Below are 144,179 nucleotides of genomic sequence, written 5' to 3'. Positions count from 1 at the left end.
GAGAGCTAATGAAATTGGAAAATAAAGAAATAGTTCACATTAAAGCTATTGATAAAATCGAGCATCAAGGAATAACAATTCTTCTTTCAGATAAACTACAGACTAAATTGGATTCTTTGGAAAAGTCTGTATCAAAAACTGCTGGCTTAGAATTATTTTTAGATGTATGTTTAAACTGTCCGGTAATTTTGAGGCGTAATCTGAATGTAGAAGAAGGTTTAGTGAATGGAGCAATGGGGAAAGTAGTTGATTTTGTGAAGTATCAAAATAGAAATGGGATTGAATTCTTGAAAGTTAAATTTGATCAGATTACAGAGGTAAAACAGATTGTGAGTTCTGCTGCACGTTTTTTGCTTGTAAAAGACTTGTATGTTCGTAGAAAACAGTTTCCCTTCTGTTTAGCATATGCAATAACTATTCATAAATCTCAAGGTTTAAGTGTCGATAAAGCTTTGGTAAATGTAGGAAGAACTGTTTTTAAAGACGGAATAGTATATGTTGCATTATCTCGAGTTAGAACGTTGTCTAGTTTGTATTTAATTGATTTTGATGAGAGCAAGGTTAGTGCTGATGTTAATCGTGTAAGAGAATATAATCGTTTGAGAAGGTTTTATGCTCCAAGTTTAGGTGAATATCCTATTTAGGAGAAACGTGTTGTGTGTTCAAAACACAAACATGTTGAACACTCAACTATGGTTGACAAGCAGAAACAAAATCAAGAGAAAAGAAAAAATGTAAAGTAGCAGAAAATACAAACAAGTGATGATGTTGTCGGATACCAATCAGAAAATGCTTCTGGTGTCAACTGCTATGGTAATATTATTCTAAACGTTATATTTTATCTTCGAGATGTTTATGGTGAAATTATGGAAAGTCAGGAAAAACGATTAAGGCCTCCATTAGGATGGCGGGTGGAGTTTGGAGCTTCATATATATATATATATATATATATATATATATATATATGTATATATATATATATATATATATATATTACCTACTGGCGATAGCCAGTAGGCATATATAGTTAGGATTATTTTCCATAGGGAAATCGCAACATTCTATTGGGAATAACTTTGGCGTTGGTTGAAGAATCTTCCTTAAATTTTCCTTAACTTTGCCTCGCGGCGCTCCGCTCCTTCCCTGAAAGTTTGGGGGGGATTCGTCAAGCCGGGGCTGAGATAAAAGGGGGGTCCCAAAACGTATTTTCCCCATGTTAATTTCCATAGGGAGGTTGGACTCACTTTTAGCCCGAATGGCTGAATGGTTTTCCATCAAACTTGGCAAAATTGTAGGGACTGGTAGCCCGATGTGCCTTTGCTATGTCTCAAGATATGTGCTCCAGTGGTTTTTATGAAAATTAACTTTGAAAAAATATATATTGGGCTACATTGGGCTACATATATGTTAGAGCCCAAATGTAACCCAATGTAGCCCAATATAGCCCAATGTAGCCCAAAGATGGCCACCAGAGACCAAAAAAAACAAATGTAGCCCAAATATCAGCCAGATGTAGCCCAACTATAGCCCAATGACAGAATGTCCCAGAGTGTTCTAAAGAACAACTAGAGCGCTAACAGTCTTACTTATGACAAAAGTATGGCACACCTGAAGTCATCTTGATTGGAATAAAGTGTTAACACTTAAAACATTTAATTTGCAAAGGAACAAAATGAGGGGGTTCATTTTGCCATAGAAATTATGATTAATGCTGAAGAAAGAAAAATTAGGGCACATTTTGAGTGACTTCTCAAATCCTCTTATATTTCATTAAAAACATTCTGATATGCAGTCTCCCAAGATGGCCACCAGAGACAAAAGAGCCCAAATGTAGCCCAAATATCAGCCAGATGTAGCCCAACTATAGCCCAATAACAGAATGTCCCAGAGTGTTCTAAAGAACAACTAGAACGCTAACAGTCTTACTTATGACAAAAGTATGGCTCACCTGAAGTCATCTTGATTGGAATAAAGTGGTAACACTTAATTCATTTAATTTGAAAAGGAACAAAATGAGGGGTTTCATTTTGCCATAGAAATTTTATATATATATATATATATATATATATTCACTGAAAAAACCATAGGTTACACACCAGTTATAGTTAGGAATTAGCATTTAAAAAACCTTTGAAATTCACTGAAAAAACCATAGGTTTCACACCAGTTATAGTTAGCTGGAAATTTTACTCGCATAAAACCATTTAAATTCCCATGTTATAGTTAGTTGGACTCACTATAACTTGCACGTCTGCAATGCACTGCTGATGACATCACATATTACATCACTCATGCATATATTTAAATATTTAAACATTACTCGCTAATATATGTATTCACTAAGATACACTTAATAAGCCAGTTAACCAATCAATTTTTTTTTAAAAAGCACTGAAAAAAACATTGGTTTCAGGCCTTATATAGTTAGGAATTAGCATTTAAAAAACCTTTGAAATTCACTGAAAAAACCATAGGTTTCAGGCCTTATATAGTTAGGAATTAGCATTTAAAAAACCTTTGAAATTCACTGAAAAAACCATAGGTTTCAGGCCTTATATAGTTAGGAATCAGCATTTAAAAAACCTTTGAAATTCACTGAAAAAACCATAGGTTTCAGGCCTTATATAGTTAGGAATTAGCATTTAAAAAAACCTTTAAAATTCACTGAAAAAAACATAGGTTTCAGGAGTTATATAGTTAGGATTTCGTTTTTTAAAAACCTTTGAAATTCACTCAAAAAACTATAAGTTTTAGTAGTGTTATAGTTAGCAGGACATTTTACTCATACAAAACCAATGAAATTGCTCCTATATAGTTAGTTGTACTAACTATATTTCGCGCACCCGCAATCCACTGCTGATGATGTCACATATTAGATCATTCATGACATGGTCAGTGACATCACTGATGACATCTCAAATGACATCACTGATGACATGACTGATGACATCTTTCACGTGACAATCACATACACCTTTTCATACACTATTATAATTTTTCATCACTGTTTGTAAAATACAGAGTATCATATTTAAATCCATTGTCACAGCAATACAAGTATCTAAAAATCCACTCAGTGATTCATAGATGTATACACACATCTAATCACTTACCTATGGATTCACTCATACATGCTGTCAATGAACAATAGAACACTATCAAAAATACTTATACATCTATATCGACATTAAACAACAGCACGCATCCTATTCACATATGAAGTCATCCTACTCACTTATGCAAACAATGGATCATACTTACATATTCACTTAGCAAAACACTTATACAAACACCACTTCTTCTATTCATTTAGATAGTAAGTCATACTTAGTGAATTATACAATTATTATTACAAGTATACAGTTATCTATACAGTCACTCACACAATCATTGTGTCTTATGTATACTTATTTATATGCAACAACTGAGATATACACTGCCTTTTATTTTTCTAGTTTGTTGGACCTGTACCTTTGAGAAATATATTTGCTCATCACCACACCCATAAAGAGATTCCCTCACCCAAACTGTTAGAACATGTAGTTTTAACTTCATATATCTACTGAATCAACTATTCACACATCTTTGGACAGTCACACCCCCCCCCAACAAACCACACACACTTTCACACTCCCATACAAATACTCAGTTAACTAATCAATAACTAATATAGACTTTCGCATAGCTAGTAACCAACTGTAGAATCAGTTTACACAACAACTGACAAAGTGATACAGATATTCACACAGTTTAGTCACTATCCACTATATTTAGTGAGACATTATAAATTGGTCAAGTAAACAGTCAATTACACTGCCACTAAATCCTCCGTCCAAATATTTATTTATATATATCCACTCATTCTTCAATGTAAATTGCTATATATATATATATAAAATGTCCAGCTAACTATAACACCACTAAAACTTATCGTTTTTTGAGTGAATTTCAAAGGTTTTTAAAAAACTAATTCCTAACTTTATAACTCCTGAAACCTATGTTTTTTTTTCAGTGAATATATATATATTCAACAATAACTGCTCCGCAATTGAGAACACCCACACAACTTTTACTTGAACCTTCTTTATTCTCGGAGCCGCCGCAGATTCGGGAAGGAAATCACAGCGTAGTGTGACACCAGTTATTGTTGAATATTAAGTAGCCAGCTAGGGTCACGAGAACAACCCCTCTGCGTCCACAGACCCGGGTGTCTCATGCAAGGGACACAAGATACGGGACAACTTGCCTGTTCTACGAAGCACAAGGTAGGCAACAGACAAAGGAAGGAGGATCACCAGCGACCCAACGGGAAATAACCTTGAGGAATAACGTAAGCTGCACCCACTTTGGACTTGATGTATTGCCCTCTACTACCTGAACCAGGGTGCTTTGCGAGAGATCGACCATGAGGGCGGGAATTGAACTCACTATTTTACCTGAGAGTAATATTGTGCACGCTGCTGTTTTCCCCACTAACGCCATGCCATGATTAAGGGAGCATTTCTTGAAACGCGTAGGCAAATGGTGTCACACTAAGCTGTGGTTTCCTTCCCGAATCTGCGGCGGCTCCGAGAATAAAGAAGGTTCAAGTAAAAGTTGTGTGGGTGTTCTCACTTGCGGAGCAGTTATTGTTGAATATTTAGTGGCCAGCTAGGGTCACGAGAACAACCCCTCTGCGTCCACAGACCCGGGTGTCTCATACAAGGGACACAAGATACGGGACAACTTGCCTGTTCTACGAAGCACAAGGTACGCAACAGACAAAGGAAGGAGGATCACCAGCGACCCAACGGGAAATAACCTTGAGGAATAACGTAAGCTGCACCCACTATGGACTTGATATATATTGCCCTGTACTACCCGAACCAGGGTGCTTTGCGAGAGATCGACCATGAGGGTGGGACTTGAACTCACTATTTTACCTGAGAGTAATATTGTGCACGCTGCTGTTTTCCCCACTAACACCATGCCGTGATTAAGGGAGCATTTCTCGAAACGCGTAGGCAAATGGTGTCACACTACGCTGTGGTTTCCTTCCCGAATCTGCGGCGGCTCCGAGAATAAAGAAGGTTCAAGTAAAAGTTGTGTGGGTGTTCTCAATTGCGGAGCAGCTATTGTTGAATATATATATATATATAATAATTTCCAGTATTATGATTAAGATCTCCCATCTGTGCATATTTACCTATCTGTAGGTATGATAACATGCAGTGCATTCTGTGTGAATAGGAATGTGTGTATACTTTTTACCGTTCCAAGATGGCGCTTGTGCTAGCTGGGAGTGCTTTGGTCCTCTGTCGATGTCGACTGAGAGGTGTAACCTGTTCACATTGTAAAAAATATATAACATGTACCGGTTTTCAATGTGTAAATCACACACTGACGAAGGCTAAGAGCCGAAACGCGTCTGTGGCACGCTTGTGGTGAATAAAACTACTGTGTGAATTTGGTACCCCCCCGAGTGCTGTCTTTTCTTCCTTGGATTTGCAAGGTTGTTTGAGCGCAGTGTTACGCGGCGTCCTTCGAGCCGCTGGCAGCACCCGCCCACGAGTGCACAGGATTGACGAAGGATTTGGAGCGGCGAACTCATCTGTTTTCTGTGCACCGCCTAACCGCCAGCCAAGCAGGAAGGTCTATCGCGGTTTGATCCACTCCTGCCCCAGAGAGTACGAGCGGAGTCCCGGAGGACGTCGGCATGCCGTGGTTCCCCAGCGGAGTCGTTCGGAAACACTGAGACGGGTAAGCGGATACCATCGGACTTAATTAATTGCCCTGCTATTCGAGTAATGCTCGTACGAGTGAGCGGACATTTAGGCAGAGCGTCAGGGGGGGTCACTGTTTTCTCACACAGACACCACAAGCTAAGCCCACTAAGATTATTGCGCACGCATTACACCTTGCAAGTAGCGCAATTGGAAAACCGGCACCATGTTCTCAGAAACGGAACGCCGCACAGCGGCAAAAGACATGTTTAGACAACGGGAGAGATGCGAGAGGACCAATGAGGAGGTTCCAGCAATGGACCCACAAAATGCTAAAATTAAGGAAATGATGGTCAAATTGGAAAGACTGCATGAGCGCGAGACGCGCAAATGGTGGGAGGCCACAAGCCTCACTAGTTATGTCGAGGTAAAGAGAGTTCCGCGTGGGCTCAGGGTCCATACTGTACCATCTTATGAGAACCCTGACCCTCAGCTGCTCACGGATTGGGAGTCACATACAGCGGCATACACGGAGGGTACTCTGAAGATACTTATCAAGTATGCCTGGAGTGACCGCGAGAAGGCGTTGGAGGAAATAAAAAACCTGGAAGAAAAACTGGAAGGGGAATCGGATCAAGAGTTAGTGCTGCAACTTAGAACAGATATGAAGGCACGCCTCACCAAATACGAACAAAAAATACGTACTAGGAAACAAGAGAAGTACGAAAGAGATGAGGACGATTACCAACAGGGGCGCATCTTAACATATGCAAAAAAATATGATGCCTCACGCCAAGCACTACAATCAAAAACTACTCCAGCATCCGAACTCCTCACATCTGAATCCGATGTCACGGAGAATGAATCCGGAGATGAGCAACAAACAACAAGGGTCTCAGCCAAATCACGGCAAAAATTAAAACCAACGCAAAACGGCAGTGAAAAAACCCCTTTTCATCAGGAGTACGATGTCATAAAGGGGACCTGGCTAAGAGGTGGCAAAACAAAACCACCGGACATGGCAGAACGACCGGAGAAAACAACAACAAAAAAACAAGGCGCACAAGGAGAGGGGGCGGCGGCAAGCGGCGGCGGAAAGGGGAGAGGCAGAGCCAAGCCCAACAATTGGAGCAATCGGACTCGGAGCAACAAGAACTGACTCAAGCCACAGACACCACCAGACAAAATCTGACGGTGGTCAATCTGACCGAAAGAACTTTAACCGACACTGAAACGAACCTACTCAGCCTTGGATTGACTTTTTGCCCCAGTACCCCTCTCGAATATACCCAAACCAGAATAGACCTCTTTAGATTCACACGCAAGTTGAAGTTGCATAAGTACTTCAAACTACGACCCCACCTCAAAGAAAGGGAAGATGCGGGTATCAGAACAACGGTGACGGACGCCCTCACGGGCAGAGAAATTGAAGCTCTGGAAACTCTCGAAGAACTGCGTGGAGAAGATCTCAGACAGAATCTATCTGGACCTGGGAATAGAGGACAAAGAGCACTTGCGCTGGGTATAGAACAAGATCGCGAAGAGAGTGGATACAAACCAGCTTCCACATTTGTCCCACAAATGCCGTGGGATTCAATCGACGCCTTCTCCGAAGCCATGACCCAAGAACTCATGCAATACAGAAAAACTAACCATCCTGTTAAGTACAACATTACGGAACAACAAAAAATGGCCCTACAAGATCTCATGAATGATGATAAAATCATCATCAAGCCTTCAGATAAAGGTGGTAATGTTGTGCTTCTCACCAGGGAATACTACAGATCAGAAGCCCTACGCCAATTAGAAGACACCAAATTTTACAGCAGATGCACCAATGATGCATACTTGGAAAGTATCCGGAGCTATGATAAATTAATAGGGAAATGGCATAATTGCAACATGCTCAGTAAAGATGAATTTCTCTATCTCCGGACCACCCAACCACTTACACCAACCTTCTACCATCTGCCAAAACTACATAAGGACAGCCTATTCCCTCCAGGCCGTCCTATAGTTTCTTCAATTGGCAGTCTCACCGAAAACATGTCCCGATTCATCGATAAATTCCTATTTCCTTTGGTTTTGACCCTGCCCTCATATGTTCGGGACACCAAGGACTTTTTGAATCTCATTAGGAACGTGAATTGGAACTCAGACTGCCTATTGATTGTACTTGATATCACCAGCTTGTACACTGTTATCGATCATCAACAGGGCCTACAAGCCATCCAGCATTTTCTGAACTTGAGACCAATGAGATTTGCAACTCACAGTGTCATGATTCTCGAGTTCATCGAATTTTGTTTGAACAATAATATTTTCTTATTCGAGGACCAACTGTTCAGACAAGTGTCTGGGACGGCGATGGGTACTTGCTTCGCTCCCAGCTATGCGAACCTTTTCGTTGGCTGGTGGGAGGAGCAGGTACCCAGGAGCTGTATGGTGGATGGAGTGGAAGGGAGGACGGAGGGTTGGTTCAGGTATATTGATGACCTGTTTATTGTTTGGCGAGGCCCGTTAGTAACAGCACATGCCTTCATTGATGAACTGAATAAGAATGCCTATAACTTACACTTTTCAGGGACTGTAAGCGCGACATCAGCTGAATATCTAGACCTGAAAGTGTGTGTACAAGACCAGCAGATACATACAGCTCTACACAGGAAAACTACCGCCGGCAATTCTACCCTTTTTGCCAGTAGTAGTCACCCTCCCCAACTGGTCAGGAGCATTCCGTACGGAGAGCTTCTCAGGCTCCGTAGGAATTGTTCCAGATTAGAGGACTTTGATGTAGCAGCCAACGAGTGCGTAACTCGTTTTAAGGCTAGGGGTTATGGTGAATCTCTTTTGAAAAGAACCTTGAAGAAAGTAAGAGCTATCCCTAGAGACTCCTTACTCATCACAAAACCTGCCACCAAGAAAGCTGACAATGGCACAGGAAGGTTCAGATTAATAACCCCCTTCTCTGCGGGAGCTAATGACCTCAGATCAATGCTGCGAAAAAATTGGCATATTCTTAAAACAGACAGTATCATCAAGGACGACCTACCTGATCACCCACTGATAACCTTTAATAAAACCAGATCTTTAAGAGATCATTTGGTGACCAGCCACCTGGAGAGACCTTTGGCCAAAAGTAACACCTTAAAATCTATGAGTGGTTTCTTCCCATGCGGGAAATGCAAAGCGTGCGCTGGAAGTAGAAGAGTACTTTCAGTGGACAATCATGAAACCGGTAAAAAACTGCATATAAAAAAGTTCATAACTTGCAGTACTCCCCTAGCCGTCTATTGTTTGGTGTGTCCCTGTGGCCTTCGCTACATAGGGAGCACCATCAATATGCTGAAATTGCGGATCTTAGAACACCTAAGAGCCATTGACAAAGCAGATCAGGCATACCCAGTTGCCCGGCATTTTGCCGAAAAACATAACAGGGACCGCAACCAGCTGCAGTATTTTGGTCTTGACACCATAAAAAACAACGCTAGAGGAGGTGACCGCCTGCGACGACTACGCAGACTTGAGTCACGCTACATCATAGATCTATCCACCAAATGGCCGAAGGGGATGAATAGTGGGGAAGAAATGATCGTCCATTTAGGCAAATAACATCATGGCTGTTTCTATAACTGATCGTATTCTATTTCTGCAAAAATATGGGTCACTGCATGTGTATATTACTAGTGCGTGTGGGCGTGTGTATGTATTGTATAATCTGTATTAACATGTGGGGGAGGTTATTAAGATGAATTGACAAACTGCCTCTGGAACTCATATGCAATCTACAGAAGGGTGAAGTTCTTTTGATTCTTTTCTCCTTAATTTTTTATCTTATCTAGACACACTGCCCATGATAAGTGGCACTTTGGTAGGATTCGAAGGGCTCTTTGTCTCCTATGTTACTTGCTTAGTTGACAGTAACTTGATTTTAATACACCACTGGCATTTCCTCACGGTTTTTCCTGGCATCCCTCACCCCTTGCATTTTGTATATCACATTATGGTTTATTTAACGTAACAAATGAATTTACATTACAGGCTACACATAGAGTAATCTCTCTTTGTTTTTTAGAGGACCATTGCCGATCCACGGCTATATTAGGAATGGACAATAATTTCCAGTATTATGATTAAGATCTCCCATCTGTGCATATTTACCTATCTGTAGGAATGATAACATGCAGTGCATTCTGTGTGAATAGGAATGTGTGTATACTTTTTACCGTTCCAAGATGGCGCTTGTGCTAGCTGGGAGTGCTTTGGTCCTCTGTCGATGTCGACTGAGAGGTGTAACCTGTTCACATTGTAAAAAATATATAACATGTACCGGTTTTCAATGTGTAAATCACACACTGACGAAGGCTAAGAGCCGAAACGCGTCTGTGGCACGCTTGTGGTGAATAAAACTACTGTGTGAATTTGGTACCCCCCCGAGTGCTGTCTTTTCTTCCTTGGATTTGCAAGGTTGTTTGAGCGCATATATATATATATATATATATATATATATATATATATGACGCTCGAGTTTTTTTTTGGTATGAAGAAACGAAACAGCATTCCGGAGGGGGCAAATTCAACAGGCTTTAATCATGAAGCGAACAAACGCGTTTCGGCGTTTAGCCTACATAACAATAGTACAAATATCTATATTAGTAACATCGAGATTAGTTACATCGATATATATGCTATTGATATTACTGACTTCGATATTACTTACATCGATATTAAGAAAATCGATATTACTTATCTTAGGGTCGATATTCTGTCCAACAATATTCTTGACCTCGATATTCTATACCTTCGATATTTCCAACTCGATATTCTTGTACGTCAATATATAAAACTCGATATTTAGACTGTGCACCTATATATAACTACAATTACACACATATTACCTACTGGCGGTCGCCAGTAGGTATATATAGTTAGGATTTTTTCTCTATGGGATTTTTGAAAATTCTATGTCTAATAACTTTGGCGTTTGTGGACGGAATTGGCTGAAATTGTCAGGAAAATGGAACATTTTGTTTCTGAGCAGCCCCTGGAAATTTGGGGGGGGTTCGTCAAGGGGGGGCCGAGAAAAAAGGGGGGTCCCAAAACGTGTTTTTAACATTGAGTTTTCCATAGGGCGGTTGGCCTCACTTTTAGCCCGAACGGCTGAATGGATTTGCACGAAACTTGGCAAAATTGTAGGGACTGGTAGCCCGATGTGCCTTTGCTAGGTCTCAATATATGTGCTCCAGTGGATTTTGAGATATTAACGTTCAAAAAAAGATATATATCTGTAACAGCGGACCGGGCAGCGCTCCAGTTCGCGTACTTTTGACGTTACGGAGCTTTGTGAAGCGAAGCTGATTGGTTCTCCGGCGTCTGTAAACATTCCAAACAGTCCGTAGCGGCCGCCATCTTGTCTCTCGGTAGGATCGAGAGACAAGAGGAGGCCAAAGCGAAGGGGCAAATGACCATAAGGGGGCATAGTAGATCCTCGCTGACCCCCTAGGTTTGATGTGGAGGTTTTAAAAGGGCCCCGCGGGGCAAAAAAAATAATAATAATAATAATCGAACGGCTGAATGGATTTGCACGAAACTTGGCAAAATATTAGGGACTGGTAGCCCGATGTGCCTTTGCTAGGTCTCAATATATGTGCTCCAGTGGATTTTGAGAAATTAACGTTCAAAAAAAGATATATATCTGTAACAGCGCTCCGCTTCGCGTACTTTTCGCGTTACGGAGCTTTGCGAAGCTGATTGGTTCTCCGGCGTCTGTAAACATTCCAAACAGTCCGTAGCGGCCGCCATCTTGTCTCTCGGTAGGATCGAGAGACAAGAGGAGGCCAAAGCGAAGGGGCAAATGACCATAAGGGGGCATAGTAGATCCTCCCTGACCTCTTAGGTTTGATGTGGAGGTTTTAAAAGGGCCCCGCGGGGCAAAAAAAAAAAAATAATAATAATCGAACGGCTGAATGGATTTGCACGAAACTTGGCAAAATTGTAGGGACTGGTAGCCCGATGTGCCTTTGCTAGGTCTCAATATATGTGCTCCAGTGGATTTTGAGAAATTAACGTTCAAAAAAAGATATATATCTGTAACAGCGCTCCGCTTCGCGGAGATAAAATTATCTCTGTATTACCTAGCTGTTGCTAACACCAGTTAGCGACCGCTAGTAGGAGATAGCGACCATATTGGGCTCCACTTTGCATGTCAGTGATATTTATCACTAATGACATGCAAAGTGGGCATGCCAAGATGTTAGCGACTGGAAACAGTCGCTAACATCGCCATCTCCTATTACCAACTTTTGGAGATATTCGCGCTAAGCGCGAATATCTCCAAAAAGTAACACCTGCCCTGAGCAGTTCTTAGCCATGTTATCCAATGGGAGGTGGATAACATGGCTAAGAGCATTAGCTCGGTAATGCATGAATATCGCTGACTTTTCAGCGATATTAATGCATTGCGGTCGTTTTTCATCGCATTTGCGATAAACCTTGATAATAGCAAAGTTTATCTGCGATAATTTCTGACGATGCTTAGCGGTAAAAAATTCGTTGCTAAGCATCGTTAGGGATAAATATCGCTTAACTTTGGTAATATGCCCGAACGTCTGTTAACGTTCGATTCGAAGGAAATCAGGAAGTGTTGAAAAACATTGTCTGCGCCATCTTGCCTTTTTTCAAATGCCACACTTTTGTCGTGCACGGCAGCCATTTTAGATGCATTGACCAGACCCACTCTCTGTACGCTGTCGATCCTTAGCATGGCTCCCCACCCTCGCAAGCATCTCCCCCAGGCACTGGTCACCCCCGCTCTCTGTCTTATGCATGGGTAATAAACCTCCCCCCATCTGCGCTTCTCTTCCCTGAGAATCACACCCTGTGCCCGCCCGACACCTCCCTTTCGCCCTATTCACTACCGCACCCTCTGACACTCCTTTTCCTCTGTGTCCGATTGTCCAGGCCGGTCCTAGGCTATCAGCTAGCACTGCAGATGTAGTTTATGGCCCCAGCTGTAAAGAATCACCCCTCTTCAAAGGAGTTATAGTAGATCAAGGCCCACACCCGATGAGATCCGTCACAGCACACGCGTTCCTACTATCTGAAAAACCATCCTGTATTGTGATTGGGGAGGGGACCGAGCCTGAAGCGGAAGATTCCTGGGATGACTCTTTGTACATCAAAGTTTTTACAATTATGTGTCACATTAAAAATATATAGCACTCCAACAAAGTAGTAAGATTATAAAACTTTAATAACTTATAAATATATACAACAAAACAAAAACAGTAAAAACATTTAAACATTTTTAGGGAAAATGAAGGAAGTAGCGGTCGGCTGTGCGAATAGTCCCAACGCAGCACAACGTCCAGATTTCTGGACGGCACCCAGGTGATGTTGCCTGGGTGCCGCACTGATTTCGGTATCCGGCGTGGGGCGTCGCGCGGGGTGGGTCATCAGTAGCGGTCTGTTGTGCGAATAGTTCCAAGGCAGCAGAACGATGGCACCAAGGTGATGTCCAGTAAGTTGCCGCCCTCCGAATAACGGCGTGGGGCGCCCCGGGGGGGGGGAGGCGGCGTGAACGGGCTTCTCCAGGTGGAGTCTCGTCTGCTGTAGTGGGGCGCCCCTTTACCGTTTCAGTTGCCATTCCGTCCGCTTTTGGTCCACTGTGTCAAAAGCCGCAATTCAGCTGAGTTGCGCCCACTCTTGCGGTGCAGCGATAGGCGGCTGTCACAGGACTGTCAAAATGGCGGCAGGCTCTTTCCTTTTTGGGCCTGGTCCACTGAAATGGCCCTGGGACACCTTGGAAATCGCACGCTTGTCTGCTAGGTCTTGGACCCCATTCTCGAAAGCGTCCCCTCCGCCTTGAGGATTCAACAAAAGTTTTGGGGGCCCCCGACTCCTGCAGGCTTCTGGTGGGGAGCGGCTGCCATGATTGCTCGCGGAATGACCACGACGGAGCCACGAGATGGTGGTGCTTTCATGTTGACGCCAGCTTCAGTCTGAAACATCCAGAAACAAGGTGGGGCTTTCATCGTTTGGGAAAAAAAAAAGTTTTCATCCAATGAAAAGTGTTATTTTTAGGTCATATGATCAAGCCTTCCATCATTAGGAAACCAAAAGTAAAATGAACCAATGAAAAGTTTTATAAACAAGTCACATGACCTGTTATGCGGCATAGGGTATAAAATGCGGAGAAAATACGTTGGCACGTGAGGCGGCGTCAGTAGCGGACCGATGTGCGAATAGGCCGAAGGCAGCACAACGCGCCAAGATCCGGATGGCACCGAGGTGGTGTCTAGTAAGTTGCCGCACTGGTGTGGCCATCCTACAATGGTAAAAGTCGGCGTGGGGCGCCCCGTTGGCCTGTGAGATGGCGTCAGTAGCGGACCGATGTGCGAATGGGGCCAAAGGCAGCGCAACAATATTTTCCGAATAGAAGACACCACTAGGCGCTGAGATGCCAAGATCCGGATGGCACCGAGGTGGTGTCTAGTAAGTTGCCGCACTGGTGTGGCCATCCTACAATGCTGAAAGTCGGCGTGGGGCGCCTCGTTGGCCTGTGAGATGGCGTCAGTAGCGGACCGATGTGCGAATGGGGCCAAAGGCAGCGCAACAATATTTTCTGAATAGAAGACACCACAAGGCGCTGAGATGCCAAGATCCGGATGGCACCGAGGTAGTGTCTAGGTTGCTGCACTGGTGTGGCCATCCTACAATGCTGAAAGTCGGCGTGGGGCACCCCGTTGGCCTGTGAGATGGCGTCAGTAGCGGACCTATGTGCGAATGGGGCCAAAGGCAGCGCAACAATATTTTCTGAATAGAAGACACCACAAGGCGCTGAGATGCCAAGATCCGGATGGCACAGAGGTGGTGTCTAGTAAGTTGCCGCACTGGTGTGGCCATCCTACAATGGTAAAAGTCGGCGTGGGGCGCCCCGTTGGCCTGTGAGATGGCGTCAGTAGCGGACCGATGTGCGAATGGGGCCAAAGGCAGCGCAACAATATTTTCTGAATGGAAGATACCACTAGGCGCTGAGATGCCAAGATCCGGATGGCACTGAGGTGGTGTCTAGCAAGTTGCCGTACTGGTGTGGCCATCCTACAATGCTGAAAGTCGGCGTGGGGCGCCCCGTTGGCCTGTGAGGTGGCGTCAGTAGCGGACCGATGTGCGAATGGGGCCAAAGGCAGCGCAACAATATTTTCTGAATAGAAGACACCACAAGGCGCTGAGATGCCAAGATCCGGATGGCACAGAGGTGGTGTCTAGTAAGTTGCCGCACTGGTGTGGCCATCCTACAATGGTAAAAGTCGGCGTGGGGCGCCCCGTTGGCCTGTGAGATGGCGTCAGTAGCGGACCGATGTGCGAATGGGGCCAAAGGCAGCGCAACAATATTTTCTGAATGGAAGATACCACTAGGCGCTGAGATGCCAAGATCCGGATGGCACTGAGGTGGTGTCTAGCAAGTTGCCGTACTGGTGTGGCCATCCTACAATGCTGAAAGTCGGCGTGGGGCGCCCCGTTGGCCTGTGAGGTGGCGTCAGTAGCGGACCGATGTGCGAATGGGGCCAAAGGCAGCGCAACAATATTTTCTGACTAGAAGACACCACAAGGCGCTGAGATTCGGTTACCACCGAGGTGGTGTCTAGCAAGTTGCTGCACTGGTGTGGCCATCCTACAATACTGCTCCGAATAACGGCGTGGGGTGCCCGAAGGGGGGGGGGGAGGCGGCGTGAACAGGCCTTCCCAGGTGGAGGCTCGTCTGCTGTAGTGGGGCGCCCCTTTACCGTTTCAGTTGCCATTCAGCTGAGTTTCGGCCGCTCTTGATGCTACAGCGACAGGCGGCTGCAACAGGACTCTCAAAATGGCGGCCTGTTCTTTGGATTTGGGCCTGGTCCACTAAAATGGCCCTGGGACACCTTAGAACTCGGACGGTTGAATTTTTTTTCCTTTCCTCTACATGCAAAAAAAGGTAAATGCCCGGTACGTTACACGCTTCATCTGCCACGATGTACTCTCCAGAGGAACCGAAAAAATATATAGTTATGGTAACTATACCATGCATCGTCATATGGAGAGGTGGCACCGATTAATTATAGTGCTGCATAAAAGAGAGATTTGGAGAAGAACCCCCGACCTGCCAGTACATTCATCAAAGAAGTGGCACTGACAGCATCAGAGGCAAGGGAAACGGTCCCAAATATTTAGAAAAACTTTGGAAAGATTAAAATGACATGTTTAGATTGTGGCAAATTAATTTCATGTGGACAGATGAGTGTTACTCTAATAAATACAGCATATGAACATCATCATAGTCGATGGTTGGTAGAGACATTTTGACTATATCCTGGACCTGCCCGTCCTCGCCCAAAATGGCGCCGGAATAAATGGGACTCGTAACTCCTTGTTGTGTACTTGTTGTACAACCTTGATATCACGAGATACGTATGCAGTTTTGAAGCACATGGCGGGCGGGGACGAGAATAGATTGAATATTTCGACATCTCGATTGATATTAAGTTGTGATGTGTTATTGATTACTGTACTATTGAAAGTTCGAATTAACGTCACCCATGGTACTTGCCTGCAAATGTATATCTAGATATTTTTATTTTAACTGGCCCTGTCGTATTTTAATTATAAAATGTACGTCCACCGATTCCGCAACTGTTAGACACCTTAGTTCTTGCAACCTAATGGCCCGCCCGTTACGTTCCTCTACAGTGTAAATGTCTCCTCATCATATACGATTACAGTTTGCTCCGTGGCCGGCGCACGTGGTTATAGGCCCGTATTTGTATACTGACATTTTCACAATAAAGGTTTTTAAAAGAAAACATGGTAGTAGTATTTACATTGGTAAAGTTTTTAATAATAGTCACTGTTTTAGAATCAGTAAAAGGCAAGTGAAATAAAGTAGACCAATTACATGAAGGGTAAAAGGTATAATACGCAAGAACGCAGTAAAGATAAATGGTCAAGGGCTGTTGTGTTTTCTACTCCTGCAACATAAAGTGATCGATAAGAATCTCATATTCAGGCGTATCGGCGACTAAGACAGCAGGTCGACCCTCTTTTGCTCAACGGCTCCGTCATGGGACGAAGAAACGCCCTTTTTCTCGAAAAAAGAATATATTTTACTTGCAGGACAGTTGTAAATTTTCCGGGAAAGTACATTAGCCTGGAACATTATAACATATATGTTTAAGAAAAAATAATGTTCGGAAGTAATAAAAAGCGTAATTTTTAGGTCATATGACCAAGCCTTTCATCATTAGAATAAGAAAAGTAAAATGAACCAATGAAAAGTTTTATTAACAAGTCACATGACCTGTTATGCTTACGTTACGCGCTGCGCGTCGCGCCCCGGATCACTTCCGGATGCGCTAACGCAGCGCGTCATATGACGCATTACGCGACAACGCAGGTCCAGAATATAGTCGAAATGTCTCCACCAACCAGCGGTCGGAACACAACCCCTTTCAGCAGGCTAAATAGTTCTGTTAAATGACAACAGAAGGGACAGGCAACAAGAACCATCAGTCAAAGAGGGGAGGGCTAGTTCTTCTCTACCGGGTTACGTTGGGGCGCTACCGGAACTGATCGAATTGGTAGTCTACAGTGTTTCTGGATGTTTCAGACTGAAGCTGGGGTTAGCATGAGAGCACCACCATTTCGTAGCTCCGTCGTGGCCATTCCGCGAGCAATCATGGCAGCCGCTCTTTATCGTTATTTTGGGCGGGGTGGGTGGCGGAGCCGAGCTGTATTGCAGCCATCATGGTGTGGAGTTTAGTTCATCTCACTAGTTTCGTATTTGTCATGAGGGGTTGTTCCTAATGTTTCTATTTTAGCGAGGTCAAAAAGAGATCCCATTAGTGGCCTACTGATTTTGCTCGATTCCTTTTGTTTTTTTACACGATTTTTCGTTATCTGCAAAGACTAAACAGAGTATTGCGACTCTGTGTTTGTTTGTAAATAGAGAATGAACCAAAGAGAACCAATTCTAAAACAGTAAATGCTTGGATAACAATCAATCAAATGGAGAGAGAAGCAGGCACGACGTATTACAACGGGGGCAAAGGCCTGCGTTAACTACCTTTCACTATCTGCAAAGAGAGAGTACTCCTAATAGAAATGAGGGGGGGGGGCAGCATTCAAAGCAGATCAGTGTGCATAAACACGAAAATGTTTTTACTTACCACGTACTTGACATTCGAGAGCTTATGATATTTGCTATTAAAAAACCATTGAAATTCACTGAAAAAACCATAGGTTATAGACCATATATAGTTAGGAATTAGCATTTACAAAACCTTGAAAATTCACTGAAAAAACCATAGGTTATAGACCATATATAGTTAGGAATTAGCATTTACAAAACCTTGAAAATTCACTGAAAAAACCATAGGTTATAGACCATATATCGTTAGGAATTAGCATTTAAAAAACCTTATTTTACTCACACAAAACCATTGAAATTCCATATATAGTTAGTTGCACTAACTATATATCGCGCACCCGCAATCCACTGCTGATGATGTCACATATTACATCATTCATGACATGGTCAGTGACATCACTGATGACATCACTGATGACATCTCAAATGACATCACTGATGACATCTCATTTGACATCAATGATCACATCACTGATGATATCATTCATGTGATAATACAATGCATCTCCTCACACTCTAATATAACCTCCGTTACACCCAGTGTTAAATACAGAGTATAATTTTTGAAACCATTGACACACCAATACTAGTTAATACATACGCACTCACTGATTCCTATGTCTACACACACATTCACTCATTCACCCATACAATCATTCATACATACAATCACTCATCTTTACAACACTATCATATGCACTCATACACCTATACAGACACTCACACTCTGCCACTCATCCATGGAGTTACTCACACACCTAGTCAGTCCTGAAAAGAATCAATCACACTTCCATTTTCTCATCTATACAGTTAAACACAGAACACCTTACATTTTTGAAACATATACTAACACATACTTACTCTCTTATACAATCACTGATACAAGTACACATTGATCTGCACAGAGTCACACACCTCCCAGCCAGCCATACACACACTCAGTCTCCCATACAAATACTTGTGCAACCAATCAATAAACCATATAGACACTCATATAGCTACTGATCAACACATGCAGCAGCTTGCACAACAACAGACATACTGATGCACACTTTCAGACAGTTTAGTCACTAACCCGTGCATTCAGTAAGACGCATTTAATCACTCACTCATACAGTCAATCACGCACCTACTAAAACCTTCATTCAGACACTTATACATCCACTCATTCTTCAATATGTAAAACATATTTAAACTTTACAGAAACACATAATCACTGGATGATGTCATCAGTGATGTCATCAGTGATGTCATTTGAGATGTCATCAGTGATGTCATCAGTGATGTCACTGACCATGTCATGAATGATGTAATATGTGACATCATCAGCAGTGGATTGCGGGTGCGCGATATATAGTTAGTGCAACTAACTATATATGGAATTTCAATGGTTTTGTGTGAGTAAAATAAGGTTTTTTAAATGCTAATTCCTAACGATATATGGTCTATAACCTATGGTTTTTTCAGTGAATTTTCAAGGTTTTGTAAATGCTAATTCCTAACTATATATGGTCTATAACCTATGGTTTTTTCAGTGAATATATATATATATATATATATATATATATATATATATATATATATATATATTGCTGCACAATCCTACTTACATTTGAGAATTTCGGAAAGAATGGCTGGCACACTGGAATCCAATTTAAAGATTTATTGACCCCAAACCCCCCACACCCCAACAGGCTTCGTCAGTGTTACGTTAGTGCAAAATACATGTCACCATTTTAAACCATTAGCCAGTTGAACATTATCATGAAAATAGAAAAAGGGCTACAGGCATGCAAGTAGATGGAGGCCATCTTGTAATGTGCAAATTGCGTGAAAATACATGGCTGGTAATGGTGACTTAGGATAAAGTGCATAGTGCTTATTAAAAACATGTAACGTAAATCAATTATTACATAATTATCCAACACAGTAAAGTTCAATTAAATCAATGAATCTGTTCTTCCAAAAGTTTTCTTTCATACCCTCCTCATTTGGAGATTATATTCACAGTGTCTCTTATAGACATTCGACCGGTAATGTGCAAAGTTTTTTGGGAAGAATAATTTCTTATTTTGCATAATGTTAGTTATTAAGCCCTGGATGGGCAATTATACTAGCAGCACAAACTTTTTTTTGTCATGACATGCAAATCAACAGAAAGTAGACTTATTTTTTTAAGATGATTTTAACTCATATTCATCCCATTATTGAATATGTCAGTTTCTGTACACAGTTCATAGGTGAACCCAAAGTTCTTCATTATTATTGAGTCCCCACGGGGTCATGGTTTTAAGACTGATGATATGCTTTGACTCAAGGATACGTAGGGACTTATCTCTGTCTCCACCCCTCTCTAGTTTGGACGCCTGATCGATACAGTAAAAACTAAGTTTCTCCCAGTTACTTTGATGATGTTCAGCAAAATGGCGGGCAACAGGGTATGTTTTATCCCTATTCGTAATTGCCCACATATGTTCTAGGATTCTTAGTTTTGCGGGTTTTATAGTGCTGCCAATATACCGCAGCTTGCAGGGGCAAGTGAGACAGTAAACGGTATATTCAGAGTTGCAATTGAGCAACTGTTTGATTTTTATATTGGGTTTCTCATCTCCTGTGCGATTCGGGTACTCTGACATTTTACTGCTAAATTTGCATGCCTTACATTTAAGACAAAACAAAAAGAAGCCCATTGGTCCTGGTAATTTGATGGGTTGGGTTATTGTTTTGAAATGGCTGTGGACCAGATGATCTGCCAAGGATGGACATCTTTTGTATGTAATCAATGGTCTTTGCGGCAGATTCTTTTTAAGGATCTTGTCAGCGGTGAGTATATTCCAGTGTTTCTTGAAAATGTTCACAATTTCTCCTGATTTGGTATTGAATTCAGTTATCATTCTCACCTCATCAGGTTCCTCTGTTTTTGGTTTAGGTATTAGGAGATCCCTCCTATTTATACCAGAGGCTTTCACACTGGCCTGTTTCAGAATGTCTCTGTTATACCCCCTTCTCTCAAACCTCTCCTGTGCCTCATTTGTCGCCTGCATGTAATCTCGTTCTAAAGAACAATTTCTCTTTACGCGGAGGAACTCGCCATATGGTACATTTTTTACCAAGCTTTTAGGGTGGTATGAGGTAGCATGCAGTACTGCATTACCCGCCGTGGGTTTTCTGTACAAGCGGGTTTGTAAGATGTTATTATGCACAAATATTTCCAGATCTAAGTAATTAATGCTTTTGGCATTAATAGTGCTAGTAAATTTCAGGTTAAGATTGTTGGTATTTAGAATAGCAATATACTTTTCCGCAGATAGACGATCACCGTGCCAAATAAGGAACAGGTCGTCTATATATCTGGTCCACATAAGGATTTTTTCAGTCCATTCATTGTTGGCATCTTTCCATGCCTCATGCTTCTGCCACCAGCCCACGAACAAGTTCGCGTAGCTGGGGGAGAAGCATGAACCCATGGAAGTACCCCTCTTTTGATTATACATAATCCCATCAAATAAAAAGTTGTTGTTATATAAGCAGAATCTAATCATAGACAAAATCATGGTACTGTGATTACAAAAATGTTCGGGTTTTTGGTCTAGAAACCACTTAATAGCGGTAAGACCCTCCTCGTGATTGATGCAGGTATACAAATTCACTACATCCAATGTTATTAGTAACATTTCAGAGTCCCATGTGATATTGTCCATGATGCTTAGGAAGTCCTGGGTGTCCTTTAGATAGGACGGGAGATCTTTTACGTAGGATCGAGAGACAAGAGGAGGCCAAAGCGAAGGGGCAAATGACCATAAGGGGGCATAGTAGATCGTCCCTGACCCCCTAGGTTTGATGTGGAGGCTTTGAAAGGGTCTCGCAGGGCAAAAAAAAAATATACAGTTTTTTTAGTTTTTTGCGTGGAGTGCGCCCGGTTCGCGAACCGGGAAGCGTTCTGGGGAGCGTACTTTCTTGAAAATTAGTGAAAAAAGTTAGAGTAAAATAATAATTGTGAGTGATCAGATGTAGGGTAGCTCTGAGAAGAGCTTTTGGGTTTATGGTACATTTAGGTACTTATAAGTAGGTACCAATGCACAGTCTTAAATTCAGAGTGAAAACTCTGTTGCCCTCATCTGAGAAGTGAACTCCATCTCCTCTGTAGATATCTTGCATGTAGTAACGCAAGTTATTGTTGTACAGGGAGCCCATTCCATGGTCTCTCATGTAAGCTGAAACAGATTTGTTTACATGCTTCCTCGATTTCTCAATTTGTGGACAAAATTGGTTCGACCACCTCCATTTCTGTCTTTGGCATATATTTGAATATACCAAGGCAGTCTGAGGAAAAAGTGCCATCAATTGCTCAAAGGTGTCCTTTAAAAGCATTTCCAGACCTACCCCAGTCAAAGTGCCCAAATCATTACCTCCACAGTGCACAATTAACAGGTCAGGTTTTGGCAAATGCATAAAGGTTTTCACCAATGGTATCAATTGGTGACATTTTAATCCTCTGTGGCCAAACCACTTAATTTCCACATCTTGTAAATTGAGGTTAGGTAAATTCCTGTTTTCAGCGTACCTTTGAGCCCAATAGATGTAACTATGTCCAACAATCCAGACAGAAAACATGGTGAGAGAAGGTTCTGCTGCAGTCAGATGAAGTGTGGCAATGAAATGGCAGTTGAAAAAATGAGAGTGTAAAATGAAAAAAACTGAGGAGTTTCTGTGTTAATGAAGCAGTAAGAGTGATTGGTGGATTTTGATTGCTGAAAACCGAAAGTTAGTGTGCATGGATGAGTTCGTTGAAAGATGTATTTTGAGTGGCGAAGAAAAAATCATTAAATGAAAGAATGCTCTGGATATGCAGGTGCACTGAGAGTTCAGAGTTCAATTGCAACATTGTTGTGTGAGAGGTCTTGCAAGAGGTGGTTGCTATGCAGAAAAAGCAGAGAGGGGGCAGAGGGGGGAAGGGTTTTGCTTTGAAAAAAAGTGAGGGAAGAGTTTTGATTGGGTGACATGAGAGATATGTGTGAGGAATTACAGCATTTCTGTGCTTTTGATAGCTGCAGACTCTGGAGTGCATACCTTTTTCTCTGCTGAAGACAAATTGGTGTGTTTCTGAGACTGTTTTGAAACTCAAAGTATTTGCTAAGGTGAGAAAAGATTTCTTTAATTTAGATAGAAAATAGTGTGCTTTAAGGAGAAAATTATGAAGAAAGTTGTGTTTTTCAAATGTTGCTTTGTCTCAAGTGTTTCACAAATAGATTTTGTTTCTTTGAGAAATTGTAATTGGAGAAAATGTGAAGTATTAGTACTGACAGGGCTTTTATGTGCATAGGAGCTGTGGAGTGTTTTCAAATTATGACTGGTAAATCGTTTTTGAGAAAAAGCAATGGTTTTAATATTGATGAGAAGGACATAATGGTGTCTGCTTCTTTATAAGGTAATTGAGAGTCTCTGATGTTATTTTTCCCATTTCAATGTAAGAAGTTTGTCTGTGGAGCAAATTGCTTGTAAATATGCTCCCACCTGTGCATGGCAAATTTAGATTTTGAATGTTTCCGTTACATAGGCATGTTAAAGGTGACTGAAACATGCTGCAAAGGCAATCAAAAAATGCTTTTATGTGTCTTAAGGACATTTTAAGTCATTTCCCCATGTGCAGTGTTTTCAAATTATGAGTTGAAAATCGTTTTTGAGGTAAAGGAATGTTTTCAAAATTTATGTGCGCCATATGACCCCAAATTTCTTTTTCAGGGGTGCAGCAGGGTGTTCTTGAGACACCCCTGCACCGTCGGAAAAATTCGTAATTTGCGATGAGGTAATTGCTAATCGCAAATTGCACCTTCATTCCTATGGGCCTCCTGCTGCATGGAAATGAATGGGTAATTTGTAATTAGCAAATAGGTCATCGCAAACTAGGAATGGTAAAGAATCGCTATTTATTCCTTAAAGTTCGCTATTTAGGAAATGCAAAAAACTTTGATGATACATATGGCGGTTCATCTCTAACAAGATAAGAAGCATAGGGATAGATTTATGATGACTGGCGCATCACCAGGGATGTGTTAGTCATTCTGTGCCGCTGTTCCGTCACCTATGGTGTGCTGCATTTACAATGCGGCGCATCATGGGGCAAAAACAGCACAGATGCGTGACGTATTTGTGCCGTAAAGTTGGCGCATTGCTGGAGTTGTATCGCAAGTGTGATGAAGCTCCAGTAAGGCTGAGGGGTGCCCCTGTCGCAGGGTTTCTGTTCTGACACAGAACTGTGGACAGAGGATTGGAACCTCGGCGAATTAGGGTGTCCCAAAACTCACCTTAGTAATCAAAACCCCTTAGCAAGCTAGGTACAGTGTCACATTGGATATAACAAACTCTCAATGTTTAGACAATCCAGAATATGAACTTATAGTACCTCAGGATACGTGGAACTGATGAACAGTCGGTCGTTATATATTTCTTAGAAACCAGAACATGGAGTTAAGAAGAACACATGTGTATTTGAAATGTTTATTTACTAATGCCGTCTTCTCAGGCGTAGTATCTTAGATTATACAAGTACACATATTATCAGTAGCAAAATTACCAGCATAGTCAATAGTACATAAAAAGTGAATGGTGACAGTATGTTAACATGCTGTAAATGAATAAGAGTTAGCAACACTTATAAGCAGCCGCGGGCCGTGGAGGGAGTTACGGTGGGGCAGGGAGGCGGGGAGGGGGAGGGGCAGGGTGGAGAGGGTCCACCCTGCCCCTCCCCCTCCCCGCCTCCCTGCCCCACCGTAACTCCCTCCAGGGCCCGCGGCTGCTTATATCTCACCCTCCCTAATACACATAATATATTATTTGCTAAGAAGGTCTCTTTGTGTTGGTTTAGGGCGTGCCGATACTTTAGTGTCTTAGATTTGAAGGAATCACATCAGCATACACCAGCTCTCTCTTCATGTGAACCGCATCAAGTGTTGTGTATGTGTGTTCGGCAAAGCAATATAAAACCCGCCTCATGCCCAGAATTGGGAGAAGCTGCACTTATGTTATGAGTATGAAGTCGTGGAGATCAGACCTCATAACAATTCTGTATCGTGTTGTTCTTGAAACTTCAGCACTCGCTGTACAGATATAGTTTAAGAAGTAAAGCAGATAGTAGAGCAATAACATATTATTCTCATGTAAATCACGATGAACTATTAGGTTGAAAGCTAAAGCAACAACTAAGTGTCGTGTGCAGAAGTTGCAAAAAAGGAAAAAATGGCGTTTAAACCGGTAATGAGTCCATGCTAACTTAACACGGTGTAAAGATATCCAGGACCTAGATGACACCTCCCCATGATCCGGAAACGAACTGAATAAGATAATAGAAGTGCCATCTCATGAGAGCAGATTGCAACTTTATATGTGGACGGTCCGCAAGGTAAAACATTAAAAACTAGGAAAATTTAATGCTAAAGAAAAATAAAACAGCCAAGTACTTTATCGAGTCTTAAGCCAATAGGCAAGCTAAATATTAAAAACTTGACAAATAAGTGAATGAATTGTCAATGAAATGCTAGTACTCGGCATATCAAACATGAAAAAGGTCTATGACATAACTGTGTATGCAAAATAAGCTGCAACAGCCTCCAATAGGAAGTCACCGTCTTCACCCGAAAAGAGTTCAGCCATCCAATTTAAAAGCGGAAAAGAACATAAGTGCTCTCCCAGCACCGGATCCTCTATCAACATCAGAGGACAGCTCGGTGGGTTTTCAAGAAAGCTCTGTTCCAAGAAAGACTGTGTTGCCGCCAGTAAATTCCAGGGACCAATTAGTCCATGCATCAATGCCACAGCCATAATCCTTTCGCCAGGACAAACCAACTCGTGAGTAATGATAGGAGTCATCAGCTGATTAAATTTGACGTCAGGAGAAACCGGTCCGCAGAGACACAAATCAATGGCCCAATCGAAATCACAGGTCAGGCAGTGAAATACAGGCTGGACACAGGTGAAGTAGGAGAATCGAAAAGATAATCCATATGCCGTGCTTAATATCGCCAACGGCATTGTGCCATAATATTCTAGCATGCGATTGCGGAACAGTGTCAGCAGCTGCAGGGCGGGAGCTTGCACAGGAGGGACATCCATATTTAAAAATGTAAAAAAGCACAAGAGCGTCCGCTGGTAATGCAAGTAAAAATGGGAATCCACGAAGCAGAGTGGAAAAAATAGAATGAAAGAAAGCAGGGATGACTCCAAAGATTTTCTCAAATGAAGTCACGAGACCACTGGTAACAACTTTAAAAAAGTGCGCCAGGCCCTTTGTGGAGGACGCGTTAGAGATAGTCCGAACCATCTTGCTGAAATGGAAAGGCGAATCTGTATTTAAAAGGGTCTGCACCTCTGTACGGGTGTTCGCTGTGTGAAGCACGAAAGTTTCACGGGCCGAAGTCAAGGCCACCTCTCTCTGAGACAAAAGAGCTCTTATTCTTGCCATGCCGTTGAAATGTGCTCCCAAGGTTGGTATTTGTGGCCAGATTGAAAACTCCCTATGTTCATGTGTGGGAGGAAATAGAACATTTCTGCAGCAAATAACCCGTTCATTTACTGTTACGATAAAATGAATACTTTTAATTAACCCAGAACAATCTTCATTATTGAGCATCAAATAACTACCATTTTCCAAGAACTTGAACGTGGGGATGATAGCAGGAACTGGTGTGCCTTGCAACACGCAAGCCATATTTGGTCAGTGTTTGTTGCATGAACCGTGTAACTGAATGTGCCTACACATTAGTGAATGATCTGGCGTCTCAGTGCATTCCTCTCCATTCAGATAAAGTTCTTGATCATCTTTGAAAATCTGTATGTGTATGGAAGCGACCAGACCTCATGAAGAAAACCACTACCTAAAGGTTAATAACGACCTATTGGTATATATTTCATACAATTTGAAAACTTATATAAAGCAAAAGGCAGCGTTATTAAACCGTGGATAAGGCACGTTGCCAAAGCAGTCAACCTTTTGGATTTATACTGGAAATGTTAAAGGAAGAATTACGGAGTAGGGCCTGTAAATCTTTAATGGACAACGAGTAAAATTACTCCAACCATCATATTCCTCTAACTCCGGGATAGTAGGGGTGTTTAATTTTTTAGAAGTAGCCAATCCAAAGCATTTGGTCTGGGAAATTGTTTCATTCACAAACAACATATGATTTGGGATGAGACATGCACGGTGGAAAGCCTCAGTGCCTTGTACCTGCCAGGTTCGTGAACCCCAAACTGATGTAGATCCTGGATATTTTTACTCTGTGTTACGTTAGCATGGTCTCATTACTGGTTTAAACGCCATTTTTCCTTTTTTGTAACTTCTGCATACGACACTTAGTTGTTGCTTTAGCTTTCAGCCTACCTGCGTCAAGATCTATGCCTGCTTCAAGCAGGCGCAGGGTTTTGATGTAGCTTTGTCCTATCTGATTGTAAATGCGGCACACCGTGGGTGGCAGAGCAGCGGTGCACGTTAACTGGTGCATCCCTGGGGATGTGCTAGTTAATATAAATCTGCCCCTTTACATTTAATTATGTGCAGGGGACACAGAGTAGGTGAGGTTTATCCAAGGTTAAGAAGAGATGAGTCCTGTTCAGTGATAAATTGGAGATAGGCTTCAGTATATTATATACTTAAGTAGTGTGTTAAGTTTTTGATGACTGTTATTAATTTACTGTTGGGTAATAGTGGTTAATAAAAAATTTTATTATATTTTACCACAGATTCAACTGCAGATTATTTCAAGATTTTAGGATGCCTAGCAAAGAAAGAGTAAGAAAGGCTGCAAAACGTCAAAGACAGCAGGACCATGGAATAATGCAGCAGTCCTCTAACAAAAAGATTTGTCAAGTCACCAAGAAAGCACCGGGTAAGAGTCCAAAAACAGTCATAAGAAATATGTGTAGTAAAAAAAATATTACTACAGAAAATGTTTCAGTCCAGAAAAGGAGAAAGAATTCAAATGGTAAGGAAAGGCCAATGAGAAATGTTACTGCTAGAGTAAGAGATAACTCTATGCATGAAAGTAGAAGGAAACAACAGTTTAGGGATATTCGTAAACGAATGTTCCGCAACAGGATAATTGGGAATTTGTTAAAAAATATTAAGAAAGGTCAGCAGAAAGTGGTTTTTTATAAGAGAAAAAAAATAGTTGAGAAAGTTATTGATCAGGCATTTGAAATTAAACGTAAGTTATTTATTTTGACAATCAATAGAATTAGGAAGCTAAACAAGGTAATTTATGATTTCAAAAGAAATAGTAGATGGAAGAGAATAGTTAATCGTAGTAATTTTTGTGAAGTTTTTTCTGGAGAATGGATGCATAGTTCAAGCTCTGAGGCATTTTTTAATGAGGAGAGTTATTTCCAGGATAATGATTTGGTGCATGCAGTTGACACCAGTGGTCGAGCTTATGAAGTGAAAGATGGTTGTCCAGTTGAAAAAGAAAAAGTTGTGAGAACAGAGATAGAAGAGGTGTTAGGTAATGAGGTTTTAGGGAGACGTCCTAAGGGTCCTGTGTACACCTGGAAGTGTAGTAGTATTTGCAGTGTACGACAGGATTCCATCAATTTGCTTTGTGATTTTATACGGTCATTTAATAAGAAAAGTTTGAAGCAGAAAATGAAGTTGTTGCAAGAATTAGATCCTTGCAGAGTGAGAGAAGTGATAGGTTTGCATGGTCATTCACTGGCTTGTCTTTCCAGGAGAGTATGCCAGAGTGTTTTTCATCATTTCAGGATGCTAGCAGTGCATCATAATAAAGTGAGGAAATTAGTTAGAATGTTGTATTATGCTAAGAGTCCAGCAATTATGCTTAAACAATTATGCGCTGCTCTTTTGCATGGTTCTGAAATAGATGTGAAGAATATATGTGAAGAAATTGAGTTTTGTTACTTTGGAAGTAAAGAGGAGAATGTTGAAATTGACCAAGAAGAAGAGAGTAATGTGGAAGATAGTGTACAGGTTTCCAGTACAGATAATTTCCAGAGGGAAATTGCGACGTTTGAGGTGAAATCAAGTGAGAGGCCAAATTTCACTTGTGTGTGTTGTCGACGCACTTATTATAAGAATCAGACTAAGTTAGTGGATTTATATGGAAAAAGTGAAAGGGAAAATAATAGTGAATGGAAGGATTTTACAACATACTTGATGGTAGAAAATTGTTTTGATTTGGGATTGGATCAACGTGTGTGTACTTATTGTTGTAACAAATTAAATCAAAACCAGATGCCTGCTAGAGCAGTTCATAATAATCTGGAATTGGTTGAGATTCCTTCTGAATTGAAGGATTTAAATACTTATGAATCTATTTTGATTCAAAGTATCCATCCCTTTCAGGCTATTGTAAGAATGGAGCCAAAGACAGGGAAATTGCCTCCATCAGATTTACAGAGAGGATTAAAGGGAAGAGTTGTTTATTTGCCTCTAGATTTGAAGAAAAACATTAACACAATTGGAGTAGAAAAAGTGGAAGAGGAACCTCTTGTTATCTTAGTTAATGGGGTTCCGACAAAGAATAAGAAAATATGGCAAGATTTAGTAGATGTTAGGAAAGTCAAAAGGGCAACATTGTATTTGAAAAAAAATAATAAATACTATAAAAATGTATATGTTGCAGAAGAGGAAGTAAGTGAGGAAGAGGATAGCGATTTGTGTGCTGGTCAAATTGAGAAAGTAGAACCCTGTACTAGTGAAGAAATATATGAACATTATAGTGTTCATCCTTTGCATTCCAAGGAAGTCATGGGGAATGCTATTGAGTTGTTTCAAATGAAACAAGCGAAAGGGAGTCCCATTAGTGTTTGGGAGGAAAGTTTGGAAGCTCGGTGTTTCCCACAGCTTTTTCCAACAGGTCAGGGAGGAAGATATGATGAGCGACCTCATCAAATTCCTGCTTCTGAATACCGGACTTTGCGATTGTATGCAGGAGATCCTAGGTTTCGACAATGCATTCCTTATTTGTTTCATCTCCTGTTTGAAAGCGATCTGTCTGGACTGTCATATGCAGTGAACCACATCTTGAAAAGTGGTATACACATGCAAAACATCTCGGCAAGTGACTTTATGGATAAAGTCAATGTCCAAGACAGTATTTTGGATTCTCACCTGATTAATCTCATGGCGTGTCAGCGTGGTACTAATGAGTACTGGTACCGTCGTCATGGTGATTTAAAATGTATGCTGAGGAACTTAGGAACTCCCACATGGTTCCTCACTTTGAGCTGTGCTGAGTATGGCTGGGAAGACTTACTTGAATTTCTACGAGAGGCAAATGCTAACGTAGAAAACATCGAATTCAAGACACCCGGAGAACTGTGCTCTTTGGATCCAGTCAATGTATGTAGGTACTTCAATCATAGATTTGAAGGTATGATGTCTTTCATCATGAATAAGAAGAATCCACCTCTTGGAGAGGTGTTGGATTTCTTCTGGAGGAAGGAGTACCAAGCAAGAGGTGCTCCTCATATACATATGTTGCTGTGGATCAAGGATGCACCTAAATTTGGAACGGATGCAGAAGACTCAGTGATGAGTTTCATAGAACAGTATTCTACGTGTGCTGTTCCAAACGCAAAGGAGAAAAAAAGCCTAAGAGAAAAAGTTCTACGTTTCCAAAGCCATCGATGTGGAAAGTACTGTCGTCGTAAATTCCGGAACAAAGACAAGTTCTACACCAAATGTCGTTTCGGCTTTCCACGACCGGTGATTTCTAAAGGAAGAGTGAACAGTTTGATGTCTTCGCTGCGACATAATGTGATGAAGAAATCACCTAAAAACACATACAATTTGAAGAGGAACGAAGAGTCTAAGTACATCAACGACTACAACCCGGTGATTTTGTCCATGTGGAATGCTAACATGGATATACAGTTTGTGGCTGATAACTGTATGGCTGTGGCTCGGTATGTGACATCTTACATCACCAAAAAAGAGAAGACAGAATTGAAGGATATGTGGGAGGACATTTCCCATGAAAAGAGCCTCAGCAATAAGTTGTACATTTTCAGTCTGAAGATGTTGTCGCATCGAGAAATCGGAGCTTACGAATGTTCTGATCGGTTGTCTTCAGCAAGTCTCTATGCCAAGTCCAGGAGTATCGTTTGGGCGAGTGTTGGTCTTGCTGCAACGCGTAATCGAATTCTGAAACCTGTGCGGGAAATTGAGTATTTGGCGGAAAAGGAGCCAAACAGTACCGACATTTTGAAGAGCAACATGTTGGATACATATTATCCAAATTGAAGCAGTCATCTCGAGAATGTTTGTCTGTATGAGGTTCTGCAAAATTACATATTCAAGAGGAACATCAAAGAAGATACTGAGAAAGGAGTGTATGCTGTAATAGGAAGTGAGGGATGTCTGGTCAAGCAAAGAAAATGCCACTTGATAAACCATCGAAAATTGAGTGGCGAATCTCCTGAAAAAAAGGAGTTTTTCTATTTAGCACTTTTGCAACTTTTTAAGCCTTGGCGTGCAGAAGTGGAACTGCTTGGAGATTTCCTTTGTTACGAAGACTCATTCAATGCTGCCAAGGAGACCATAGAATGTCCTGCTTTTCCTAAATATGTAGAAATGTTGAATGTGGAAATTGAGCAGGAAGCAACGATTGCAGCCGAGATTGCCAGAGACAGTTCTCAGGACAGTCAGAGTTCTGCTTCATTGAGTCAGGATCCACTAGGAGGACCTCTTATCGAAAATTAAGCTGCCACTGCTATGAATGAAGTGGAAAGAGCCATGGCACATGCTCAGGAGGATGCGGTTAACTTAGAAGAGTTGGAAAGACAACTCAACGTTGAGCAGAGGAAAATATATGACGAACTTACCATGCAAATTGATCATGGATTACGTCATGACAAGAAAGAGTGCTCATGTACGTCGTTGAAGCCTGTCCGACTGTACGTGAGTGGAGAAGCGGGAACTGGAAAAAGTTTCCTTATTAAAGCAATTTCGTGTTATTTGCAGGAAAGGATAGAGTCATCGCTGTCTTGTGTTGTCACCGCTCCAACTGGACTGGCTGCACATAACATTAAAGGGATTACTTTACATCGTTTACTGATGCTGCCAGTGGAGCATGACAACAAATTAGAATATCACAAGCTATCTGGAGATGCTTGTTTTGAAGTTTCAAGAGTCTTGAGGAAAATGAAACTTCTTATCATTGATGAAGTAAGCATGGTTTCCAATGTCATGCTTGCCTTTGTGCATTTGAGAATGCAAGAAGTTCTCAAAACAGAGTATGATGTGTTATTTGGTGGCAAACACATCATTGTTTTCGGAGATCTTCTGCAGCTGACACCAGTGAAAGGGCAACCTGTGTTCAAAATGCTCACGCATGAAGATACCAGGAAGTGCTTAGGGAGCATTGGCAACGTCAATATATGGTTAAACTTCAATTATGCTGAACTGCATGAAAATATGCGTCAGGCAAAGGATGAAGTTTACAAGACTATTCTACAAGATGTTAGAATTGGAAAAGTGACCGAGCATGGGAAAGAAGCTTTACATGCACGATTACTGACAAATTTATATCCAGACGAAGATGTTGTGCCTGAGAATATTTTTCAGAAAGTTACTGAGAAAAAATCTGGAATATGTTTGATGCCAACTCTTGCAGAATGTGCCAAATTCAACAACAAAATGTTGCATTTAGAAAAGCAAGAGATTGTGAAACTGGAAGCTATTGACAGAGTAGAGCATATGGGATCAACAATTATTTTGTCTGAGAATCTGAAAACAAAATTGGATTCATTAGAGAAGAGTATATCTAAAACTGCGGGTTTTGAAAAGACTCTGAATGTGTGCTTGAACTGCCGTATAATTTTAAGAAGGAATTTACATGTTGAAAGAGGTCTGGTAAATGGATCAATGGGTAATGTTGTTGATTTTGTGAAATACAGAAATAGAGATGGAATTGAATTTTTAAAAATTAAATTTGATGGCATTGAGGAAGTACAGCTAATTGCTCGTTGTTCTGCTAGATTTTTGCTTGTAAAAGACTTATATGTTCGTCGTAAGCAGTTTCCTGTTTGCTTGGCATATGCGGTGACAATCCATAAATCGCAAGGTTTAAGTGTAGACTGTGCATTGGTGAATATTGGCAGTTCTGTGTTCAAGGAGGGTATGGCATATGTGGCATTGTCACGAGTTAGGACTTTATCGGGATTGTACTTGATTGAGTGTGATGTCACAAACATTTGTGCGGATCTAGATTGTGTTAAGGAATACAATAGGTTGAGAAGAGAGTATGCACCACATTTGCCTCAGTATCCTTTGTTTGAGAAACGTGTGGTAGGCCGGAAACGAAGAAATGTGACCAATACTGGGGAGGTTGTAGCAAAAAGACGAAACGTCGATGAACCTGAAATTATAAGCAGAAACAAAAAGGATTCTGTTGAAGATGTTGTTGGTTTTCAATTTGAAAACAGTTCTGGTGTCAACTGCTATGCTAATGTAGTGGTTAATGTTTTGTTTTCTCTAGAAAATGTAAAAGAAGAGATTGTGGTCAATTCTGATCAAAGATTTTGCAGTTTGTTAAATTCTGTGTTAGAGAAATGTAGCACTGATAGAACAAACATAGAAAGTGTGTCTGAAATTCGAAATCTGTTAGACAGATGTTCAGGCCAAACACAATTCTCTCAAAATAGTCAGCAAGATTGTCAGGAGTTTTTAATGTATATGCTTGATGTATTGCATGATGAAGGTGTAGATGTAGATCACCTGTTTGGGCTTTCTTATCAATGGCAGCATGACTGCGAGAACTGTAGGGTATCAAGTACTACTAGTGTAGACTCAGAAAGATTTATATATTTAACTTTGCCAGACAGTAAATCAGTCTCTTTTAATAAGCTAGTAAAAGCAGCTGATCACAACATGGAGTGTAGCCAATGTAAATCTGAAATGATGTCCACATTATTTATACGAACATATGGCCAGTATGTCATTTTAATGTTCCAACGATGTAGGCCTGATGGAACAAAATTGACAACTTTAATTAAAAATGTTGTGGCTTCACAGTTGTCAATATCAGGAAGGACTTTTGTAACTGTAGCAATTATATATCATGATGGTCCTTCAATAACATCAGGACATTATACAGCTTATTTAAAGTGTAGAAATGGCTGGTCATTCTGCAATGATTCTGTTTTAATTTTCACAAAAAAATTGCCATATGACCGTAAAAACTCTTACCTGGTGTTTTTAAAACCAAAATTTTAGGGAAAGAATCTCGGGATGTGCTCTGAGGAATTTCAAGAAGTTCTCATGGCTCCTACACTATTTGGCCTTGAGGATAAGTGTAGTACAGAGACATAACTTCTTACCATAACACTGGACGTCATGGAGAAATACGTGCACTTTGAATGAGTTCAGAAAAACTATTTCTTTTTATAAGCTAATTGAAGCAGCCAATCAAAACATGGAGTAGAGGGAATGTAAGTCTGCAATGCTGTCTACTGTTTTACATTGCTTTGTGATTAAAAGTGATGTAGAGAATTAAATAATTGTACTAGTCATAAAGGTAGTGTAAGTCTGCTTCATAGTAAGCAGTATCAGTGTGATAGGAAATGTAGAACATGATTGAGCAAGAAGGGGAAGATATTACTAGTCCAGGATTGTGTAAATGATCTTCAACATTTTAATTCTGAAAGTTGCGGAAATGCGAAAAGACGGGATTGGCTTACAAGAAATCAAAGAGTTATAAATGGGTCTGAGAAGATTTGGCCTTGTGGAAACTTGTGGTAGAGAGCAAGAAGTCATTTATTGTATGTAACATGTTTTTGAAAACGATGGAGGTTTTCTTTCAGAAAGTGGCGGGTTGAAAGTAATAACAGCACAACAGAGTGTAAGCTGTTCATAGGACATCCTTGGCCGTCATGGAAAGTAAGTTAACTTTAAGGAGTTCTGAATTCTGCTTTATGTTGTATGGGTTTTTTAAACACAATCATTTTGATTGTGTTTTTTTTTCCCCGCTGTTATATGATGAATACCTTCAAGTCACTGTTTTTAGTGAAATTTGATACATTCTGAGAACAGCAAAAATAAACCATTTAACATGTATAATTAATTCTGTTCTGTTTGCATTTATGATGTACATGTAGAACTGTGTAGGAGGCATGGAGAAGGTGAGGCTTCTGTAAGTGTCAAAGTTGTTGCATACAGTGAACACATTCACACACCGGTCCACTCTTCCTTGGATGTGGTGGAGGTGGTGGGGAAGCACAAGCTGAAGCTACTAAAGAAGCCATTGCTCACTGGTAACAAAGGGTCTTTCTCTCACAATGATGAAAGTCAGAGTGAGGAAAGAAAGAGGGATTTTCATCATTTGGGAAAAACAATAGTTCTCAACCAATGAAAAGTGTTCATTTTAGATTATATGACCTAGTCTTACATCATTAGGAAACCAAAAGTGAAATGAACCAATGAAAAGTGTTATTACCAAGTCACATGATCTGCTGTGTTTACGTTACACGCTTTGCAGGGCCTCCCGGTTTGCTTCCAGAAACCTGTGCTTTGCGACTCGGTAAGTGTACCAGTTCGCTAACGTAGTACGCCATATGACGTATCACGCGAGAACGCGAAACGTCATGCGGACGGGAGGCGTCACGATGTTGTTTTCTAACGCGGCAGTTGCGGTAAAGAAACGTTTACTGGCTCGCGGTCTATTTCGCGGCATCAAGGTCAGCTAACGGGAAGCTTCCCGATTCGCGAAGCGGGAACGAAGAAAATTAAAAAAAAAAAAAAAAAGTTATTAATAAACATATAAAATATATTTTGGGATTTAAAGAAGAATACATTTTACAGCTACAGATATTTGCTATTAAAAAACCATTGAAATTCACTGAAAAAACCATAGGTTATAGATTATATATAGTTAGGAATTAGCATTTACAAAACCTTGAAAATTCACTGAAAAAAACATAGGTTATAGACCATATATAGTTAGGAATTAGCATTTAAAAAACCTTATTTTACTCACACAAAACCATTGAAATTCCATATATAGTTAGTTGCACTAACTATATATCGCGCACCCGCAATCCACTGCTGATGATGTCACATATTACATCATTCATGACATGGTCAGTGACATCACTGATGACATCACTGATGACATCTCAAATGACATCACTGATGACATCACTGATGACATCTCATTTGACATTATTCTTGTGCTAATACGATAAACCTCTTCAGACTCTAATATAACCTTAGATACACTCAGTGTATACAGAAACTCACACACTGTCACTCATCCATGGAGTTACTCACACACCTAGTCAGTCATGCAAAGAAACAATCTCACCTCCATTTCGTCAACTATACAGTTATACACACCTTACTTATTCAAGCATATACTAACACATATTTACTCTCTTATACAATCCCTGATACAAGTTCACAATGATCCATACAGGTACTCACACATTCAGTGGCTCTCATGCACAGTTATTTATATATGCCAACTCTCACATGTACTGTGTTTTACATATGTACTTACTTTGACATGTAGCACTGAGATATCCATTCACTCACCAATGCACTCATGCACACAGTCAACCACCCATACAGCTGTTTCCACATGCACTTTTGAACCTATACATCTAGTGAATCAACTGCTCACACATCTATGCACAGAGTCATACACCTCCCAGGCACCCACACACACACTCAGTCTCCCATACAAATACTTGAGCAACCAATCAATAACCCATATACTTACTCATATAGTTACTGATCAACACATGCAGCAGTTTACAGAACAACAAACATAATGATGCACAAATTAAGACAGTTTAGTCACTAACCCGTGCACTCAGTGAGACACATTTAATCACTCACTCATACAGTCAGTCATGCACCTACTAAATCCTTCGTCCAGACACTTATACATCCACTCATTCTTCAATATTTAAGACATATTTAAACTTTACAGAAACAAAAAATCACTGGATGTTGTTATCAGTGATGTCATTTGAGATGTCATCAGTGATGTCATCAGTGATGTCACTGACCATGTCATGAATGATGTAATATGTGACATCATCAGCAGTGGATTGCGGGTGCGCGATATATAGTTAGTGCAACTAACTATATATGGAATTTCAATGGTTTTGTGTGAGTAAAATAAGGTTTTTTAAATGCTAATTCCTAACTATATATGGTCTATAACCTATGGTTTTTTCAGTGAATATATATATATATATATGACGCTCAAACTCTTCGTATGTAGCTCAAAGAGGCAGCACTCACAAACCAAGAGGTGTCCAAGTTATTTATTCAGGAACAAAAAAGCACAGACGCGTTTCGGCGTTAGCCTTCGTCAGTGTGTCACTTGTTACTTTCAAAACATCCCATACAAATACAGAAATCTGCAAAAGTTGACATAAACATAGGACTGTAACCCTTTGTGCCTCTATGGGCGCCATATTGGAAGGGTGTATATCCAAATGTTGGATCTGTTACAATTCATCCCTGAGTGCTAAGGTGAGTTGAAAATAAAGCAGTGGATCGGCTAATGTCCTATGTTGGAAAGTAAATGTCATATTTACAGAAAAAACAGTGCAAAAAATAATAACAATAACTCTTGTCTCAAACATACAAAGAGAACGTTCAAAATACAGGGACGTAAGGGAAAAAGTTACATATGTAAGTACGGTATATCCAGTGTGGTCAAATCATCCTTATGCTGCTGTTCATTACTCATTACTCTGGTTATTCAAGACCCATGATGGGGAGCAGCAGAAGAAACAAAGTGAGAAGGAAAACCTACTTCTCTGTCCTATCAGGTTCCAATGTACCAATCACACTCCGTACATACATATTTCCATATATTGAATATATACATATCTACATAGTTACGTCCTTACTTTGAACTAACGTTCCGACGGAACGGGTAAAGCGCAGTCTAGTGGTCTTCTACAAGGAATGCAGTTGATACAGTTAATTTAATATCTATATATATATATATATATATCGAAGTGCAACTCCTGACCGCAATTGCAAGGCGGAACCAAACAGGTGCGGACCTCTTCCCCAATGTTCTCGTTCGATGACGGGCCACTACACACAGCATTGTGCGAGCAGTATTAAAGATTTATTAAAGTGTTCATGAGACAAATGTCCTCCATGAAGTGTTTCACTCCGTGAAAGGAGCTTGATCACATGACGCACCCCAACAGGCATTGCAAATTTAAAGTGCTTTAAAAGCCCAAACAGCCTTAAAAAATAGTCTGAAACGCAAAAGTGTGCTAGAAATTAACATAACGACAAAGAGTGGCAGTTAATCAAAAGAAAGGAGGTTCACAAATAGTGTCAAACAGGTGGTACATATAAATACATGTTGCTTTTCCTCAATGGTGATAATGTTGGAAAGTGCCTATAAAATCACAAAGAACGTCAAAATCTAAACGAACATTGAGAGTAGCAGCAAAAAATGTACGACACAATCACATGGGTAGATTCATAATTTGAAAATAGGCTAAAAGCCCAGAGCAGATGGTCTACAAAGATATAGGCTCTCTCTTTTTTTATAAAAGAAAAAAAGTAAAAACCCTGGTGTAGTGTCGAACAACCAATAGAATACTATACAGTATGACACCACCCATACACAACTGACACACCCACTCACTCACCCACCCAGCCACAAACACATCTATAGAGTCACTCACACACCACATGGATCCACACAGCCACTTGCATTATATGTGTGACAAATAGTATCATTCATTAGAAGTACACAAAGTATACTAATTTAACATTTGTAGAATCTTAGTATATATCTTTAACACTTGGAAACTTTTAGAAAATACTCATAATCACTGGATAATGTCATGAGTTATGTCATTTGAGATGTCATCAGTAAAGTCACTGGCCATGTCATGATTAATGTAATATATGAGGTCATAAGCAGTCCATTGAGGAAGCACATGTTATAGTTAGCTCAGGCAAGTATAACTGCTGAATTTCTATGGTTTTGTACAAGTAAAATCTGACCCTAACTATAACGTCCCTGTAACCTTTCGTTTTTTCAGTGAATATTTATATTGGTGGTCGCCAGTAGGTAGTTATAGTTGGGACCATGTTTCATTAGGAAAAGTGTTTTTTGACTTGCCTTTATCTTTGGCAATGTTTGGTGAATCTTCACGAAAGTTTTTTTTTTTAAAGTTGCAGGTGATTCTAGTTGTACATGAAAATTTTGGGGGCTATCTGTCAAGCTGAGGCCAAGAAAAAGGGGGGTAAAAAAAGTGCATTTCTCATGTTATTTTCCATGGACTACTTTGACACGCGTTGAACCCAATGCGATGGATGAATTCAGACCAAAGTTGACAGAAAGCTACCTTTTGGTCTGCCCGGAGTTACAAATTAAAAGCAAGCATTGGTAATGCATCAGTTTTGCCTATGTAATGAATAAAGACCTGTTTCCATGAATCATCGTCCGGGAGAAGGAAAGAGCTCCCTGGCAGATAATGCAGGAGGGGAGAGGATGCTGACTCGTTAGCTGGGGATCCCAGTTCGAGTCCCGACGGCGCTGTGCAGCTCAAACGTCTGTGATTCTATACAAATCACGTAATTTCTCTGGATGATAAATTGATATATAAATATGCTGCAATAGTAAAAGGGAAAACTTTATGAAAATATAGTGCCACCAAAGTGGATGGTAACAGTATTTCAGCGACGAGAAGCTGATAAGAGAAGCAGACAAGTAACAAGCTTGGTAAATGCAAGACAATATGCTACAGCCAATGGAAATGGAGGAAAGGTAAGTGGCACTTACAGGAACCAATGAGACGCCAAGAAAGAGAGGAGGGGATGTAAGTCCCTTTTAAGTATCCCTGGGCGTAGTTCGCGAAGTAGCGCTACGCGACGCTACGCGAAGTGCACTTCGCACTACGCGAACTTCACGTAGCACTACGCGAACTGCGTAGTAGCATGTTCGCACTGTGCAAGATGCATTTTCAATGATTGCACAGTGCGAACAAGCATCCGACACTGTGCAATCATTGAAAACGGCATCTTGCACAGTGCGAGCTGTAGTTTTCTGCCGCTCGAGTAGATTTTTACTCAAGCGGCAGCTTTCTCAACGCGAACTGGTAGTTTCTCATCACGAGCGGTCGCGAGCATGCACGACCACTCGCAATGAGAAACCTGACCTCCCCGCATTGAGAATCTCGCCGGGATGTCATTTTGCTTGCTCGCGGTCGCGAACATGACGTTGAGGACCGCGAACAAGCAAAAAATGACCGCTGCACTGCGCTACGCATGTTCACACTGTGCTACGTGCAGCTCGCATAGTGCGAAGTTGCACAAACTTCGCGAACTACGCGAGCGTAGCATAGTGCTTCGCCCAGGATTACTTTTAAATTTATATTAAAAACAATACATTTCTCAAGCACAGCACAAGAGCTGTGCAGGTGAATACTAATGATATGGGAGGGCGGCGCGGACCCCCCTCTGGGACCACCACCTCTCCGGGGCCACATTTTAAAAAGAAATAAAGGAGGGCCGCATGGACACCCCAGGCCCTGGGGACCACCACCTCCCTGGGTCTTAAATAAACATTAAAGAAGGGGGCTGCCCTCCCAGGCCATATACAGCACCTTGGACCACCAACTCCACAAGGACAGCCCATGCACAGAGAAGGAGGGGGCTGCATTGCCCCCCTCCTGGAGCCAATATTGGCCCTGGGGACCACCAGGGCCAGCTCCTTCTGTGTCTCAGAGTGCCCACCCCCCAGACATAGCTTTTTGCTTTAGCCTGGTGGGAGCTGACAGTTCCCACAAAGCAAAAGCAAAGACTCCAGTTCCAGCGGGCGGGAGCTGTCGCAGTACTGCCACCCACTGGAAGCAGAGGTTTCATCTCTTATCCTGCCCGCAGACATACAGGCAGGGAAAAGGATGAAACTATTGCTCTTGCACATAGGAAGCTGCATATCCAGCAGCTTCCTGTGTGCAATAGCAATGCCGGCTCCCGCAGGAGGCAGGGAGCCGGCTGGGATAGCAGGGGTGTTGAGGCTCCCACTGCAGTTCCCATCCTGCACACTGGATGCCCTGGCTGGAACCAGGGCAACCAGGGAAACATGGCCCGGCCCTGGGGAATGGAGTTCCCGGGCCGACTTGGTCCGGGGAGGGGGCCTGCCTGTCTCTCCTCTCCCATTCAGTTAAGGCTGGGCCATGGGAGATGGGGTACCCTCTCCCATTAAGTTGTGGCCAGGCCCTTGGGGATGGGGTGCCCAGACCGTTCTGGTCCTGATGCTCATTTCACAGAAATTAAACCACACAAGGAAGCACTTACAAATATAAACATAGAAGGTGCCCCCGTTGAAGCTCTGCTTCTGTAAATGACATAGGATCCTAACTTCTGGCTTGGCGGAGGCAAAAAAGTGTGTTTTCTTGGCAATTCTATATTGAAAAATGATCTGAAATCCTTTGTGGAGGTGAGTGCAATATTGATCTATTGGAGCGCACTCTGTATGTAATTGTGACAAGTGGGTTCTTTCTTGTCCTCTCCTGATGATAGCAGAGTCCATGGTTCTCCCTTGAAATTGCTAGAGTATGTAAATGTATAATTCACTTGTATGCTTCCCTGTGTGGCCCAGTCCTCCTTAGTAGTATCCAAAGGTCTTTATGCCTTTAGCCAGAATGATGGACAGCTTAACAAGCAGCCTTCCCAGAGGTTATCTGACAATTTTGGAGAGGAGTTCTTGATGCCGAAGAATAGGAGGACATTTCCACCAAGCAAAGAAGTACATACTTCATATAGTTAAGAAGAAGTGCCCTTGTTTGGAGGAGATTTACCTCTTCGAAGTCACATTGTCTTCTCTGTAGGAAGATTTGTGTTATCACAAATTTCAGGTTTAAGATGCACAAGGAACAATCACGTTACCAAAATGCACACAAGGTCACTGGTGACTATTCATTATGCTCTATTACACAGCAGTAGTGTAGAATACATACTGGACATTTACCCAAAGATGTAGCATTTAGTAATTACCCAGTAGAAAAAACTCCACGTGGGTAAATATTTTGTGCAAAACTGTGGACTCTTGTTGGATAAAAGGACAGGTGCAGTTCCTTTGTGGCCGAGTCACTTACACAGCTACTGACAGACTCACATAGACACTTACACATCCACTCACAGACACACTCAGACAGTCATGCACCCACTCACAGACCAATACAGCCACTCCCATACCCATTCAGACACTCATGCATCTACTCAAAGACCCACTCAGGCACATTCGCTCATTCACGGACCCACTGAGACACTCATGCACCCACTCACAGACCCATACAGTCACTCACCCAGCCACTCGCAGACCCATTCAGTGACTCACACACCCACTAACAGAGCACTCAGAGACAAATACACCCACTCATAGACCTACTCAAACACTCATGCACTCACAGATTGGCACATATTCATGGATGCACTCACAAACCCACTCAATCTCACACCTATTCACAGACTCATTCAGACACTCACTCACACTCATGCACTTACTCAGACATCTACTCAGACACTCACAGACACACTGAGACACTCAAGCACACATTCATACACCTAGTGAGACAATTATGCAGCCACTCCCAGACCCATACAAACACTCAAACACCCTTTGAGATGCTCATGCACACCCTCAACATACCCACTGAGATACTCATGCACTCCCTCACACACTCACTGAGATACTCATGCACTCCCTCACACACCCCTGAGATACTCATGCAATCACTCACACACTCACTTTCAAAGGTTACAGGTCACAGTTGGGAAATAAAATTAAAAAAAAACCCTAAGAAATTCACTTAAAAAAGCAAAGGTTGCAGGGGCATTATATTTAGGAAACAACATTAATAAAGACCTTAGAAGTTCCCTGAAAAACCGAAGGTTACAGGGACGCCATAGTTAGGCTCACATTTCACTCATACAAAACAAGTGAAATTCAGCAGTTATAGTTAACTGAGCTAAACATATCATACGCCCCCGCAATGCACTGCTTATGACCTAAAATGTTACATTACTCATGACATGGTCAGTGAAATTACTGATGACATCTCAAATGACATCACTGATGACATCATCCATAGAAGCATTCACACACCCACTCATACCCCTATACAACCTCTCATATACCTGCACAATGACTCCCATACCATTGACAGACCCATACAAGTACTCACATAATCACTCAGAGCTGTGACCCAACCACTGACAACCTGGCCACCTTCAAGAACGCCACCCGCAAACACCACCAACTGATCTGATCCACCAAGAAATCAGCATTCAAGGAGCGACTCGACAACAATGCCCACAACAGCAAAGAACTATTCAACATCGTCAAAGAGTTTACCAACCCCACCGCCGGCACCAACGACATCACTCCATCCCAAGACCTCTGCGACTCTCTAGCCTCGTTCTTCCACAACAAAATCGCTGACATACATAACAGCTTTGGAGACCAGCCCACCCCACCTACCTCCGAACCAAAACCCCCCTCCAACAACGTTTTCGCCTGGAACCCAATCACCACTGAAGACACCATCCACCTGATGAACACCATCCACTCAGGATCGCCAACGGACCCATGTCCCCACCACATTTTTAACAAAGCAGACTCCACTATCGCACCCCATCTTCGAGACGTCATCAACTGCTCCCTCAACTCCGCCACCTTCCTGGAAAGCTGGAAACACGCCGAACTCAGCGCCCTCTTGAAGAAACCTACAGCAGACCCCACTGAACTTAAAAACTACCGCCCCATTTCGCTCCTCCCATTCCCTGCCAAAGTCATTGAGAAAGCCGTCAACAATCAACTCGCCGCCTTCCTCGAATCCAACAAATTCCTCGACCCTTCACAGTCCGGCTTCCGAGCCAAACACAGCACCGAGACGGCCCTCATCGCAGCAACAGACGACATTCGAACTCTACTGGACAACGGAGAAACTGCTGCCCTCATCCTACTCGACCTCTCCACAGCCTTCGACACGGTCTGTCATAACACCCTCATACAACGCCTCAGCAACGTCGGAATACAAGGAAAAGCATTGGAATGGATAACCTCGTTCCTCGCCGGAAGAACCCAGAGAGTCCGCCTTCCCCCTTTTAAACCAGAGGCCACCGAAGTCATCTGCGGCGTACCCCAAGGATCTTCACTCAGTCCCACCCTCTTCAACGTATACATGAGTCCCCTCGCACCCATTGCGCGCCAACACAACCTCAACATTATCTCCTATGCAGACGACACTCAGCTGATCCTATCCCTCACCAAAGACCCAAACACCGCCAAAACCAACCTACATGAAGGGATGAAAGAAGTGGCCGAGTGGATGAAGAACAGCCGTTTGAAACTTAACTCAGACAAAACGGAAGTCCTCATCTTAGGGTCATCCCCCTCCGCCTGGGACGACTCATGGTGGCCACTGGCCCTGGAAACCGCACCCATACCAACGGACCACGCACGTAACATGGGCTTCATCCTGGATTCCTCCCTCTCGATGACCAGACAAGTCAACGCCGTCTCATCATCATGCTTCAACATCCTGCGTATGCTCAACAAAATCTTCCGTTGGATCCCCACCGAAACAAGAAAGACGATCACCCATGCACTGGTCACAAGCCGACTAGACTACGGAAACACCCTTTACGCCGGAACCACAGCCAAACTACAGAAAAAACTCCAACGCATCCAAAACACCTCAGCCAGACTCATCCTAGACATCCCCCGCCAAGCTCACATTTCCGGTCATCTAAAAGACCTCCACTGGCTCCCCATCAACAAGAGAATAACGTTCCGCCTCATCACCCACGCACACAAAGCACTCTACGACCTAGGACCCGAATACCTCAACACGCGCCTGTCCTTCTACACCCCCACCCGCCAACTTCGCTCGTCCAATCAAGCCCTAGCTGCCATTCCACGCATCCAAAGATCCACCATGGGAGGAATATCCTTCTCCTACTTAGCGGCCAAGACCTGGAATTCCCTCCCCATCCACCTCCGCCTCACACAGAACCACCTTACCTTCAGAAAACAACGAAAAACTTGGATATTTGATAAGTAATACTCCCCCCCTCCCTCAAGCGCCTTGAGACCCACTGGGTGAGTAGTGCGCTATACAAATTTAAACTTGACTTGACTTGACTTGACTCACTCATCCACTCATTCACTCATACAGCCACTCACACAACTACTCATTCACCCATACAGCTACTCTTACAACCAGTCCAGTCATTTACCCATACAGCCACTCAAATAGCCACATACTCATCCATACAGCTACTCACAAATAACCACTTATTCACCTACACAATCACTCACATACCCACTCACTCACTCATACATCCTCTCAACACAGCAACTTACATATCCATACAAGCACTCATATGCCCATTCACACATCCATACTAGCACATCCATTCACTCACCCACACATCCATTCACACAGGCCCTTACTCTATAATACAGCCACCAACTCACTTAATCAAATACCCACTCAAACAGTCACTCACTCATCCATACAGTCACTGTCACACCCAATCACCCACTCACACACCCACTCCCTCACCATTACCCTTCACTCACAAAGCCACTCACTCACCCAAACAGCTACTCAAACACCTACATATACACCCATACAGTCACTCACACACCCACTCACACGCCCATACCACCACTCATCTAGGATACACAGCCACTCACATAATATATGTTAGAAATAGTATCACTCATTAGTAGTACACAAAGTATACTACTTTAACTTTTTGTAGTACTCTGGAATATATGTTAACATTCATAACAATTTAGAAAACACTCACTGTTTGATGTTATCAGTGATGTCATTTGAGATATCATCAGTGATGTCGCTGACCATGTCAGGAGTGATGTAATATGGGAGCTCATGACAGAGAGAGCAAATTTCCCTTACCTACCACATGATTTTACTACAATAATATTTTAGATTATAGTCAAATATTGGTGACAAAGGCTCAACAATGACTTACATTCTTTGCAAAATTTATATAATTTATTTCATTTTTATAAGTATAAATTCCATTAGTTTGCATCAATTAACATCACTTTATCAATTCTTCATATAATACAAAATTGTCAATTTTTATAAAGACAAAACATTTTTTTATATAAAAAAAGTTTAAACAAAGAAAAGCATCAAAAAGTGCATTCAAATCATGACTATATACAAAACTAGATATCTACAGATTCATTAACCCCCTGGTGGAAAAAGAAAATACCAACATATACATACATTCAGGACAATCTCAACATTCTCACTCTAACTACATGCATCACCACACCATTTGTAACAAGGAAGTAAAATCATGGGTACAGGTCTCCAAGATCAGTGTGAGACCCCGCACTTGGTCGACGTGCATTTCGGCGGCACAAGGCCACTATGTGAGCTCATACACAGTGCACTGCGGGGGCATAAATTATCCTTAGCTCAGCTGATTATAACTAAGCATGGGCGAAATCTGCAAAATCGCGGTCTGCGAAATCGTGCGAAAGCGAATTCGCGATCCGCATAATTCGCAAATTCGTGCGAAATTGCGAATTTTGGGTTTTTTGCGTGTTCGCGGGGCTTTTTGCGTGTTCGCGGGGATTTGTGCGTGTTCGCGAGCCGCTTGCACAGCGAAGTTACCCATGCGGTCGTGTATGAGCACAGCACCCTCTGGATCACCACTGCCACCCTCTGGTTCAGCACTGTCACCCTCTGGTTCACCACTGCCACTCTCTAGTTCACCACTGCCACCCTCTGGTTCACCACTGCCACCCTCTGGTTCACCGCTGCCACCCTCTGGTTCAGCACTGTCACCCTCTGGGTCACCACTGTCACCCTCTGGTTCACCCCTGTCACCCTCTGGTTCACCACTGCCACCCTCTGGTTCACCACTGCCACTCTCTGGTTCATCACTGCCACCCTCTGGTTCATCACTGCCACCCTCTGGTTCATCTCAGCACAATCTGGTTCACCACTGCCACCCTCTGGTTCATCACTGCCACCCTCTGGTTCATTACTGCCACCCTCTGGTTTGCCACTGCCACCCTCAGGATCATCACTGCCACCCTCTGATTCATTACTGCCACCCTCTGGTTCATCACAGCACCCTCTGGTTCACCAGTGCCACCCTCTGGTTCATCACTGCCACCCTCTGGTTCACCACTGCCACCCTCTGGTTCATCACTGCCAACCTCTGGTTCATCACAGCACCCTCTGGTTCACCACTGACACCCTCTGGTTCACCCCTGCCACCCTCAGGTTCAGCACTCACCACTGCCACCCTCTGGTTCATCACAGCACCCTCTGGTTCACCCCTGCTGCCACCCTCTGGTTCAGCACTCACCAGTGCCACCCTCTGGTTCTTCATAGCACGCTCCGGTTCACCACTGTCACCCTCTGGTTCATCACTGCCACCCTCTGGTTTGCCACTGCCACCCTCTGGATCATCACTGTCCCCCTCTGGTTCATCACGCCACCCTCTGGTTCATCACACCACCCTCTGGTTCACCAGTGCCATCCTCCGGATCATCACTGTCCCCCTCTGGTTCATCACTGCCACCATCTGGTTCATCACTGCCACCCTCTGGTTCACCACTGCCACCCTCTGGTTCATCACTGTCACCCTCTGGTTCATCACAGCACCCTCTGGTTCACCACTGACACCCTCTGGTTCACCCCTGCCACCCTCAGGTTCAGCACTCACCACTGCCATCCATTGGTTCATCACAGCACCCTCTGGTTCACCCCTGCTGCCACCCTCTGGTTCAGGACTCACCACTGCCACCCTCTGGTTCATCACAGCACCCTCTGGTTCACCACTGTCACCCTCTGGTTCACTACTACCACCCTCTTGTTCATCACTACCACCCTCTGGTTCATTACTGCCACCCTCTGGTTCACCACTGCCACCCTCTGGTTCATCACTGCCACCCTCTGGTTTATCACAGCACCCTCTGGTTCACCACTGACACCCTCTGGTTCACCCCTGCCACCCTCAGGTTCAGCACTCACCACTGCCACCCTCTGGTTCATCACAGCACCCTCTGGTTCACCCCTGCTGCCACCCTCTGGTTCAGCACTCACCACTGCCACCCTCTGAAGCATCACAGCACCCTCTGGTTCACCACTGTCACCCTCTGGTTCACCACTGACACCCTCTGGTTTACCCCTGCCACCCTCTGGTTCAGCACTCACCACTGCCACCCTCTGGTTCATCACAGCACCCTCTGGTTCACCACTGTCACCCTCTGGTTCACCACTACCACCCTCTTGTTCACCACTGTAGATTATGGTGGGGAAAGCACACCTTCCCAGCCTCAACTGAGATGAATTAATTTGGGGCTGGTTAATGTGTCACTGAATTTGAGCTTCAAGTCTGGCACCTGCTTTCTTAGCTGTAAGTGCTTCCTGTTGCAGTTTAATTTTTTTTACAGGAGCATTGTGCAATACTTGTAACTATTCTCTAACCTGCTTTGAGGGTCAGAGCAGGGTCAGAGAATAGTTGCAAGTAGGCAACTGAACTCTGGAGGGGCCCCTCAGGAAGCACTACAGGGAATGGTTACAAATTAGCTTGAACTTTTGCACCTGCTAAGTGCTTTCAGTTTTCCAAAATTTATTTTTCTGACATTTCGCGAGAATCGCGAGGCGCAAATTCATGCGAAATCGAACTGGCAATCCGCAAATTCGTGCGAATTTGCGGATTTCTTTTTTTTGCGTGTTTGCGCGTTTTTTTGCTTATTCGCGGACCGCTTGCAGTGCACTGGCCCAAGGTTGCCCATGCGGTCGTGTATGGGCGCGGCCATCTTGTTTGCGTGACGTGTTTCTGTTTCCGGGTGCTAGTTGTATGGTCGCGTAGTATGCGGCGCGCGATTACGTGTTTGTGGACGTTTTCGCGTGCTCTCAAGGGAAATATCGCGCAAACTTACCCACTCGGTCCTCAATGGGCGTGGCCATCTTGTTTTTCATTCATTGCTATGGTTCTGTGCATGCTTTCTAATACTCCTTTCATCTGTGCAATCCTTTGTTTCTTTAGACTTTTTTTTATCTTTTCTACTCTATATCTATCCCTCTTTTTTCTAGATCTATATTTTGTGTTTTTTTCAACTTTTTGTTACTTTTAAAGCTACTTTTTTAAAAACAAAATGTTTACTTTACTTTTTCCCTATTCTTTCCTTTTTTTTTCTTTCTGCTGTACAGGACCATGGCAAAGGGAGCCGGGAAGGAAAAGGGGAAGGGTCCCGCACCCCGTCCCATGCGGGCGATTGCGGGTGGAGAACGTCACAGTCCAGGAGATCTTTAGCGTGGAGGAGGTGGCCGCACTGATTTTTCATGTCCAGCGCCACCTCCCCAAGTCCATCGGGGCAGGCGGCAGGATCGCTGGCGGGTACGGGCTCCGGGAGCGTCGGAAGCTGTGGGAGAAGGTGTGCCGGGCCATGTACAAACACTCTCGGGTCCGGCGCACCTACAACCAGGCCACGCACCGGTGGTCCGACCTCCTGGACCGTGAACGTGACCTGCTCGACCTGCTAGACGTCGAGATCCCCGGGCTTGGTGAGTAGTAGTAGCTATTTAATCACTACTCTGTTTTCTCCTGCTCTTTGTGTTTTCATATTGCAAATTTTTTTTTGTTTCCGAAGAGCAATAATGCTGCCGATTACATTGTAGGTAAATTATGTTTCAAAATGTTCTGTGATTGCATTTCAGGTGCATTGCTCTCCTGCTCAGTGGCGGTGCTACTATGCTTATTTGTTTTTAATTTTTTATGTTCATTTCATTGGCCTGAGTAATTATGTATGAGTGTACTTTACAGAAATGCGTAATGCTAGACGCCAAGGGGCAAATTTATATTTACTGGCGCATCCCTGCAAATTAGCAGGGATGCACCAGTAATTGTGCGCCACGCCTCCACCACCCATGGTGCACCGCATTTACAATGCGGTGCACCATGGGGCAAAAACGACACAGACGAGTCACTCATCTGTGCTCTAAAGTCAGCACATTGCTGGAGTTGAGTTGCAACCACGACGCAGCTCCAGCAATGCTCTTGGGTGCCCTATCTCCCCAATGCTGCATCAAGCCGTATGTCTGCTTCAAGCAGCCGCAGGGTTTAGAGTGACGCAGCATTGGCCTAAAAGTGACTGAGTGAAATCTTGTAGATTTCACTCAGCCACTTTTAGGATGCGCAGGAACGCCCTCCCTTGCGCCGGAACGCCCCCTGATGGCGCAGGGCTTTACAACGTGATGTATCTCCCAGATGCAAAAACAACAAGTGATGGACTGAATGTGGATCAATGTCACACACTCCCCCAGTCAAAAGATCTGGGCCCAAATCCATCGTTTTTTTGCACTCCACACCACCCTGGGTTAGACAATGGCGATATGCAAATCAGCTCTGACCCTGTTGCCCCATGGGAACAGTCCAGTCCGAACTACAAAAGCCATGTCCTTCCCAGAACGGAATCAAGCATCCGAGGACCGGACCGGTTTCGAGGTAACACCTCTCTTCAGCCCGGCTAGCTTGACTCCAAGTGGTGTGGAGTGCCTGGGACCCACGTCTGGGCATCCCCAGCGCACTTAGGGCGGCAATTGCAAAAACAACAAGTGATGGACTGAATGTGGATCAATGTCACACACTCCCCCAGTCAAAAGATCTGGGCCCAAATCCATCGTTTTTTTGCACTCCACACCACCCTGGGTTAGACAATGGCGATATGCAAATCAGCTCTGACCCTGTTGCCCCATGGGAACAGTCCAGTCCGAACTACAAAAGCCATGTCCTTCCCAGAACGGAATCAAGCATCCGAGGACCGGACCGGTTTCGAGGTAACACCTCTCTTCAGCCCGGCTAGCTTGACTCCAAGTGGTGTGGAGTGCCTGGGACCCACGTCTGGGCATCCCCAGCGCACTTAGGGCGGCAATTGCAAAAACAACAAGTGATGGACTGAATGTGGATCAATGTCACACACTCCCCCAGTCAAAAGATCTGGGCCCAAATCCAACGTTTTTTTGCACTCCACACCACCCTGGGTTAGACAATGGCGATATGCAAATCAGCTCTGACCCTGTTGCCCCATGGGAACAGTCCAGTCCGAACTACAAAAGCCATGTCCTTCCCAGAACGGAATCAAGCATCCGAGGACCGGACCGGTTTCGAGGTAACACCTCTCTTCAGCCCGGCTAGCTTGACTCCAAGTGGTGTGGAGTGCCTGGGACCCACGTCTGGGCATCCCCAGCGCACTTAGGGCGGCAATTGCAAAAACAACAAGTGATGGACTGAATGTGGATCAATGTCACACACTCCCCCAGTCAAAAGATCTGGGCCCAAATCCATCGTTTTTTTGCACTCCACACCACCCTGGGTTAGACAATGGCGATATGCAAATCAGCTCTGACCCTGTTGCCCCATGGGAACAGTCCAGTCCGAACTACAAAAGCCATGTCCTTCCCAGAACGGAATCAAGCATCCGAGGACCGGACCGGTTTCGAGGTAACACGTCTCTTCAGCCCGGCTAGCTTGACTCCAAGTGGTGTGGAGTGCCTGGGACCCACGTCTGGGCATCCCCAGCGCACTTAGGGCGGCAATTGCAAAAACAACAAGTGATGGACTGAATGTGGATCAATGTCACACACTCCCCCAGTCAAAAGATCTGGGCCCAAATCCATCGTTTTTTTGCACTCCACACCACCCTGGGTTAGACAATGGCGATATGCAAATCAGCTCTGACCCTGTTGCCCCATGGGAACAGTCCAGTCCGAACTACAAAAGCCATGTCCTTCCCAGAACGGAATCAAGCATCCGAGGACCGGACCGGTTTCGAGGTAACACCTCTCTTCAGCCCGGCTAGCTTGACTCCAAGTGGTGTGGAGTGCCTGGGACCCACGTCTGGGCATCCCCAGCGCACTTAGGGCGGCAATGGCAAAAACAACAAGTAATGGACTGAATGTGGATCAATGTCACACACTCCCCCAGTCAAAAGATCTGGGCCCAAATCCATCGTTTTTTTGCACTCCACACCACCCTGGGTTAGACAATGGCGATATGCAAATCAGCTCTGACCCTGTTGCCCCATGGGAACAGTCCAGTCCGAACTACAAAAGCCATGTCCTTCCCAGAACGGAATCAAGCATCCGAGGACCGGACCGGTTTCGAGGTAACACCTCTCTTCAGCCCGGCTAGCTTGACTCCAAGTGGTGTGGAGTGCCTGGGACCCACGTCTGGGCATCCCCAGCGCACTTAGGGCGGCAATTGCAAAAACAACAAGTGATGGACTGAATGTGGATCAATGTCACACACTCCCCCAGTCAAAAGATCTGGGCCCAAATCCATCGTTTTTTTGCACTCCACACCACCCTGGGTTAGACAATGGCGATATGCAAATCAGCTCTGACCCTGTTGCCCCATGGGAACAGTCCAGTCCGAACTACAAAAGCCATGTCCTTCCCAGAACGGAATCAAGCATCCGAGGACCGGACCGGTTTCGAGGTAACACCTCTCTTCAGCCCGGCTAGCTTGACTCCAAGTGGTGTGGAGTGCCTGGGACCCACGTCTGGGCATCCCCAGCGCACTTAGGGCGGCAATTGCAAAAACAACAAGTGATAGACTGAATGTGGATCAATGTCACACACTCCCCCAGTCAAAAGATCTGGGCCCAAATCCATCGTTTTTTTGCACTCCACACCACCCTGGGTTAGACAATGGCGATATGCAAATCAGCTCTGACCCTGTTGCCCCATGGGAACAGTCCAGTCCGAACTACAAAAGCCATGTCCTTCCCAGAACGGAATCAAGCATCCGAGGACCGGACCGGTTTCGAGGTAACACCTCTCTTCAGCCCGGCTAGCTTGACTCCAAGTGGTGTGGAGTGCCTGGGACCCACGTCTGGGCATCCCCAGCGCACTTAGGGCGGCAATTGCAAAAACAACAAGTGATGGACTGAATGTGGATCAATGTCACACACTCCCCCAGTCAAAAGATCTGGGCCCAAATCCATCGTTTTTTTGCACTCCACACCACCCTGGGTTAGACAATGGCGATATGCAAATCAGCTCTGACCCTGTTGCCCCATGGGAACAGTCCAGTCCGAACTACAAAAGCCATGTCCTTTCCAGAACGGAATCAAGCATCCGAGGACCGGACCGGTTTCGAGGTAACACCTCTCTTCAGCCCGGCTAGCTTGACTCCAAGTGGTGTGGAGTGCCTGGGACCCACGTCTGGGCATCCCCAGCGCACTTAGGGCGGCAATTGCAAAAACAACAAGTGATGGACTGAATGTGGATCAATGTCACACACTCCCCCAGTCAAAAGATCTGGGCCCAAATCCATCGTTTTTTTGCACTCCACACCACCCTGGGTTAGACAATGGCGATATGCAAATCAGCTCTGACCCTGTTGCCCCATGGGAACAGTCCAGTCCGAACTACAAAAGCCATGTCCTTCCCAGAACGGAATCAAGCATCCGAGGACCGGACCGGTTTCGAGGTAACACCTCTCTTCAGCCCGGCTAGCTTGACTCCAAGTGGTGTGGAGTGCCTGGGACCCACGTCTGGGCATCCCCAGCGCACTTAGGGCGGCAATAGCAAAAACAACAAGTGATGGACTGAATGTGGATCAATGTCACACACTCCCCCAGTCAAAAGATCTGGGCCCAAATCCATCGTTTTTTTGCACTCCACACCACCCTGGGTTAGACAATGGCGATATGCAAATCAGCTCTGACCCTGTTGCCCCATGGGAACAGTCCAGTCCGAACTACAAAAGCCATGTCCTTCCCAGAACGGAATCAAGCATCCGAGGACCGGACCGGTTTCGAGGTAACACCTCTCTTCAGCCCGGCTAGCTTGACTCCAAGTGGTGTGGAGTGCCTGGGACCCACGTCTGGGCATCCCCAGCGCACTTAGGGCGGCAATTGCAAAAACAACAAGTGATGGACTGAATGTGGATCAATGTCACACACTCCCCCAGTCAAAAGATCTGGGCCCAAATCCATCGTTTTTTTGCACTCCACACCACCCTGGGTTAGACAATGGCGATATGCAAATCAGCTCTGACCCTGTTGCCCCATGGGAACAGTCCAGTCCGAACTACAAAAGCCATGTCCTTCCCAGAACGGAATCAAGCATCCGAGGACCGGACCGGTTTCGAGGTAACACCTCTCTTCAGCCCGGCTAGCTTGACTCCAAGTGGTGTGGAGTGCCTGGGACCCACGTCTGGGCATCCCCAGCGCACTTAGGGCGGCAATTGCAAAAACAACAAGTGATGGACTGAATGTGGATCAATGTCACACACTCCCCCAGTCAAAAGATCTGGGCCCAAATCCATCATTTTTTTGCACTCCACACCACCCTGGGTTAGACAATGGCGATATGCAAATCAGCTCTGACCCTGTTGCCCCATGGGAACAGTCCAGTCCGAACTACAAAAGCCATGTCCTTCCCAGAACGGAATCAAGCATCCGAGGACCGGACCGGTTTCGAGGTAACACCTCTCTTCAGCCCGGCTAGCTTGACTCCAAGTGGTGTGGAGTGCCTGGGACCCACGTCTGGGCATCCCCAGCGCACTTAGGGCGGCAATTGCAAAAACAACAAGTGATGGACTGAATGTGGATCAACGTCACACACTCCCCCAGTCAAAAGATCTGGGCCCAAATCCATCGTTTTTTTGCACTCCACACCACCCTGGGTTAGACAATGGCGATATGCAAATCAGCTCTGACCCTGTTGCCCCATGGGAACAGTCCAGTCCGAACTACAAAAGCCATGTCCTTCCCAGAACGGAATCAAGCATCCGAGGACCGGACCGGTTTCGAGGTAACACCTCTCTTCAGCCCGGCTAGCTTGACTCCAAGTGGTGTGGAGTGCCTGGGACCCACGTCTGGGCATCCCCAGCGCACTTAGGGCGGCAATTGCAAAAACAACAAGTGATGGACTGAATGTGGATCAATGTCACACACTCCCCCAGTCAAAAGATCTGGGCCCAAATCCATCGTTTTTTTGCACTCCACACCACCCTGGGTTAGACAATGGCGATATGCAAATCAGCTCTGACCCTGTTGCCCCATGGGAACAGTCCAGTCCGAACTACAAAAGCCATGTCCTTCCCAGAACGGAATCAAGCATCCGAGGACCGGACCGGTTTCGAGGTAACACCTCTCTTCAGCCCGGCTAGCTTGACTCCAAGTGGTGTGGAGTGCCTGGGACCCACGTCTGGGCATCCCCAGCGCACTTAGGGCGGCAATTGCAAAAACAACAAGTGATGGACTGAATGTGGATCAATGTCACACACTCCCCCAGTCAAAAGATCTGGGCCCAAATCCATCGTTTTTTTGCACTCCACACCACCCTGGGTTAGACAATGGCGATATGCAAATCAGCTCTGACCCTGTTGCCCCATGGGAACAGTCCAGTCCGAACTACAAAAGCCATGTCCTTCCCAGAACGGAATCAAGCATCCGAGGACCGGACCGGTTTCGAGGTAACACCTCTCTTCAGCCCGGCTAGCTTGACTCCAAGTGGTGTGGAGTGCCTGGGACCCACGTCTGGGCATCCCCAGCGCACTTAGGGCAGCAATTGCAAAAACAACAAGTGATGCGTCATGTTGTTAATATACCCCGCACCATGGCGCCTCTTTGGCGCTGCCGCTGCGTCACAAAAGTCACGCAACGACGGAGCAAAAGAGCCGCAAGGGACTTGTAAATCTGCCCCTAGAGACTCAAGTCCAGTCCTTCCTTTGTACACCTGCCACTAATAAGAGTGGTGGTGGATTGATAGTTTGAGTCTTTTAATGACTGGTTATGTAGTAGAAAACTTACTTTTTAGTATTCTCACTGGTCTGCAATCACGATGGACTTTGTCTGTCACTTCGCGTGCTGCGGAGTGCTGCCTGCCAGTCCTAGTCGAACCTTTTTGTAGTTGGTTTAGTGAGTTACATAACTTTCCAAGTCGACGGTCCGCGAATCCAGCAATACTAATATCCTAGTAGACCACACCAGATAGGTCAATAAATGTAGTGCAACTGTTGTCTATTTGCTATTTCCCCGAAATAATTTGTTATTGTTCTTTTGAAATGTTTGATTTGGTTGACAACAATCATCCATGTTTGGGTCTTTCTTTCATGTTGTACATCAGCTCCCCCCAGGGGCAAGAGGACAGAGGAGGAGGAGGAAGCGGCGCCGGCGGACAAGGACCAGGAAGGCCAGGATCGGTCCGGCGAGGGCTCCTCTGCTCGCCGCAGTAAGTTTTCATGTTAATATTAATAATTATACTTCCCTACCTTTTAGAGTACCTATTTTTTACTAACATTCCTCATTCGATTTTACCTACATCGTCTTTGATCTTCTTGTAGACTGTTTCTAAATTCTTATCCTGCCTCTACTATGACTCCCTGTGGTACTACTAGGTTATTATTATTAGTCTGTCTGTGTAGCTAACTAAGGTTGCACAGTTGGCAAAAGGTGGTAAACAAAACTCCCATTCTATTCATCAATAGCTCTATGCACTGAGTGCAGTCCTCTGGGTTGTCCATAATGTCTTTTGAAGTCTTCTAAATGTTTATGCTTTGACAATTCCCAACAAGAAACTGTCAATGACCACCAAGAAAGAATAAGATACTAGTTTACTTTTTGATTGGATAGGAGGACAATCCATACTACTATTGTTGCAGGGACAATTCTGCACAAACAGAACTATGGACACTAAATAGTGCATTGTTTATCAATTATAATAGGCGCAGTTAGACTTTCCACATACCTCAGTCATAACAGAATTTGAACCCCCATCTCCTTACTGACTAGCTAGTGTGACAGCGTCATTTAGCTTCCTAATTCATCGATGATAGATCCCCAATGATGATTATCCAACCCAGGTCATAAGACTACGGAGTCAGAGTCCAGAACTGTCAGAGCCACGGACTCATGCTTGCAAATTGCAAACCCTTTCGCTCACTCACTCATGACTAAAAACCACAGTCTATGTAAGCTTTAAAGCTTTATTAAAAGTAAAAACATTTATTAAAATCAAGTTCATCATACAACATAAACGGTGGATTGAAAATGGAAAAGTGCTTAGTGATTTCACACATTAATTGTGGGCGAGCCCTCACCTGGTTGGAACTTCAAATCTTCTTTGTGGTGCTGAATCGTTGCTGACTCCGTCCTAGTGATGATGATCTGATGTTGCTCTTGTTCTTAGAAGGGAAGCTTCTGTCTGTTATGAGAAAACGGTGCATGTTAAAAAGCAAGCATTCATCAGTTGTGCCAAAAACTGTAGCAAGACAAGCAACACCCTTCCCTGAAAAAAGTGCAATTTTTAGTTTTGACAAGACAGTCACAAATTATTACATTTGTTTGTGTAGTCGTAGTGACATTTTTTCATTCCTAGACAAAATACTAGGGAGTGGTGTATATGGCATCTAAGAATCTGAAATGTATTTTCTAGGCGGAACATCGCACAACCATCCACCGGTGCTGGGGCCAGTGCGGAGGTGGGCACTCTAGGGGTGGAGGCGGTGCAACAGCCAGCGGAAGCTGCTGTGGGGGATGCCATAGTAGTGGCGGAAAGTGGTAAGCTATTATATTCCTTACTTATTGAGATAGCAGACTGCAGAGTGTGCTCTCTGCACGGGTGTATATGTTGTACAGTACAAGTATACTATACTGTTAAGAAGACTTACAAATTTAGAACTAAGTTTTTATTAACCAGGTAGTAGCCTCCTCTAAATTGACTTCAACTCAGCTGTGAAAGTTTTTTCGAGAATCCAAGTCAGATCAGAGATGAACTTAATGGATGGGATTAACAAAAAGGGAAAGAAGGGTGTAAGTAAGTGTGGAAGGACGAGCGAGTTAAAAGTAATGATGACTGGCAAAGAATGATATGTGTTTTTCAATGCTGCCCGAGGTGGCTGGGAATATGATGCATGGCCGGTTGAAGGATGAAGCAAGGATGGGTGGAAGGAGAAAGGAAAGAGGACTGCCTGGGTGGGTGAAACAGAAACTGTATGTGTGCGCAATATATCCTTTGGTTGAAATTCAAATGCAAGTCAAGCACGGATGCATGGCTTGCGGTTTCCAAAATAAAATGAAAATGTTGTTTTCCCGTGAGAAAAAGTAAGGTTTGTCCACTTGAGACATTAAGAAGAATGATTGACATTTACTTTGAATGGATGGATGCCTGGATCATGCTACTATCTGACTCATAGATAGCATATGTGTATGTATAGAGAGTAGACGGTCACTGGATGAACTAAGTGTTACTTTGAAGAGCATGTAACACCGCACCCGCACGTCCGTTCCAGTGTAGGAAAGGCAAGGAAAAGAAGTTGTAATTTTTCCGAATACTACCATGAATAGTAGCAGTACTTTGTATTGCAAGCACAGCATATATCCGGCGATTACGGAGGCCACTCACTACCTCTGTTAATAATTTTAGTACAACTCTGTCATTCATGTGTGGCCTATCTTTGTTCACTCAATAAAAAACAAAGCACCTAAAGTCATCCCATATGTAATCAAATACATATCCTGTGAAGGGATAGATAATCATATTATTTATCTTCTTCATTTTCCTTTTCTAGTAGTCATTGGCACTGTAGGGTGAAAGTTAAATTAATTAAGCAGTAGCCCTTGTAACAGAGTATTCTCAGTGCCACCCGTAATACAAAAGTAAGAGCTTCACCACCTGCATGTACTGGACTGGTACAGTAACGCAAGCCCGTGTCATCATGGCGTGCATCTGTTTTTCTCGGGTGCAAGTTGACTGCGCGGGCATTATGCCGGCTTCCAGAAGTTTACGTACCAATTTCGCTAAACAAGAGAGAAGAAGAAGAATAAGACTGGTGTACTGTCATAGTCGACTCTAATGTAGTGAGTCCATAGTGCTCATAGAATTGATTCCTGAAACTCCCACTAATGTTAGAGCAAGGCTGAAGAAGTGGGAGGTTAGATAGATACAGGCCACAAATGTTATGTACTGTGCTTGCAAGTTGCTAGTTCTACTGTGCCACAACTTTCTGCTGAATTATTTTGTGTTAATCTTAAAGAGCATTGGTTACAGACCATGTTTTTCTTTCTACATATAGATGCTCCTTCCAAACTGTCACGGAAGGAGCTGGCTAGACGGGCCCGGCAACGGAAACTGGAGGCGACTGTCGCCGAATATCGGCGGCTGGTGGCCCAGGAGGAGGAGGAAACGCAGTCGCAGACCACCACAACATCCACAGGGACAGCTGCATCCTCATCCGCGCTCCCTGGCTCAGCAAGTCAGCGAAGGCATCCAGCGATACGGAGCCGTGGTACCGCAGCCACCCGCCACTCGCCACCTCCAAGCAGCCAAAAAATCAGCCATCCCCCCACAGCAGGTGCAAGGCACGCGTGCACCGCCTAACCCTCAGGGTGTCCTACCTTGAGCAGGAGCAGAAGAAACTGAGAATCCTGCTCAAGAACCTTCGCAAGGAGCATGACCACCTGGCCCAAAAAGTACGCCGGCGGCGGCATTAGAGAAGGAGAGACTGTCCCTTGCCCCTTTTTTAAAGACTTTTGGGGGTGGGAATTGAATTTTTTGGACTTTGGGGACTTTTTATTTCACGGACATTCTTTGGGGTTAGGGAGGGGGGGTGGGTCGGGTCTGACGGTATAGTTTATTTTTGTTAGAGATATAAATAATTATTACTTTCAACTTAAACATAGCATACGTGTTTTTACTGCAGTTGAGGCTGGAGGGGGGGTTAACTGTAAGTTTGTTTTCCTGAAACTTAAGTGGCTTCTTGATTCAAATTGTGTAAGTAATTGCCCAAATGTTTACAAAAGTAAGTGCCTCTCACAGAGTTAGTGAATTCAATTGTCCTAGGACTTTACTAGTACTACCGCCAGTCTCTCATACTACTCCATTATTCTTCCTCCCCCCAAAGGCTTATCTTACCTGTAATTCGTGTTTGAAATTAGGGCTAGGCACTGGGCTGGCTGCATGGCAAATGGCGATTAAGGTTGGCAATCCTTGGCGGTTGAAATGGCATCATTGCGGTGGTACTAGTGGTGGTACACAGTGGCAGTTGCAGCATATGAAAAAAAAGAAATTGAAACCTTGATTGGCCTTAGTGGAGCATTAGAACGGTAAGATAGATACTATAGCCCGTGACAGTACACTAGAACAGTGCCAAAATGTAGCCTTACAAATGCTAAAGTATTGAAAGTATAACTACTGCTTGCGTGGAATTTGACATTGGCTACTACTACCAGAAATAGTACTGAAGGTGATGGACACAGCAGCGTAATCATTTGCCACGTGTAGGAGGAGGATGTTCTTCATGATCAATCCATTTCATGGCGCCCATGAAAATCTGCTTTGAATTGCCAATAGTGTTGGGTCTGTGTCAGAATATATCCTTCGATTCCTTCACCAGCCTTGAAATGTAATTCATTTTCAGTTGCTATGACCTTATCCTCCCCAGCAAGTGTGTGGAATTATTGCTGTCATTTACTCACACATCAAAGAAAACCACACAGCCCGGGGGAAGAGGGTTAGGGTTTGGAAATTGGATGGGAATGGGGTTTTTTGGGAAAGTTTTGTTGAGAGAGGAAAAAAAACACAGCATGGACAAACAACAAATGAAGAAAAACAAACATTTGGATACGAAGATATCCATAAATATTTTAAGGGGCATAAAGGAAGTGCATGCACTTCTGCAGGCATGAAGTTGATTGCTAAATGGATGGTTAGGTTACTTTAACTAAGTAGTACTTTCTAATGAATGAAAGAATGCGACAGTGCAGGGCTGCAGTAATTATGCTTTTTCGCTTGCCTATCTCTGCACTCGAAGAAACACTTTGTTCATTAAATTAGTTTGAAAAATAGCAAAGTAAAACTATACAATGGCTGGAGGGATGAATTTAGAAGCGGAGAGCAAAGAAATGCAGAGTCACACTCATAGAAGTTCACAGCAATAACATTACTTAAAAGATAAGTAGAAATGAATGGATACTGTTACTGTATGTTGTTGTACTTGTCCTGTTGAATTTGGGAAGTTGCATGCATCAAGCCATTCCTCTTATTTGCGGTACTCCTCCGTTCCATCTGACGCTCTGTCGATCAATGTTGGTGACCAGAAGACACCCTGTCCACCGCCTGCCTGGCGGATGCTGAATTGCGGGTCGCTAATGTGAAGCCTGACTTCATCCTTTGTTCCATTGCACAGGGTGAAAGCAGCCCTGTAAATGTTGATGGAAAAACAGGAAGTGATATTAAAACACCACCGAGAAAAAAATATAAGGTACGTACGCTGTGTAGTGCAAAAAGTCACACTTTCAGTTTCAGAATCGACAGTACAAAAGTTTCGAAAGGGCGTACTCTGAGTCTCCTTTTGAAGGATAAATAAGTATGGGCGAAGTTTTCGGATCTTTCCCCTCAAGACCGTAGTGTAAACTACGAAAATTAGACCTTCCCAGCAGTGCTCCCAGACCCTTAAACACGGACACTAAAATGTAGAATACCCCAATCAGACCCCAAAAACGTGCGATACTGCTACCTGTCTGAGGCCTAGTGGAAAATGGTGACAAAACGTACTTTGAAAGTAAAGTAGGCCCAAATCCCCCCTTTCCCACCATGGATGTTCTTCAAACCACTTGCAACCAAAATTAGACATTTCTCGACAAGTGCTCCAAGAGTAGACCCCAGAACCCAGTTGCCAAAATCTCGAACACCCTAAAACACATGCAATACTGCTAACCCTAACGAGCCCAAAGTTAAAAATAGTGTCAAACGCTTTCTTCAACTAGGCCCTAACTCCCCTTTGCCACCATGGATTTTCTCCAAACCACTTGCAATCAAAAGTATCCATACCCAGCGTTGCTCCAAGACCCCCCAAGCCCCCCCAAAACACCAGGAACACCCCCAAGCAGGCCCCCGAAAACACAAAAGTGAGAGAAAACTCTGAAAAGTTAAAAACTTTTTCACCATGGATTTTATCCAAAACACCTTTATCCGGTATTAGACGTTCCTAGCAATGCCCCCAGACCCGGCAACCCAGGCCGAAACAAGTTTAACCCCCCCAAATAGCCAAAAAGCAAAAATGGAAAAATGGGCACTTTGACATATTTCTGCATAGTTCCCAGATCACTCCGTGCGCGCTCTGCAGCTAGGCCCCAACTCCCCTTTGCCACCATGGATTTTCTTCAAACCTCTTGCAATCAAAAGTATCCATACCCAGCATTGCTCCAAGACTCCAAAACCTACCCACAAACACCAGGAACCCCCCCAAGCAGCCCCCCGAAAACACGAAAGTGAGCGAAAACTCTGAAAAGTTAAAAACTTTTTCACAATGGATTTTATCCAAAACACTTTTATCCGGTATTAGACCTTCCTAGCATTGCCCCCAGACCCGTCAACCCAGGCGAAAACAAGTTTAACCCCCCCAAACAGCCAAAGAGCAAAACCTTAAAAAGTGAGACAGCAAATTTCGGGCCTACCTGAAATTCAGTCCAAATGCGCTGTGCAGCTAGGCCCTAACTCCCCTTTTCCACCATGGATTTCCTGAAAAACAAATGCAATCAACATTAGACTGTGCCAGCAGTGCTCCCAGACCCCAAAACCCACCACAAAAACCTAGAAGCCCCCCAAACAGCACCCCAAAGACAAGCAAGTGAGCAAAAACGCAAAAACGTTTTCACCTCCGATTTTCTCCAAACCACTTTTATCCCGTATTAGACCTTCCCAGCAATGCCCCCAGACCTGTCAACCCAGGCGAAAACAAGTAGAAGACCCCCAAACAACCAAAAATACAAAAATGGGGACTTAGAAATTTTTAGGCACATTTCCAAAATCACTCCACGTGCGCTCTGCAGCTAGGCCCTAACTCCCCTTTGCCACCAAGGATTTTCTTCAAATCACTTGCAATCAAAGCTATCCATACCCAGCGTTGCTCCAAGCCCCCCCAAACCCCCCCAAACACCAGGAACCCCCCAAGCAGGCCCCCGAACACACGAAAGTGAGCGAAAACTCTGAAAAGTGAAAAACTTTTTTACCACGGATTTTCTCCAAAACACTTTTATCCGGTATTAGACCTTCCCAGCAATGCCCCCATACCCGTCAACCCAGGCGAAAAAAAGTAGAAGACCCCCAAACAGGCAAAAAGCAGAAATACAAATACGGGCACTTAGAATCATTTTGGCCTCATTCCAAAATCACTCCATGCGAGCTCTGCAGCTAGGCCCTAACTCCCCTCTGCCACCATGGATTTTCTTCAAACCACTTGCAATCAAAACTACCCATATCCACCGTTGCTACAAGACCCCCCAACCCACCCCCAAACACCAGGAACCCCCCCAAACAGCACCCCAAAAACAGGCAAGTGAGCAAAAACAGAAAAACTTTTTCACCATGGATTTAGTCCAAACCACTTTTATCCGGTATTAGGCCTTCCCAGCAATGCCCCCAGACCCGTCAACCCAGGTGAAAAAAAGTAGACGACCCCCAAACAGGCAAAAAGCAAAACCGGAAAAACTCACACTTAGAAATATTTAGGCCTCGTTCCAAAATCACTCCATGCGAGCTCTGCAGCTAGGCCCTAACTCCCCTTTTCCACCATGGATTTCCTGAAAAACAAATGCAATCAAAATTAGACTGTGCCAGCAGTGCTCCCAGACCCCAAAACCCACTCCCAAACACCAGGAACCCCCCAAACAGCCCCCCAAAAATAGGTAAGTGAGCAAACAGAAAAAAAAAATTCACCATGGATTTTGTCCAAACCACTTGATTACGAAATTAGACCTTCCCAGCAATGCCCCAAGACCCGCCAACCCACCCGCAAAAAAGCAGAAGACCCCCAAACAGGCAAAAATGGAAACTCTCATACTTAGAATATTTTCGGCCTTCTTTCAATTCTGTCCAAACGCGCTCTGCAGCTAGGCCATAACTCCCCTTTTCCACCATGGATTTCCTTAAAAACAAATGCAATCAAAATTAGACTGTGCCAGCAGTGCTTCCAGACCCCCCGACCCAGCACCGCAAATCTAGAACACCCCCAAAGAAACCCCCAACAACCTGCAATACTGGCATATTCAAAACATGGCAAATTGCGCTGTTCACAAAAAACAAACAGCAATTGGTTTCAACAGAGACAGACAGCCATTGCTGTCCACTGCATGCCATCTTCTCATTATTCATTACCTGTTCTACTTTTTGTCCGCATCTTCTTCGGAAAGTGAGGGCCCACAGGGCAGCCTCTCCTGTAAATTTCAGAAGTAGGTCTGTCAACAATCAGCAAGCATGTAGTCAGTCAGTTATGTCAGTCCCACTTGAGGGGACTCGTCTACGAAGACAAAGTTTGTTTTTTCTCCATAATCCATCCATCTGCCTTGAGGGAAATGGATAGGGGGAGTCTGGAGGAGGAGGATAGAGGAGCATGATTGAGTTGTGAACTTTGAAAATCAGGAAAATAAGATGAAGACAGTGCTGATGATGGACTTGTTGTGATTAGGTGATTAGAGTTTTGTTGTGGTAAAAGTAGCAAAACAAAGAAAGACACACAGGAATAAAAGTGAATAAGTACGGAAAAAAAGGAAGTCATTTTCAGGCCCCGGTGTCAGGGAAGCAGAGCTCGTCCTCAAAGTCTATGAATTGAGACGGGAGTAGGTCTGGTGACCGAGAAGAACTTCTGTTGGCGTCACCTAAGTCGGTGTCCTCTTCTTCCTGCATTCATTCACGTATTTTGTAATCGGGTGGTATGAAGTGCTGATTCATCTTGATTATTGTTAACCTCTCCACATTTTTGGGCAAAAGGTGGTTTTTTTTTGACGTAACAATGGCACCAGCAGCACTGAAAACACGTTCAGAAGACACGCTTGCGAGTGGGCAAGACAAATAATTTAGAGCCAGGTTGTTGATCAGTCGCCATACAGAGCTTTTCGTATACCAATATCCCAATGGGTTCTCATTATGACAGACCTCTGTTGGGTCATCCAGATAGGCCTGCACCACCGACTCAAGGTTCTCCAGGGTTGATCCACTTTGCGTACCATCTGCGACCTTTGTATCAGTGGACCGAGCAAACCCTTGCTGAGTTAGCCAATCCCCTTCTGACAATATTTGTTTGCGGCCTGGTGCAGGTGAGGATGATGATACGGTTGCTGGTGTCGTTAATGGCTGTGAGTGAAAGTGACTCCCTTCGGCCATGGATTGAGAAGTGGAACTTGACGCCGGATGGCCTGCTGATTCCGTTGTACTTGTGCTGCCTCCTTGAAGGTTCTGCCGCTCTTTTTCGAACCGAGTGGCTGACACAGCTAGCCAATGTTTGTACTTTGAAACATCTGCTTCATCAAAAGGAATGAATGCTTTGCTAGCCACTGCCTTTTTGTACCGTGGATCCAGAATAGTGGCACAAATGTAATGTTGTTCTGTATGTATCTTTGTAAGCCTTTCATTGCGAAGTAGGCTCCTTAATAACTTCTCCGCCAAATCATATGCTTCTCGCTTTTCACCATCATCTCGGAACGTTTAAGACACCTCCTTCAGTTGGTGCTCTAGCATGCGCAACAATGGGATAGCTTTGCTCAAAGAACAGTCCTCCCTGCTGACTTCACGCGTGAAGAGCTCAAAAGGACGAAGCATGTCCGTCAGGCTTGCAATAAGCTTCCATTCCTCCAACTCTAGCCTCATCTCTTTGTGAGTAGAACCCAGTTTATAGACATACTCATTTATTACCTCCCACTGCTCAGACAGACGCTCAAGCATGTAAAAGGTTGAGTTTCAACGTGTTGCCACCTCCTGGATTAGTCCTTTGACTGGCAGTTTACGTTCATGTTGAAGGCTCCTCAGCTGCTTCCGGGCCTTAAAAGAATGGCAGAAATGTGTGCAGATTCTTCGGCAGATGGTCAGTAATTTGATGACTGGCGCTTCTGTTTTCAAGAAGCCTTGCAGCACGATGTTAATACTGTGCGCCAAACACGGCACTCTGAAATAGCCACCTCGCTCCATGGCCTCAACTATATTATTGCCATTATCCATGGAAACATAACCAACTGTGCGATTTCTTGGATGCAGCCATTCATTGACCTTCCTGTTAAACTCCTCCAAAAGTGTGAGATTTCTCCATGGCAAACATGCCTACTGTTTCATGTTTGCGAGTAGCTTGAAAAACTTCCTCCGTGTCAACATCTTTGTGTTTTAACTGTTTTTCGACCCCTGCAAAAGAGACCCAGTGTGCAGTGATGCACATGTAATTAAGGGCTTGGCAACTGGTCCACATGTCTGTTGTCATGTGGATAGTGTGAACAGCACTCTTCAGAATAGCTGCGCCAATCACCTCCATCACATCTTGATGTAGTGCTGGAACCGCAACTCTGGCAAAATAGGACCTGCTAGGAACCTTCCATTTAGGGCAGACTGTTGCCACTAATTCTAGAAACCCCACCCCTTCCACGAAAGAAAAAGGGAGAAGGTCCAGCGCTAGCATTTTAGCCAGCTTTGTGTTATACAGATGTACCGTTGGGTGGTTGCGTTCAAATGGCGCCTCCGACCACAACATTTGGCGAATGGTGGGCTGGATCATTTTACGTGATGATTATGATGATGATGACGTATTCAAACCAGTTAGGCCCATTGATGTAGTTTTTCGCATAGGTGTCTCTACCACACTCTTAGTGTGCCTCCTAGATGTTGCAGGGGTAGAGGGTGTGGGTGATACCACTGCAGTGCTGCTGCCAGCAGAACTGGGTGTACCAGAAGAAATGTTGGTCGGTTCTTGACTTCCCCCCTGCACAATCAGCCCCTCGTCATCAGCATCAGATGCAATGTGAATGGATACATTTGGATCAGTTCTTCTTTGGACTTCCTCGATCTTACTTAGGAGCGCATACCACTCGATAGGGTGGTGTTTTTTGAGATGACCTCTCTGGCCTCGGGTACCATAGTTGGTACCAAGCTTACCCCGACTAACTGATACTTTACAAATCGAACAAACGACCATGTTTGCCGCCTTTTGGCTAACAGTAAAGAAGTCCCAAACTGGGGACTGGTGATGTCTGCTGAAGGTGGAGGTGCTACTTTGATTTTCAATGCCAGATGAAGTGGAGGATGGACGTGGCTGAATTTGTTTCTGTTGTTCACTTACAGCACCACTACTTGAGGTCGAGCTGGATGGAGGTCCATGCCGGCCCTTCTGACTAAAAAAGCTGGAAGCTGTAGGTCATGTTGGTGTTGTAGTTAACGGTGGTGGTACCAGTGCTGCGCCGCCCATATCCCGCTCAGCAGCCATTCGGGATAGGGTCAAAATGTGTGTCTGCTGCATGCTGGAGTGACGTCTGTGATGACTGGGTCGTCGTCAGACTGTTCATCAGCAGCAGAAGACGCCACTTCTTGTTCGTCGTCATTACCCATAGGTCGAAGCTTTGCGGGAGCCTTTCTTTTAGGCTTAGCTACCTTTGTCGACTCATGGCGTGACTCACTCTCAGACTGCATGGCTGGGTTCCAATCACGATCAAGGTCATCAGAATGAAGGGGGCTTGAAGAAGAACTTGTAGTAGTACTAGTATCCTTCCTTGACCTTTTTCTTGCTGGGGATCTGGAAGACAATGGATAATCATCATCAGGAGGAGTGGCTTCCTCGGATGATACCTCCTCTTGAATATCAATTTCCTGATGTGCCTCTACTTCTGGAGGAACAAGCGTTGTAGGCAGTTGTGCCGCTCCATGTACCTCTAGTTGCACCACTCCATGCACCTGTCCATGCGCCTCTCCTTGCGGCTCTACTTACGCCTCTCCTTGCGCTCTACTTGCGGCTCTACTTGTGCCTCTCCTTGCACCTCTCCTTGTGGCTCTACTTGCACCTCTCCTTACGGCTCTACTTGCGCCTCTCCTTGCGGCTCTACTTGCGCCTCTCCTTGCCCATGTACTTGCGCTTGTACTAGTTGCACGTGTGGTTGTCTTTGCGGCTGTGGTTGTTGAACACTCGTCAGCTGAGTTACACCCGGCGTTGATTGGATGGTACTTTCTTGTGATGAGCCAACATCATTGGTCGATGGTGATTGAACAGCCAAAGTGGCTGCCGCAGCAGCACTCATGGTCTTGGACCTAACTTGGCGTGGTGGCACCGAGCCCAATGAAGCGGAGGTGCTGCTTCCAGCTTGGTCCCCGGCGGACACCGCTGCTGCTGCAGGCGTAGTTTTTTTCCCAAAAAAGGTGTCGGTGGGCACACCAGTCTCCTTGGTAGGTGGTGCCACTTTCTTCTTCTGCTCCTTCTTACTGGCAGTGGCACTGGCAACTTTTTTAGCTGAGGCAGTACGGTCAACTTTCTTTGGGCCCATCTTCTTCAGATGTCAAAACAGCAGGCCGCAGTTGCACGAGTTGTAGAGTTGTCTTGTCTGTGGCCACACGTGATGTCATGTGACGTTGTGCTGCACACACCGCTGCAGGACTTCTTCCTGGCACTTGTGGTTCTCTTGTGCACCTAAAAGCAATGGAAGCCAGAGGAACATCAGTTAAACACCCCAAAAAGTAAAAAAACACACATAAATCACCACAATCCCATGCCATCCATGCCCTCAATGATGTTTAAATTCAAGACACCCCACAGAAACACTAGGCACATGCACCACTGAGTACCCCTGGGCATAATGGATGAAAGCAAGGCAAACTGGGTGCAGGCCTGAACACACTGCCTGGCTTCAAAATGGCCCCTTGACCCCCACCACATGGCCAGGCCCTGCCTGGACCAGCCCTCAAAATGGCCCCCACCCACATGGCCAGGCCCCAACAGCACCCACAAAGTAGACAAACACATATAAATCACCACAATCCAATGCCATCCATGCCCTCAATGATGTTTAAATTCAAGACACCGCACAGAAAGACTAGTCCCATGCACCACTGAGTACCCCTGGGCATAATCGTTGAAAGCAAGGCAAACTGGGTGCAGGCCTGAGCACACTGCCTGGCTTCAAAATGGCCCCTTGACCCCACCACATGGCCAGGCCCTGCCTGGACCAGCCCTCAAAATGGCCCCCACCCACATGGCCAGGCCCCAGCAGCACCCAAAAAGTCTAAAAACACATATAAATCACCTCAATCCAATGCCATTCATGCCCTCAATGATGTTTAAATTCAAGACACCCCACAGAAAGACTAGGTCCATGCACCACTGAGTACCCCTGGGCATAATGGTTGAAAGCAATGCAAACTGGGTGCAGGCCTGAGCACACTGCCTGGCTTCAAAATGGCCCCTTGACCCCACCACATGGCCAGGCCCTGCCTGGACCAGCCCTCAAAATTGCCCCCACCCACATGGCCAGGCCCCAACAGCACCCAAAAAGTCGTAAAACACATATAAATCACCACATTCCAATGCCATCCATGCCCTCAATGATGTTTAAATTCAAGACACCCCACAGAAAGACTAGGTCCATGCACCACTGAGTACCCCTGGGCATAATGGTTGAAAGCAAGGCAAACTGGGTGCAGGCCTGAGCACACTGCCTGGCTTCAAAACGGCCCCTTAACTCCCACCACATGGCCAGGCCCTGCCTGGACCAGCCCTCAAAATGCCCCCCACCCACATTGCCCGGCCCCAACAGCACCCAAAAAGTCTAAAAACACATATAAATCACCTCAATCCAATGCCATTCATGCCCTCAATGATGTTTAAATTCAAGACACCCCACAGAAAGACTAGGCCCATGCACCACTGAGTACCCCTGGGCATAATGGTTGAAAGCAAGGCAAACTGGGTGCAGGCCTGAGCACACTGCCTGGCTTCAAAATGGCCCCTTGACCCCACCACATGGCCAGGCCCTGCCTGGACCAGCCCTCAAAATGGCCCCCACCCACATGGCCAGGCCCCAACAGCACCCAAAAAGTCGAAAAACACATATAAATCACCACATTCCAATGCCATCCATGCCCTCAATGATGTTTAAATTCAAGACACCCCACAGAAAGACTAGGTCCATGCACCACTGAGTACCCCTGGGCATAATGGTTGAAAGCAAGGCAAACTGGGTGCAGGCCTGAGTACACTGCCTGGCTTCAAAATGGCCCCTTGACCCCCACCACATGGCCATTCACATGCAGAAAAAGTATTAAAAGGATTGCCAATGTCCCTGCAAGCACCCCGCAAGTAAAAGGCATATATATATATATATATATATATATAAATGTCTTCGGCAGCCACCAGCTCCTCTCCTTGCGACATTGGTGCAAGCTCCGGGTGCCAGAACCCGGCGATAAATGTTTAAAGGTCCTGGACATTGCAAAAGAAAAGGCAGCAGCAATAAACAGAACAGCCTTACTGGTTAACCCCTTCGACACTCATGACGAGCTGGGCTCGTCATGGCGTAGCCTCCTCGCACGCTCATGACGAGCCCAGCTCGTCACGTAAAGTGCGCTTTCGCAAAACCCAGCGTACGGGCGGAATTCCGCCCGCACGCATGCGGTTAAGAAACCACTCAAAAAGAAGGATAGCAATGACATTAGGATGATAACAACCTTCAATGTAGAAGCAATGACCGTGCGTGAAACTCTTAAAAAACACTGGCACATAGTCAGAAGTGACCCAATAATAGGATCAGTATGCATCCACAAGTAACATATAGGAAAGCGCGTTCCCTAAAGGATATGCCAGTTAGAAGCTACATGTGGGTAACCAAACAACAGACATGGATCCAACAACAGCAGAGGTTCTTTAAATGTGGTAAATGCAAGGCCTGTAGCACGAGCAAAAACAGAAAAACATGTCCTTTACCAACCGGTGAAACAGGTAACATAAAGAAATGTATGAATTGTAACACAGACTTTTCTGTATATGCTATACTGTGTCCATGCATGAAAATGTACATAGGCAGCACAATCTTTCCTGTAAAGAAATGAATTCTGGAGGATTTGAAAGCGATTAAGAATGTTGATCTGAGTTACGCAACAGCACGACACTGGTTGAAAGATCACAACAAAGATATTAATAATTTTTCGTTCTTTACCATTGACAGGATCACAGCGACCCCAAGAGGCGGTGATCGCGAGAAGCAGTTGAGAATTCTGGAGTCGCAGTATATTATACTCCTCAAGACTAAGACCCCTTTGGGTTAAATGAAGATGAGGAACTTTATGTTCAAATTGGATGAGTACCCCCACTGTTTTCTGTTATGATCGTTGTTTTCATTGTGAACCATTATTTCTCTGTGCAGCCTGTGCCTGGACAGAGGGCTCTTTGTCTTGACACAGAAACAGCAGATTGGAAATTTCCCAGGAGGCGTAGCCATATTCACTGCCTCCCAATCCCACCACAATCCAACTCACCCCCGATGTCATCTATAGTGTGATGCAACACAGGATGGTTTATTCTTGTATTTATTTAATTAAGCTTGGATGTGATATCCAAACCGCACTTGCGGCGACTTAACAAATACATTTGGTCTCTGCTAAATCAGGAACCATTAACCCCACTGGGGAACAACTCTAACTTTATGAATAACCTGCCTGAACCCAGATGACAACTGCCTTCCCAGGACTTACCGAGTTGTCTCTTCAATGTTTTCTGCACTCACCAACCACCTATCACCGTCTCTTTAGTGAGGCTCCCCTGTACATAACCTCCTCTACTCCTAAAATAGATGCAAGCTTAGTTGCACACTATAACACAGAGGGTTTTTATTTATTAATTTATTTTCAATTTTATTTTTATTTTTCAAAGTGAGATCATTCTCACACACAATTTACTGAGGACCAATACTCCCACAACAACGCATTTATTAACTGCTTAGGCCACTTGGCAACAAATACAGTGATGTGGAGGAGCTGGTACCCACTATGAATTACAAACCCATTTCGCATACACAAGAAACTAATTATACCTAGGTTTTGATGCATCTGCAATTATGTACAACACTTGTTGATAATAATTGAATTATGGTTGGATGTCATTTATAATCTATACCTATAATTTAAGAATTCAAAATGCAGCACTGCGGCAGTTTTTTAAAGAATTCTTTGTTGGATCATGATGTATGACTAATGAAAAAGTCTTTCTTTCAATGTACCGTGCTCTGAATGTCTTCATTGTCTATGTTTTTGTAACCTTGGCTTGTGAAGAAGACCGTTCCGGTCGAAACGCGTCGCCAATAACATTTTCTTTACACGGACCCTGGTGTGTGAGTCTTTTTATCTTGGGGGGAGGAAGCCTGCAGGATTTCTCAAAAAAAATAAATAGGTAGTTATAGTTAGGCCCTATTATCCATAGGAAAACTACAATATTCTATTGTCGATAACTTTGGCGTCGATTGATGAATCTTCTTGAAATTTTCCAAACTTTTGGCCAGCTCAGTTCCGCTCCTCCCCTTGGGGATGATTGGTGAAGCGGGGGCCGAGAAAAAAGGGGGTTCCCAAAACGTGTTTTCCCCATGCAATTTCTCGTAGGACCTTAAGCCACGGCTACAGCTCGAACGGCTGAACGGAATTACACCAAATTTGGCAGAGAGGTAGTCCTCAGTTACGACTTGTGCCTTTGGCATATCTGGTGTCAATCTGTTCAGTAGTTTTTTTGAAAATCACGGTTAAAATCATTTCTATATCTATGGGCGCGGAGGATCCGTGGATTGTGCGAGGATTGGCCTCATAGGATAGACGCGCAGTTCCGATCACGTGCTGAATTCTAATTGTCTGTCAAGCGGTTGTAAACATTCAAAACCAGGAACTGTTGGCAGCCATTTTGTGCCTCGGTAGAAGCGAGAGTGAAGAAGTCTGTGAAATATGTTGGCAAAACGTGAACAGGGGCAGGCTAGACACACCCTGACCCCCTAGGCCTGCTCAGGGGGTGACATTGGACCCGTGGGCAAAAAAAGTAAGAACATTTTTTTACAAAAAAAGTCGCGAGATGCATGTAGGATCCGCGCATTTGGTTGCTTAAAAAAAAAAGCATGTATTTTCCAGATATATATCAAGCTTACGTGTATAGATGTTGGGTGGTTCCTCAAAGAGCCCTTGTGTTGATTGAGAGATTTTAGTAATTACAAGTAAGTACCAATGCAGAGTCTAAAGTTCATGAGGAAAACTTGGTTTCCTTCATCTGTAAAATGTACACTATCTCTTTAATAAATGCCATGCATATTGAAATGCAGATTGTTGTGGTATATGGACAATATTCTATAGTCTCGTAGAAAAGTAAAAAGATTTATTCACATGTTTATTCACTTATCTGCACAGATCAGGTGTTCCAGTCTTCCCCTATCTCGACAACTGGTTGTTGAAGGCGGGCTTGCCCCAAACAGTCGTCTCCCACCTCCAGACTACGGTCGACCTCTTGCACCTGCTGGGGTTGTCCATCAACATGCCGTAGTGGCACCTGTGCCCCTCTCAGAAGCTCCACTTCATCGGAGCAGTTCTGGACCCGGCACAGTTTCGGGTTTATCACTCCGAACAGCGGGTTCGGGATATTTAGGTTCTGATTCTGATCTTTCAGCTCTTATCCTGGGTCTCGGTCAGGTTGACGCTGCGGCTCCTGGGGCTGAAGGCCTCCTGCATCCTAGTGGTGCATCACACAAGGTGGCATGTGAATAAATATAACATAGGCCACGCAATTTGCCTCCCGTAATACAAAATTTCAGGGGGTGGTGGTTCCGGGGGCTTGAGGGGGGTCATTGAAGCCCACATACTTGTAATGTTGTAGGGTGGAGGTTGGACGCGAAAGTGGTGCAAGGGGGTTGTAAATCTGGTACACAGTGTTTTGTTTTACTTTGCTTTCCTTTCTGTGATGTAGAAGATCCTGGGTAAATATAACAGTTTTTGTACAGCCAGTAACTTTTAACCCTACCCCAAACGACTTTCTGGCTGTTACCATAGTAACAGTTCATAGAACACTTACATGAGCACAGAGTTTAAAAGTTCACCACACTATGTTGTTAATGAGTTAGCCTCAGAATTATACTTCAAATTATAAATATCATTTCTATTGATGACTGCTACCCCCACAAAAAAGCAGACGTATGTACTGTTTTTATTAACTTTTATTAAAACAATAACTGGAACTATAACTAAAAGATAACAATACAATAAATAACTATAAATATAACTAACAAAACAATATAATAAACAACATATAATATGGATTCCAAAAGAAGTATTGTAGTTAATCTGCAAAACAAAAAAGAAAACTAGTGTTTAAAATTAGATTGATGTGAATAAATGAGGTCAAACATTACAAGTCAAAGTAACACTTGACGATATTTATATATTTTTAAATGTTTGAAGTGTGCTTGAAATGCTTCCACTGACATTGTACATGCAGACGTTGGCCCACCCTTTTGATCAATTTTTGCAGTTTGAGATATAATGTCCTACCTCAGTTATTCATCTCCTATTTTCTCCTTTCAAATTCTCTTGTAAAGAGCTTAACAACAACTAAAGGGAACATTTTCTGTATATTTTTAATAAAGCATTTGACACAATGCATAGTGACACCGTATTTATTGAATGTTTTGAAATTAATTTTCACAAGTCTTAAAAAAGGTGAATGTAAGAAAAATTACTTGCCGCATATGCAAGACTGCTTCCAAGAGGAGACCCCAATAAAGAGAACTGGTGTGGAATTGCAAGTATGCAGAAGCAATTGCAGACTAAGAATATGGTCAACTTTGCAAGGTAAGAGTTAAGAAGATTGAGAGAGGCTCCTCCTGCTTCATGAGGAAGCCCAAGTACCAGTGGAGCAACACCGTCAAAGTCTACTGCACAGCCTAATATTCGTCCCCAATTTGGAACCCTTTAATAAAAAAAGTAAGAAGGTTGGAAGCTCTGTATGGCATCCTAATACCTAATCATCCTTTAGTTATACAGAGATCTGCTCTGTATCAGACCTATCCATACAAGTGTGAATTTGAGATTATCTGCCACAGAAAACCCTTCAAGTACTTCTATCCGTTACTTTTTAACTTCGTCGAGTAGTCGTATTGTGAGTATTTACCTTAAAGTTGTCCGTTAAAAATTTGTGAATCTCTCTGACTTCATACAACTAGTTCATGCTATATTTGAGACATCGGGGGAAATGAACTGGAACAGGAGGATATACTTTCTTCAATGTTGGTAACTTGCTGCTGACTTATGTAACATTGTGGTAACTGAAAAAAGAGTTAAAAATGTATATGTTGTACATATGTCCAAGCTTAATTTTAATGTTCATAAAAACAATTGTTCTCAATAGGATTGGGGATGAAAAGTAATCATCAGAGGTTATATTTGAACAGCAAAATAGGAAATAGCATTGCATTATACAAATGTTAGGCCGAGATTGGTCACTCACTTCATTCACAAACTCCTGGGCTTGATCTGATAGAACCCTTTTTGGACTTCCATGATCTAGAAATTCAGAAATAAATAGCAAGGAAAATTAAATGACAAGTTTGAAAAAAACATTTTTACTTTGTATCTGGAATACAGGCTGAAAACGTGTAATGAGCATTTAAATGAGAAATGGGTTTCAGAAAGAAATGTATATAAGACTATCACAATGCAGATTTATATTTTATAAAAATATTTATAGAAATTATAACTCATACATTGTTCAATTTTAAATCACATATTTGGGCAATAAAATCAGGAGGACATGCTTTTTTTACGTTTGGTTGATTTCAGAATGCCTACGAATTCTAGTAGAACATGACAATAACACAGTTATCTGTCTGCAAACACATGAAATACACAAATGCTTATCTCAGAATGGTTTTCGATCATGAAATGTTGAAGATAAACCTTATAACTCCATTAGGTCCATTGCAATTTTCGGCTGATAACATATGGAGAGCAGTCAGTGGATCTGGTGTGTCGAGTTGTTCGCCACCACGTGGTATAGTTAATGGGCAGGACAGCTTGTGGTGACCAGTGCTTCTCATGGTTGAGATATCGTTATAATGAGATAGAACAGGGGGAAAATGAAGTTTAAGGTTATTAAAAAACATGGAGAGCGTGCTAAAATACAACATTGACCAATCAATTACATTGCAGCCGCGCATCATGCAGCAGGTGAAACTCCTCACAACAGTGGGTGAATGACTTAAAGGAACCCCCTGTCAAACAGGTCACAGAGCACCCTACAGTCCCCCTGCACCCAGTTCTCAAAAGCCCGGGTGCGATGGGCCGGCGGGAAGTGAGGGTTTGCCGCAAGGGGGGTATGCATGGACGGGAACGTTGTGAGACCCCTGGAGACCGCGACGGCATCCCAGATGTCCAGCACCGTTTTCGTAGGCACTGCAAGGTACGCACTCCTGGAGCGGGCCGCCCGATGCAGCCACGGCAGGTCCCAGATGGTGCGTCCCGTCACCGCCCTGTCCATGTGCAGCCATCCTTTCTCACTTTCACGTACTCCCCACTCTATTACAAATCGGAGGTGCGCCGCCCAGTAGTAGTGGACCAGGTTAGGACAGGCTAGCCCCCCCCCTATCACGCGGAGCCATTAGAATTTTCTGGGAGAAACGGGGGCGCTTGCCGCCCCAGATAAAGGATGTGCGGTTGCGCTGCAGGCTCCGTATGCAGCGCAGCGGAATGGGAGTGGGGAGGCATTGGAACACGTACAGAATTTTGGGGAGGATCGACATTTTGACTGCATGAAGGCGGCCCAGCCAGGACAGCATCAGGGATTTCCACCGTCGCAACTCCTCTAAAACCTCCTTCCGGCAAACTCGCCAATTAACAGAGCTCCAGTCATCAAGGGAGGGGGTCAAGATGAGTCCCAGGTACTTAATGTGACGGTCGGCCCACTGATATGGCACCACCTCCCTCAGGGCAGGGAGCTCGCCCGTCGGTATGGTAAGGTTCAGGGCCCAGGACTTGTCATGGTTAATCCTGAGACCGGAGGCCCTCTCAAAGAGGCAAAGCGCTCTATGGACTGCCGGCAGAGAGTCCCGCGGACGCGTGAGAGTAAGAATCAGGTCGTCCGCGAATAGCGCCACCTTATTGTCCCGCCCTCCGTGCACTATCCCGTGTATGTCCGGATCTCGCCGTATGAGCTCCGCGAGGGGCTCCACTGCAAGAGCAAATAGAAGGGGTGAAAGGGGACACCCCTGTCTAGTGCCCCTGTGAATCGCTAGGGCCAGTGTCAGGTCCCCGTTAATCCGAAGTCGAGCGTGGGACCCTATGTACGGAGCCTTAATCCTAGCAATCATCTTCGGACCCAGTCCGAGTTTGCGAAGCACCTCCCGAAGGAAGACCCAATCCACCCGATCGAACGCCTTCTCGGCGTCCAGGGACAGAGGCAGGCCGGTATTTTCCAATGTTGCACCTTCCCCACAAGGTGCGCAAGTCTGCGTACATTGTCTGCCCCCTGGCGATCGTGAATAAATCCAACCTGGTCGGGGTCCACAAGCCACTGCATGTACGGATCAAGGCGTTGGGCGAGAAGCTTAGTGTATATTTTGAGATCCGTATTAAGCAGGGCAATAGGGCGGTAGGATGCACACAGCATAGGGTCTTTTCCAGATTTTGGTATTAGCGCAATCTCCGCCATGCCCATGTCGCGGGATGGACCCATTGCCACCGAGAATGAGTTGAACAGCCTGAGGAGGTGGGGCCGAAGCTGGGCCTGGAACGTGCGATAGAAAGATAGTGGCAAGCCGTCTGGGCCCGGCGTTTTCCCCAGAGGCAGGTCCTTAATCGCCGTCGTAATCTCATCCTCCGAGATGAGGCGTTCGAGTTCCGTCGCGTCCCCAGCCGATAGCGTCGGCCCCTCATAGTCATCCAGGACCGCCGCCATCGCATCCATCGACACAGGATCGCTCCTGTACAAGGTGGTATAGTAGTCCAGAAATGCAGTCTGCTTGGAGGACTCCGAGACCACCTTTGATCCATCCGGCAGCTGGACACTGGTGATGTGGGCCTTGGCAGCGCGTGCTCTCAGCCGTCCCGCCAACAGTCGACCCACCTTGTCGCCTCCCTCAAAGTACTTTTGCTTCAAGGCCAGCAGGGCACCTTCCGCCTTGTTGGTGCGCAACAAACGTAGCTGCCCTCTAAGTGTGGCCAGCCTCCTCCTAGTGTCTCGAGTCGACCGCTCCCGATCCTGCACCTCAGCTTTCTTGATATCTGCTGCCAACTCAGCCTCCAGTTTGCAGGCGGCTCGTCTGCGTGCGATCGCCAGGGAGGTGATATGTCCCTGGATCGTGGCCTTGAAGGCGTCCCAAACCACCGGGAATGCCATGTCCGGGGTATCATTAGTAGCAAAGTAGGCTTCTATGGCTTCTCGGATGCTTTCCACATCGTCCGCATCTCGAAGGACACTCGGTGGGAAGGACCAGCGTGCAACTCTCGCGCAGTCGGGTCCTGGAGACACATCTCAACATGAGCGTGGTCCGACAGAGAGATATCCGAGATGGAGGCGCTTAGCGTGTCACGGAGCAGCCCCAGCGACACGAAAAGGAAGTCTATACGGGAGTAGGACCTGTGGGAGTGCGAATAGAATGAGTAGTCTCGAAGTTCCGGGTTGTGATAGCGCCACACATCAAATAGTCCCAGATCCACAATCTGTTTGCGCAGGACAGAGGACATCACCCCGGAGGCGTTGGAGGTAATACCGCAGCGGTCCAGGTCCGATTCCCACACCAGATTGAAGTCCCCACCCAGTATTGTGTGCTGATTCCCACAGGGTACCTGCTCCCTCAGGAGTGTCTGGAGATAGCGGTCCTGTAGCTGGTTAGGAGCGTACACATTGCATAAGGTGAACCTGCGCCGTCCCGCACACACCGTGACCCTAAGGAAGCGCCCATCCCCACTCTTGAAGGGCCCGGAGTCTCCCCGCCTGAAGCCAGTCCTACAGAGTATGGCCACCCCCGCAGATTTGGTGTCCGCCGCCGCCCAGAACTGGAGAGGGTATTTGGGGTGGGCCATGCGGTGCGTGTCCCCATGTAGTAAGTGGGTTTCCTGGAGATAAATGATGTCGGGGTTTTGTTGGAGGAGATAGCGCCACACCTGCTTACGCTTATTAGGGGAGTTCAGGCCCTTAACATTAAGTGATAGAACCTTCAGGGTACTAGGTGTAGTCGCAGCCATAGCAAACGTCAACTAGTGGCCACCCATATGCCCCGTTCCCACCAGCGCAGAAGGAGGAGACCAGAGGAAGATGCCAAAGATCCCGCTCCCACCACCCAGACAACGGTTGCCGCCCCAGTCCCACCCCACCACCCGCCAGACCAGAGGAAAGGAACAGAGGGGAAGGCCAGATAAGGGAAAGCAAAGAAGAGAAGTAAGAGCGGAGGGGAAAGAGAGAGTAAGCAGCCGGAGACCAAAAACGCCCCGGACACATCAAAAACAGAAGAGGCCAACAGGGCCATGTCGGACTACCCCATTCACCGGGCATCCTCTACCCAAGGGTTTGGACGCACTCAGGAATGTCACTCCCTATGGGGTAGTAGAGGGGGGCACCCACAGGCAGAAGAAAAGGCCTCAGCCCCAGCAACCCCGCTGCTCGAACCAGGATCAGGGGCACCATCCGTCCAAGCGAGGCAGCCGGGCAGGCCAATTGGCATCGCTCAGCCCCTAGAGGCAGAGCAGGCCACGTAGATCAAACATAGCCCCACTGGGACCGGGTCTATCCCACAAGCAGCTCTGGGGGGGCCCACACGTTGGGATCGGGAGCAGTGAAGTCGTCAGGTGTAGGTCAGGGCGAGGCGCCATGAGAGCGTAAGCCGTCCGTGATTCAAGGGTACCGGAGATCCGTCCGGTCACCTCAGCTAAACACAAGAAGCCAGGCATCCACTGGGGCGTCAGTGTAAGTAGCTAGCCAGAGCAGGTCCCCATACCGAGGAGCAGCGGCGCCTCCCAAAGCGCCGCAGGGGACCTTCAGAAAGAACGCTGCAGCACAACCCAGATCACGGAGTGGGCGGAAGAGAGGCCTGGCCGTCTCGGTCATTCTCTAGGGAGCGGATGTGCGCTATGATGTCCTGCTTGGCCTGGGACGCGGTCTTCTCATCCACCAGGGGGGAGCGACGGTCTCGTCGAACCTGGGTCCAGTCCGGACGGGCAGGGGCCCTCTCCTTGTGTCGGGGTCTTGAGGGGCTGTGGGCCGGCGAGTCTGGCATCTTGAGAAGCTGCGCCGCCTCCCGATAGGAGCGAAGGACTCTGCGTTTATCCTCCCAGCGAAAAATGAGGGCAAAGGGGTGGCCCCATTGATAAGCTATGTTGAGAGCCCTCAGCTTCTCCGTCACTGGGCGAAAAGCTCTTCGTCGTCGCAAGGTGTTAGGGGCCAAGTCTTGGAAAATCTGTATTTTGTGGCCTCCGTAGGTGATGTTGGGCTTGTCTCGGGCCGCTTTCAAGATGGCCTCCTTCTCCGCAAAATAGTGCACCCGTGTCAGGATGTCCGGGAGGGGGCCCGCTCTACCCGCCGGACCATACACCCGATGGGCACGATCCAGGGTCGGGGGGAGGCATCTTCGTCCCCCCACACCTCGTGCAGGAGTTGCGCCACGTATGTCAGAATGTCCGCCCCTTCTTCGTCGAGCGGCACGCCACGGATTCGGAGGTTATTCCGGCGGCTCCTGTTCTCAAGATCCTCCTGCTTGACCTGTAGTTTGATGTTTTGCTCCTCCAGGGCCACCACTCTCTGCCACAGCTGTTCCTGGTCCTCCGTGCGGGCATCAACAATCTTCTCCAGGCCGTCCACCCTATCGCCCAGCTCAGTGACCTCCTTGCGCAGCTCCTTGACGCAAGATTGGACTTCAGTGCGCAAGGAGCCTATCTCTGTCTTGAGATCCGACATGAAGGAGGCCATGAACGCTTGAGTCACCGGCGGTGAGTCCGCCATCATCGACGAGGGGACTCCAGATGGCGCCACCGCTCCAGTCTTTCCCCACATAGCCGTCACCGATGTGTCCTTGGTCGACGCCGCCGGTTCCTGCTTGCCCTCTCTGGATCTCGTCATCGTCGGGTCCGCAGCGAGGAGCCAAGTGTCCGTTACTCCAGGCCCAGAGGGAAGGGCGCCCCACGATAGTGCAGTCAGAAGATTGGGGCTAACAGCGCCGGGTGAAGTGCAACGCGTGACACCCGGGGCAGAACAGCAGGCCGATAGGGGACCAAAAGCCCGCACCCACACAGTCCAAGGAGAGTAGGCCCCAGGCAACGCACTGTCCCCAGCACCACAGCGGGAGGAAGCAACAAGCCACTCAAAGGGACCAGGGCAATGGCCGCCACATCCTCAGGGCCCAGCGCCCACAACTCCCACAAACCCTCCGGCCGGCTTCTCCACCCAAGCAGGCCAAATTCGCCCCACTGCACTCAAAGTAACGTCTGTAAAGGGACAGGGCAGAGTTCAGCAACAGGGAGCACCACACACCACCACCAGACTGTACCCAGCAGCAGAACCAGGCGGCAGGGCCCCACACCCCCCACTAGACCCACACCGCCAGGCAAGGATAGGTAGGAGCAGCACGCAGTAAGGCCCCGGGTCAATGTGCGTCTCACGCTAGAAGGGTCCACTCCCCCAGGGACTCGCAGAAGGGAGGTCAGCAGGCGGCGGGAGCCCAGGTCTGCGCAGCGTCCCTAGCTTCAAAGGCTCACAGTGTCCAGTTCTCCCTCGCCGGGTGCAGCCGCCAGAGCAGGCCCTTGGCCGTGGGGAGGGGGGCGCAGGATAGCAGTGCAGGCCAAGGTCCATCAGGGGCACCAGAAGAGAGGGGGCACCCTTGGCATGCAGTCACTCCCCCTGTAACCCCCAACGGATACGCCTCACCTCCTAGCGGACTCCCGTGTCCCAGGGTTCCACAGCCACACGAGATGACCAATCGCGGCCCACACGAGGCCCAGGGACCAAGATGGCGGTTATAGCGTCCCCTCAGGCCCGTCTCGTCGCAGTAGCTCAGCCTCCTCCTCCGGGCAGTCGAGCTCGCATGGTCCCTGTACTCGCAGGCCACCAAGGAAATCCAGCATCGATCGTAGAGCCCCGCCGCACCACAGCCCCCAGGCAGGGCAGCACCAGGGCTCCTCACCTCCGCAGGCCGCTCCGCCGCTTCCAGGGGGCGCACGCCTCCGGAGTCCTCTCCCTCCTCAGCTCCGTCCCGCCACCTCCAGGAGCGCCGCCGGCCACACACCATGGTCCCACGCAAAGGCAGTCTACCAGCGCTACTGCGCCCCCCGCCTCCCGGACTCCTCACAGATGCAGGCACCGGGGCAGCAAGAAGGCTGGCACAGCTCTGTACCAGGATGGCGGCGTACAAGGTGGGGTCTCTGTTGCCAGCAGTCCGGTTGGGCCTCTCCGCCCCTCAGGGGCTTCTCCAGCGCTCCGATCGGGCCCAGCGGCCTCGCAGTCCACCCCTCGGCTACGGCAGGCCGAGACTCTCGCAGGCGCCGCAGTCAATCCCCGGAGCCTCCGCCCAGGCTCCCGCCCCTGGCAGCCCGCACCGATGCCTCTGTGTCGCCGCCGGCCGGGTCACGCCCCGGCACTCTCCCGCACCCGTCCAGATCTCAGCCGGGATCCACAAGTAGCCCACAGCCAAGTCCAACAGTCAGGGGCTTGCCGCCATCCTGGGAACCAAAATGGCGGGTCCGGGTCACTCGCAGGAACTGCACCGAGCCCGCTCAGTGTTTCCAGCTGGGCTATCCGCCGCATCGACACACCACCAGGTATTGCTCCCTCCGGGGGTCCCCCCAACACTCGGGGTCTCTGCACAGCCCCCAAAATCCGCTAGTAATGGCTAAAATAGGCAGCAGGGCGCCGGAGCTCACAGAGGACATGTCTCAGCTCATCGCCACCTAAGCCACGCCCCCGGCAATAGACTTTTAAGTACAGTAGTTAAAGTTGTTGTAATGCACAACACAATTTCAGACACAATGCCTCATTGAGCTCAATGTGAATTTCTAGTTAAATGCAGTTAGTTACTTTTTGGATTACTTTTCTAACTAAATGACTAGATCCTAGATTCAGTCCTGGGACATCTCCTGTAAACAGTTGAGTAAAAACGTTTTGGTTACAGTAGTGATTTTTAAGGAATATTATTGTATTTTAAAAGTTGACACTTGAAAACTTTTTCACATAGAATCTCCAATGTTATCCTATGGGAGGAAATTCACTTATCAGGTAAGTAGTGTTAATGTTACTTTTTCTTACTCAGTGGTGGATCCTGGATCCAGCACGGGTGCATCTCCTGTAAACAGTCGAAAGAATGCGTTTAAGTTAGAGGTGGGCGGAATTTGCATAATCGCGTTACGCAAATCTCCGCGAAACGGTAGAATATCTCCGCGAACATGCAGAAATTCCGCGAACACGTGGAATCGCTTGTTTGCGATGCTTTTTTACTTCTCACAATCGCTGTTTGCGTGCTCGGGGGAAATATCTCGCGAACACGCATTTTGAGAACGCGAACAAGCAAAAGATTTCACGAAGTCGCGGAACACAGAATTTTGGGCAATTTTGCGTTCTCCACGGAACGTGAAATTACCCAAATTATGTGAACGGAACGGAATTTACCACCCAGGCCTAGTTTAAGTCATACAGAATATTTATAAGGAATATTTTTAGTTTGTGAAAATAGACACTTTAGGAGCCCATTATGATGTCGGGCGGATTGCCCCCGCCCGGCTGGTGGTAGCCACCGCCGGCCTGGCGGGGGCAACCGACCCGACATCCTCTCCAGAATTCCCCCCCGCCATATTAGAATGGCGGGGGGGACCGCGGCTGACGGAAAGACCGTCCGCCGCTTTTCCGTCCCGGTCGCCTTGCGGCCCCGGTGGAAAATGTTTAATATGGTGGCGGTGTCTATTAGACACCGCCAGCCATATTAGCATGGGCTTTCAGACATGCCTTTTCGTGGCGGCAATGCTGCCACGGAAAGGCATGCGGTCTTAACTCTGGGGGCCCCCTACGGGCCCCCAGAGTGAAGGAGGGGTGGGGGTTGCATACGGGGGGTACCTGTGGTACCCCCCTTCATTTGCATAAACAAAGCATCGGCACCACGCGGTGCCTACCGCTTTGTTTTTGCAAATGCTGTAATGCATTTTTAGCATTGTGGCGGGCGGTGCTGAGAGCACCGCCCGCCACAATGCTAAAAATGCAAGATGTGCCCGCCACTGTGGCGGGCACATCCTAATACCCCCCACGGGACCCCCGCCCTTATGGCGGGAGGTCCCGAATTCCGATAGGATGGCGGGCGGACTAAGTCCGCCCGTCATCCTAATGACCCCCCAAAAAACTTTTCTGGTGAAAACCACACAATGGATTTCTATGGAAGGAAATACAAGTTACTGGTAAGTGCGGTTAGAATTACTTTTCAGGATCAGTACTGGGCTTAAAGAAGCAGCACTGAGGTCACTCCTGATAACAGGTGAGTAAATCGGAATTCCTAGTTTGGCTGATTTTAGAGAAATATTTGTACGTTTCAAAAATTGACACTGAAACTTTTCTGGGGAAAACCACACAATCAATTCCTATGGAAGGAAATACAAGTTACTGGTAAGTACCCTTACAATTAATTTTCAGGGTCAGTGCTGGGCTAAAAGATGCAGCACTGGGTTCTCTCCTGATAACAGGTGAGTAAATCGAAATTCGTAGTTCGGCTGATTTTAGAGGAATATTTGTACTTTTCAAAAATCGACACTGAAACTTTTCTGGTGAAAACCACACAATCAATTCCTATGGAAGGAAATACAAGTTACTTGTAAGTACGGTTAGAATGACTTTTCAAGATCAGTGCTGGGCTCAAAGATGCAGCACTGATGTCTCTCCTGATAACAGGTGAGTAAATCGGAATTTGTAGTTCGGCTGATTTTAGAGGAATATTTGTACGTTTCGAAAATCGACACTTAGAAACTTTTCTGGTGACAACCACACAATGGATTCCTATGGAAGGAAATATAGGTTACTGGTAAGTACGCTTAGAATTACTTTTCAGGGTCAGTGCTGGGCTAAAAGATACAGCACTGGGTTCTCTCCTGATAACAGGTGAGCAAATAGGAATTCATAGTTCAGCTGATTCTAGAGGAATATTTGTACGTTTCAAAAATCGACACAAAAACTTTTCTGCTGAAAACCACACAATGGATTCCTATGGAAGGAAATACAAATTACTGGTAAGTACGCTTAGAATTACTTTTCAGGGTCAGTGCTGGGCTAAAAGATCCAGCACTGGGTTCTCTCCTGATAACAAGTGAGTAAATCGGAATTCGTAGTTTGGCTGATTTTAGAGTAATATTCGTAAGTTTCAAAAATCGACACTTAGAAACTTTTCTGGTGAAAACCACACAATGAATTCCAATGGACGAAATACAAATTACTGGTAAGTACGCTTAGAATTACTTTTCAGGGTCAGTGCTGGGCTAAAAGATGCAGCACTGGGTTCTCTCCTGATAACAGGTGAGTAAATCGGAATTCGTAGTTCGGCTGATTTTAGAGGAATATTTGTATGTTTCAAAAATCGACACAAAAACCTTTCTGCTGAAAACCACACAATGGATTCCTATGGAAGGAAATGCAAGTTACTGGTAAGTACGCTTACACTTAGTTTTCAGGGTCAGTGCTGGGCCTATCCAACGCTTTCCCTACTGTTCCACCCTCTGGAGTTGGAATAGTAATTTTTACCCCTACGCTATCCAACGCTTTCCCTACTGTTACACCCTTTGGTTTTGGAATAGTAATTTTTATCCCTACGCTATCCAAAGCTTTCCCTACTGTTGCCCCCTCTGGAGTTGGAATAGTAATTTTTACCTCTACGCTATCCAACGCTTTCCCTACTGTTCCACCCTCTGGAGTTGGAATAGTAATTTTGACCCCTATGCTATCCAACGCTTTCCCTACTGTTACACCCTCTGGAGTTGAAAAAGTAATTTTTACCCCTACACTATCCAACACTTTCTTTACTGTTGCCCCCTCTGGAGTTGGAATAGTAATTTTTACCCCTACGCTATCCAATGCTTTCCCTACTGTAGCACCCAATGTTATCATTACTGCAGTTTTTTTGGGACTTTGAATAGTACTTTTATTTATTTAGCTATTTAAAATTGTTAGGATTATTTTTGATAATGTAGGTCTGTGTATATCGGTGGGAACCCACCTTGGATGTGAGGTAAAACGAGTTAACACTCATTCCCCAGATATAATTTGTATTCTTTTGACTTTTAAAAATGAACAAAAATTGGCACTTATTAACATCTATTCACGACCAGTTCAGTACGGTGGTACCTCCCCGACCCTGGACTCCTTGGTAACCCTCTTGAATTCTTTATTGGGTGACGTGGCTTTCTTGATTGGAGGGGACTTCGATTATTATTATTATTATGCGTTCTTATATAGCGCTTGATTACCCGTAGGCATCTCGGCGCTTGCCTTGGGAACCCGTCCTGGTTTTTCCCTGTGAGATACCCATACTGGGCATCCCCAAGGTGAAAGCCAGGCATCCCGCCGCGGGGGGGCCGTAGTGGAGATTAAGCAAGCTAATGCCCAGAGCTGCAGAGTGTGAACCTGTGACTCGAGTAGGCACCGAAACGAGAATTATCGAGTCCGTGGATATTTGGGCTCAAGACCCTGCCGCGTCGGGAATTGAACCCTGGTCCCGGGTCTGACCTCTGCTTCAGGGTCTGCCGACTCTAACCAGTGAGCCACACTTCTCCTGCCACTACGAACCCTTTAATGGACCTATGAAAACTGTCACTGCGGAAGAGGATGCAATTTGGTCAATTCCATTTCCTAATACTTATGAGGTAAAAAGGTGGACCACATTAGTGCTCCAAATGACCTCTCTCACACTATCTTTTTCTATAAGGGCTTGCAACGGGCGATTCCGGAGTGATAACCCTGGGCTCCCAACTTTCAAAAGATTAGGACAGGTATCAGTAATTGATTACTTTTTAATTTGCATGGAAATTTGTCACAAAGTGGTAGACTTTAAGGTTGTGCAGCGCATGGAAAGCGATCATAATCCACTGATCATCAAGTTAGATTTCCAAATAGGTGATACAGATCAAGGTTTTTTTACCCCCCCCCCCATCGAAGGGATCTTAGAATAGTAAACGGAGGCAGGCGTAATCGCTGGGCTACAATTACCCAATCCCCAGACATAGTGGTACGAATGTACAATGCCATTATTCCCTGATAGAAAAGGCAGCTATTGTTTTAGAGAACATTTCTGATAGCAGTTTTGGGAATGATCTGGGAAGAATACACCAGAAAATGGTGGCAACCCTGGTGGATTTTTTCTACTGTACTCAGCCAACCAAATGTAAACCCTGTGGGTATAAAAACCCGTGGTTTAGTAGGGGTTGTAGGGCAGCTAAGCGAACTCTCCCATCATCCCTCAAGGGGGGTGATCCTTTATGTATTAAGGCAGCAAGGGCTGATTTAAAAAAATATATTTTTATTGCAAAATCCGAATGGGAAACAAATAGATGGCAGGACATAAAGTCTGCCCTTGACGAAAAAAACCCAAGGGCTTTCTGGAATTTGGTTCCTACAGGGAAGACAGAGGGCAAGACCTTTATAGAACCAAACATTTGTTAGGAAGCCTGGCACTTATATTTTAAAGACCTTTTCACTACATTGCCAAATGAACACAGTGATATGCTGGCATGCCTCTTAACTGTAGACCCTACATGGTGTACACCACCTTGTACAGTGGCTGAGGTCCAGTCAGCCTTAAGCAACCTCCAAACAAACAAAGCCCCAGGATTAGACAGGATCCCCGGAGACCTGTATAGAAGTGAGCAGGGGGTTCCTTATCTACACCTACTGTTTAATGCAGTTTTACAGGGACTCCAAACCCCCTGCACCTGGGCTGGGGCTGAGATCATCCCCATTTTTAAAAAAGGTACACCCATGGATCCGGCCAACTATAGGCCAATTAGCCTCATCGATATATCCCAAAGAATGTACGCTAAGGTACTTTTACAACGATTGCAGGAATGGATTAGCGACCATGATATCCTTACCCCGTTACAAGCAGGCTTCAGGGCCAAAACTTCCACTATAGACCAGTTATTCAGGTGCCAGTTAATTTACTGGAAGCATGTTGTGTTGGAAGGAGGGAGCCTATACTTAACCTTCGTTGACTTAAAATTAGCATTCGATATGGTGAACCGCAGCCAGTTGTGGAGCATTGGGCTGGCTATGGGGGTCCCACCATACCTATGCTTTCAGCTTAAACGACTTCACGAAGGTACCTTTGCTAGAGTCAGGTACGGCAGAAACGGACAATTAACAGCTCCGTTTCCTGTTAAGAAGGGGGTGAGGCAGGGCTGTGTGTTGGCCCGACCCTCTTCTCCCTCTTCTTAAATGGGCTGATAGATGATCTACTTGCCATTAAGGATATAGACTCCCCGAAATTGGCCCATACTAGGTTCCCCGCATTAATGTTTGCGGATGATACCCTGCTGCTGTCTAAGTCAGCTATGGGTATGCAGCGTATTTTAAATGAATTTGCGCAGTTTTGCCAAAAAAGGAATCTCGTGGTCAATATTAAAAAAAACAAATATATGGTTGTTAACGCTAAATCCACTAATTGCCCGCATCCGATGTTGGACGCTAGTGCACTGGAAAGGGTCCCCATTTTTAATTATCTGGGTCTTACAATGACTGAAAAAATGGGGTGGGGCCCCCAGATGGATAAGGCTAACTTAAAACTTACCCAGGCAGTTGGGGGAATTTAAAAATAAGCCCACCATTGGAAATATATAGGGTCCAAGCTAGGTCAGCCTCTCTTTATGGGGCGGAACTGTGGGGGCACAAGTCCCATAATGCCCTCACAATAACGGAAAATCATTTTCTCAGACAAATTCTGACCCTGCCAAAAAACACTCCGCTTGTTCCGCTAAGGATGTATCTAAACATTGCTCCTGTTGCGGACCTTATTTCAATACGACCACTGCTATATTGGCGGAGGCTGTGGAGTACCCCCGAGCTGGTTAGCTACAGGGAAGAATTAAAAGTGGTGCTGACCGCATTAGGGGCGGGTAGCATACCTTGGCTTTCTTATGTAAAGCTCTCTTTTAGGACAATTGGCATGGAAAACCTATGGACAGACCCTGAAGTATTCTGCTCAGCCATCTCCGAGAAAACTTTGGCAAATGCTCTGAAAGAGCACAAATTAACAAAAATGTTCCAGTCAGCAAACCCAACGAGCCTAACGTATAGATTTCTTGATTTTAAGAGCCATTATGAATTTGAGAGGGCCCTGGATTTCATACATCCAATCTTAGCAAAGAAGTTGTTCCTTCAGTTCAGATTTGGAACCCTACCGCTATATGCGACCACCAAGAAGTGGGCAGGAGTTTCTTCTTGCCTGTGTCCCGGGTGCCACAAGGAGGAAGAAACTTTAATTCATGTTATGCTCTTCTGTGTGACATATAAACAACCTAGGCGCAAATGGATTATCCAACTTTGCAGGAACCTGGGCATCAGGAATTATTTAGACTACTTTAGGATTCTAAAGACTGATACTGACCGGGTTTATGTGGTAGCAGTATCAAAGTTTTGTTTTCTATGTGTCTAAAAGCAATGAATAGTAACCCCCTTCCGATATACCGAGCAACTTGATCAACTTTTGGAGCTTTTTTACGGGGTGGTTGTGGAGGGAGATTGGGTGGCATTCACCTAGGGTCTTGAGTGATGCGGGCGGCTCTTTCTCGAGTTTTTAGAGTTTTATGAATTTGTATTGTTAAGGTATATTTTTATAATGCTTTTTATAATGATGATATCCCATAATGACGATTGTATAACAATGGTATTAACTTATTTTGCCTAAACACCAATGTACAGTACGAATTCTTTGATTTTACCTTGGATCTGTACCAATAAATGTCTTATATCGAATGTACTTTTATGGCTATACCTAGCCGCAATAAAGTTTTTTGAATTTAATTGAATTGATAATGTAGTATATTAATAATTTTTAAAATATTGAAAGTATATTTAATTTTTATAATGTATTAAATATAATTATTTACTTTTGATTTATGTTATTGTTTTATGTTTAGATGTATTTGTAATTTATCATATTTTGTAATAAGTTGTGAGTTATTAAAATAATTATTAAAACTTATTATTAAGTAAGTATATATTTTATGTATGTATTTAATTAATGTTATATTATTGTATATGTATTATTTATTAATTTTAAACATTATTAAATATTTTTAACTATGTTTATTTGGTTTATAAGTATTATTTACTTTATTTTACACTTTTTTTCATTACAAAAAAACTATATTTTTAATTACGATATTTTTAAGATCAATATTTTTTTTCAATATTTTTGTACTTACCAATGTTGTAGATAGGATGTTGATATTCTTGCCTTCGATATTCCAGCGTCGATTTTTCTGTAGGTCGATATTTTGTCTGTCGATATTCTGTCAGTGATTCATAAATATATATATATATATATATATATATATTACCTACTGGCGATAGCACAGTACATGCCATAGAAAGTATGATTAGCGAATATATGACGAAATCCCGCATACCATCAGTCCGCAAATAAAATCCTGCATGTACTATTAGGCTGCAAATTAAAATAACGAAAACTTTTAGAACGAATATGCCTTTAGCATACACTAAACAACTAAACTACCCTAAACCCTAAAACACTACCCCCAGCATGACCCTACACTACACAAACAGTACAACACTACCATAAACCCTAAAACACTACCCCCAGCATGACCCTACACTACACAAACACTACAACACTACCCTAAACCCTAAAACACTACCCCCAGCATGACCCTACACTACGCAAACACTACAACACTACCCAAAACCCTAAAACACTACACCCCAGCATGACCCTACACTACGCAAACACTACAACACTACCCTAAACCCTAAAACACTACCCCCAGCATGACCCTACACTACACAAACACTACAACACAACCCTAAACCCTAAAACACTACACCCCAGCATGACCCTACACTACGCAAACACTACAACACTACCCTAAACCCTAAAACACTACCCCCAGCATGACCCTACACTACGCAAACACTACAACACTACGCAAAACCCTAAAACACTACACCCCAGCATGACCCTACACTACGCAAACACTACAACACTACCCTAAACCCTAAAACACTACCCCCAGCATGACCCTACACTACACAAACACTACAACACTACCCTAAACCCTAAAACACTACCCCCAGCATGACCCTACACTACGCAAACACTACAACACTACCCTAAACCCTAAAACACTACCCCCAGCATGACCCTACACTACGCAAACACTACAACACTACCCAAAACCCTAAAACACTACACCCCAGCATGACCCTACACTACGCAAACACTACAACACTACCCTAAACCCTAAAACACTACCCCCAGCATGACCCTACACTACGCAAACATTACAACACTACCCTAAACCCTAAAACACTACCCCCAGCATGACCCTACACTACGCAAACACTACAACACTACCCAAAACCCTAAAACACTACACCCCAGCATGACCCTACACTACGCAAACACTACAACACTACCCTAAACCCTAAAACACTACCCCCAGCATGACCCTACACTTCGCAAACACTACAACACTACCCTAAACCCTAAAACACTACCCCCAACATGACCCTACACTACGTAAACACTACAACACTACCCTAAACCCTAAAACACTACCCCCAGCATGACCCTACACTACGCAAACACTACAACACTACCCAAAACCCTAAAACACTACACCCCAGCATGACCCTACACTACGCAAACACTACAACACTACCCTAAACCCTAAAACACTACCCCCAGCATGACCCTACACTACGCAAACACTACAACACTACCCTAAACCCTAAAACACTACCCCCAGCATGACCCTACACTACGCAAACACTACAACACTACCCTAAACCCTAAAACACAACCCCCAGCATGACCCTACACTACGCAAACACTACAACACTACCCTAAACCCTAAAACACTACCCCCAGCATGACCCTACACTACGCAAACACTACAACACTACCCTAAACCCTAAAACACTACCCCCAGCATGACCCTACACTACGCAAACACTACAACACTACCCTAAACCCTAAAACACTACACCCCAGCATGACCCTACACTACGCAAACACTACAACACTACCCTAAACCCTAAAACACTACCCCCAGCATGACCCTACACTACGCAAACACTACAACACTACCCTAAACCCTAAAACACTACACCCAGCATGACCCTACACTACGCAAACACTACAACACAACCCTAAACCCTAAAACACTACCCCCAGCATGACCCTACACTACGCAAACACTACAACACTACCCAAAACCCTAAAACACTACCCCCAGCATGACCCTACACTACGCAAACACTACAACACCACCCTACACCCTAAAACACTACCCCCAGCATGACCCTACACTACGCAAACACTACAACACTACCCTAAACCCTAAAACACTAGCCCCAGCATGACCCTACACTACGCAAACACTACAACACAACCCTAAACCCTAAAACACTACCCCCAGCATGACCCTACACTAAACAACCACCACAACTCTACACTACACTAACACAACACTACACTACACAACACTACACTACACAATCACTAACCCACGAAAAAATTAACACAAACCCACTTACCTCTCTCGTCATCGTGGTTTTCACAACGCAAATGCATTTACCATACATGCCTTTAAAACGTAATTCTTTGTAAAGGCATGCGCGATAAATGCACATGCGTTTTGAAAAAATGCGGGATAATGGTTTGCGAGGTCAATGACCTTGCGGGATAATGGTATGCGGACTGAAAGTCTGCGGGATAAAAAATGCGGGAAAATGGCTGCAAACCATGATTAGCAGCAGACTTCCCTGGTGAGCACTAGCTTTACTACAGTGATCTAATGAGCAACTAGAGTGCTAACATTCAGAATTTATGGCAAATGTGGGACACATCTGAATGCCTTCTTGATAGAACCAAAGTAAACAAGCATTGAAAATGCAATAGATCTCGCCCTCGTTTAAGTTAAAGCCATTCTGTTTGTAATGAGGTGGCTTTTTAGCTTTGCTTTTATTAGTGTTTTTAAAACTTTCATGTAAATAACATGCATATGTATGCATATATGTATATGTATGCATGCATTTATATTTATATAGATATGCAGATTATATATGTTTATATATGTATATTACCTACTGGCGATAGCCAGTGGGTATATATAGTTAGGATTTTTTCTCTATGGGATTTCTGAAAAGTCTATGTCTAATAACTTTGGCGTTTGTGGACGGAATTGGCTGAAATTTTCTGGAAAATGGCACAGTTTGTTTCTGAGCAGCCCCAGAAAATTTGGGGGGGTTTCGTCAAGGGGGGGCCGAGAAAAAAGGGGGGTCCCAAAACGCGTTTTTCACATTCATTTTTCCATAGGGCGGTTGGACTCACTTTTAGCTCGAACGGCTGAATAGATTTACATGAAACTTGGCAAAATTGTAGATATGGTTTGCCCGACGTGCCTTTGCTATGTCTCAATATATGTGCTCCAGTGGATTTTGAGAAATTAACGTTTAAAAAAATATATATATCTGTGACAGCGCTCCGGTTAGTGCCCCGGTTTGCGTACCTGACGCGTAACGGAACTTCGCGAAGCGAAGCTGATTGGCTCTCCGGTGTCTGTCAACATTCTAAACAGTCCGGAGCGGCCGCCATCTTGTCTCTCGGTAGGATCGAGAGACAAGATGTGGTGAAAAACGAAGGGGGAAATGAAGGAAAGGGGGCAAGGTAGACCCCTCCTGACCCCCTAGGATTGATGAGGGGGATATTAAAGTGCCCCGCGGGGCAAAAAATAATTTTTTTTTTGCGATTTTACGCCGTAGAGGCGCGTCCCGGTACGCGAACCGGGCAGCTCACCGGGCAGCTAACCGGGCAGCTAACCGGCAGCGTAGCTGTCAACATTGTAAACAGTCCGGAGCGGCCGCCATCTTGTCTCTCGGTAGGTTCGAGAGACAAGATGTGGTGAAAAAAAAGAAGGGGGAAATGAAGGAAAGGGGGCAAGGTAAACCCCTCCTGACCCCCTAGGATTGATGAGGGGGATATTAAAGTCCCCCGCGATTTTTCGGGGTAGAGGTGCTTCCCGGTACACGAACCGGGCAGCTAACCGACAGCGTAACGGGAGTCCGACATCTTGTGTTTTTGGAGCGTCCGGTTCGCGTACCGGGTAGCGTCCCGGTAAGCGTAACAAGGGGAAAACCAAGAGAAACAGTAAAAAAAAAATGAAGGGAATAGATTTCCAGCAAACTTGGCAAAATTGTAGGGACTGTTTGTTTGATGTGCCTTTGCAAGGCCTCAAGATATGTGCACGTGTGGATTTTGTCTAATTAAGGTTAAAAAAATATATATATCTGTAAGCGTGCTCCGGCACGCTTACGTTACGGGTTTTGTTTGCGCTGCAGAGCCGATACGTCACGGTTATGCGACGCGTCATGAGGCGTCTCACGTGGCTACGTGATACGTCACGTAATAAAGAATATATTTTACAGCTATAGATATTAGCTTTTAAAAAACCAATGAAATTCACTGAAAAAACCATAGGTTATAGACCATATATAGTTAGGAATTTGCATTTACAAAACCTTGAAAATTCACTGAAAAAACCATAGGTTAGAGACCATATATAGTTAGCTGGACATTTTATTGACATAAAACCAATGAAATTCCATATATAGTTAGTTGCACTAACTATATATCGCGCACCCGCAATCCACTGCTGATGATGTCACATATTACATCATTCATGACATGGTCAGTGACATCACTGATGACATCACTGATGACATCTCAAATGACATCACTGATGACATCACTGATGACATCTCAAAGGAATGCAAATTCCTAACTATATATGGTCTATAACCTATGTTTTTTTCAGTGAATATATATATAACAGCTCCCCTGACAAAGTCAGAAAACCCAGCACTCGTAGTGAGTAAAACCGTTTGGTTTATTTTGCACACAAAAGGAAAAACGCGTATCGGCTCTTGCCTTCGTCAGTTTCAAACTGGCGTCGGTGAGGCAAACGTAAATAGTCGCGAAATTAAGAAACATAAAAATAGGACTACTAGTCCAAAATCATAGGCGCCATCTTAAAGTGGTAAGAAACACATATTATTAACACAAATCAATTTGTAACGTCGTGTAACGCTGTCTTGATTAATAGATCGTTATTAAGTTCATTTGGCCCTGGATGGGCATACATCATATTTCAAATGATTGAATTCATTAAACAATAATCATGACAGTTATATACACATTCTTAATAATCATAATCAGATTGTGGAAGAGCATATTCTCCTTATAGTTCACGAACTCAAGACACCTCCTAATAGGTGATTCTTATGAAGTTAATATTTGTTCAGTCATCATTAATAGAATCGTTCCTGTTCGTGTACTTAAAGATTTTAAGACAGCATTCTTCCAACTTTGACCATATACATATATTTACATTGAAGCACAGACATAGTGGACTCAGGTTCTCGCGCAGCTAGATACTCAAATTCATTCAATACTATTGCTCACTACAGGTGTGACAGCAGTTCTTCTCCTGAATTCATACCTCCTGGGGACTTTTTTTGGAGCTCGATAATGTATCTCGACTCCAAACGTCTCAACTGGCATTTGTAATTTCCTCCTCTCAAATCTTGTTTGATGCAGTCTAAACTAAAGAAGCTTAGAAGGTTTCTGTCACTACCATGATGTAATGCTAAGTGACGGGCCATTGGGTAGTTGTCATCTTTATTCATGATGGCACGTTGATGTTCTAGTATCCTCAGCTTGACTGCCTTAGTAGTGCTCCCTACATAGCGGTGTCCACAGGGACACTGTAAGCAATAAACAACAAAGGGTGTTGAACATGTCATAAATTTAGAAATTCTGATATTTTCTTCTTTGTGGGGAACTTTGTAGAACAGCACTCTCTTGCTTGAACTGCAGGCTTTGCATTTCCCACATGGGAAGGATCCATGCATAGACTGCAGTTCTTTTTTAGGGCTCATTTTAGGCAAGTGGCTTCGTACTAACTTGTCTTTCAAGGACTTAGTTTTCCTAAAAGTTATCATAGGATGGTCCGACAACTCTCTGCCAATGACTGTGTCTGATTTAAGGATGTTCCAGTTCCTAAGCATAATAGCTCTGATCTTATTCGCTGCCACCGAATAGTTGGTGATTAGTCGTATTATGCCATTGCCACTTTTACTATTCTTGTTCTGTTTCTCTTTCAGAAGAGATTCCCTTTCAATTTGTGCTACTCTTCCTTTTGCCTTTATGAGGACTCTCTTGGAGTAGCTGCGGGATTCAAAGCGACTAATGCTACTCTCTGCTGCAATTGTGAAGTCTCTCTCAAGGGAGCTGTTACGTTTAATCCTTAACAGCTCTCCATAGGGAATACTACTAATGAGAGATCTTGGGTGGTTGCTACGTCCATGAAGGACAGAGTTCCCTGCTGTCTCCTTCCTGTAGAGAGCTGTTTGGATCATACCTGACTCTACGAAGACCTTTAGATCAAGAAAACTGACCTCTTCTTTGCTCATCTTGTAAGTAAATCTCAGATTTAAGTCATTTGTGTTGAGGGCCCTGATATATTCCTCAGCCGAGGATTTTGGTCCCTTCCAGATGAGGAAGAGGTCATCTATATACCTCCTCCAGCAAATTAGATGATCCACCCACACTGCCTTGTCATCGGCCCAGGCTACCTGCTTCTCCCACCAGCCCACGAATAAATTCGCGTAGCTGGGGGCGAAGCAGGTACCCATCGCCGTCCCTCTTGTCTGTCTATACCTCTGTTCCTGGAAGACAAAAATGTTGTTGTTCAAACAAAATGATATGACCTCTAAAATCATCTTGCTATGCTCCAAATATCTTGCAGAACGTAAGTTTAAAAATGTTTTAACTGCTTTTATCCCATCCAAGTGTCCAATGCTAGTGTACAGGCTGGAGATGTCCATGGTTATCATGATCATATCCTCCTCCCACTTGATGTCTTGTATTTGCCGCAAGAAGTCTTTAGTGTCCCTGGTATAGGAACTTAATTGCATGACCCATGGTACTAGGAATAAATCGATACATTTGGACATTTTCTCAGTTAATCCTCCAATGGAGGAAACAATAGGTCTCCCAGGTGGTCTAGTGGGGTATTTATGTACCTTAGGCAGATGGTAAAAACAAGGGAGTCTAGGTTGTTGATTTTGTAAATAAAGATGTTCTTCCTTGGCTAGAATCCCCCTGTTGTACCAGTAATCAATTAATAGATGATATTCACGAATGCTGGTAAGGTACTCTTGTTCTGTGGTCGGTGAATAATTAATATGGTCTTGGAGCTGGTTTAGGGCTTCTTTGCAGTAGTTTAGGCGGCTTTGGATGACAATATTGCCGCCTTTGTCTGAGGGCTTAATGACAATGGAGTTGTCTTTCTCTAAGTTTGAGATCGCAGCCCTTTCATTAGATGTCAGATTCCATCTTATGTTGTTCTTATTATTTGACTCCTCTTTAGACAATTTCTGCAATTCTCTATTTACAGTCTCTGAGAAGATGTCTATGGCATCTATAGGTGTCTGTGGTAGGAAACGTGAGGGGGGCTTCAAGTTGCTGTTTTCCCCAATCTGGACAATGCCGATACTTGTACCTCTGTCGGCTACTGTCGTTAGAGGTAGAGGATGGGGGTCACTTTCTTCCAATAGTTCTTCCAAAACTGCCATATTTTCTAGATCCCTGATGTTGATGTCAAAAGGATCACCTGGATCAGTTTGTCCCTCCAGAGTTGTTCTTTGCTCATTCTCTCTGAGGGCTTTCTGTTTGAAGAACTTCCACAATTTCATCTTGCAGATAAACAGAAATAAATCAATACGCGTCTGCGTATACTCATAACAGTTGGTGGGGCAGAATGTCAGTCCTAACTTCAATACTTTCTCTTCATTCTGCGTGAGGACTCTTGACGATAGATTGATTATATTTAAATCTTCTGTCACTTCCTCTTGTTTCTGGGTTGTCGATGCCTCAACTGTCGAGTTGTATTTTCTGTGTTTACTCCCTCCTCTCCTCGTGATGCGCCTCTGCTTGTGATTTGTTGTTTTTCCGGAGGGCGCTTTTTCCCATCCCTCAAGCAATTCTGGCGGATAAGATCGAACTCCTCGTGAAAAGAAGGCTGGCATCTTGCCTTTTCTTTTGGTCGTGTATCGGTCAAGTTCTCCTCTTCTGAGTGTTCTGCGCTTGTTGCTTCAGATTCGCAAGTTTCTATTACTATGGGCTGTTTTTCTTGCTGTTTTAGGTTTTTCGCCCTCAGGTCCCTGCGTGGAGCATCGTATTTCCGAGCAAAGGTCAGTATTCTTCCGAGCTCGTAATCACGAGCATCGCGTTCAAATTTCTGTTGTTTCCTTTGATGGATTCTTTTTTCATACGTTGCGAGACGCTCTTTCATAGACTCCTTCTCTTTATCTAGCTCTTCTTGCTTCACCAGCTCAAGAATGCTTGACTCCAAATTCTCAATGTCTTTTAAGGCTCTCTCACGATCTTTCCAGGCGAATTTGATTAACAATCTTAGCATTCCTTCACATGAATGAGCTGTATATTCCGCCCATTCAGTTAGTAAATCCGGGTCCGGATTTTCATACGCGGGAACCGTGTATATCTGGAGGCCACGAGGGACACGGTTTACATCCACATAATGTTGTAAAGAAGTGGCTTCCCACCACTTCCTGGTTTCACGTTCGTAAAGTCTTTCGAGCTGCTGGTATTTGCTCTTCAGGTTACTTTGCGCTGCGTCTGGTGCCTGGGTCACACTCTGTGCTGAGGTGCTAGGGCGCTCCTTGAAAATGCCAATTGCCACCTCTCGACGCGCTGAATCGCTAAACATTTGGCAAATATAGTAATTATTGCGGATTATCAGGTGTGCCTCTCACTTCACTCGTGCCGTTTTATTTGTAAAGATGTCGGTTATCTCCTACCTTCTTCTGCCCTTCACTGTATTCCGAGCTCCTCCTCTGGAGCGCGTACTCCTCGGGACAAAAGAGGTTTCGCCGGCTCTTCGTGGCGGTGCGGTTTCTTGTTTCGAATTCTCGTAGCTCCAAGGTCGCCAAATAGGAATCCGCACTCAATCCGAGTGGGTGCCGGGTGCAAACGGCGGCGTGCCGCTTCTATATAACAGCTCCCCTGACAAAGTCAGAAAACCCAGCACTCGCAGTGAGTAAAACCGTTTGGTTTATTTTGCACACAAAAGGAAAAACGCGTATCGCTCTTGCCTTCGTCAGTTTCAAATTGGCGTCGGTGAGGCAAATGTAAATAGTGGCGAAATTAAGAAACATAAAAATAGGACTACTAGTCCAAAATCATAGGCGCCATCTTAAAGTGGTAAGAAACACATAATATTAACACAAATCAATTTGTAACGTCGTGTAACGCTGTCTTGATTAATAGATCGTTATTAAGTTCATTATATATATTTATATATATATATATATTCACTGAAAAAACCATAGGTTTCACACCAGTTATAATTAGGAATTAGCATTTAGAAAACCTATTAAATTCACTGAAAAAACCATAGGTTTCACACCTGTTATAGTTAGCTGGAAGTTTTACTCGCATAAAACCATTGAAATTCCCACGTTATAGTTAGTTGGACTCACTATAACTTGCGCGTGCAATGCACTGCTGATGACATCACATATTACATCACTCATGACATGGTCAGTGACATCACTCATGACATCACTGATGACACCATACAGTGAATGTGTGTCTTTCTGAAAAATAAATATGTATTATATATGTATATGTAAAAATTGATGGAAGAATACATGTTTAAATAAGGGTTTACATGGATGTTTTTTAAAAAAAATTGATTGGTTCACTGGCTTATTAAGTGTATCTTAGTGTATACATATGTTAGTGAGTAATGTTTAAATATTTAAATATATGGATTAGTGTTTCACTTTGTGTATAAGTAGCTACATGGGTTGGTGAGTAGCTACATGTGTATGTATATGGGTTATTAGATGTTTTTTTTTAATATCAATATGAGTGTCTATATCTTTGGTGGGGGTATTACTTAGAACATAGATGCATGAGTGACTGACTTTCTGTTTGTATATGTTTTGAAGACAACATATGTGCAGGACTGTATGGGTGGATAACTGTGTATATGTGTGTGTTACTAACTGAATGACTGTCTCACTATTGTCTTTATCAGTAACTACATATGTTTTAATGTAATATATGTGAATATTATATATATATAATGTATATATATATATATAATAATAATATAATAATAAATATAAATAATTATATATATAAAATAATGAATATTGATGTATATAAGTGACTATATGTGAGAGTAAGGGATTGTAAGAGTTCCTGTTTAAATAAGTATGTGTTTCTATAAGTGATTGTTTAAGAGAGTAAGTATGTGTAAGGTTCCTTAGAAGTAAGGTGGTAGTGTGTGTACAGCTGTATATGCAAATAAATGGATGTTCAATAGTATTTATTTGTATGTGTGAGTATGTGTGAGAGTATCTTTTGGATGACTGTCGGTGTGTAACAGGATGTATAGGTGTATCACTACATATGATGAGTGAGTATACGTATGAATGATTATATAGAACTGTTGGTGAACGAGTGGATGTGTATATAGATGGTTGAATTATTGAATTGGTTGTTGTAACTGGTATGGGTATCTCTATTTTTTTAAAAATTTTAGTTTCTATTTTTGAATATGTGTTTCAAGGGTTACATTTCAGTGAAAGGAGGTCTGTCACTCTGTCACAAGGATGGTGTCATCAGTGATGTCATGAGTGATGTCACTGACCATGTCATGAGTGATGTAATATGTGATGTCATCAGCAGTGCATTGCACGCGCAAGTTATAGTGAGTCCAACTAACTATAACGTGGGAATTTCAATGGTTTTATGCGAGTAAAACTTCCAGCTAACTATAACAGGTGTGAAACCTATGTTTTTTTCAGTGAATTTAATAGGTTTTTTAAATGCTAATTCCTAACTATAACTGGTGTGAAACCTATGGTTTTTTCAGTGAATTTAATAGGTTTTTTAAATGCTAATTCCTAACTATAACTGGTGTGAAACCTATGGTTTTTTCAGTGAATTTCAATGGTTTTTTAATAGCAAATCTCTATAGGTATAAAAAGTAAAAAATGTTATAACAAATTTTATATTGTATAATTATGTAATATTTTCTTTTTTTTTTTTTGCCCCGGAGCGCTCCCGGGGCGCGTACCGATGCGCTCACCGGTAAGCGCAGTGCTATGGCGCGCCCCGGGGCGTGTACCGGTGAGCGTCCCGTTAGCGCTATTCTCGTGAACGAAAACAACATCGTGACGTTTCGCGTAACCGCTTGATGCGTCATATGACGCACTGCGTAAGCGCACCCAGAAGCACGCGAGCGCATACGATTGCGCAACGTCCTGACGCGCTTACGCTACGCGCCCCTGGGCACGACCCGGGGCACGTAGCGTAAGCGCGTCGGGTCATGTGATCTGAAAATAACACTTCTCATTGGTGCAGATCAGTTTTGGTTTACAAATGAGGAAAACTCGGATCATGTGACTTGAAAATAACACTTTTCATTGGTTCAGAACAGTTTTCTTTTCCAAATGATGAAAGACCCCACCTTTTTTCCTCATTCTACTTTTGTGCTTTGAGAGAGGTAGACCTGCAGTTATTTCAGTAGAAAATGGCTACATTAGCTGCAGCTGCTGGAGCTTCTGGACCACCACCACCACCACCACCACCACCACCACAAGGACCACCACAACTACACAGTGGTGGAGATCAAGAAGAGGAGGAGGATGAGGAGGAGGAGGAGAGGAGATTCATCCGAGAGGACAATATTACCTACAAACCTAAAGAGCACATCATCTGGCAGTTTTTTTCAATCCCCAAGGACAAGAAAAAAGTAAATGCGCCTAAGGCAACCTGCTTAATATGTCATCAGGAGCTGTCAAGGGGGAATCCCAACAAAAAATACTCCTTTGGCAACCACCATGATCAGGCATATGCAACGTAAGCATCCAAATAACTATGCTAGGGCAGAGGTCAGGGAACTGGCCAGAAACCCTGTCCAATCTTCTGCCAGGACCTCCCAAACTAATGTTCCCACCCCATCGGGACCGGAAGTTTGGGAGATGTGATCCACCATACAAACAAAGTTTTCCAATTTTAAAATGGTTTGTATTTTTTGTGGACAAACAATATGCAATGGAGAGCAAAGCATCACACTTATTAACCGTGCTTGGGATAACCACAAGTGCCCAAGGAAACATTGACTTTTTCCGCCTTTTTTTTGCTCCTGTTGAGCCCTTTAGAATTCCCTGTTTTTTGTTTCTCCCCTTAAAAAATAAAAAAATATATAAAACTGTTCAGAAAACCCAACAAAAGTAAAAAAATTCAAAAAAACAATAAAAAAAATATAAAACAACAAAAAGAATAAAAAAACAGTTCTTTTTAGAACTACCTTTAATTTATAAGAATAAACCTATATTTTTAAAGACTCTCTGTTAATCTTTTTTCTGCAGGGTACGCGTACCGGTACCTGCACCGGGCGCGCACCGGGGCGCGCAACCAAAAAAAAAAATAAAGAAAGAGTGAGCATGAGGGAAGAACACAGAGAGAGTAATGTTAATAGAAAAAGAGCTAGAGGGAGCAACACAGAGGGATTGTTTATTACATAGTAAAAAAACAGAGATGGTGTAATAGGGTGTAAGTGAGAAAAGGAAAATGAATAAGGGAGCGAAAGAAGGGAAGAGAGAAAAAGAAGACTAAAGTAGAGGTACTGGTAGAATGTGAGTGGGTGTTGAAAATAAAAGGAAAGACAGTAAAGAATGGGGAATGAGGGGTAGTGACGGAACCGGAATAAATGAACAACGGTGAGGGAGGGTGAGAAAAGAGCAGTAAGTGTAAGTAAAGAGGGGTGAAAGAGGGTGGATAAAAGTGAATAAGGTTAAGACATGGGGAGTGACAGAGAGAAAAGAGAGAGCGAGTAAAGGAAGGAGTGACTGAAAGAGTCTGAGTGAAACAGGAAAGAAAGGTAAGTAAGGCAGTGTGGGTGACTTATAGGGAGTCAGTGGGTGTAGGTGGGGTGTGGGTGTGTAAGGTGTGTGTGGGTGTGGCTGTGTGGGGTGTTTGGGTGTGGGTGTGTGAGATATGTGTGGGGGGGTGGGTGTGGGGGTGTGTGTGTGTGGGATATGTGGGTGTGTGTGTGTAAGGAGTGTGTGTGTGGCTGTGTGTGTGTGTGTGAGGTGTGTGTGTGGTGTGTGTCTGGGGTGTATGTCAGAGGTGTGTGTGTGTGTTGGGGAGGTGTGTGTGTAGGAGTGAAGTAAATGATTAAGGGAAAGAGAATGAGTGAGTGAGCAAAGGAACAGAAGGGAAGTAAAGAATGGGGACTGAAAAAAATTTAATGTAGGAGGGGAAATAGGGAAAGGGGAGTAAAAATGGAGAATATGAATAAGTGAGGGAAGCAGAGTAAAGAAACAGGACTGAGGTAGGTTGAGAAAATAGTAGTGAGGTTAAAGCAAAGGGTGATGACAAACTACATTTTTTTAGTCACACTTACCATATAATAAATTTAACTTTAATTACATTTTTTAACTACATTTTGTATCTGTATAATTAGTAAAATATGTATTTAAAATTAAAGATACAAATGAAGAGGTTAAAAATCATAACAGTGTATTTAGAAATAAAGTAAGGTAGAAGGACAAAAAGAAATAGAAGGAGAGCAAATTACTAAGAGTAAGGCATATAGATTCACTGACAGAAAGGAAGAGAAGAAGAGAAAAATGAACTGAAGGTAAGAAAGATACTAAAAGAATATGAGTTAGCAAAACTAAATCAGGAAACTGGAGTAAGTAAAAAGATAATGACTGAGAGGGAAAGGAGTCTAATAAAGGATGCATTTAGAAGAACGAGGAATGGAAGATAACTGAGAGTAAATGAAGGAGAGTCATAGAGTGAAGGGATGAAGGGAGAGAGGATAATATAGAAGGATTGAGGGAAAAGGAGTGAGGAAGTTAGTAGACAGAGAGACTAAGGGAAGGACTGAGTGAAGTGGAGTACAATGAGTGAGGAAAGAAAAATGAGTAAGGGAGCAAAAGAAGGAAAGAGAGGAGAAGAGGACTAAAGCAGTGGTACTGAGAGAAAGTGATTCAGGGATGAAAGTAAAGAGAAGGACACTGAAACATAGGAAATGAGGGGTAGTAATGAAACCGGACTAAAAGAAATAGGTTGATGAACGATGAGAGAGGAGCAGTGAAGTTGTTGTAAGAGAAATGATAGAAGGTAGATAAACACAAGTGAACATAACACAAGGAGAGTGAGGTACTGAGGACATAGAGGTAGTGAACGGAAAATAGAGAGAAGAGGTCAAAAGAAAGGAGGAAACAAAGATAAGCGAGGGAGAGAGGATGATTTATAGTGATAGAGTGCGACAATACTGGTGAGTGAGTAAAGAGGAATTACTAAAAGAGCAAAGGAGGAAAACACGGAAAAGGAAAGTAAAGCAGACAGACTGAAAGCTGAATAGTTATGCAAGGGAGAGAGGGGATGCAGACAGTTTAAATGAGAATGAGGGGTTGTGAAAGAAGTGGACTAAAAGAACGGGGTTGAAAGAGAGTGAAAGAAAGACATTATAAGTGAGTAAAAAGAGCTGAAAGAGGGTGGAAAAAGGAAAGTGAGTGTGAGACAATGGGAATATATTTTAAATTACAGAATACAAACTATAGATTAACTTGTACAACATGTTACATAGTTTATTTTTGCTGTTCTCAGAATATATTGAATTTCACTTAAAAAAGTGAGTTCAAACTACTCATCATATGACAGCGGGGAAAAAAAACACAATCAAAAAGATTGTGTTTTTAAAAAAAATCTAAACTTCAAAATAACAAATGTACACTAATCTTTGATTCACTTACTTTTCCTTTAGGCCAAATAGTATATCATGAAGGTCCTTTTCGTTGGCAAGTACTCTGCTGTTCTCTAAAAATTCAATTTCATCGACTTTCTAGAAGAAAACCTCGAAGAACATCTGAAATATTTTCATTATTTTCATATACTCCTTCTGTTCAGTCATAACTCTTTGCTCATTCCTTCACCATTCCTTAAGGCCAAATAGTGTCAGATGTATCAGTATATTTTCAAATTAATTAAAACAAAATCTAAAATTACCGTTTTTCCGAAGTTCTGAAAGAAAGGCTCAAACAACATTTTCACAATATTTAAATTTTTGTAATTCCATCTCTGACTCACTCATGTTCATCATTTCCTATAATACTGATATCACTTACTATGAGATCCACTTACAGTACCTATATGACAACTCAATTTTGTATATTATCTTGATCACTTTTACTCAGAATATAATTTTAAACAGCAAACTAACCTTTATTAACTGCTCCCGTCTTCATAGGCCAATTATCTTTACTTAAATTTTGGTTCTAAAAACACTAGATATGAATTTTTTAAGTCAAAAGGCAAACGTTGTTTGAAAGTCAAATGAGTGTCATTACAAAGGGTCCAACCTTTACAACTTTTTAAATAGCATGTGTAATGCCCTGATGTTGTTGAAGGACCGTCATGATAAATAATAGTTACAGTTGCAAAGGTTCTTCCTGAAATTGATAACTGAGAAGCCACAAAATTTTTAATAGAAGTTGACAATTTACTTCCATCAGGTCTACATCGTTGGAACATTAAAATCACATATTTACCATAAGTTTGTAAAAATAATGTGGACAGCATTGGAGACTTACATTGGGTACACACCATATTGTGATCAGCTGCTTTAACTAGATTATTAAAAGGCACTAATTTGCAGTCTGGTAAACTCAAATATATAAATCTTTCAGTGTCTATTCTAGTACTACTTGATAAAGTACAGTTGTCACAGTCATGCTGCCATTGATAAGAAAGGCTAAAAAGATTTTTTATATCTACTCCTTCATCTTCCAATACATCAAACATATACATTAAAAATTCCTGACAATCCTGCTGAATAATCTGTGAAAATTGATTTTGACCGGAACATATGTCTAGAAGATTTCTAATTTCTGAAACACTTTCTATTTTTGCTCTATCACTGCTACATTTCTCAAACACAGAATTCAATAAACAGCAGAGATCCCGATTTTCAACAATCTGTTCTTGTAAATTTTGAAGAAAAAAAACAACATTAACCACTGCAAAGCTTTTATGATTGGGGTTGTTGACTCAATGGCCAGGATTCTCTGGTAGTAAACCCCTTATTTAGTAGTGGGCCCTCGATTGTTGGGCAGCTTGGTGAAGAGGGTGATGTTTTCCCGGTCTGTCTTCCAATCTTGCCTACTCCCTCTCTAGTCGTCACGCCAAGAGTGATGACCCACGAGAGTTCCGCGGGGTCACCCCATGAGAGTGTTAGCCTCGCGTCTAGGGACTTTAGTCCTGAATCGCACGCTCGTCATAATCTGGCAGCTCAGGACACACACCTTCCAGCTCTAAAAGTAGTCAGCTGGAATGTTGCGCGGCTCAGCCACAACCTAGATCTACCAGATTGGAATTCCTTCATTGTCCCATATGGAATCTGCGCGTTTCAGGAAACTTGGTGCCTGGAATCATGCCACAGAGTAGGCTTCACTTCTTTCTTTGTTCCCGCAAGCCTTCCCGTAGCAGGGAGAGGCCGTCCCTTAGGCGGCCTGCTTGTATGGGTTGACATTTCACTTGGTTTTCAGGTGAAGCAGCATGTCCTTAAAACCCCGGACTTGCAGAGGCTTACTGTGAGGAGTCCCGGGAGAGGCCACTCACTTGAAATCTTTAACATTTATACTAGAGGGGCTTCCGGGGGCTCCATTTCTCCCACTTTGTTGGAACTAGAGGCTGAACTGAGAGAGTGCAAGGCGGATGCATTCATCCTCTTGATGGGTGATTTTAATTGCACATTTGAGCCATTGGCGAGCAACGATATCTTGGACATAAATCATGAGGACTCGAAGAGAGGCATACCCTCTCTCGATTTGCCCCCAGTGAGAAGATGGTCGCAGAGAGTAGTACAATTGAACGCAATAATGCTCGAATTTGGATTGAGGGCGACAAACGGGAGATCTATATCAGACCGAAGTGGGGCCCACACCTATAATAGGGTGGGCCACACTTCTAGAATAGACTACATATTTCTCAATTTTAGTCTATGGGCTCACCTAGTTGATATGATGGTTGTCGCATCTACTGATAGCGACCACAACCCTCTTTCCCTAGCTTTAAGTCCTTTATGGTCTCCATACGGAGAGTTTCCAGCTGCTCCACCCACACTCATCCAAAGGGTAACAGGGGAAGTGATACCAGCTAACTGCCTGAGACGCTTAAAATGGGACAAAGTGTCTATAGACCCCGCAAAGGTCAGTAGAGTTGGGGGGATCTTAGCAAACGCAATGTTGAAACTAGAGCACGACGCTTTGCTTCCAGGGGATATTTCCTCCTTGTTTAGCGAGACCTCCAGGTCCATAGGGGAGTTGTTTATCATCACAAGCAGCAAGACCAGAGAGCGTAGGCTAGCTTGCCCAAATAAGAAATCGGGCTGGTACACTCCCGCTTGTCGGACAGCCAAGAGAGCACTTATTACAGCAATTAAACGCGGGGACGGGGCCGCGGTCTCAATCGAGCGTAAACTTTACAAGGCCGCCCTAATTGCTGCCAGAAAAGATTGGGAGGACACCTTCTGGTGTGAGTTAAAAATAGCTAGCGAGAATAGGAATCCTAGAGGTTTTTGGAACCTTATTAGAGAGAAACACAGGCCCTTAGACACACTATTTACCTGTAATATTCCAGAGGTTGCTTGGTATAACCATTTTTCCGGATTGTATAATGTAGCCGCTGAGGAGGAGGGGGCCTTTGCACTCCCGTCACCCTCTCCTGGCCATCCCCTAGGTGTAGGTACTCTATTCACTCCTAAAGAAGTTGAAAATGTAGTAAACAGCCTTGTCCCACGGAAAGCTGCTGGCCCAGATGGTTTACCGGGGGACTTGCTCCGCATGAACCCCATGGAGTGGGGTACACTGATTGCCTCTTTGCTCAATGCATCTGCTGAGGGGGCTGCCCTACCGGACTCGTGGATGGGCGCCGAGGTTGTCCCGATCTTTAAAAAGGGTAATCGTGACGACCCGGACAATTACCGGCCAATCAGTCTAATTGACTCCTCACAAAAAGTGGCTGGTAAAGTAGTCCTGGGTCGGGTACTTGATTGGGTCGAAGAGAATAAAATCCTATCTGACTTCCAGGCCGGGTTTAGGGCAGGAACCGGAACAATTGAACAGTCATTTCGACTACTTATGATTTACTGGAAGGTAGTAGTGATAGGGAAAGGCAGTTTGTATCTAGCATTTATTGACCTATGCACTGCTTTTGACCTTGTGCCCCGGGACCAACTATGGAAGGTTTTATTCGATATGGGAATGCCTAACTATTTGCTGTCCCTGATCATGAGGCTCCATGAGTCTAATTTTGCTGAGGTGCGCTGGGGTACTCAGGGACAAAAGACAGGTCGTATTGAGGTCAACAGAGGTGTCCGCCAGGGGTGCGTTCTCGCCCCCACCCTTTTTTCACTTTTTGTAAATGGGGTAGTCGACCATCTTCTGTCATCTTCGGCAGATGCACCTCGTTTGGCTGGGCGGTTGGTACCTACTCTCCTGTTTGCTGACAACACCCTGTTGCTCTCAAAATCCCCTGTTGGCCTCCAGCGCCTGCTGACAAGCTTTGAGCAATTTTGTACTTCTAGGGGGTCTCAGGATCAACACGGACAAAACTAAATACCTCATTTTGAACCCCCCAAAAAAACTAGGTCCGCCACCATTGTTGGATGCAGTCCCTCTGGAGAGAACGAGAGAGTTTGACTATCTGGGCATTCGCCTTGTGGACACAATGAGGTGGGACAGTCACTTAAACAAAATGCTCCTGAGCCACAAAAGGGTAGTGGGGGCCCTGCTAAAGGAGCAGAGAGCATCCTCAATGAAACCAATAGCCCCAGTGCTTGAGATCTACACTGCCAGAGGCGTTAGTGCGGCGCTTTATGGTGCGGAGCTCTGGGGCGCTTCGAACATCACTCAGTTGGTTTCCTCTGAGAACACTTTCCTTAGAAACCTTATGGCCCTTCCAGCTACCACTCCCATTATCCCCCTCCAATTGGACATGGGCTGTCGCCCAATTGAGGATCAAGCGAGGCTCCATCCCCTCCTCTTATGGGCTCGCATATGGAGGGTGAGAGAACTTAACAGCTACGCGGAGGGTTTGCGTGAAATTCTGGAATCCCCTAGTTGGGCGAAAGTGAAGTGGCTCAGAGACATAAAAGCTATTTTGATGGACTTAGGGTTGGGAGAGACCTGGCATTCCCGGACTGCCCCTCCCAAAGCAGTACTAAAAAAACTCTATTGGTCCTGGATCACGAGCAAAAGGAACTCCAATCCGAACTTGTGCAGGTCTTCCAGGACTTTTTTGATGACCAAAGATGCCCCCCTGCGCGAGATTTATCTGCACATTATTACAATCTCTTGGGACAGAGCCTTGTTTTTCAAATTTAGATGTGGCATTCTTCCGGTAAGGGAGTACTCCTCCCGGTGGAAACCTCCTTACCAAACTGTTTCCTTTTGTCCCTTCTGTCCCTCCAGGCCTGAATCCATCTCCCACCTACTATTTGAGTGTCCCGCCTATAAAACACCACGTGAGAGGTGGTTAAGACCCGTGTGTAAGACAATAGGCACGAGGCAGTGCTGTGTAGCCCTAAGAATCTTCCTGACAGACACTCGCCCTTTATTTGTTTGTTCTATAGCCAAGCTTTTAGGTTGGCTTGGCGCATCCGGTCAAAGTGGCTTCTTCAAATTGTTTAATTAAGGCCCGTAGACACAGACCATTTTACTTAATTTATTACCCCACCTACCGTAGTTGTGATCATGTTTTCTATGTACAGTGTGGGTTTTTATCTTTTTTAATTAGCTGGGTATTTTGATCAATGTATTTATGCTGTGTGCTTTTTAAGATATAAGTATATCGAAATAAAGCCTTCTTTGACTTGACTTGACTTGACTTGACACTACATTAGCATAGCAGTTGACACCAGAACTGTTTTCAAACGAAAACCCAACAACATCTTCAACAGAATCCTTTTTCTTTCTGCTTACAATTACAGTTTCATCTACTTTTTGTCTTTTTGCTAGTACCTCACTGCAATTATTCTCATTTCTTCTTTTTCGGCCTACCACACGTTTTTCAAACAGAGGATATTGAGGCAAATGTGGAGCATACTCTCTTCTTAACCTATTGTATTCTTTAACACAATCTAAATCAGCACAAATCTTTGTTTCATCACACTCAATCAAGTACAATCCTGATAAAGTTCTGACTCGTGATAATGCCACATATGCCATACCCTCTTTAAACACAGAACTTCCAATGTTCACCAAAGCACTATCTACACTTAAACCTTGAGATTTATGAATTGTCACTGCATATGCCAAACAAACAGGAAACTGTTTTCGGCGAACATATAAGTCTTTCGCAAGCAAAAATCTAGCTGAACAACGACAAATTTGTTCTATTTCGTCAATGTCATCAAATTTAATTTTTAAAATTTCAATTCCATCTCTATTTTTGTAATTCACAAAACCAACAACATGACCCATTGCTCCATTTACCAGACCTCTTTCAACATTTAAATTCCTTCTCAAAATGATATGACAATTTAAACACACATTCAGAGTCTTTTCAAAACCAGCAGTTTTAGATATAGTCTTCTCTAATGAATCCAATTTTGAGTTCAAATTTTCTGACAAAATAATTGTTGCTCCCATATGCTCTATTTTATCTATAGCTTCCAGTTTCACTATCTCTTCATTTTCTAACTTTAACATTTTGTTGTTGAACATGAACATTCTTTCTGGAAGAATGTTCTCATTTGGGTACAAATTTGAAATTAATCGTCCATGTAAAGCTTCTCTCCCATGCTGACTTATTTTTCCGATTCTTACATCTTGTAGAATATTTTTATAATCTTCATCCTTTGCCTGCCGCATATTTTGGAGTAGTTCTGCATATTTGAAATTAACCATATATTAAAGTTTCCAATGCTTCCTAGGCACTTCCTGGTATCTTCATGCGTGACCATTTTAAACACTGGTTGTCCTTTCATGGGAAGCAACTGCAGTAGATCTCCAAAAATAATAATGTGTTTTCCTCCGAATAACACATCATACTCTGTTCTAAGAATTTCTTGCATTCTCAAATGCACAAAAGCAAGCATTAGATTTGAGACCATGCTTACTTCATCAATGATAAGAAGTTTCATTTTCTTCAGGACTCTGGAAACTTCGGTACACGCATCTCCAGATAGCTTGTGGTATTGCAATTTGTTATCATGCTCCACTGGCAGCATCAGTAAACGATGTAAAGTAATCCCTTTAATATTATGTGCTGCCAGCCCAGTTGGAGCGGTAACAACACAAGACAGCGGTGATTCAGTCCTTTTCTGCAGATAAGTTGCAATTGCTTTAATCAGAAAACTTTTTCCAGTTTCCGCTTCTCCACTCACGTACAGTTGGACAGGCTTAAATGATGTACATGAGCACTCTTTCTTCTCATGACTGAATCCATGTTCAACCTGTTCTGTGACTTCGTCATATATCTGTTTCTGCTCAAGGTTTAATTGTTTCACCAAATCTTCTAAATTAATTACATCCTCTTGAGCTTGCTCCATAGCTCTTTCCACCTCATCCATGGCAATGGCAGCTTCATTTTGGATAATTGGTCCTCCTAGTGGATCCTGACTCAATGAAGCAGAACTCTGACTGTCTTGAGAACTGTCTCTCGCAATCTCTGCAGCAATTGTTGCTTCTTGCTCTATTTCTTCATTCAACATTTGCAGATAATTTGGAAAAACAGGACATTCTATGGTATCCTTCGTTGCATTAAAAGAGTCTTTGTAACAGAGAAAATCTCCAAGTAGTTCCTCTTCTGTACGCCATGGTTTAAAGAGTTGCAAAAGAGCCAAATAGTAAAATTATCTTTTGTCTGGATTTTCACAACTCAATTTTCGATGATTAATCAAATGACCTTTTCTCTGTTTCACTAGACATCCTTCACATCCAATGACAGCATATATTCCATTATTGATATCTTCTTTGATGTTCCTCCTATAAATATATCTTTGCAGAACTTCATAGAGACAAGCGTTCTCAAGATAAGGACTTCTATTTGGATAGTATGTATCCAACATGTTTGTCTTCAAAATATCTGTACTTTCTGGTTCTTTCTCCGCCAAATACTCTATTTCCTGTACAGATTTCAAAACTCGGTTTCATGTTGCAGCAACACCTAGAGTTACCCAAATGATGGTTCTAGATTTGGCATATAGACTTGCTGATGACAATCGATCGGAACATTCATATGCTCCAATTTCTCGATGTGACAACATCTTTAGACTGTAACTGTATAATTTCTTGCTTATACTCTTTTCATGTGAAATGTCCTCCCACATTTCCTTCAATTCTGTCTTTTCTTTTTTTGTGATGTAAGATGTCACATATCGAGCCACAGCAATAGAGTTGTCAGCAACGAACTGAATATCCATGTTAGCATTCCACATGGACAAAATCACTGGGTTGTAGTCGTTGATGTACTTGGACTCTTCGTTTCTTTTTAAATTGTATGTATTTTTGGGTGATTTCCTCGTCACAGTATGTCGCAGAGAAGACATCAAATTATTTACTCTTCCTTTAGAAATCACTGCTCGTGGAAAACCAAAACGACATTTTGTGTAGAACTTGTCCTTGTTTCTGAATTTTCGACGACTGTACTTTCCACAACGATGGGATTGAAAGCGTAAAACTTGTTGCCTTAAACTGTTTTCTTCAGTAGTTTTCGGAATAGCACATGTTGAATACTCTTCAATGAAGCTCATCACTGTCTCATCCGAACCTGTTCCAAATTTGGGTGCATCTTTAATCCACAACAACATATGTATGCGAGGAGCACCTCTCGCTTGGTACTCCTTTCTCCAAAAGAAATCCAAAACCTCTCCAAGGGGAGGATTTTTTTTGTTGGTAATGAAAGACATCATAGCTTCAAATCTATGATTAAAATATCTGCATACATTCACTGGATCCAAACAACACAGTTCTCCAGGTGTTTTGAATTCTATATTTTGTATATTTGCATTTGCCTCGCGTATAAATTGAAGTAAGTCGTCCCATGCATACTCGGCACAGCTAAGAGTGAGGAACCATATAGGAGTTCCTAAGTTTCTTAGCATACATTTCAATTCCCCATGACGACGGTACCAATACTCGTTTGTACCACGCTGACATGCCATGAGATTGATTAGATGAGATTCCAAAATATTATCTTGCAGATTGACTTTCTCCATAAAGTCCCTCGCCAAAACATATTGCAGATGTGCTCCACTTTTCAGTATATGGTTTACTGCATAAGAAAGCCCAGACAAGTCACTTTCATACAGTAGATGAAACAAATATGGGATGCATTGACGAAACCTTGGATCTTCAGCATATAATCTTAAAGTCCAGTATTCAGATGCTGGAATTTGAAGTGGTCGATCGTCATATCGTCCACCTCGACCTGTTGGAAATAGCTGTGGAAAACGACGAGCTTCCAAACTTTCTTCCCATACACTAATGGGACTTCCTTTTGCTGATTTCATTTGAAACAAGTCAATTGCATTCCCCATTACTTCTTTGGAATGCAAAGGATGAACAGTATAATGTTCATATATTTCTTCACTTCTAGACACATCAACTTTTTCAATTTGGCCAGCTGAACAATCACTGTCTTCATCTGCAGCTGTTTCCTCTGCTCCAACACATACATGTTTGTAGTACTCATTGTTTTTGACCAAATACAACGTTGCCTTTTTGACTTTCCTAACATCCACTAAATCTTGCCAGATTTTCTTACTCTTTGTCGGAACCCCATTAACTAGAATAACCAGAGGTTCCTCTTCCACTTTCTCTACACCAATTGTATCAATATTTTTCTTGAAATCTAGAGGCAAATAAACAACTCTTCCCTTTAATCCTCTCTGTAAATCTGAAGGAGGCAATTTCCCTATCTTAGGCTCCATGCGAACAATTGCCTGAAAGGATGGACACATTGAATCAAAATACACTCATATGTATTTAAATCCATCAATTCAGGAGGAATGTCTACCAACTCAAGATTATTATGAACAGCTCTAGCAGGCATTCTGTTTTGATTTAATTTATCATAACAATATTTACAAATACGCTGATCAGTACTCAAATCAAAAGAATTCTCCACCCACAAATAAGTTGCAAAATCCTTCCACTCATAATTATTTATTCTTTCACTTTTTACGTATAAATCAACTAATCTAGTTTGATGCTTATAATGAGTTCGTCGACAACACACACAAGTAAAATTCGGCCTTTCACTTGATTTCACCTTAAACCTGATAATTTCCTGGTCAAACTTTTCTGTATTTGAAATCTGTACATTGTCTTCCACATTACCTTGAATTTCTGTGTCAATTTCTACACTGTCCTCTTTTTCACTAAAATATCAAATCTCAATTTCTTCACAAATCTTCTTCACATCTAATTCAGTTCCATGCAAAAGATCACTGTTTAATTGTTTAAGCTTAAGTGCTGGACTTTTTGCATAATACAACCTTCTCACTAATTTCCTCATTTTGTTATGATGCACTGCTAACATCCTAAAATGATGAAAAACACTCTGACAGACTTTTCTAGAAAGACAAGCCAGTGAGTGCCCGTGCAAACCTGTGTTTTCTCTCACTCTGCAAGGATCTAAGTCTTGCAACATCTTCATTTTCTGTTTTAGAGTTTTCTTACTATATGTACGTAAGAAATCACAAAACAAATCGATTGATTCCTGTCGCACACTACAAATACTACTACACTTCCAAGTGTACACTGGACCCTTAGTACGTCTCTCTAAAACTTCATCAGTTAACACCTCTTCTGGTTCTCTAGGCACAAGTTTCTCTTTTTCAATCGGACAACCGTCTTTCACCTCATATGCTTGACCACTGGTGTCAACTGCATGCACTAAATCATTCTCCTAAAAGTAACTCTCATTAAAAAATGGCTCACAACTTGAACTGTGCATCCATTCTCCAGAAAAAACTTTACAAAAATTAGTCCGATTAATTACTCTTTTCCATTTACTGTTTGATTTGAAAACATCAATTGTCTTGTTAAGTGTCCTAATTCTATTGATTATTAAAATAAATAATTTTTTCTTAACTTCAAAAGCATGATCAACAATCTTCTCTACACTTTTCTTTTTCTTATAAAAAGCAGATCTCTGTTTACCTTTTTTAATATTTTTTAACAAATTTAAAACCACCCTATTGCGAAACATTCGTTTACGAATGTCCCTAAATTGATTTTGCCTTCTATTCCTATACATATTATTGTCTCCTGCTGCAGTAGTAACATTTTTTGGGAATCTCTCCTTCCTCTTCATAATTGCTCTCTCCTTTTTTTCTACATACTGTCCAACATTTTCTTTGGATCTACATATGTTCCGTAAGAAAGACTTAGTTGTCTTACCAGGAGCTTTTTTCCTGTTTTTTGAAGTATTTGTTGTAGGAGACTGCTTTAATTCCGTTGCTGTTGTTGATTTTTTTCCGCTTACAATCTTTTCGTCTCCTTTCCCTTGAGGGCATATTTCCTTACTATTGAAATCTTGATTTAAATCTGTGGAAAACAAAAATAAAAATAAAAAGATCATTATAGACCACTATTACCAAACAACAAAACAATGACAATAAGCAAACAATATGAACACTATAATACTTCTACATATGACCTTATCTCTGTTTTTTAAATATAATTCTAAAAACAATATTTCGGGCACATGAATTACTTTTACATTATTAACAAGGATTAGATAGTATCTGCATGTTTAAAAAAATATATTTGCACATTTCACAATCATATCACCTGTGTTTCCTCAGATTAGTAAGCAGATTGTACACATGAGGTAAGGACTGTCCTGGGGAACATAGGTGGTGAGGCCGGTGTCTAAGAGTCCACTGGACTGCACTTCATGAAGCCTATCCCCCACTGCACTCTTAGACACAGCCCTCACCTCCTTTCCACCCCTGGACAGACCTCTCTTCCACTACACTCCTCAACACAGGCATCACCTCCTATGCACCCATGGACAATCCTCACCTTATCTGCAACCCAGAATAGACCTCAACTCATCTGCCACATTAGACAGGCCTCAGTTCATTTACACCCCTGAACACGCCTCATCTCATCTGCACCCTGTTACCATCAATTATACTCAATGTATTGAGGCCTGTAGAAGGGCCACAGATTACATAATGTTTGTCTAAGGGTCAGAGGAGGTAAGTCCTCTCAATTGCACTCATGGACACAGGCCTGAACTCCTTTGCGCCCCTGGACATGCCTCACCTCATCTGTACAATCCACTTCCTAATTTGAGGAAACACAGGTAACGTACATTTCCTCTCTCTTGCAAACATTCCTACCAAGCATTACCATAAAAATGACACAAACCAACAGCAAAGAAGCTCAGTCTGCTTCCTAATCTGAGGTAACACAGGTGATATGATTGTGAAAGGTTCAAATATTTTTATGTAATCATGCACACACTATTTATTCCTTCTCAAAAATGTAAAACCATTGATTTGCCCCAAAATTGTTTTTTGAATAACATTTTAGAAACACAGCGCAGGTCCTATGTACAAGAATTCCATTTCATTTCCGAAAACTCACTATTTTACAAAATACATTTCCTCTCTATTGCAAACATTCCTACCAGGCATTACCCAAAAAATGACACAAACCAACAGGAAAGAAGCTCATTCTGCTTCCTAATCTGAGGTAACACAGGTGATATGATTGTGAAAGGTTCAAATATTTTTATGTAATCATGCACACACTATTTATTCCTTCTCAAAAATGTAAAACCATTGATTTGCCCCAAAATCGTTTTTTGAATAACATTTTAGAAACACAGCGCAGGTCCTATGTACAAGAATTCCATTTCAGTTCTGAAAACTCACTATTTTACAAAATACATTTCCTCTGTATTGCAAACATTCCTACCAGGCTTTACCCAAAAAATGACACAAACCAACAGCAAAGAAGCTCATTCTGCTTCCTAATCTGAGGTAACACAGGTGATATGATTGTGAAAGGTTCAAATATTTTTATGTAATCATGCACACACTATTTATTCCTTCTCAAAAATGTAAAACCATTGATTTGCCCCAAAATCGTTTTTTGAATAACATTTTAGAAACACAGCGCAGGTCATATGTACAAGAATTCCATTTCAGTTCTGAAAACTCACTATTTTACAAAATACATTTCCTCTCTATTGCAAATATTGATACCATGCATTTTCAAAAAGCATCACACAAACCAACAGCAAAGAAGCTCAATGTGCTTCTTAATCTGAACTCTCTATCTATATTTAATGAATCATAACTCACCTTTACAAATGTTTTGGGAGATTGAGAACTGTGTCAGATACACACACATTTCTTTAGCAGAGCAAAAGGTATGTACTCCAGGCACTGCAACCATGAATGGCACAGAAAACCTCTAATTCTACACACATATTCCTCATGGTAACCAATCAAAACTCTTCCCTCTCTATTTTCAAATCAACACCCTTCCCCCCTCAGCCCTTTCTACCTGTTACCATAGCAACTCCCTCCTCACTGAGCTCTCAGGGTTAAAAGTTTATTCTACAATGTTGCACATGAACTCAGCAAGGATGTTTGACCTATCAATAAACCAGCTTATCAGGTGCAATCTTTCTTTTAATGACTTTTTCTTGACCATTCAAATGACTTCTTTCACAGAACACAACCATGCACCCTAACTTTCACTTTTCAACTATCTGAATCCACCAATCATTGCTTGTGATTCAAGAGCACTGAAACTCCATAGTTTTTTTTGTGCAAACTCCTACTGTTCCAACTGCCATTTCATTCCTACACTTCATCTGACTGCACCAGAACCTCCTCTCACCATGTACTCTGTCTGGATTATTGGACATAGCTACATTCACTGGGCTCAAAGGTATGCAGCTATCAGAAATTTTCACAACCTTGATATACCAAATGTGCACATAAAATGGATTGGCCAAAGAGGATTGAGATGTCATCAATTGATACCATTGGTGAAAACCTTTCACCATCTGCCACACCCTGACCGTATAATTTTGCACTGTGGTGGAAATGACCTTGGCACTTTGAATGGGGTAGGTCTGGAAATGGTTTTAAAGGACACCTTTGGGCAATTGATGACACTTTTTTCACAAACTGCCTTGGTATATTCCAATATATGCCAAAGACAGAAATGGAAGTGGTCCAACCAATTTTGTCCACAGATTGAGAAAGCAAGGTAACATGTGAATAAATCTGTTTCTGCTTACATGAGAGACTATGGAATGGGTTCAATATACAACAACAACTTGCGTTGCAACATGCAAGATATCTACAGAGGAGATGGTGTGCACTTCTCAGATGAGGGGAATAGAATATTCCTCCTGAATTTAAGATTGTGCATTGGAACCTACTTGTAGGTACCTAAATCAGCCCCAGAACCCAAAAGCTCTTTTCAGGGCTACCCTACATCTGATCACTCACAATGATATTTTACTCTAACTTTTTTCACTAATTTTCACCAAAGTACGCTCCCCGGTACGCTTCCCGGTGCGTGTACCGGGCCCTCCCCCTGCGAAAATTTTAAATTTTTTTTGGGCCTATATGGGCCTCCTAAGACCCCCTCAGAAAACCTAGGGGGTCAGGGGGTGTCTACCGTGCCCCCTTTTACCCATTCCCAACGTTGTTTGTCCTCCATCTTGTGTCTCAAATCTACCGAAACACAAAATGGAGGACTCCCGTTGCGCTGCCGGTACGCATACCGGGGCGCGCACCGGTGAGCGCTCCCAAAATTTTTTAAAAGTTAATTTACATAAAAACCTCTGTAGAGAAGTTCACCAAATATAGAATAGGACATACTACATACCAGTCCCTACCATTTTCCCAAATTTGATGGAATTCCATTGAGCCATTTGGCCTGTAGCCCTCTCTAAATATCCTGAGGTAAATTACATGACAAAAACACATCTGAAGTGTTAGAATTTACAACCAATTAAAATGTTACTTTCAATTTCTAGTATTATTTCCTGACATTTGATTGGTTATGTACATGAATATAAATGAAAAAAGAGGGAAACACAGCCATTTTGACTACAACTACCTGAGGTACATCTTGAAAGGATTTTCAAATTTTTTCTTCTTCACCTCTCTCAAAAGTAAGTTGTTAATTTGTAAGGAGCACTTTAAATTAATTAGTAAAAACGTTTTCTGATAGTTATTTATTGTCCCTCTGTTATAGTTATAGCTTGAGATATATTATATTTATGGATTAAGTTAGGCTTCTCTAGTATAATTATGATTTGAATTAGTCTTCATCACATGCACTTTTTAATAGTTCTACTTCCTGCCTAATACCATACACTGCCCAAAGATAACTTCACTGTTAAAAACTCAGAAGTACCTGTCTGAACTTAAACCTAACAGTGCCCTATCTCTACTGATATATTTATTTTTTATGCAATTTACAGCAACAAAATGGAAGGAGAACAAAAGAAATTTAATATTTCATTCGAAATTGATCTCAAGAACAACCCAGAGGAAGAGATTAATGATTTAGACTTTTTGGATCAGTCTCTTGATGAAGAGTTTCTTAAATATGTGGAAGAAATGGAATCATGTAATCCAAATGAGGACATTCCTGACGAAATAATGTTGGAAGTGTTATTAAATTTTGAAAAATCAGAGCAATACATTTTTATTTAATAATTAAAAATTGTTCCAGACATTATTCTTTTTTATATGTAATTCATGAAATAGTACCAAAATGAATATAATATAATGTGAGACTTATAGTATACTGTGCAACTTTGTTATGTTACATAGTAATTTTCCTCATAGTTACTTCCTTTCTTCCACTATATTATCTCCAATGTGTATTTGACATCTCTTTTTCATCTCCTGCCTCCATGTTGTTTCTGCTTTCCTGACAGACTATAGTATAGATTCCATATACCACAATAACTTCTGTAACAACATGCAAATTATCTACAGAGGACACAGTCTACATTGAATTTAAAACTCTGCATTGGTACCTACATGCTGGTACTTATATCAACCACACAACACAACAACTCTATGCAGAGCTACCCTACCTCTAAGCACTTTAAATTATTATTTTACTGTTTCACTGGGTTGTCCCTATGTGTGAGGGGGGGTGAGGTGTGTGTGGGGGATGTGTGGGGGTGTCTGTGAGGTGTGTGTGGGGGGGGTGAGGTATGTGTGTGGGTGTAGGTGTGTGGGGTGTGTGGGTGTGGGGGGGATGTGTGGGTGTGTAAGGTGTGTGTGTGGGTGTGGGTGTGTGGGGTGTTTGGGTGTAGGTGTAGGTGTGGGTGTGTGAGGTGTGTGTGGGGGGTGTGTGGGTGTGGGGGGTATGTGTGTGGGATGTGTGTGTGTGTGGGGTGTGTGGATGTGTCTGTGAGGTGTGTGTGTGTGTGGGGGGGGGAGGTGTGTGTGTGGGATGTGTGGGGTGTGTCTGTGAGGTGTGTGTGTGTGTGGGGGGGGTGAGGTGTATGTGTGAGTGTGGGTGTGTGGGGTGTGTGGGTGTGGGTGTGGATGTGTAAGGTGTCGGTGTGGGTGTGTGGGGTGTTTGGGTGTGAGTGGAGGTGTGGGTGTGTGAGGTATGTGTGGGGAGTGTGTGGGTGTGGGGGTGTAGGGTTATGTGTGTGGGGTGTGTGTGTGTGTGTGTGTGAGATGTGTGTGTGTGTGTGTGTGAGGAGTGTGTGTGTGGGTGTGTGTGTGGTGTGTGTGTGGGGTGTGTGTGTGGTGTGTGTGTGGGTTGTGTGCGTGTGGGTGTGTGTGGGATGTACTTGTAGGTACCTAAATCAGCCACAGAACCCAAAAGCTCTTTTCAGAGCTACCCTACCTCTGATCACTCAAAATGAATATTTTACACTAATTTTTTTCACTATTTTGCCCCATGGTACGCTCCCCGGTGCGCATACCGGGCGCTCCCCCCGTGAAAATCGAAAAAAAATATTTATTTTTTTTGTCCCACGGGACCCTTTTATGGCCCCCACATCAAACCTAGGGGGTCAGGGGAGGTCTACCCTGCCCCCTTTTGGTTATTTCCCCCTTTGTTATTGCCACCTCTTGTGTCTCGATCCTACTGAGACACAAGATGGCGGCCGCTCCGGACTGTTTCGAATGTTTACAGACACCCGAAAGCCAATCAGCTTTCCGCGCGCGAACTCGTGGTGCGTGCCGGGAGCTACCAGTCCCTACAATTTTGCCAAGTTTCGTGGGAATCCATTCAGCCGTTCGGGCTAAAAGTGAGTAGAAACCGCCCTATGGAAATTAACATGAGGAAAACACGTTTTGGGACCCCCCTTTTATCTCGGCCCCCGCTTGACGAATCCCCCCAAACTTTCAGGGAAGGAGCGGACCACCGCGAGGCAAATTTGAGGAACATTACAGGCAGATCCCTCAATCTGCGCCAAAGTTATTCCCAATAGAATGTTGCGGATTCCCTATGGAAAACAATCCTAACTATAACTACCTACTGGCGACCGCCAGTAGGTAATAAATATATATATATATATATATATATACACGTTTTGCCTTAGAAACCAGCTGGTGGGCTCATCATACTACTGGCTGGAGGAGTGTTGGTCGTTTTGAATATATGGTGGTGACGCCAGCCTGCGAGCCCGACCCGAGAGGCTGGGCATTTAAATTTTTTTTAATTTATTTTATAGTTTTATAGAGCGCGAACCAGACCAGTGAGGGTATCAGAGAGCTTTACAGGATTTAGGGGGAGGATTACAAAACATAAGGATGGGAGGAATCAGATTGGGAGAGATAGGGATACATCATACAGGAGGAGCACGCAGTCAAACGTCCAAGCTACATGTGGGAGAAAATTAAAGCAGGTAGATAAAAAATACAAGAAGGATACCTTATACAGGAGGTACATACAGTCTAAGGTCCAAGCTACATGTGGAATAAAAATTAAAGCAGGTAGTTATAATATAGAAGAAGGCATACAGTCTCAGCTCTTGGGGGATGCCCAGGAGTGCAGATAAATGTATCATCCGTGGAGGCCGTGGATAATGCCGAGGTGGAGGGTGGAACAAGACTATGAGGTAATTGTAAAGTATTCATTAGATGAGATATTTTCCCATTAAGAAAATTTTAGTCTCCTTCTTAAAGTGTGCCAAGGACGGAAGTCTTCTGATGGGGGGTGGGAGAGAGTTCCTGATTCTTGGAGCGGCCCCAGAGAAGGCTCGATTGTAGGTTTTTTCTTCTGGAAGCTTGCTGGCTGCAGTAGCAGATTTGTGGCAGATCGGGAGTTTCTGGCACCTCCGGATATCACAAGTTTTTGTGCGAGAAATGTAGGTGAATTTTAGTGCGGAGCTTGGTGAGTAATGCAGGCCAGTTTAAAATGGATTGTGGCCTCCAGGGGAAGCCAGTTCAGAGCTTTGAGGTGGGGAGAGATGTGGTCAAATGTTTTTGAACCCGTTATGAGTCTGGTGGAGGTGTTGAGGCAGGCTTTCAATGGGGCCAGAGAAATCTTGGGTAGCCCTGCAAGAGAAGAGCATCCATATTCAAGTCTAGAAATTACTAGGGCCTGGGTTGCCGTTTTAAGGTTGGACACATCGAGGAAGGGTTTTAGGTTTTTAGGTAGCTCAGGTGGAATCTAGCTGTTTTGGCCATCGATTTTATGTGGCCATGCATATTCAGGCCGCCGTCAAGGGTTATTCCCAGGGATTTCACTGAGTCAACAATGGTAGAAGAGCATTTTTCTTTTTCTTTTTTTTTTAAACATTTCTTTATTATGATATTTTTACAACATAGACCACATACCCCGGAGTCCCCCCACCTCCGATCCGGTCGGCTGTTTATATATCACAGACTAAAAGAAAATTGAGAAGGAGAAGAAGAGAAGAAGAAAGAAAGAAAAAAGCAAAGAATAAATCAGATCGAGAAAGCAGGAAAACATCTCATTGATACATGTTCATGAGTCACAGGCATCGACATTAAACATTAGATTACGGTCACATTAGCTTCATTTCATAAGTATAACATTCTATTTTATAATTCTTGGTGTTGTATCCACTGTGTAAGGGGATCTCAGATTTCAAGGCCCTTTTTTTTCCTTTTTGCGCCCTTTCTCCAATATATCGCTATCTCTAGAGTATATGAAGCTAGAAGTCTTGCCCGCCACTGTGAAAAAGTTGGGGGGTTTGGATCCAGCCAGCTAGATGCTAAGCAGATTCTGTAAAAAGCCATAGAAACGAATATGAGCCCCTGTATTCTCTTTGGCCTGATATCCCCGTCCATTCCTAGCATAATTTCAGCTGGTGTGATTTCTATGTTTGAATTCCAGATTTCGGATAAGAATGTTGATATTTCATGTCTAAGGAGTCCTAATGTATCACATGTGGCAAATAGATGGACTATATCAGCCTCTGGTGTCGAGCATCTAGGGCACTGGGTATCTTTGCCTGTACCCCATTTGGCTATTTTGTATGGTGTGTGATATAATTGAAAAAAGGTTTTATAGTATTGCACTTGCAATTTGGGTGACATTAGAAATGATTGATAGAGTTGGAATGCCCCCTGTACTGAGTCCTCATCCATATCTAGCTTATTTTGCCATTTGGTAGTATGTTTATCCATATCGTCTGGCAGCAAGGAGACTAAGGGCTAGATGTAGGTAAATCAGATTTACCGCTTCATAAATACCGAATTTTACCGATTCGGTATTCATGAATCGGTAAATCTGATGTAGGTATTTATTCGGTAAAAAATACCGAATCGGTATGATTCAGTATTTACCGATTCTGTAATTACAGAATCGGTATTTGCTATTGATTCCTATGGGCTTCAATAGCAAATACCGATTCGGTATTTACCGAATCGGTAAAAATACCAAATTGCAAAGGGGGACAGGGTGTCACTTTGACACCCTGTTGCACCCCTGTAACTGGCTTGTGCGCCATGTGGCACACATACATGCCCTTAGGGCATGTCTGTGTGCCACATGGCACAGGTGTACATGCACAGGTGTGCATGTACACAAGAATTCGTTATTTACCATGCAATTGTATTACATGGTAAATAACGAATTCTAAAGGCCCTGTAGCACTGTTAGAAGTGCTACCTACATAGGAAAATACAGATTCGGTAATTTTACCGATCGGTAATTTTACCGATTTGGTAAAATTACCGATTCGGTAAAATTACCGAATCTGTATGTTTTCAGTGCCCCTGCATACCAATGTCAAAATACCGGTCGGAAACGGCCGAAAATCGGTATTTTCGGCCGATTCCGACCGGTATTTTGACACCTACATCTGGCCCTAAGTTATTATATATTTCTCCTATTTTTGCTGTGGTGTTTCTATTAAGAATTTCTATTGTCTGAATTTTATGGAACTCCGCGCTTCCACCCCCTTTTTTTATTAAAAAGTCTCTTATTTGAAGGAACTTAAAGAAATCTCTGTGTTCTAAGCTGAACTCATTCTTTAATTCTTCAAATGATTTAAAGCCTACTGATGTAAAAAAAACAGCCACATCGAGTGATCCCAATATTCACCCATCTTTTCATATAATTATCAGAGAAGATATTTGGTAGGTTATAGTTCTGATAGAGGCTCGTATAATAGGAATATCTGCCAACTCCGAGAAGCTTGCGTATATCTCTCCACGCGTTATATATGCCGGCTTATGTTTTGAAGCGGACCTTTTTGTAGTGGCAATCAAAGGTGAGTCGCCACAGATGTTCGCCCGCTTTAGTTCTGAGGATGAGTTCTTGTGGAGTCGGAACCTCCCCTTCTTGTGTAAGATTCCGATTTGGGGGCAATAGGATCTTACTATATTTCAAGAGTGTGGCCCACCAATAAACCTTGAGGTTAGGGGCAGCAAGACCCCCTCTTTCTCTCGGAAGCGATGTATATCTGTAAGCTCTGCGTGATCTTGTATATCCCCATATAAACCGAGAAAATATATTGTCTATTGCTTTGAATATATGTTGGTCAAAATTTAGGAATATAGTGCGAAAAAAATACAAAAATTTCGGGAAATAAATCATTTTGATAACATTGCATCTGCCAATTAGAGTTAGGCGTAAGTTATGTAGTTTGCTAAGATTCCTCGTTGTTTCTTTCATGAGTGGGTCTATATTGATTTTGACTAATTGATCTAGATTCAACGTAATTTTTACACCTAGATTTAAAGCGTTCCCAACAATCCTTTCGTCTCTGTAATTTGTTTTTCTATTGATAATTATCTGCGTCTTGCCCTGATTTCGTTTATACCCGGAGATCTCGCCAAAGAGGCAAGCCTCTTTTTCCATCATTTTGATGGCCACACAAGGATTACTGGTGGCGATTGCGATATCATCCGCGTATGCAAGAGTCTTGGTGGATCCATTTGGTGTCTTAATGAGCAATATACCCTGGTTAGTCTCCAATTTGCGAATAAATGGATCGATAAATATCGTGAACAATAACGGGGAGCACGGGCACCCCTGCCTTGTCCCTTTGGTCACATCTATCCTGTTTGACAGTCCCCCATTAATCATAACGACTGCTTCTGGGTTATGTTACAAGCTACGTGTAGCATTAATGAATCGTTCCCCAATCCCACTCTTTAACATAGCCGTCCATAAATATTGCCAGAAGACCCTATCGAAAGCCTTTTCTGCTTCCAAAAGTATAAGCGCCATAGGGTCTCCTGCAACTTCCGCTATGTCAAAGAGTGTGATAACCCTTTGTACATGATCCGTCGTGGATCTGTCGGGGATGAATCCGTGTTGTCGGACCGATATGATCTTGTGGATAATTGGAGCAAGTCGACTGGCTAATAATTTGGCGTAGATTTTAGAATCGCAATTGATTAACGTGATCGGGCGATAGGAACCCAGTTCTGTTGGGTCCTTGTTTTTTTTTTTGAAAGACCACGATTTTGGCCCGTGCCCCTGATTTTGGTGGTTTCCCCCTTGGAAGACTTGGATCATAAAATCGGTTAAAACATTTTTTAGTGACTTATGAAATCTGAGATAGAATTCGGCGGGTATTCCATCCAATACAGCTGCTTTCCCTGAGGCTAAGCTGTTGATGGACAGCAGAATTTCCACCCACTGCGGTGTGGTCGCTGAATTATCTTGGTCAGTTTGTGACAGTTGAGGTGTAGTGACCTGTTCTAAATATGTGTTGATAAGTTCTTGGTCCTAATTGGTTTCTTTATATAGATCTTGGTAATATTTTTGAAATTCTGACCTAATTTCTTCTGGATCTTGCTTGAGAACATTGTTAGGGTCTTTAATCTCTTTGATTGTATTTGCAGTGCTTTCTTGTCTCGTGCGGACGGCAAGGTGATGCCCCATTTGCTTGCTTAGTTCATATACTTTCTCTTTTTGGATTGTGGCTTTACATATTGCTTTTTCCGCAAATATTTCTGTTAATCTATTTTTTGCAATGGCCACCTTTCGTGATGCCGTTTCTATATTTATACCCCCTTCGATTGCTCTTACAAGATCTTCCTCAGCGTCTGCCAATTTCCCTTGAAATTCGGTTATCTTTTGTTTTGCATCTTTGTTGTTCCTAATTGAGAAACGCAGGTTTTACCCCTGATTCCAGCTTTTAATGTGTTCCACACTATGTCTAGAGGTGCGCTACCCAGGTTATCTGCCAGAAATTCCGGTATCCATTTCTCAATAAGTTGGCAGCATTTCTCGTTCATTAGTAGAGCCCTTTCAAATTCCCAATTGTTTCGATCTGTTTGAATTTTGTTGGTGTCAATGCTTAAGAATAATGGGTTGTGGTCTGACAGGACCCTAGGTAATTTATCAATGTGACACTTGGTAACAATGGTGTGGGAGACAAGCATATAATCTAATCTGGCAAACTTGAGATGAGGATGGGAGAAGAACGTAAACCCTGATTTATGGGGGTATTTAGATTGCCAGTGGTCGGATAGCCCATGTGTATTGCAGAGTGCTTGAAAGGCCCTAAAGACCTTGGGCTTCCTCCCCTGGTATTTGAAATTTGGTCCGGAGGACCAATCTGAGGGTAGGTTAAGGTTAAAATCACCGGAAATTACTAGTGGGATTGGAAAGTGTGATAGTTCACTAGATACTACTTCCAGTAAGTCGGGATCATCCGTGATACAGCCATAGATGGAGCATATGGTTAATCTCTTACCCGCGCTGTATTGGCATTCAGTAATTGGCCATCTCCCGAGTTTATCTGCTGCGGAGCGAGTAAATTGGAGCCCCCCACCTGTTGCCAGGATGGCTACCCCACATGTCTTACTTGCCTGTGTTGTAGCTGTGATAAGTTTGTATCCCAACATTTGTACGAGATGGCGTTGTGATCCCTCCACATGAGTCACTTGAAGACACACGATGTTAGCACCAATTGATCTCAATCCTATTGCGACATTCTTTCTTTTTCGTGAGTCATTTAGGACACAGATATTTATAGAAACTATTTTGAACTTAGCCATATCATTTTTTATCTTTTTTTTACTTTCTCTGAAGTTTTTCCTATTTAGGTAATGTGCCTGTTGTTGTGTGCCTATAGTGTGACTTCTACTTGTGATTTGCTTCCTTTGGTTTCTTGTAGACCGGATTACCCGCCCGCCCCTCCCCTCCACTATCCCCTCCCTAGCCATCCCACCCCAGCCCTCCCCTGATGCCCCCCTCTCCCCCCCACCACCCGTTGAGACGTCATGGGTCACAGGGCACCCAGGTGTGGGCGTCAGTGAAGACAGTGCATTTCAGCTTGCCCTGTGGCCTGGTCATGAGTAGGTACATCTAGGGTAGATAGGATAAAGATAAGCTTTTTCTCTTTGTTATCAAGCCATCCTAGATATTAAGATATACTTTCCCCCTCTGTTCGACCCCTTCTAGTTGTACACCCAAGATCTAGTCCACTGCCGGAATTGTTCATTTTTGCATTTTTGTCCCTTTATCACTTTTTATTCGTTTCATACTTTTTGCTACTTTCCTGTATTTTGCTTGGCGGTCTCTGTGATTTCTTTTAGGTAGGACTCGGCCTGTATTTCGCTTATGAAGCTTTTAGTTGTTCCCTTGTAGATTACTTTCAGACGTGCTGGATTTTGTAAGAACACAGTTGTTCCGATTTGCTCAAATGGGGTGAACAACTGCCTCATTCTCCACCTCTGTTCTACTGTGGTGTGGGCGAAGTCTGGGCGTGCCAAGAAGGTAAAGCCTTTGTGTTCTCTCTTGTTAGTAGGTCTTGCAATGTCATAGATAGCCTCTCTTAAGATGAAATTCCCGAAGTTGACCAACATGGCTCTTGGGTATTGAGGTGCCTTATGAGCGCGTTTAGGAAGAGCCAAGGGGAAGCGATGCACACGTTGGATTTCGCTATTCATTTCCCAGGTTTGAAGTTCGGGAAAAGCTGTTTTTAGTAAAGTGACCATGAATCCCCTTGGATCAGTTCCCTCCGCGCCTTCGGGGATGCCAAGAAAACGCAGGTTGTTACTACTCCCTCTGTTTTCTATATCTTCAACTTTTTGCATCAGGTCTTTAATGATTCCTTCGTGCTCTTTTTCTTGAGTTTTGAGCTTAGTGACGTCGGACTCAAAATTTCCTGTGCGAGTTTCCACAGACGCCATTCGGTTAGAGATTTCAGAGCATGTTTGGCCTACTTTTTGAACAGCGCCTTGGAGTGTTTGTATGGCAGCATGGTTCCTTTTGCTGTCTATCCTAACATCTTTGTGAAAATGCTTGATGGAATTTAGTACTTCACTCAGTGATGGCTCCATTGATTTTCCCGATCCGCCGCAATCTTCATTATGCTGTGGGGCACTTTCTTCAGGATCCCCCAAATGGTGCCTGTGTGATTCCGGTTCTCTTGTAGTTTTTGGGGTTGAGCCGTTTCGTGTGTGATTAGATCTTTCTTTAGCTTGATCCGTATTGCTCCCGGGATCTGTGGTTTCGTCATAAGATGTTTTGCAGTGCCTTCTGTGTCTTATTCTCTTTTTTTCCAGCCTTTTCTTTGGAGTGGTATTTTGACAGGGTGCCCCTGATTTCCCTAGAACTGTGATGTCATAGACCTCCAAGGTTGTTTCTGCTGGTTTATGGCTTGTGCTTGATTCACTTGCCTCCCCTGCCTCACCTGCCTCACTTGCTTCACTTGTCACGCCAGAGATGGAGACTCCTGTCTCATAGATGTCCGAGTCAGACTCCTCAGAGGATACTTCGGTCTCTGAAGGTGGTTTGCTTCCCGGGAAGGATGTTTGTCCCATGGGAGAAGAGTGTTCGGGTCTCGGGGTTTCGATTGGAAGCATAGGCAAGAATTTGCTTTCATCGGGTGTGATTGTAGTTGAGCTAGCACTCTCTTTTCCCTCGATAATATCTGGGCACAGAGACCGGTTTCCTAGGGCGGAATCTGAAACAGTTTTCAGACCCACAGTGGGTTGCCTTGTTTCCTCGTATTGTTCATTATGTTCCTTTTCGTCGTCCAGTATGGCCAGTTGCTGTTTCTTTTTTTGCTGGTTTGGTCTTCCCCTCCTTGGGCATTGGGCTGAGAATCTGCCAGTTGCCCAGTGATTTTTGCAGCAGCTTTCAGATTTTTAATAGTCTGTAGTCTCTTTGCCTTTTTGGCCAATAGCTCCAGATTATCGTTATCATTATTGTATTCTTCGATAACCATCTCATTGTCCTTCCTATTTTCCTTCTCTTTGCCTTTCACTTTATCATTGTGTTTGTCTTTGTCTTTGTCTGCCTCCTTTTCCGACTTCTTATCTGAGTTCTTGTCTGTGTTTTTCTCGGTGTTTTTACTTTTGTTTTTATCCTTGCCTTTAGGTTTGTCATTACTGTTGCCGCTGTTTCTCTCCTCGTTGTTTTCTTTGGCTTTGGAGCCTCTGGTTTCCGGTCGTGGCTGTAAGTCATTTGCTTTCTGCATATTGTTCGAATTTTGTTTTTCTGAGGCTTCTTTTGGAAATTCTTGGGGTCCTTCTTGGTCCATTAGATGCATGGTTGGCTCGGTTATTTGCTCAATTATTTGCTTGGTTATTTGCTCCGCAAGACCAGCCATTTCGTATGTCTGAATCTGTACCTGAACCAAAACCAAAACCTGCCCTTGTACTTGCACACACGGCTGTGTCTGTGTCCGTTTTTGTTTTGCAGCTGAGGATATTACTGTAGCTGTAGCTGTTGTGGCGGCTGTGGTGGGTAGTTTAGAGAGTCTCGAATCCCTTGATGCCGCTGATGCTGATGCTGTTGTAGTAGTTTTGGTGTCTGTTTGTATAGCTTTTATAGCCTGTATAGCATGTGCTCTTATGGCAGTTCTTTTGTTCAGTTCTCTCCAGTAGCAACATCAGCCAGACATGGATCGGGCTTTTGCCAGTATAACATAGGCTTTAGACCAGGCTGCCCGGGGCTTGATTATCACAGACACCCAAGTGCCCACTGTTGGCGCCCTTGCTGAGCCCCCCAGTTTCACGATGACCCTCTTGCCTGGCACCAGTGTTTCTACGATCATACGTGCCGTAATATTCTGTTGCTCAAACTTGTCTCAGCTTAGCTCGGCTGATCTCAACTCATCTCGCTTATCTCGCTTAACTCGCGCTGTCACACCACCACCAGAACTACACAATCTGTACAGTCTGTACTGTTCCTGCTCACATCTGCATCCTCTCTCTTGCTAAGATATTGCCATGGAATGTGATTCCTCCGTGATATCCCACGTGATTTCCAGCGTTGTGGGCCCTTTTAATCACCAAGTCCTAGACTGTGCAGATGACGATATGCAGATGACGAGGGTAAGCCTGGAGAGGGGCCGGCCAAGTGATTGACCGGAGCGACGGGCAGCGCAGGGCAGCACGGTGCGGAGGAGAAGAGCAGAGGATCAACTGTGCGTCGGCCGAGACCACAGTTACTGTTTTACCTGCCACCGGTTACCAATTGTCAGTTTTTGTCAGGTTAGTGATGGCTAGTGCTTTTGAGGGTCCGAGGCGATGCCGTAACGAAGCTGCGTCCAGAGGGGAGAGAGCGCCAGAGGCACCCGAGGGATAGACGCGATATGAGCTGATGTGAGCTGGGAGACAAGCTGGGACTCAGGTCGGGATACAGGGCGGGGGGTGCCAAGCGCAGATGCCGTACTCACAGTTACGTCCAGCCTTCCAGGTCCAGGTCCAGGTCAGAAGTGCACATTGCGAAGTCGTGGAGTTTTTTTTCTCATCGTCCCAGAACTCCGATTGAGAGCCTCCGTTCTTTGCTTTCACCTCAATGTGACTCCAATGTAGGGACCGGGTCGATCTGCTGCTGCCGATCTGCAACTGATCCCGATACCTCCAGCTGCCGCAACACTTTTCTAGAAGTCTTTCTAGAAGTCTTTAGTCTTTGATTATTTTTTCCAAAAAATAAAAGTACATCGGGCACTCCATAAGCAGTACCGCAGACACAGAAGCCGGCAGCTAGCAATCTTGATCGGGTGGTACCATCATAGTCGGGAGAATTCTAGAGTTCCGACCAGGACTCACGGAGAGATTACTGACACGTCCGTTCACACTGACGCCATCTTGTCTCTGAGGAGTGCATTTTTCTAGTGTCATGCTTCTTTTATATATAACGAGCCCATCAGCTGGTTTGTAAGCTAAAACTTCCTTTATAATGTCCTAAGTGAAATTGACTTATATGAGGCAAAAGACGTAAGTACTTGAGCAGCACAAACGAAATGCATTATGGACACTGAGGTCTGGGGATGGCTTGCTATCAAACTGACTTGACATAAAAAGGAGAATATCTCTGAATGTGGAGAAAAGAATAATTTTATGCATGCTGAAGGAGCCACAGACCACTTTTGTTTGCTTCCAAAATGTAATTTCAAAACATCGACTTTAATTCGAACTCACCTGAAAGGAAGTCTTTCCACAGTATTGGTGCACCTTGTGCTTTAAAAAGACGAATGAGTAACTACCCGCATTTGCATATGATTAAGACCCAGGAGGGTAAAAAACGAATCCTGCAGCATTGTTCTTATCCAAAATATAGGAAGTTTTAGCTTACAAATCGACTGGTGGGCTCGTTATACTTCTGGATGGAGGAGTGCGGGCTGTTTGGAATATACATTATATATATGTGTCATATATAATAACTTAATAAGCATATACTGTTTTATTTTAGCTGCCTTTCACAAAATTGCCTTCAATCCAATGTGAGTAGAATTGAAAAACTAAATTACCACTATTTTTTCTCAAAATCTCCCTCTTTACTGTTTCCAAATGTTGGTATGTATGCGAAACGGACAAAGGGTGGAGAATAAGCTAGAAAAGCAATGCCTAGTTGTACGTACACACTCTCGTTTAGAGCAGTACTTTATCTGATAGAATGAAAAACGAAATATTTTTTTCACTCTAGATGGATAGAGAAAGGATGTCCTACATACAGAGGTGTGGAAGAGTGACTGGAGACGAGGCTGAAAGTCTGAACAAGAATGTACAGAACAACCAAGAAGGGGAAAGAAAGGCAAAGCGCCCTGCTTGGGGGCAGTGGGAGCCTTCAGCAAGTCCAAAGATTCGTCACTTTATGAGTCATTATAATTGCAGCGCTCGTCGGTCTGGGATGTAGCTTTTGGCCTTTTTTCCTGACATTTCTCGATCTGTTTTTATAATCATAATAAAACTGTCCCGCGTGCGCGCGGACGGATAAATCATACCTTCCGCAAGCACGTTCATGACATCAGCCTCTGGCCCGAGGCCAAAACAAGACACACTGGCAACCCTTTCATGCCTGATTGATGGATGGGGCTCCCATGGAGGGCAGAGATATGCAGGCTACAGGAGTCATTTGTTCACCTCTATTATTACAAGGCGAACGTGATAACTCCTTGACAGCCGGGCGAAGAGACCTTTGAGATTCATTTACATTTACCGCAGGGTTGATTGTCAGGTCTGCTGCACGAAAAGGGTGTGTTTATCTCGAAGTCTAATCGGCAACAATGGTTGTCTTATTCTCCCCTTTTCCTCCTGTTGATCTTTTGCATGTCGTCATAGGCATAACCGGGGATTCTGTGTGTTTTGTGTCTCTCTAACTTTCTAATAATGCTCTTGGGCCTCGAATGGCTTATTCAAAGGTGCCAAAACCCTGTTTTACGACGCTCAAGAAGGGAATAATATATATTTTTTCAAGATGAGCCTTCATTGCTATCGTGAAGCAACAATCTTCTTAGCACTGACCACTGTGATTTTCAAGCCAGGAACTGGTCACTAAGTGGGACTAAACCCCCCTACACGGGCTTTTCTTGAACACAGCGCCCCCTTTTGGAAAACGGATTCGGTGTGGCCACAATAGGGAGGGCTTCTCACCATCATTTTGCATAATTGATCTAGTCTGAAATATATTTTAGACTCGCAGTCTTTGGGGGTACTCTCAACCATTTTAGAGTGACGTTGTGTCACTCTCATGGTATTCAGAGCTCGGTGTGTTAATTTTAGTCAATTCAAAAAGACCTTTCTTTGGTTTTTTCATAACCATAAAGTGCTGTATATAAAATATTATTTTTTCTCCCCTTACAAAATAATCTATTTTCAAATGATAAAAAGTATTTGTCTTTTCTATAAAATAATTTACATTTACATCTGCAGTATAAACATAAATATTAAGCACTCATTTCAGGTAAATTAATTCCGTTACAATTTGTAAAAACTGTCCCTTTTATAGCCCTTTGGCTATTGTAAATCTGCTTTTCGGAGGAGGTTACTTATTTGTAAGAACATTTTTACCCCTTGGCAAATCAATGTGTTGGATGGGCCCTCCATCCAGCGGATTACAGCTTGCCTACAGGTGCGAATATTTAGTTAATTAAAAATTGGTTTAAGCAGTGTCCTTTATTTATTTATTTTTATTTATAAAGTTTTCTATAGCGCGAACTTGACCCAAGAGGGTATCAGAGCGCTTTACATTTAGGATCATAGCGTTACAAGTTACATCAGATACAAGAGCATATTAAGGTACAGTACACATAAATAATATTTCAATAATTTGTAGGAGATAGGGGAGGAAGGAGTAATAGCGAGGAGATGAGGAGGAACAATGCCCAATGTCCGGCTGGGTAGGTGACGGTCAAGAGGGAAAACAAGGACCAATCTCCTCATTAGCTGTCAAGCAGCTCCACCGGTCCTTCTTATGTCATTGACTGTGGGGCATACACACATCAAATGATTTGTGATTCTTTACAGTATCCACACAGATGGCAGTTTGCGTTTTGCCTTTTCATGTTGCTAGGAAATTCTTCAAATCATGTGCTCCTAGTCGGTATAGAATGATCAGTGCTTTAAATGGGGGGAAAAATCATTAAATTGAGCTAGGGGCGTGGCTAGTGGGCGGGGTTAGAGGCGGAGTTAGACATGCTACAAAAACACTTCTATTGAGTATTCATGTTGTCCTTGCATTGTCCTGGATAGTGGTCCCAAACTTTCCATTGTGCAGATTAACAACTAAAACCCTGAATGAGCCAAGCCATCAACAGTACTTTTAGCACTTTCAGGCTAAAAATCAACGTGCTCTAGGACGAGAGAGACTCTGGCACTTACACCGGGTGCGCAACTGAGAGAAATGTGAGAAATGTATCAATCCAAACAAAATGTGTTAACCAAATTTTCATGTTTTCTTCTTTTGTAATATTTGCAGCTTCTTAATATCATAATATTTCTAATGTTCCTACTTGGTTGCATTTTGTGCAATCCTTAAATATTCAAGGGTGCACACACACACAAGCAAGCATTCCACGCATTTCTTTTCAAATACCTCCTGATTCTGTTCCTCTCAAACACACACTCTCTGCTTTCATATCTCTAAGCACGATACCTCCCGCACTCACCTCTCTCCCATTTGTAGCTAATTCTGTCCCACTCTCGTTAGCCCAATTGTATCCTATCTCTCTCTCTTATCACTCTTTCTATTTCTAATCTGCCCTCTCCGCACCTCTCTATCTCTACCGTCTGGATGACTTCCATATCTCTGTCTGCGTTTACCCCTTCTGCCTCTCTACCTTTTCCTACTTTAAACTCTCTGCTCCTTCCCCCTCACTCTTCACCTTCACTCACCCCCATTTTCCCTCCTCTTCCCTCGGCAGGAGGCCCCATGGCCAGAGAGCGTGCAGTGGCAGGCAGTGAACACTGCAGGGTCCTGAGTATGTGCAGAGTCCAGCAGGGTAATGGTCAGGGAAAGAACAATACTGGCCTCCAAAAGGAAGGTCAGTTGACCTCCCCCACTTCACCTGGGCACCAGGGAGGCTGCTTAAGCCATCTCTACCACATCATCCCCGCACATCATGAACTCAATGTCCCAGCTGGCGGAGTGGAATCGCAGGGACAAGTGAGTCATGAGAAAGACAGTCAGACTCCAGTGGGAGGCAAAGGGGTGAAAATGGCCCTTTGTGCCTGGTTCCTCCATGGACCCAGTATCGATGCCTGGCAGCCGGGTGATGAGGACAATGAGTGGCTCCATCTGGGTAGGAAGGGAGCAGAGGCCCTCTTGCCCCTGCACAGGCCTCCATCAGGCTGTACAGGCCCAGTCGGGCTGCTTGCCACAGCCGAATAATACATACGGCAACGCAACATGCTGCCAAACAAAGGGCACGCAGCTGGCCCTCGGGCACTAGTCTAGTGCCCACCCTATCTATCTGACCCTGAGTACCGGTACTCGCCTTGACAGTGGAGAAGTGCCAGTACTCGGCTTGGTAAATTTAAGAAGTGCTGGTACTCAGTACTGGTGAGTACCGGCCCATTTAAAGCACTGAGAAGGATGCTCCATTTTATCGCTAGGTGAAAGTGCACTGATAAATAGCCTTGCGGCTTCAAGTGTGTGTAGGAATTTATTACTGTCCATGCATGTCGTTGTTTGGCTAGAATTTTCTTTATCTTCCTGTAGGGACATTTTTTTTGCTGTAACGTTACATGCCCTGGTAAATGTTACCCTGTCCACCTTGCTATCACATGCCTCTTGAACATCTAATTCCTCTAAGGCTTTTCCCAGATGTTTGCCCCATGAGTTGGATTGTTTTTTGTTCCATCTAAGCCTTGATTTCTGCCTAGCAAACATTATTCAGTGTTCTGGGTTCTGATGCTCGAAACTGCCAGGATAGTTTTACAAAGGTGTTAAATCTTTGGTATTTCTGGTTCTGAAGTCTGAATTCTAGATGGATCTAAGCTGTGTCAACAGCTTTGGGGAGACCAAAAACAGCCTTATACACCTTGATATGGAGCTCATTTTGTATTTCAATTTCCTTGCCTCGCCATATTTCCAAGCCATATGTCAGGGTATGTATTATATGTGCTGCCATCACTTTCAACAGGTGACTATGGGAAGGGCAGCTCAGTTTCTTTTTCAGCAAATGTGTATGCAAAAATTAATGATTGGGCCTTAGCTCTAATTTCCTGTGTTTGATCCGTGAATGACATATGTAGGAGAGTAGGGTCTGCTTCCTATGGTCACCCCCACTTTTTGCTGTGATTCTCTGGTTTTTCGACTTTAGTGTGGCTGTGGGCCTGCTAATCAGACCCACAGCCCAGCTGTTCTCTCTCTAAATTGATACCATGTACTTTAGGTACATACCTGATTGGGTATTGGGTCACCACTGTGAGCCCCTGTATAGTGTACCGTAGGTACCCAGGTGTAGGAAGGTAGATCCCTGACTATGGTTGCCCCCAACTTTTTGCCTGGTGTTTTGCTGGTTTTCTGACTTAGTTGACCTGGGGCCCTGCTATTCAGGACCCCAGGCCTACTGCTCTCTCTGTAAAATGGATTCCATGTACCTTAGGTACATATCTAATTGGATACTGAGTCACCTTATCAGTCCCTGTACAGTGTATCTTAGGTACCCAGGGCATAGGTGTACCCAGGGCCTACCAGGGGCTGCAGCATGTATTATGCCACCCCTGGCTGGCCATCCAAATCTGACACAACTGGCTGCTTGACAGCTGGGGCAAGGTGGTGTAATCACCCTTTGCTTTAGATATAGTATACCTATATCTAACCCTAAAAATGGACACACAGATCTCCTATCAGTCACTCCTATGGCAGGCCTTAACAATCCTGAAGGCAGAGTGCTTGGAATCGTGTGAGATAGTGCTCTGGCATGAGCTGAGCCTGTCTGCGGCTTTCGGGATCCATCCCTTAGCCGTTTCCATGATATCGCATACCATATACTCTTAAGTGCATTATAATCCTCGCGGTTATATGCCAACTCTGGTATCGCTTTATCAAAACATGTCGAGTAAGGTGTCATACGAATTGGAATACTAACCCCTCACCAATTCTGGCGACGGGGTTAGCATTCCACCCTTCTAGAGGGACACGACATGTATGTAACCTGTAACCCCGGTTAAAGTCAGACAGAGCCTTAGCATCCACAAAATGGATGCTGCCACCGAGACACAAGTCTGCCCTCCTGCTGCTGGGAGTCCTCCCAGAGCAGGAGGCAAGGACAAAGGGTTTCCTGCCAGGGGCGGTGCCAGCCCCGTCCCAGACAGGGTTTTGTGTATTCCAGGTAGGCAGGGCTACAGAGGAAGGTGACTGCAAGTGGCACCCCGGTGCTCACTGTGCATAGGCCGGCTGAAACCAGTTCCAGGGGCACTCCAGCCCCTGGCCTGGGGAAAGCCCGCCAAAGGAGAGGGGTGTAACCACCCCCCTCCTGGTCCCACCCATAGGGCAGGACTTAGTCGCGTGCCAGCCCCCTTTTCCAAGATAAAGGTAGGAGCAGGCCCCCTTCCAAATTAGATCATCTTTGGAATCAAGACACGACTTTCTGCGAAAGGACTTCAAGATTTCTTCTTCAAGATTCTCCCTTGTGACTAAGGAGTAGTCACCCTGCATCCGCAGGCACCATCCTAAGAACACTGCGGTCTGCTGTAAGTCCTTCCTCCGGAATCCGACTGCCCAGCTCGACAAGACCCGGCTTCCCTGGCACCTCCGACCTCTACTCACCTCTACAGCCAAGCTGAGAACCGTGAGTGCGACGAGACCTCAAGGGACCGACTATTGCCAAGACTGTACGACTTCTGCACAGCAAGCCCGCCGAGTAATCTCCTGGCGAGTGCTTTGGGGTCCGAGAAGCCCCAACCCTGAGCAGCTCCAGCACCAAAGAGCAGCCCCCCAGCATCTCCACGATCGGCGTGGGGCCCTTCTGCTTTTTGCTGCTCACCGCGTTGTTTGGCTACTAGCCCGCTGGCTTGTGGCCTTCTGAACGACGCCCGACGACATCACTGCTGCTGGTCTGGTTGCTCCAGACTGGCTCTTGCTCCCTTCCAGAAGAGGAGCACCCCGGACCCTCCTGGTCCACTCAAGACGCCATTTTGAGTCCACCGCGTGGGCTTGAATTAGCCAAGGCTTTGTTGCCCAATCCTGGGTTCTTCGACGCCGACAGCTTCATCCATCGTGGGACAGCTCGCCCCTCCATCCTGGTCGCCGACAACGCCTCCTGGTCCGTGAGATCTGCAGAGCACAGCGTCGCCCACTCACCTAGCCGAGGTGACTACCATCCGGTGCCCTCCTGGTGCCACCTGACTACTGGCTAGTAGCCACGAACTTGGTCCCCTCTGCTTTCAGGTGTCATCCATCTTCAAGATCCAGGCTTGGATCAACTCGAACTCTCTTCACTGGTCGCCTGCCAGCATCTTTCTTCCAGGCTCCTGGTTCGTCTACGAGGATTCCCGACGTCTTTTGAGACCTATGCAGCTGCAGCCCCTGGGCTAGGTAACTTCGGCATTTCGGTGCCCCAGCATAGCCTCACTATCCAAGGGTCAGGATCCACTGTCGTTTTCTCCCTACCAGGTCGGGTTCGCCCGTGAACACTAACTTTACCTTTACTAGCTATCATAGACTTTGTCCCGCATCCCGCGTGAGAGTGCACACTCTGCACCCGAGTCCCCTGGGCCTCCTAGAAGTAATCTAACGATTCCATAGTCAAGTCCTAGCGATTCCAAAGCCTATTAGTACTGTACTTACCTGCTAGTAATTTCGCATTCCACTTTTAGAGTATATGGTTTTCCGTGCCCCTCGGGCATTTGTATATACTGTGCTAACTTAAGTATTTTCGTAAGAGTTTTGTTGTGTGCCTAGCACCCTGTCCTCATAAAGAGTACAGGGCTGTTGTGATTCTAATAAATACACTGTTTATTTTCATAACATTTGTGTGGCGTCCTTTCACTGGGTGTTCAAGGGGTAATGTGATGGTAAAACAGCTGGCTTAACACGCCCTCTAGAGTCTTAGCCTTAGACTGCTCGTATCCATGCTACTAGGATAGCTGGTCTATAAGGTTGACTTACAACCAATCATCAATAAGGGTTGTTTGGACTGATATATAGTGATCACTAGAATAGTGAGCACTGCACATCAGGCCAACTTCTCACATTGGTGAGCAGCGGTTGGGATTTGAGCTTGCTGTTGTTTTACCACACATATCCTAAGAATATCTTGTGAAAGATCACATAAGTACTAAAGGTACATATAACTTAGCTTAGAATACTCTGAGTTCTACTGAACCAGCTGTTGTAGCTCCTAGGGCCTAGCACACCCTAAACTACAACTCTAGCAAGGGATCAGTAGGCAAACATATAGTGTAGGTAAGTGCACCACTTACACCTCACTAGAAAGAGCATGTCTACCCAAGGAGAATCTACTGAGACTCCCCTTGTGGATGTTGACCCTCCACAGGTCAAATCAAGATATGCAGCTCTCAGTTTTCAGGAGATGAGACAAGTGTGTACCTCCAGGAAACTGAAACAGGGGTCTAACCCCACCATTCCCTTTTTAATAGGTCTCTTAGAGACTTATGATGCGAGAAAGCTTTCTCAGCTAGATGGGAATATGCCAGCCTTAGAGCGTACCTCTGGGGATCCAGACCTCCCCAACATTGCCAATGCAGTTGAGGAGGAGGATCAAGAGGAACTCTCTGGGGACGAGGTAGACAAAGGTCTTGAGGTAGTCAGAAGGCTAACTAGGGCCAACTTAGACTTGCTTGGGCTAGGATCTGGGGGACCCCCAGTACTGACCCTAAGTAGGCCTAACCTTGGAGTTAGGAGAGATAGATCTCTTTCTAGGGACTCCAATAGATCTCTGCACTCTAATGCCTCTTCTCAGAGGAGAAGGAACTCTCCCCAGAGGAGATTGACTTCCCCTCAGAGAATGGAGCATGAAGCTAGGATGAGACAGGCTACTCTGAGGATTGAAAGGGAAGAAATTGCCCTGGCCAAAGAGAAGCTTGCCTTGGCTAGAGAGCAGCAGATGAGTGGGTTAGCTCCCACTGGTGGCAGCAATCTCCCAAGAGATAGAGAGAAGGGTTTAGATACTAAACACCTGACTAAGATAGTGCCCCCCTTTAAGCAGGGGGATGACATCCAGAAATGGATGGCTGCTTTGGAGAGGGCCTGCACTGTGCAGTGCGTTCCCCAAAGTCAGTGGGCAGCTATACTGTGGCTCTCCTTTGATGGTAAAGGTAGAGATAAGCTCCTCACTACAAGAGTGGAGGATGCTAATGATTACCAGGTCCTGAAAAATGCACTGGTTGATGGGTTTGGCTTAACCACTGAGCAGTACAGGTTGCTGTTCAGAGACACCCAGAAAACTCAGTCTCAGGACTGGTCTGACTTTGTTGATTGTGCCACTAAGGCTTTGGAAGGCTGGCTACTGGGTAGCAAGGTTACTGACTTCAAAGGATTGTATAATCTTATTATGAGAGACCAAGTCTTAAATAATTGTCAGAACCAGTTATTACACCAGCACCTGGTAGACTCTGATCTGACCTCTCCACAAGAATTGGGTAAGAGGGCAGACAAATGGGTCAGAACCAGGATTAGGCCCAAGAACCAAGGTGGTGACCAGAAAAAGGAATCAACCAAGCCTCAAGAGAAGGGTGGGAATAAATCTCCAGATCAAACCACATCAGGGCCCCAAAAATCCTCTGAGGGGGGTGGGTCCCAGAATCCTTCCAATAACCAGAAAAAGCCTTACTGTTATCCCTGTAAACAGGTGGGTCATTTAAAAACTGACAGCAGTTGCCCAAAGAATAACAATAAGGAGAACATACCCCCAGGTAACATTCCCAAACCTCCTGTTACTACTAGTAGTAATCCCCCAGGTGGTGGGAGTGCCCCCAAGAATTTGGGTGCATTTACTTTGGGAGTTCCTGGGGACTCTGGCCTAACCAGGTCCCCAAACGCAGATACTCTTGTCTGTGAGACTGGCATGGGGTTTGCCAACTTCATAACTTGTCCCAACACTTTGGGCAAGTACAGACAGGAGCCCCTCATCAATGGAATGAAAGTTGAGGCCTATAGAGATACAGGGGCTAGCATCACCATGGTGACTGAGAGTCTAGTCCCCTCAAGGCAACTTTTACCTGGTGCCACATACCAGGTGGTAAACATTGATGGAGTGAAGAAAACTCATCCCATGACAGTAGTAAATCTCAGCTGGGGGAGTGTCACTGGCCCCAAGAGAGTGGCAGTGTCATCCAACTTGCCTGTAGATTGCCTACTGGGGAATGATTTAGAGACCTCAGCCTGGGCTGAGGTAGAGCAAGAAACCCATTCTAGAATGGTAAACCCCCATGGTAAGGTTAGTGGGGCAGTGTTAGCCACCGCCCCAGTCCAAGATGTCCTCCCTGAACAGGTCAGGAGGGTTGTGCCAGTCACAACCCAATCTCAGACAACTTCCTTCCCAGAACAGGTTGTCAAGGCTGTAATGGTAACAGCCCACACCCAAACTGAGCCCCCTCCTGAAAAGGTTGGTGGAGTTGTGATGGCCACAGCTCAAACTCAGACAGATAATAGTGTTGTGAAGCCTGAAACTATGGATCACTCCACTCAGACAGAGAGTATTGAGGAGGAAGAGAAACCTCGCTCCCACCAGACTCTAGGAAAGGATCAGCCTCCTCAGGGAACTGATCTGACCCCTTGTGAAGAAACTGCCACAGAGGTAGTCAGGCCTAGCCTGGTAGAACCCCTGATGTCAGTGGACCCTTCCAAGGTGGGACCCAGTCTGGAGCAGGTAACCTGCCCCTCTCTACCCTGCCTCAGTCAGCCCAGGGCTGTAGAGGTCATGGAGGCCAGTGTTGGACCCCAAAGGGCCCCCTGTCCAAAAGAACCCCCCAATCAGCAGATTAAGGGCACTGAAGCTAGTAGTCCTAGCCAAGTGAAAATAAAACAAACTCCTGAGGGAGCCCCCTTAAATTTAGTTAGGGACCTCCCACAGATGGACACTGTTGGGCACAGCCAAACTTGGGACCTGAGGGCCCCAGACCTGACCTGTCCCTCCAGTAAGCCAAACAGAGGGACCCAACCTCCAGCTGTAGGTAGCCAGAGGTTGACCCTGAGAGCCCAAAACAACTCAGTCTTGGAAAGAAAGGCCTCTATGTTGGATAGTGATTGGAGGAAGCTGAGCCCAAAATTAGTGGAACCTCACTTCAGTACTCCATTTCAGCACCAGCCTTTTACTTTGCCAAAACACACCACAGGTAGAGATTCCCTATGGTGGAGAACCTCAGACACCCTTAGGGTGAGGGATTGCTTAGTGGACCATGAGATAGGGGGTAACCATGCCAGTGCTGGTACTTCCTTATATGGCCACTCAGGCAATATAGGCTTACCTGGCAAGGCTAGCCTTATCTCCTTTCGTTTGGGGGGGGGTTATGTAGGAAGGTAGATCCCTGACTATGGTTGCCCCCAACTTTTTGCCTGGTGTTTTGCTGGTTTTCTGACTTAGTTGACCTGGGGCCCTGCTATTCAGGACCCCAGGCCTACTGCTCTCTCTGTAAAATGGATTCCATGTACCTTAGGTACATATCTAATTGGATACTGAGTCACCTTATCAGTCCCTGTACAGTGTATCTTAGGTAACCAGGGCATAGGTGTACCCAGGGCCTACCAGGGGCTGCAGCATGTATTATGCCACCCCTGGCTGGCCATCCAAATCTGACACAACTGGCTGCTTGACAGCTGGGGCAAGGTGGTGTAATCACCCTTTGCTTTAGATATAGTATACCTATATCTAACCCTAAAAATGGACACACAGATCTCCTATCAGTCACTCCTATGGCAGGCCTTAACAATCCTGAAGGCAGAGTGCTTGGAATCGTGTGAGATAGTGCTCTGGCATGAGCTGAGCCTGTCTGCGGCTTTCGGGATCCATCCCGTAGCCGTTTCCATGATATCGCATACCATATACTCTTAAGTGCATTATAATCCTCGCGGTTATATGCCAACTCTGGTATCGCTTTATCAAAACATGTCGAGTAAGGTGTCATACGAATTGGAATACTAACCCCTCACCAATTCTGGCGACGGGGTTAGCATTCCACCCTTCTAGAGGGACACGACATGTATGTAACCTGTAACCCCGGTTAAAGTCAGACAGAGCCTTAGCATCCACAAAATGGATGCTGCCACCGAGACACAAGTCTGCCCTCCTGCTGCTGGGAGTCCTCCCAGAGCAGGAGGCAAGGACAAAGGGTTTCCTGCCAGGGGCGGTGCCAGCACCGTCCCAGACAGGGTTTTGTGTATTCCAGGTAGGCAGGGCTACAGAGGAAGGTGACTGCAAGTGGCACCCCGGTGCTCACTGTGCATAGGCCGGCTGAAACCAGTTCCAGGGGCACTCCAGCCCCTGGCCTGGGGAAAGCCCGTCAAAGGAGAGGGGTGTAACCACCCCCCTCCTGGTCCCACCCATAGGGCAGGACTTAGTCGCGTGCCAGCCCCCTTTTCCAAGATAAAGGTAGGAGCAGGCCCCCTTCCAAATTAGATCATCTTTGGAATCAAGACACGACTTTCTGCGAAAGGACTTCAAGATTTCTTCTTCAAGATTCTCCCAGCACCGAAGAGCAGCCCCCCAGCATCTCCACGATCGGCGTGGGGCCCTTCTGCTTTTTGCTGCTCACCGCGTTGTTTGGCTACTAGCCCGCTGGCTTGTGGCCTTCTGAACGACGCCCGACGACATCACTGCTGCTGGTCTGGTTGCTCCAGACTGGCTCTTGCTCCCTTCCAGAAGAGGAGCACCCCGGACCCTCCTGGTCCACTCAAGACGCCATTTTGAGTCCACCGCGTGGGCTTGAATTAGCCAAGGCTTTGTTGCCCAATCCTGGGTTCTTCGACGCCGACAGCTTCATCCATCGTGGGACAGCTCGCCCCTCCATCCTGGTCGCCGACAACGCCTCCTGGTCCGTGAGATCTGCAGAGCACAGCGTCGCCCACTCAC

This window comes from Lissotriton helveticus, chromosome 2_1 (genome assembly GCF_964261635.1).
Source record: "Lissotriton helveticus chromosome 2_1, aLisHel1.1, whole genome shotgun sequence".
Lineage (NCBI taxonomy): Eukaryota > Metazoa > Chordata > Amphibia > Caudata > Salamandridae > Lissotriton > Lissotriton helveticus.
Note: the sequence above shows the minus strand (reverse complement) of the source record.